At 34.2% G+C, this 144,179-nt stretch overlaps 1 protein-coding gene and 2 pseudogenes across 2 annotated transcripts; 2 read left to right on the forward strand and 1 right to left on the reverse strand.

Annotated features, from left to right (window-relative positions):
• Positions 1-30,157: 30,157 nt before the first annotated feature.
• LOC149552994 (uncharacterized) lies at positions 30,158-36,668 on the forward strand. 2 transcript variants are annotated; one of them, XM_089788515.1, is made up of 12 exons: positions 30,158-30,349; positions 30,508-30,708; positions 34,455-34,535; positions 34,625-34,713; positions 34,830-34,904; positions 35,038-35,099; positions 35,207-35,269; positions 35,371-35,592; positions 35,706-35,822; positions 35,993-36,058; positions 36,144-36,233; positions 36,334-36,668. In XM_089788515.1, exons 2-12 carry the CDS (start codon positions 30,586-30,588, stop codon positions 36,375-36,377), a joined length of 1,032 nt encoding a protein of 343 aa, XP_089644641.1. In that variant the 5' UTR covers positions 30,158-30,349; positions 30,508-30,585; the 3' UTR covers positions 36,378-36,668. The 2 variants fall into 2 exon arrangements, with proteins under 2 accessions (XP_089644641.1, XP_089644642.1); XM_089788516.1 differs by having other exon boundaries at positions 30,543-30,708.
• Positions 36,669-46,980: 10,312 nt separating this feature from the next.
• Positions 46,981-102,172, forward strand: LOC149552995 (ATP-dependent Clp protease ATP-binding subunit ClpA homolog CD4A, chloroplastic-like; annotated as a pseudogene).
• A 14,419-nt stretch (positions 102,173-116,591) lies between these two features.
• Positions 116,592-117,712, reverse strand: LOC149552996 (uncharacterized; annotated as a pseudogene).
• Positions 117,713-144,179: the final 26,467 nt, after the last annotated feature.

The following is a 144,179-nucleotide window of genomic DNA, read 5'->3' on the forward strand; positions in this document are numbered from 1 at the left end:
ACCTTCATGTCCCCAACCTACGAGTAGCATATTAGGGTTTGTAAATCATGGGAAGGGGTGCCTCTACCTCTCATATAAGTATGCAGGATCTACCCCTACATCTACTACATCTGGGCGATAATCATAGGGAGTCACCACTAAAGCCACTACATCATGTACTACTATATGATAATCTAGCATTAGTAACCATCCTCGTGCCTCATCTGAATGCATCCGAGCATAGGTGGTAGTCTCCACCGATATCACCTGGCACTCTACAAACTACTGCCATACTCGAGTGATCACAAATCACTCCACCACATCTACCATCCTGCCCACCAGTGGCTTGTTATACCTCATGTAGTCTAATTCCCATGCATCAAACCATCTATGACACTCTCCATAAAATCACCATGTGAATGTTGTTAGCTCATAAAAAATGCACTAATAATAGGTCACATCGCCACTATGTGTCTGGGGAATAAATCCTCTATAACCAAAGATATATGGTTGGCTCTGCTCTAATGGCTGCAAATGTGGCCGGATCACCACAATTTGCTCCCAAGCCTAGATCTGTGCCACCACTGCACCGCATGCCCATGAGTGGCCCTCGTGATACACTATCTCATGTAACTCATGGTACATCTCTGCCAGTATCATTGGCCCCCATGCCATCCTATGTGGCCATGCAATTAGATCAAATACCAGTCGACCCCATCCTAGTGGGAAGCCCTTCTGGCCCCTATCTGTCACCAAAGCTTGAGCCACCAATGAACATAGTAAGCTAGGAAGAGGGAAATCTATTCCATACTCCACAATCAATTGCTCCCCAACCTAGATGACGATCTAAGATGGTGACATCATGGAACAACTATTGCATCACAGCTTGCCCCTCTGTTGAGGTCTAATCATAGTACACTTATGACATACCCAAGGTTAACATCAGTATCCCTTGCATCAATATTTGCAAAACATGATTAGCACAAATCAATCAAACAACTTACTGGCTCATTGTGGCATGGCACTCGAAGAATGTGATACACATCCTTGAATGTGATCGAGGCCTCTCCAGTCAGTAGATGAAAGGTGTTATGCTCACTATGCCCCCGCTTAGCCGACGTAGTTAGCAATCCATGGTTTGCTCATATATGGGGCATCTATATAACCCATTGCAAACCCATAGTAGATGTGGCCGCATGCTCATCATCCATCAGATACTACACAACATGCAACCCCATCACTTTGGGGTCTTTGATCAATAGCGCTATAAATATCTCCTATCAACACATAGCATGTACACACCAGTAACTCATTGCAAATGTGATCATAACATAAAAATTTGACAAAAACATGCTAAAAATAGTTGTGCAATACTTTTTCATACTATAGGCAACATAATTTGCTGACATAGTATCGTGCGATACTTTTTCTAAAGACATGTGACACAATTTTGTCATAACATTTGTGCGATACATTTTGGGCATAAATCTATCGTGCGCTATTTACCAAAGTACCCGTGCGATACTTTTTAAGTATTGCGTGATATTCTGCAAAAAACCCTTAAAACATGCAAAAAAAACCACAAAAAGCTAAAAAAAGTGACAAAAAGTTGTTACTTGCTAGCACCCCATATTGCTTTGGCCGGTTGTGCAACCAGTTACACTCGAAATAGTGTCGGTGAAGCAGAATGTTTGCCAAAGCCATCATAGCCTCTCAACCACTCACAAGCTCTCAACAAATCACAAAAGACAAAATGAATTTGAAAACAACACTTGGGCACCTTTTATAGCTTTCGACCTCATTTTGACCTAATTTTCAAACCCCTCAGAATTGTGCAAAAATTGTGCCCTTGGCTAATTTCAACGTCCTAGATCCATTTTTAGGATCAAAATCAAAATCCAAGTTCATCTTGATGGTCAAAATTGCATTTAAAATTCTACCTTCTTTTGAGCAATTAGCTGACATTTCGAGATCTAATTTCTGAATCATCACTGGGGCATCTTCATTTCTTCATGTCTTTACCATTTCTATGCTTCATCTCTCCTTCTATTCACCTTTTCATGCTTTAAATCACTTTTCTACTCAATTTGACCTAATTTTTATGCTTTATCCTTCATGGTCAACTCTAGTCAAACTGGGGCATTCTATCACGTCTTAATAGTCACTCTTTCATTCTAATCATTCATCTATCATATTGGACATTGCTATATCTTGATTTGTTTATATCTAGCTCATTTCTACATCCCCCTTACCTTATTTCAATTTCAATCCCGAGGGGCAAACATACTCTATCATCGCTTGCTACAACTATCTATTTCTTAGGAGCATATGATTGATTTTTCACTTGCTTTTGATCTATCTACTTTGCTAGTTGATAGCATCCTTCTTGGATTCTAACATTGTCTTTCTTTTCCTAGTGTTTAGTACTATCACTATCAGGCTGTACATTCAGGATTTGCTATATCTTTCTGCATTTCATTCTTCAGAATTAGATATCTATTACTACCTACTTGGCTTTTGTTTTCTTTGATGTAATGTGTTCTCAAATCGATCACACATTAAACAAAGAGGGGAAAATTTAATCACCTAAAAATGGTCATCTAGACTATTAGCCCCCTTCTTAGCATTTTGGCTAATTTAATTAATCACTTACCTAGACCAAATTGCTAATAATCAATTAATTTGATTATAACCTATAGTTTGACTATGCTATCCTAAGTTCATTATTTGATTGAAAGAATATGTCCCCTTTTAATTAAATAAAAAGACCCCATTCTTCTAACCCACTTAAAGTGCACACATAAAGTTCTTTTTCTATTTTGTAATTAAAAGAAAAGGCTTGAGAGACTTTTGTCTTATATGATAAGTCAAGTCATTTTCTATTGGTTGACTTGTGTGTGTGCACAAATCCCTCCCATTTTTTATTTCAACCATTGATCATCCACCCTCTCAATCTTGATCTCTATCGTTTGCACGACTTTAAAAGAAAGAGGGCTTCTCCCCTCAAAGGATCCACACTCTTGAGAATTGTTATGCTGCAGGATTTCCATTTGAGTGCTTGAGAGCTTTTGTGGAGAACACCATCTTCTTGTCTTCATTCCTTACATCCATAGCATCTTATTACATGACATCTTAGCTTGGTTTGCATATAGTGTAGTTATTTTTGCAAGTAGCTTAGATCACATAGTCTAATTGGGATGGTTGTAATACTTTCATTTGTTTAGCTTAGTTGCATTGTGCATCTCATTTTAGCATAGTTGCATTCTTGCATTGCATGCATCAAGAGTTCTTTAACACTAGCATTCTTGCTCTTGCTCAAAGAATCTCCCATTTCATGGTTTACTAGCAAGGGTTGCATTTATAAGGCTCAGCTAAGAGCCATTTTATACTTATTCATATACTTTTGCACTCCATAACCAGGGAGCCCTAAGCTAACATTCAAGCTTTCCAATTCATGGAAAACCTTGGATAGAAGGGTTTAGGGAAGTGCACTCCTTTTAGTGTACAACCCTATATAGAGTGACTTGGTCAGAGTGATGATTGACCAACTTTTCCTTGTATATGACTAAGTGTTTGACACTAATAGACAATGGAACTTTGAGAGATCAACATTATGTGCAACTACTAGTACAAATTCTTCTAGATGTTTATAGGATTGAGGTGCTTCACACCATGTGGCCTCTTCTTAGGATTTTTTCTCTTCTTTGGAGGCTTCTCCTACTTCACACATTTTGATGGGGAATAACACTATTATGATCATAAATGAGAAAGGTTCTATTGCCATTGATAACAGTGCATTCCATGATGCACTATGCATTCCATCTTTGTCCTCTAACCTTCTCTCTATCTATCAAATTACTCATAGTGGGATAGGGAAGATAGTTAAGTTTACACATGATTCAATGCATTTAAGAGATAGTGAGATAAACAATATTGTTGCTACATGGAATGTCAATCATTCTTCCTATCTATACTCTTTCTATCATTTTGGTCCACCATCTCCACGATCGGAGAATGACTCTTCCTCTCTATAAGAGCCAGTTGAGGTGAAGTCAGGTCACTTGAACTTATGTGTTGTTCTTGAGACTAGTGTTGTGACTTCTACATCTCTATCTCCTGTTCAAATTTCATTTGTTGCACATGATTCCTCTTCAACATTGCCTGACATTTTAGCTCCAATTTATCGAGCCACTTAGAGAAGTTGTTGAGAATATATCAGAGGACATTCATCTCCTCTCAGATGATAGATTCAATGCACCTCTTATCCCACCTCTATTGGAGATTCCATTATAGGACTCTCATGCATTCTCTTTTGAGCATCGACTAGGAATTCTAACTTCACCTTACATTCAAGGGTTTCATCTTCCTTGTCCACTACCTTTGCTTCTTCCAGATTGGAGCCACATTGATATGATCATTGACACAAGAGTTATACCATTTTGGGGGGGCTATGGAGTCTCAAGCCTTTATCATGGAAGGTTTCATTGCACTTATGGTTTTGAGAAAGTCTCTTGAGACATCATTTATACTTTCCTTTCTATGCCTTTTTGAAGTAGAGTTTTTCCCACTAGGTTTTCCTTATTTCTCCATTTTTCAAAGATTTGGTTGTGTTGGGTACCTCATCAAGCCATGTTGTCAGGACCCATTTTATGCTTTCAACATTTTACTTTCCTTACTTTTTTTGCATTTTTTGTACTTGCATAGTTTCTCATCTTAGGGGGGTGTTAGAGTAAAGGATTAATTTTATTTTATTTTATTAAATTACCTTTACTCCCTTCTTAAGATTTTCCTTTATGTACATTCATTACCATTTAATAATTAAATATTAATTGTTAAATGTCATTTACCTCTTAGGTTTTCCCTCTTAGGTTTTATGATCTCCTTCTATAAAGATTGATCAACTGTATATTTCAATTCATTTCTTTTAGTCTGGTAATATATTCTTGCATATTTTCAAAACCAAACCCTTGTCTTCTCTTATCTTTTTCTTCTCCATGACAGCTTCTTGCATGCAGGTATTCTACTGGATCTATGGATTTGTTCTCATCAAATCCTTTATATGTTGTTTTTAATATAGTGAAATTGAATATACACTAAAATATATTGACACCATTGTTGATGCACATAAGATTGATATTAACATTGATGTTCTGAATATGGATGCAAGATGCTCATATGTGATAGTTATTTGGTGATTGAAACCACAATTTTAGCATTGTGTCTATAGATAAATTTTTTAAATACACAACTTAAAACCTTTATCACACAATTCAACAGATAATGATACTATTTATAATAGTCCAATTTGAGATAAATAAGCTAGAAAAATCATAAAGAGTATACTCATATATATGTATATACACATATAAATATATGTATATATATACATATAAATATAAATATAAATATATATATATATATACACATACATATGTATATATGTACAGACGCATACATATATATACACATGTGTATATATATGTGTGTGTGTGTGTATATACATGCATACATACATACATATATGCATGTATATACATACATATATATATGTATATATGTATAGATGCACACATATATATACACATGTGTATATATGTGTGTGTGTGTGTGTGTATATATTTCAATGATAAGTTCATAATAAACAAGTTAGAAAAATCATTAAGAAAGAGTGTGTATACACACACACACACCCACATATATATACATATGTATACATGCACGCACATGCAGACACACACACACACACACATATATATGCAAACATACGCATATCCATACAAGCGCACATGCATGCACACACACACACACACACACACATTTATAGGATCACTAAAATGTGGGTATAAAGTAAACCCCTTGTTGGCTTCCCAATTAGATCAATAACTTAGTTTACAAACACAACTCATGGATTAAACATCCAAAATGAGCAGTTATCTTTCTAATAGAGAAGGTTCATTTTAATTATCAACCTGAGGATGCATACTTGAAACAAGTCTACAAAGTATATGCACATAAAAATCTCTAAGTTACTCTATCATTGCAAAATGACAATGCTGGAAATAAATCTTAATACATAGTAATGGCTATAGGAAACTGAACAGTAGTGGTTGCAAGGACTGTATATTATATAATCTATCTATATTTCTATGTATGTATGCATTTATATCAAATACTTGATTACAATTTCGAATATATAATATTATTGACTCCCTAACAAAAATCTAACAAGTGTCTCCTCATTCCTTCAAACAAGGAAGAGATTTATTACAAAACTAATGACTAAATGTGTTGATTTTCTAGTCCACATTTTCAATAGTCCACTCAAACACATGGTTCTCCTTCATTATTATGAATTATGTAAAACCCTTTTACCACATTGTGCTCCTCCTTTTTCTCTTTCTAGATCATTTTGAAATTTTCAATTTCATTAAGAAATGTGGAAGTTATGGCCATTTTACTGAAAGTGGTTTTATGTTGCCTGAAAATGTGCCACCTTTTCCTCAGTCAATTTCTGATCCGTGGTGCTCATTAACTATTCCAAACTAACTCAAATGCCCAAAAGGGTTTGTTCTCCTTGTTTTCAGCTTTCCAAATCAATAAACCATTCTAATTCTAATGTTAATTAATAAATCAATAGCTTAATTTATTAATTAAGCATTAATGTCATATAAAATGGTTATATTTATATTCATCTACTATAACACTTTACCTCATGGTTTCAACATATTCCCAAGCCAATTCCATACAAAGTGCGTGCTTTGAATAGAAATTACGAATCTAGAAAAATGATAAAGAGCTACTAAAAACTCAAAGAATCTCATAGTTTGACCTGTCCCCGACAATGGCACCAAAAATGTCGACTTCCCAATTAGATCAATAACTTGGTTTACAAATACAACTCATGGATTAAACATCGAAAATGAGCAGTTATCTTTCTAATAGAGAAGGTTCATTTAAATTGTCAACCCGAGGATGTATACTTGAAAAAATTTTGCAAAGTATATGCACTATAAAAATCTCTAAGTTATTCTATCATTGCAAAATGAAAATTCTGAAAATAAATCTAAATACATAGTAATGGCTGCAAGAAACTGCACAGTAGTGGCTGCAAGAACTGTATATTATCTAATCTGTCTATATTTCTATTTATGTCTACATATATATCAAATACTTGATTACAGTTTTAAATATATAAGATTATTGACTCCCTAACAACAATCTAACAAGTGTCTCCTCATTTCTTTGAACAAGGAAGAGATTTATTACAAAACTAACGACTAAGTATGTTGATTTTATGTTCCACATTTTCAGCATCCACTCAAGTGCATGGTTCTCCTTCATTATTACAAATTATATCAAACCCTTTTACCACATTGTGGTCCTCCTTTTCCTCTTTCTAGATAATTTTGAAAATCTAAATTTCATTAAGAAATGTGGAAGTTATGGCCATTTTACTGAAAGTGGTTTTATGTTGCTTGAAAACATGTCACCTTTTCCTTAGTCAATTTCTGATCCATGGTGCTCATTAACTATTCCAAAGTAACTCAAATGCCCAAAATGGTTTGTGCTCCTCATTTTCAGCTTTCCAAAACTATAAGTCATTCTTAATTTCATTAAGAATTGAGTAAGATATATCTATTTTTCTGAAACTGACTCTTGACTTTTCTTCATTTCCTGCAATTGTTGATTATTGATAAGTGTCAACTTCTTTCTCCTTCTTCCCAACTGCATAAATGACTCAAATACCTCACAAAAAACATGTTAATCAACTCAAGATAATTATACTTTAATAATAACCATTTATCATAATAAATAATCACAATTCAACATTAACTAGCTACACATACAAATGTCAATCAATAAATCATTTATCATAGTTAATGCTTCATAAATCAAGTTAATGTATGGAATTGGCTTGGGAATATGTTGAAACCATGGGGTAAAGTGTTCTAGTAGATGAATATAAATATGACATTTTATAGGCTCATCATTCCCCCTAGCTAAAATCTTGCTTGTCCTCAAGCAAGGGGTAGGTATTAGATAGTCATGAAAAATTTTATCATTCCATACTTTTCTTTCTCTTATTTGCATAAATTTCACTAAGAATATAGGAGATAGCCTAAAAATATTCATGAAAGGTCATCCTTGAATTGTCTATGATAATAACACAAGGCATGTATGTGCTCCCCCCAACTAAAAGGTTGTTTTTCCTCAAACGATAATGTATGTATGAGGGTAGCATCAAATCACTTATGAAGCATATAATTACAATAATGATAATTGAGAAACAAAATGAAATGCATAGATATTCAATTACTAAAATGATAAATATAATGAATAAATAGAAATCATAAACATGGTAGCATTTGTTGTTGTGAGAAGCTTCAAACTTTGCAAATAGTTGAAAGTACAGGTTTGTTGATTGTTGAAATTCAGGTCCCTCCAAGAGTATTGCATATTTAATATGAGTATTATATTCATACTTTCTGAAAGTTGTCTTTTGGATCACATAGTAGTTGTTGCAAGATTGTCTATTGAATCAAAAAGTAGTGGCTAGAAGACTAATTGTTAAAACTAGACAGTAATTGCTACAGGATTGACTATTACAACATGAAACCTACAGATAATACCAACTAGACATCATCAATGAATAGAACCTTCTTGACATCATGAAGACTCAACTACTCAATGAAACCTTTGGAAATATATGAAAAGACTCTCTTCTAGAATTAGAATCTTGACTCACTCACACCCTTGGAAAAATGATTTGAAATATGAGCAACCAACCAATTGTGAACTCCTCCAAAATAGTCAATGAGACGAGAAGAACCAACAAACAAACTAAACTAGACAACTACTAACTCTAAGACATTGTGTAAGAACACTTATTGTATGAAAACCTACCCTAACCTATCCTAACCTACACTAACCAAATAACATGACTTTTTCAAACAAAACCATTAACTAGTTCTATGAAGTATCTTTCTCTTCTCAAAATCTTCCAATGCTTCACATGCTTATGCACAATGAGAAATAGTTCTAGCATTACTAAAAACTTAACAAACAACAAGACTTTTGAAAAGACATTAACAGACTCACTTATTACTTCATGTTGATAATATATATTGTTATATTGAAGTACATGAGTAAGCTAAAATGTGTCCCCTTTTGTTGCAATTGCATATTGAGGCTTCTCTTCAGTTGTAACTCCTTTCTTTGCTGCAACCATAGCTTGTGATAACATCTTTTCCTCCATATGAATGAGATGTCTAATAGGACACCCTCGTGAAAGAATAAATTTTGAACCCTTCTTGTTGGCTTTGTGTAGATGAGTCACTTCTTTATCCTCTTCTTGACTTTTAAAAACCAATTTGCGTGGCTAATTTGATAAAATTATAGGAATTTATGCACCATCTTCATAAGGCTCATAGTTTTTCTCTACAAGAGATGTTGATTTAACATCTAGAGTTAAATAAAACTCTTCTAAATCATCCCAAAACTGATCTTCTTCAATATCTTCTTTACTTTTCAACATGAAAGGATTGATTTTCACTTTATTACAACTCTCTTCTTGAAGTAGGAGTTCTAATTTGACATTGCATCCATCATTACCAGCAACCTTGTGTATGGTGATTTCATCATTTTGCAAAACAAGGTTGTTTTCATTTTCCTCCTCACAAATCAACACTTTTTCATCAATATATGAACAAAATTCCTCTATGATACTAGAGAACACATCTTCATTGATTTTCAAAATTGCTAAACATGATATTGGATCTTCATTCTTATCCTCCAAGGATCTAAAACCCATTTTGTGTTGCAGCAAACTTTTCTAATCCTAAGTGCTTTGAATAGAAACTAAGATTCTAGAAAAATTACGAAGAGTTGCTAAAAACTCAGAGACTCTCATAGCTTGATCTATCCCCGAAAACAACGCCAAAAATTTTAGCTTCTCAACTAGATCAATAACTTGGTTTACAAACACAACTCATGGATTAAACATCCAAAGTGAGCAATTATCTTTCTAATAGAGAAGGTTCATTTAAATTGTCAACTCGAGGACGTATACTGGAAACAAGTCTGCAAAGTATGTGCACTATAAAAATCTCTAAGTTATTCTATCATTTCAAAATGACAATGCTAGAAATAAATCTAAATGCACAGTAATGGCTGAAGGAAACTGCACAGTAGTGGCTGTAGGAACTGTATATTATCTAATCTATCTATATTTCTATGTATGTCTACATATATATCAAATACTTGATTACAATTTCGAATATATAAGATTATTGACTCCATAACAATAATCTAATAAGTATCTCCTCATTCCTTTAAACAAGGAAGATATTTATTACAAAACTAATGACTAAGTGTGCTGATTTTTTGTTCCACATTTTCAGCATCCACTCAAGCACATGGTTCTCCTTCATTATTATGAACTATATCAAACCCTTTTAGCACATTATGCTCCTCCTTTTCCTCTTTTTGGATCATTTTGAAAATCTGAATTTCATTAAGAAATGTGAAAGTTATGGCCATTTTACTGAAAGTGGTTTTATGTTGCTTGAAAATATGTCACATTTTTCTCAGTCAATTTATGATCTGTGATGCTCATTAACTATTCCAAATTAACTCAAATGCCCAAAAGGGCTTGTGCTCCTTGTTTTCAACTTTCCAAAACTAGCCATTCTTAATTTCATTAAGAATTGAGTAAGATATGCCTATTTTTTTGAAACTGACTCTTGATTTTTCTTCATTTCCTGCAATTGTTGATTATTGACAAGTCTCAACTTGCTTCTCCTTCTTCCCAACTATATGAACAAATCAAATACCTCACAAACAACATGTTAATCAGCTCAAGATAATTATACTTTAATAATAACCATTTATCATAATAAATCATCACAATTTAGCATTAACTAGCTACACATACAAATGTTAATCAATAAATCATTTATCATAGTTAATGCTTCATAAATCAAGTTAATGTATGGAATTGGCTTGGGAATATGTTGAAACCATGGGGTAAAGTGTTATAGTAGATGAATATAAATATGAAATTTCATAAGCTACACATACAATGTCGCCAAAAATGTCAGCTTTCCAATTAGATCAATAACTTGGTTTACAAATGTAACTCATGGATTGGACATCCAAAATGTGCAGTTATCTTTCTAATAGAGAAGGTTCATTTAAATTGTCAACCTGAGGTCATATACTTGAAACAAGTCTACAAAGTATATGCACCATGAAACTCTCTAAGCTATTCTATCATTTCAAAATATAAACTATAACAATGTTAGAAATAAATCTAAATACACAGTAATGGTTGGAGGAAACTACACAGTAGTGGCTGCAAGAACTGTATATTATCTAATCTGTCTATATCTCTATACATCCATATATGTCTTCATATATATCAAATACTTGATTACAATTTCAAATATATAAGATTATTGACTCCCTAACAAAAATCTAACAAGTGTCTCCTCATTCCTTTTAACAAGGAAGAGATTTATTACAAAACTAATGACTAAGTGTGCTGACTTTCTCTTCCACATTTTTAGTAGTCCACTCAAATGCATGATTCTCCTTCATTATTATGAATTATATAAAACCCATTTACCACATTCTGCTCCTCCTTTTTCTCTTTCTAGATCATTTTGGAAATCTGAATTTCATTAAAAAATGTGGAAGTTATGGCCATTTTACTAAAAGTGGTTTTCTGTTGCCTGAAAATGTGTCACCTTTTCCTCAGTCAATTTCTGACCTGTGGTGCACATTAACTATTCCAAACTAACTCAAATTCCCAAAAGGGTTTGAGCTCCTTATTTTCAGCTTTCCAAATCAATAAGCCATTCTTAATTTCATTAAGAATTGAGTAAGATATACCTATTTTTATGAAACTGACTCTTGACTTTTCTTCATTTCCTGCAATTGCTGATTATTGACAAGTGTCAACTTGCTTCTCCTTCTTCCCAACTACATGAACGACTCAAATGCCTCATAAACAACATTTACCCATTTATCATAATAAATCATCACAATTCAACATTAATTACCTACACATACAAATGTTAATCAATAAATCATTTATCATAGTTAATGCTTCATAAATCAAGCTAATATATGAAACTATATTGAAACCATGGGGTAAAGTGTTATAATAAATGGATATAGATATGACAATTTATAGGCTCATCATTCCCCTAGCTGAAATCTTGCTTGTCCTCAAGCAAGGGATAGGCATTAGATAGTCATGAAAGCTATTAGAATGAAATCTTGTGACAACTTCAATAAATCATCAAGAATATTAGAGGTAGTATAAAAATATGCATGCAAGTTCATCCTCCTATGGTCTATGCCAATAAAATCAAGTATACATGTGCTCCCCCTAGCTAAAAGGTTATTTATCCTCAAATGATAATGTATGTATGAAGGCTACACGATATATAACTTATGAAGCATATAATTACAATAACGATTATTGAAAAACAAAATGCAATGCACATATAATCAATTACTAAAAATGATAAATATTATGAATAAATGGAAATCTTAAACATAGTACTATTTGTGTTGTTGTGAGAAACTTCAAACTTTGCAAATAGCTAAAAGTACAGGTTCCTTGATTATTGAAATTCGGGTCCCTCCAAGAGTATTACATATTTAATATGAGTACTATCTTCATACTTTCTGAAAGTTGTCTTTTGGATCACATAGTAGTTGTTGCAGGATTGTCTATTGAATCAAAGAGTAGTGGCTACAGGACTAATTGTTAAAACCAAATAGTAGTTGTTGCAAGATTGACTGTTACAACATGGAACCTACATATAATACCAACTAGGCACCATCATTGAATAAAACATTATTGACATTTTGAAGACTCAACTACTCAATGAAACCTTTGGAAATATATGCAAAGATTCTCTTCTAGAATTATAAAATTGACTCATTCACACCCTTGGAAAAATGATTTGAAATATGAGCAACCAACTAGTTGTAAACTCCTCCAAAATAGTCATTGAGACAAGAAGAATCAGGAAACAAAGTAAACTAGACAACTACTAACTCTAAGACATTGTGTAACAACACTTATTGAATGAGAAACCTATTCTAACCTATCCTAACCTACACTAACTAGATTACATGACCTACTCAAACAAAACCATTCACTGGTTCCTTGAAGTATCTTCCTCTTCTCAAAATCTTCCAATGCTTCACATGCTTATGAGAAATTGGAAATAGTTGAAGCATCAATATAAACTTCACAAACAATAATACTGTTGGAAATACATCAACAAACTCAGTTATAACTTCATGTTGACAATATAAATTTCTATATTGAAGTACATAAGTAAGTTCAAATGTGTCCCCTTTTGCTGTCGCTACAAATTGAGGTTTATCTTTAGTTGTAACTTCTTTCTTCACTGCAAACATAGCTTGTGATAATGTCTTTGTCTCCATATGAATGAGATGTCTAATAGGACACCCTTGTGAAAGAACAAATTTTGAACCCTCCTTGCTAACTTTTTAGTAAATGAGTTGCTTCTTCATCCTCTTCTTGACTTTTAAAAACCAATTTATGTTGCTGATTTGATAAAAGTAAAGAAATTTTTGCACCATCTTCATAAGGCTCATAGTTTTTCTCTACAAAAGATGTTGGTTTAACATATAATGTTAAACAAAACTCTTCTAAATCATCTCAAAGCTGATCTTTTTTAATATCTTCTTTACTTTTTATGCATGGGAGGACTAATTTTCGCTTTATTGCAACTCTCTTCTTGAAGTAGGAGTTCTGATTTGACATCACATCCATCATTACCAACAACCTTTTATATGGTGATTTCATCATTTTGCAAAACAAGGTTGTCTTCATTTGACTCTTCAAAAATTAGCATTTTGTCACCAATATGTGAACAAAATTCATCTATGATACAAGAGAACATGTCTTCATTGATTTTCAAACTTTTTGAAAATGATAATAGATTTTCATTCTGATTCTCCATGGATCTAAAACCCATTTTGTGTTGCTGCAAACTTTTCTAATCCTAAGTGCTTGAATAGAAACTAAGAATCTAGAAAATTGACAAAGAGCTGCTAAAAACTCAAAGACTCTCATAGCTTGACATGTCCCCAGCAATGACACCAAAAATGTTGGCTTCCCAATTAGATCAATAACTTGGTTTACAAACACAACTCATGGGTTAAACATCCAAAATGAGCAGTTATCTTTCTAATAGAGAAGGTTCATTTAAATTGTCAACCTGAGGACGTATACTTGAAACAAGTCTACAAAGTATATGCACTATAAAAATCTTTAAGTTATTCTATCATTGCAAAATGAAAATGCTGGAAATAAATCTAAATACATAGTAATGGTTGCAGGAAACTGCACAGTAGTGACTACAAGAACTGTATATTATCTAATCTGTCTATATTTCTATGTATGTTTTCATATATATCAAATATTTGATTACAATTTTGAATATATAAGATTATTGAATCCCTAAAAACAATCTAACAAGTGTCTCCTCGTTCCTTTAAACAAGGAAGAGATTTATTACAAAACTAATGACTAAGTGTGCTGATTTTTTATTCCACATTTTCAGCAGTCCACTCAAACGCATGGTTCTCTTTCATTATTATGAATTATATAAAACCCTTTTACCACATTGTGCTCCTCCTTTTTTTCTTTCTAGATCATTTCAAAAATTTGAATTTCATTAAGAAATGTGGAAGTTATGGCCATTTTACTGTAAGTGATTTTATGTTGCCCAAAAATGTGCCACCTTTTCCTCAGTCAATTTCTGATCTATGGTGCACATTAACTATTCCAAAATAACTCAAATTCCCAAAGGGTTTGTGCTCCTTATTTTCAGCTTTCTAAATCAATAAGCCATTCTTAATTTCATTAAGAATTGAGTAAGATATACCTATTTTTCTGAAACTAACTCTTGACTTTTCTTCATTTCCTTCAATTGTTGATTATTGACAAGTGTCAACTTGCTTCTCCTTCTTCCCAACTACATGAATGACTCAAATACCCCATAAACATGTTAATCACCCCAAGATAATTATACTTCAACAATAACCATTTATCATAATAAATCATCACAATTCAACATTAATTAGCTACACATACAAATGTTAATCAATAAATCATTTATCATAGTTAATGCTTCATAAATCAAGCTAATGTATGGAAATGGCTTGGAAATATATTGAAACCATGGGGTAAAGTGTTATAATAAATGGATATAGATATGACAATTTATAGGCTCATCACCCATTTTAAATGAACTTAAGGATAAAATATTAGATTTTCAAAGGTCTTCATAATTACAACTATAGTTAAAGACTTGAGTATCTAAGACTAAGAAACACAGATCTCAAGAAGGATTGAAGAGCCTACTTAGTATTTGACATGTTAATGTAACAACTTGGACTAGTTGTGACAATGGGATAAATTGTTGTAAACTACAAACTAGTAAAGAATTGATGATCGTGAACATGATTAAAAAGTTAGGATGTATAGGGATAGACCACACTTATAATTTAGTTTTGAGATACTTTTCCGTTGTGTGTTTTTTTATACTTTTAATTTTGTTTTAGATCTACAATACCAATTTGCATGTACTTACAACTATGTTTAATAATAGGTGCTTTTGGAACACAATTTAAAGTTAACAAACCACTAACTTTCTTGATAATGATCAAGTATTGTGTCTAATGTAGTGAAATTGAATATACAAAAAAAAAAAAAAAAAAAAAAACATTGACACCATTCTTGATGCACTTTAGATTGATATAAGATTAATACTACCATTGATGTTCTTATTGTGATGTGGATCCTAATCAAACTTGGAGGTTTATTCATCGTGATTTCCCCCTAGATTATTTCTATAGGGGTTTTGGGGTAGCGCCCCTAAGATGATGTCAAGGGGTAGCACCCCAAGCGTGCTCGCTGTCATAGTATAGGGTGGGGTCTAGGGGCAATGTCCCCATGGGGGTTTTCAGGAGTAGCGCCCTTGTTGGTGTTTTTACACTATTAAGCAACAAAATACTTAATACCAAGATAAAAAGATCACAATAACCTAAGGACTAGCTAATTCACATAAATAGTTATTATGTGCTTTGGATCTGGAACCAACTTTAACAGAATTAGAAAGATTTTCTACTCTTTACGCTCTACAAAACCAATGTGGGTGCACTTGAGGGATGAAAGATTTATAACATGATATTATACACATATTTCAATCATTCCATGACATTCTTATAACAATACACATCCCTTTCAACAGATTGGTCACAATTCTTCTTAGATCTACAAGTAAGTTTGGGAAATAATAGCTAACTAAGACTCAGAGGTTAAATGTAAACAAGTGCTGACTAACTTTGACATTCTTCAAACATGAAAATAAAATTGATTTGATTTGATTTTAAGCTTAATTCTCATTCATGGTTTCTCCATCTGTAGACTAAACTAATAGATCAGTGCCTCATCCATTGGGATTCAAAGTCTATCCAATTTTCAGACCTAATTGATTGCATTACAATCAATGTTATCAATAATTCTCATTGAAACTTATTCTTATACACATCCTTCCTATTATCTTAGAAATCCTATCAACTTCACTGAAGCATTTACTTAATTCATTTGAACTAAAATCAATAGTGAAGTGACATATAATTTGATTTAATTACATTCAATTGAACAAACTTTGCTCATACAATTTCAAGATAACCAGACAATAAAAATGGAGACAAGGTTCAGGAAGAAAAGATATGCGGACAATTCATCTTTGTATTAATTTCCTTTGAAAATTGTATAAAAATTATAATAGAACTCAAAAATGGCTCAAGATAAGACATTAAATCCTATAACATCAATGTATTCTTAGATATTTGCAGAGAAAACATCATAAAGTTTGCACCAAGAAGTTGGACCGAACAATACTGAATAATACTGAAATTGTAAATGACTTTGAACCCTTCCTCTAGCCCTAGAATCTCACTTATATAGTATGAGATGCAACAAGCTTTAGGCATAGAGGAACTAATAGCTATCCTAAAGATAGAAAAATATCTATAATGCTACTGTCATAAAAGACAAATAAATGTGCAACAAGAAAAACTTTACATCACAACACCTTTTGGTGGGACCATTTTCTGTTACATCTTTTGTTGCATTTCTTTGTGAGTGAAATTTTTGATGATTGGCCTTATTACTATTGTTGCTTCTCAGAGGTTGTGGACAATGGGATTGATTGTAATATATCTGGCTTTGCTTGATGCAGACTAACTCACTTGAGGCTCTCCATGTATATCATCATGAACTGATAAGACAATAGTTATATCTATTTTTTCTTATGCCAAGTCATCAGCCTGAATTTATGTGCTAGCAACTAAAATTGGTTGCTCACCTTTGTCCTCTTCTTTTTGATCTCTTGTTGATGTGTCAATTATATGTACCTCATCTTGTTCCATTTCCTCATCATCATCAGTTTCAACATCTTCTAACTGCTCACCATGAGTGATATCTGCCATCCACTTGTCAAAAAGTGTCATCTAGCCAATTAAATTGTAGAATATCATGTTGTTTCTTAATCACATATTCAACAATTTTGTCAATTTCAATAAAATCTTGTTTTAAAGAATCAAAGAATAAATGAACTTTTACAATTTCTTCAGTAGTAGCTGCCCAACATATACTTCCTCTTTCATTTATGACTCTATTCATCCTTAGACAAAATAGGTCATCTAATTCTTGGGCCCATTCCTCCTTACCTTTTAATTTATTCTTTTACCCTAAAGCATGCGGGAACAAATCAAATTTAACACTCTTGTACTTGTCCAGATAGCTGACAATTCTCCTTTGTAGCTCAACTCTTTTATCATCAAATTCTGAAAGATCATTAGCAACATCATTAGTCTTTTCTATATGACCATATGATAAATTGATGACAAAAAAAATAAAAAGGTGACCTCTTTTCTCCTCTTACTCCACTTGTTGAAAATTGGTTTCAAGGCTTCATCACTTACCTTTATTTCATCCCATATGTTTACTATCTTTGCTAGTTGCTCATAAAATGAGGGCCAATCAATTTTATCAACTAAATACATGAGGGCCTTTCTTAGCTTATCTTCATATTGTACATTCAGTTCCATATGTAATGCCCACAATTTGCTCTTTTCTTCTTCAAAATCTTCTGCAGTATAATATTGTCACTTTTATGGTGTGTCTAGGATCTCAATGAAGGGAGCAGATTTAAAAGGTTCCATTGGTGGGCAAGGGTAGGTGATTCTTGGCCTAGTGGATCATCCCATCACTTTTTTCTCAAGTTTAATTCTTTTTGAACTTCTTTTATTGTATGCATCTAGAACCTTTTCATGCCTATCTTGTAACTCCAACTTTTCCTTTTCATCTCTTAGAATTGTGGATAAGGTAAAGGGGGTTGATCCAACACCCAAATGTGCAGCTTTTACACTAGTAGTTTCTTCAACTCTTTTCACAATTAGGTTGCCTATCAACCCAGTATCATCAGGCTGGGAAGAGCCAATCCTAGATCCTTTCCTCATTGACCAAATGACCAATGCAGTCTGGTCCTCACTGAATTTGGCACCTTTCATTTCTTTCTTCCCTTGATCCTCTATACTCATTTTGTCTACAACAAAGTTAAAAACCAAAGCATCTGCAATATCCCAATTGGGTAGCAACAAAACACCATATGCTTATATCATTTGTCTCCCCTCTTTAGGGATTAAGCTCTTGAATTCTTGCATCATTTCTTCCTTTATTTGATTTTGAACATCTGCCTCTTCCATTTTCAAATGCTATGTTTTCAGCTTATTGCATCTTTCTTCAAACATTCCCATGTTTGTTCTCCAAGCAAATTGGTAGAAGGCTCTGGATTTGACAAAATTATCATCAAAGATGAATTCATGGCTGACCTGTTCCATTACAAGTTCCAACTTTCTTCCTTTGTAGTCTGCCACTGTTAATTCAAGGCTTGGCATTGGAGGTTCCTGAGGATTTCCCTCTTCTAACTCTACTTGAGTAATGAACACTCCCCCTTGGGATCCCAATTGTTCAACCTACTCCCTAATGAGCTGTTCATCTCCTATTTCTAGTGGGAACTGAGTAGGTGAATATTCCTCAATCTAAGGTGTTTGTTCCTTTATTATTTTCCACCTCTTGGGTGAGGGCTCATCAAGTCTTTCCTCAAGAACTACACTGGTTGATCCCATAATCTATTTTCCTTTATCCACAGTGGCCCTTTTATTTTGAATTATATTGTAGCCAGGTCTTCTTTGAACAACTAACTACTCTGAACCTACTATAGGAGTAAAAGATAACCTCCTCATGACCTCTTTGGCCTTCTTAGGAAAATAATTAATAAAGAATAGCTTATTATCATTCATGACTTCCATGATTTCATAAAAGGTATTCATGAGTTTTATTCAATCTATCTGCCTCTGTTTTGGAATCTTTTAGAGGCTTGTAAGTATTATCAAAATAATGAATAAATTCTAAAACCCTAGAATAAACCCTCCACTTTTCTTTTTTGATGTCTTGCTCTTGCAGAGAGAACTCATTCCTTATTATATCTTCAGGGAAATAGAATTGGTGGTCTTTTTCACCCACCTTAGCCCTTCTTCTAAACATATCAAAAAATCCCTTGGTGTCACAAAAAAGGGGATGAGACACAACCATCTTGTATTGGTCTAGGAATTTATAAAAGAACAACCAACCACCCTTTATAATTATGAAATGGTGGGCCACAACACAAGTTGGGAAAATTGAGCCTCTGTTTCTTCTAGCCAATTATGCTTCCTCCAATCCTCCTAGGTACCACAACATCTCAGCTATCCCTACCTTCAAAGGCACCTGGTAAGGTAGTACATGGTGAGTCCCTTGGAAACCATAAACCCTAAAAATGGTTGAAACAAGGTATGGTATGGTATTTGCCCAATTATGTGATACTTTAAAATCAGAAGGATTATCCATGGGTTTGATAAAATCCATCAATGCCTTAGGGATTCTAGGATTATCCCTTAATATGAAGCATCTTAACCTAGATGCAAATTACCTATTAAACCTAACAAAACTGGCCTCCCATGCATCCTAGGTCATGTCTGCACTCCACAAATAGATTGGTAGATCTTCTTCATACTCTTAGTTTGAAACCATCTCCTTTTCAAAATATGTAACCCCTTTAAATAGGAACATGTGCATTAATAGTGAATAATGGCCAAAAGTTTTTTCCATCTTGCCCTTCGCAATTCCAAACAACCCTATATGAATTTCCTTTGCTATATAGGATGCAAAATAAAAAATAATATCAACACCAAAAGAGGAAATCTGAATCAACATATACATAAATTTTATTGGCACAAAATTTTCCTAATCCTCACCAAAAACCCTACACAGAGTCCTATATATTTCTATGGCCCTAGAAGTGAAAAAATCCTTTTTAAAGGGCTCCTTATTAGATGTTGTGACAACTGGAAAATTTCCAATTGAACCTATGTGTGCCCTCAGGTTCATCCACCTTGGTTTTGCAGAGCCTAAAGAGTAGAAAATCTTTTTGATTTTGTTGAAGTTGGGTCTAGATCTGAAGCACATAATAACTGTTTATGGGAATTAGCTAGTCCTTAGGTTGTTGTGATCTTTTTATCTTGGTATTAAGTATTTTGTTGCTTAATAGTGTAAAAATGCCAATAGCCCCAAAGCCAAAAATTTCTCACTATTTTAAAAGGCGTCGACTTCTATTTTTCTATTGGATAACTTATTCTATCCCTAAATATGTAAGCAACAAAAGCTTGTATAAAATGGCTTACGATTAGGGATTTCATAATGTATGATGAGATGGTAGCTTCTTGCGGTGGTATTGAGCTATAAGGGATTGCAGATTGTAATAACTAGATAATAATAATTTTGGACCTGCAGTTAGTGGATGTAGCCCAGGGATTGGGTGAACCATGTTAAATCCTTGTGTCTTGTGTTCTCTTATGTTCGATTTATTATTTTATGATCTTGGTTATATTTGCATGTAACTCTTATTTTTGTTTGTGGTTAATTTTAACAATTCTAAATATGGATGTAAAGTGCTCATATGTGATAGTTATTTGATGATTGAAACCATGATCTCAGGGTTGTGCCTTTAGATATATTTTATAAACACACAACTTAAAATCTTTATGACTCAATCCAAAAAATAATGACAATACTTATAGTAAGTTTTATTCGGGATAAACAAGTTAGAAAAGCCACAAGGAGTCTACCCTACACATACACACATACATATATATGTGTTATTTGTGTGTGTGTGTATGTATGCATGCATGTATGTATGTATGTATATACATACATGTAGACACACACATATATATGCACACACACACACACGCACGCACACACACATGTCACACACAGACACATTTCAATGACAAGTTTATAATGAAAAAGTTAAAAATTCCATTAAGAGTTTACCATGTGTGTGTGTGTGTGTACATATGCACACACATATGAGATCACTGAAATGTAGGGTATAAAGTAAACTCGGGCTTTTAAATGAACTTAAGGTTAAAATATTATATTTTGGAGGTGTTCATAATTATAACTATAATTAAAGACTTTCGTTCCATCGAGTGGCTTTTTCAAGAAATTGAGGCTTTGAAGGACATGAGCAACCAGCCCAACAACCAGGATACTGACAAGGACCAACAAGCCAGAGGGAGCAAGGACCAGGTGGGTAGCCAGGAGAAAGATAGAGGCCAGGTCTCTAGAGACCATCAGGATGATAGACTCACCCAGCTAGAGCAGAAGGTCCAAAGGTTGGATTCTGTCCACCAGATAATCACCGAATAGATAGTAGAGATCCTTCACACCTTGAATAAGAATATTGTCAATCTGGGTGACTATCTGACTACAACTGGCCTTAAAAGGGATGCAGAGTAGAACATAGAGCAAGGACTCAACTGGGATGAATTTCAGAAAGAGGCTAGTGACTAGGTGAATCAAGGGAACCAGATGAACACTCCTACCAGGATTCAGGAAGAAGTGGCTAGTCAGAAGGACAATGATGCTGCAGATACCCTGCAGGCCATGGACACAGATGGTCATTAGCCTATTTGCTTGGCTTTGACTCTGGCCTTTGTACTTTGGCTTCGGGCCTTCTTTTGTTTTCGGCCTTTTTGAGGCAGTTTTTCTGTTTGTTTAGACTATTTTTTCTCACTATTTTTGTTGTAAAACTTTGGGTTTTAGGATCCCTATAAAACCTGTTTTACCTAATCAAAAACTATAATTAAAGACTTCAGTAACTAAGACTTGTGGTTTCATAATGCACATCCCATTTCTCTTAGAAATGGGGACCCCTTGGTAATTTTTTTCCTTTCCCAGACTCCTAGTCTGGGGTCTGAGTCATTTTTGGAACTCTACCTAAAGTCCAAGTCAAACCTTAGCCCTTCAGTTAAAAAACCCAGTTGCTAGAATTAAGAAATTTGGATATAAAGGGTGATTTTGGGGTTAATGTGTGCACTAGCGCACATGTGGACCTATCATAGGTGTGAAAGTGTGCTAGATGAACTAGTGTGCATTCACACCCTTTTGAGGTGTACACCTACACACATTTACAGGTGTACATGGCCCCGGGTCTATTAATACCTAGGACCAACTTTTCCTTTGCTCATTTTTCTTCCTTTAGCCTCCATAAGTGCACCTCTATACCCTTAGAGGTGCACATAACTCTCCAAACTTGCACACACCAAAGACAATAAGTTAAAAAACACAAAGGTGTGCATATGTGCACTTGTCCAAGGTGCGCATGTGCACACCTTTATTCACATACCTAAGCAAAAAATAAGACTTAACAAACCTAATAGAACTAACTCACCTAAGTGAAATGCGCACATGCACACCTATGCCTATTTGTTAATCCTTAGCCCCAAAACACTAAGTAAGAGTGTGCACATGTGTACCCCATCAAGGTGTGCATGTACACACCCTTAGTAAAGCCAACTAAGCTCCCTCCCTCTCCCCCCCAAGCACATGTACACATGCAATGTGCACAATAGTGCACATGTGCATGTGCACACTCCACAAAGGTGCACATCTATGTAGGTGTGCCACTGCACACTAAACAACCTTTTAAGGGTTATTAAGTGCACCTAGCACACCTATCAAGGTGTGCAAGGTGCGCTAAATTGCATATCGGAGCCAAAATGGGGATTTTAAGTGGTTTTGCTAGGTTTTGGTGTTTTGGTTCTTTTTTTTGGTAATTAGGGTTTGATGTTCAACTTTCTAGACTAATGTGTTTATGTTTTTGTGCAGATAAAATGACTTCCTCATCATCTTCACTTGCAGAAAAGATGGATCCAAAGCCCGTAGTATTCAAATTCCAAGGAACACTAAAGAAATCACATTTTTGAGATGAACATTCAAAGATCAAAGATACTGAGTTGGGACACACTGACTAGAAGGCATTCCTAGTACTTTGCAATAAACCTAAAGAGGGGTCCCTGATGGTCTCATCACTTGTCAGATCAGGGTTGGTCAATGCATCATCACATCCAACATCAGTAAAATCTTAGGAGCTTGTAATGGCATTAGCAAAAAACTATGTGTTAGAAGAAAGAATTGTCAAGAGTATCACAGGGGAGATCGTCTTAGCCCTAAGACTGAGGAACATTAAGAAAATTTTCCATCTCTTGAAAGCTAATCAATATGTGAAGATCACCTATCATCAAGTAGAAATATGGCATAGGGATAATGAAAAGAAGACTACAAAGATCATACAATCATCATTTTTGATTGATATGACACCCTTGGGATGAAGAGCAAGAAAGGTAGATATGACTAGAGGATATATGAAGGACGACATCAGACACTCCATTGTATTTCTAAGCAGAGTCATGGGTCTACCAGCGGCTGGGCATCTTAACTTTTGGATGGTACATCTCATAGAGACCATCAAAACAACCAAACTGCCAATTGATTGGGCCACAATACTAAGTGAAAACTTAGATGAGCAGCTGGTAGGAGTCAAAGCTGACCCCAAGTTTTACATGACATCATACTTGGTGTATTTGCTAGTGGTGAGAACAACTAACTATCTAGGATTGTTCAAGAGGGGAAGCATGTCAGATCCTAATGAATGGCCTTGTGTGGTATACCCCTAATTGGTAAAGAAAAGCTCTCAGATCATAACAAGGAATATTAGATAGCAAATGATGCCTTCATTTTTGTAATCATCTGATTCATAGAGGGTGATTATGCCAAAAGGATATTAGTAGAGGCACTAACAAGGATTGCAGAAATTGACGCCTACTACATCCAATTCAAGACATTCACTTACCTAAGGGTGGCAGGTACAACTATGAATTCGAAGAAACTCCCGAGATATCCATCGGATAGGCTCATCTTGTTGGAGATTGCAAGACAACTCATATCTGCATACGACAAAGTAAGGAAACAACATAAGAAGACATGGGTATGGCCCATTACCATAGGTCCATTTGAAGTAAAGCATAAGCATGATATCATGACCTTTGATGTAGAATGGGGTCAATATCCCTTGGAAGATTACAACTCCCCTTGTCCATATTTTGACAATATTGGCAGAGTTCAACATTTAGCAAGAAAGAAGTTTTCTCATGAAGATGCAATATAAGATCATTGGATAAACAAAATAGATGACTATGATATCCGAATAAGGGATTATTGTAGGATGACTCTATATCTGGCAGGAAGCACCTTGAAGATAAAGATCCCACTAAAAGTTGTCCAACAAGACACTCAAGATGGCTTGGATCCCTTGGATAATTGTGACAAGATATTTGATAGGCTAATCATGAATGTAGAGATTGATAGGGAAGAGAATGAAAATATCAATCACAAGGTGAGACATATAATCCAACTGACAATAAATTGGATTAAGAAGCCCTTTAAGCTGGACCCAATTCCTTAGGCAGTAATCTTCCAAGCCACAACACACCCAATAAAGGGCAAAGGTGTAAGAGTTATGGTGCCAACATTCTCTGTCCAATCTCCAGTTAGGCCAGAAACAATATACAAACATGATAAGGATGTTGGGTACTTAAGGGTGGAAAAAGGAAAAAATAAGAGGAAAAGAGATTCTCCAAAGCAAGTTGAGCTTGAAGTTGAAGAACCTCAACCTCAAGAGGCAACTCAACCACTTGAGAATCAAGAGCATCAAAATGAAGAAGCAACTCAAGCTCAAGATAGTCCAAAAGTGCCTTCACCAGAACAAGAATAAGAATAGGAACCAGAACTAGAGCATGAAGCACAAGAGGGGTCACCACCTGTACAAGAGGAAGGAGCCTCTCTCTCAACTACTAAGAAAGTTAGGGTTAGACCTACAGTTAGAAGGAATAGAAGGTAGAAGATATAAATAAATGTGATACCTATTCCTCTAGTCTTGGAAACCATCCTTGAGGTAGATAAGAAGATGAAGAAGATAATCTCTCTTTGAATCAAAGGACATGCTTGGCAAGGGCTGCCCAGGAAGAGAAAAGGAGAAGCTCCGCCATTATGTCACCATATATTCCTACGAAACCTATTGAGGTTACAACTTCATAGAAAGAGCAACAATAGTGGATGAATGAGCAAGAGGGGCAGGGAACAAATATTTTCAACATATCTGATTTTCACTTTATGCCAGTAGGAGCTAAAATGGTGGGTGATAAAATACGAGATACACCCATGAACCAACCTTTGGGAGAGGATTAGAACCAAATGCCACTCTACCACAAGGATCTTTGGGTACCTCACCACCACCATTTTAGGATTTGTCATTTTTGGACAGAGACTAAGCCACTCCTCTCCCTCCTATCACCGAAGAAGAACGAGTAGGGTATGAAGAAGAGCCGAAACAAAGGCTAGCCGATGAAGTATTAGAGGAAGGACAAATACCTGAAGAACCTTAGCAAAATTCTCAAGATACAGAGGTGAGGACTTTGGATACTACAGATATAGGGACAACGAATCTAGATCTTTCTCTAAAGGAGAAGACTTTGAAAAGGAGGGATAAGGGAAAAGGGCCTGTAAGGCAATCCTCCTCTTCAACCAAATACATGTCTACTATGGGCACTGCACCGACTTGGCTAAAGAGGGAAGTTATGGTTTGATAAAAGAGGCAACTAGACCTGAATGAAGAGGAGAGTATGGATGTGCTAGTATAAGCCATCAAGACTTGAGCCACCTACAAGTGATGCACAAAAATTAACCGTCATAATGAAGAATAAAGACCAAGACTTACTTACTCATATAGCCATTCCTCCTCAACATGCTAAGACTGAAGATTTGACTCCTAAGGACTATTAGATTAAAGAAGTCCTATTAGAAAAGCCCACAATAGACATGACTAAATAAATGATCACTATAGGCATCAAGGGGGTGTTTAGGCATTTATATACAAATGAGAATGCATTGATAAGGCTGCACAAAGAGAACAAACTTCTAAGAGGCTACTTGTATGGAATTGTAGGTCTATTAGACCAAGATCACTTAGAGATTACTCTCGTTGTAGTGTTGGAAAGGAGAGTGCCCAAGATAATTCATTTTTGGGAGCATGTTAGCAATGACGTGACAATTTTGAACAGAAAGGTGTAGACATAATACAGGATAATTTGAACCTATTGCATAATGTTCCCTCTAGTGTGGAGAAACTGGTATCTATAGTAGACTAGGATTTTGGGCTTATGGATGAGGTACATACGTGGGGAAAAGACCTTCAAGCACTCCAAAAAATAAAAGGTCAAAGGTATTGTACACTCACAGAAGTGTATACAATAGATGAGATTGATAAAATTAAGGATTTGATAAAAAAGATAGTTGCCTAAAATAAGGTCATGGAAGAACTTCATGAAGATATTCAAAAGTTAAAAGGCCAGTCTTAAGAGCAAATTTTGGATGCAGATAGGTATTATGAGATTTTTGAAGGTGAGTCCAAGACAAAGCTCAAGTTAGTGCAAGCAGTGGTTGGAATTTTTTGAAAAACTTTTGAGGATGCTTCATCTAATGAAGATATTAGGCAAGCATTCAAGATTGAAGAGGTATTATTGAAACTTGACAGTAGACTTGATGATTTTGTAGAAACTTGAATGGATATCAGTAATTATCGACAAACAATTAGGCATAAATATGAGGCTTTAGATTTTTCAGAAGCTTCCCAAGTGATGGAGATTATAGAGAAATTCAAGAGCAAACATCTAGACATCGCTCTGGTATAAAGGGGAAGAAAACCCAGAAGCTAGAAATTCAGTTTTGACACATAGGGAAAATTTTGGATTTTTTGAACTTGCCCCTAAGGTACTCCAAAGGTACACTAATTTTTTTGAAGAAGTTAGAAGTGCACCAACAGTTAACTGCCAGTTCCAAATTTAGAGCTTTCCATGCACCAAAAACACATTCCGATAGTAGTTAAACTTCTAGAAACATTCAAAGAAGGCCAAGCTTCCATTTTTAGAGCTTCCAGTGACTCCTAGATCCTCTTACAACTTCCTTCTTCTTATCTACTACTTGTTTCTTTGTTTTAAGACATGTAAAGGCTCATGAACCCATTAATTGATATAAACAAGGGTGGAGTCCTGCTTAGCACAATTTAGAGAGTCATTTTGTACATAATTAGATTTGTTTTATTATTTTAGAGTATATATTTTCTTGAAGAGATCTCTCACTCTCAACACAAATTGAGGACATGATTTCTTATAAATTCAGGAATATAACATGTATTCTAGGTCATTATTTTGATGCAATAATATATGCTATTGGTGCTCTCATTCTGAGTGTAGTTATTCTTGCCGGTGTGTGTTATTTTGTGGATTGTTGTTCACGATAATAATGGAGCCAATAGTTTTGTTGTTTGATTTGATTGTGCGATATTTTAGTTATGGTGTTTGTTGCGTGTTAACAAATTCTGCTGATGTATCGAGTTGGAGAAGAGATCACCCTATTGTTCCTACATAAGTTCTCATCTCACATGAGCGCACTTTTCGTGGCCTTGCAATTTGATAAGAAGTGAAACATCTTTCAGTTTTACTAAATTCCCATCAACGATTGCATCAGTGGATTTGAGGAAGTGCTGCTCCTACTTTCATTGGTTTCCTACCCAATCTTTTCAACGATTCAACTCATAGATGTGTTGTTATCGTGGTTTATGTCTATTAGGAATTTCCCTTTCATGTTATTTGCTTTCATCTTTCGTTACCTTATATTCGTTATTTGCTTTACTAACACTTGGTTAAATTAGGAATTTATATAGTTGCATTCATTTAAAAATAGAAAATACCAAAAACATATCTCTTTTTGTGGTTAATTTTGAAACAACAAGTAGATTGATCATCTTATAACCAATAAAGGCCTCCTTGTAAACAAACACATTTATCTTCAACTAAGCAGATTCTAGTAGGTCGTAAGATTGTCCAGAACCTTGGAGTTGATCCTAGATCAACTTTTCAAGAGAGGAGTTTGAAAGGATTCCTGCCATTAAGCATTGTGCAGAATGACAACTCAACAAGACTAAGAAACAAAATGTTAAGAAGGATTAAAGAGCTTACTTGGTATTTGACATGTTAATGTAACAACTTGGACAGTTGAGGCATTAGGATAAATTGTTGTAAACTACAAACCAGTATAGGATTAATGATTAGAAGTTTAGGATATATAGGGCTAGACCACACTTATAATTTAGTTTTGAGACACTTTACTCTTGTGTGCTTTTTTGACTTTTAATTTCATTTTTGGATCAACTAGACCGATTTGCATATACTTACACCTATGTTTAATAAATAGGTGCTTTTGAAACACACATTTAGAGTTAACAAACTGCCATCTTTCTCAATAATGATCAAATACTGTGTCTAATGTAGTGAAATTGAATGTACACTAAAAATATTGACACCATTGTTGATGCACTTAAAATTGATATAAGATTAATACTACCATTGATGTTCTAAATACACACACACGCGCGCGCGCGCGCGTACACACACACACACACGAGATCACATAAATGTAGCCTAAAAATTAAACCCCTTTTAAATGAAGTTAAGGATAAAACATTAGATTTTCAAAGGTGTTTATAATTATAACTGTAATTAAAGACTTGAGTAAGACAGACTAAGAAACATACGTGTTAAGAAGGATTGAAGAGCTTACTTATTATTTGACATGTTAATGCGACAACTTGGACTAGTTGAGACATAAGGATAAATTGTTGTAAACTACAAAATAGTAAAGGATTAATGATCATAGACATGATTAGAAAGTTAGGATATACATGGTTAGGCTACAATTATAATATAGTTTTTAGACACTTTGTTCTTGTGTGCTTTTTTTTGACTTTTAATTTCATTTTTGGATCTACAAGACCATTTTGCATGTACTTACACCTATGTTTAATAAATGAATCACACATTTAGAGTTAACAAATCACTAACTTTCTCAATAATGATCAAGTGTTGTGTCTACTGTAGTGAAATTGAATATACTCTAAAAAATATTGACACCATTTTTTATGCACTTAAGATTGATATAAGATTAATACTGCCATTGATGCTCTAAATACAGATGTAAGATGCTAATATTTGATAGTTATTTGATGATTGAAACCACAATCTTAGGATTGTGTCTTTAGATACATTTTTCAAACGCACAACCTAAAACCTTTATCACACAATTCTAATAATATATATAATAATTTGATTTGATAAAGTTGGAGATTTAAAATTTCAAACTAAAATCTAAATCATATAAACAATCTAATTTAAAAATAAGTGAACCCTTGATCTATTAGTGAAGTTGAATGATTCCAAATGAACTTACTAAATACAAGATTCTCCCATCATAAGAAATAACCCAAAATGTACCTAATAAAATGTGACCTTAAAAAACCTTACATACCTAAAACTGTAAATTTAAACTCAAAATATAAAATATACACTCGTGTAATTTAAGTTATCCAATTCCTTCATAATCCCTAGTTTGTTTCCTTTTATCTTATGGGCTAAGCCCCTCTCCCCCACATCCGAAAGCCATGGGCGTGGAACCTAAGCACTTTTCCTTTTAGAATTTCCCCATGGTGTCTAATTTACGCGTGGATTTCATATTTGTGAAGGCCCTACTATAAGATGGGCCCTAACCACAAGTTCTTCCAGGCGGAGGTTGCTTGCAGAAGAGGTGGAGTCGGATTTACAAGCAGCTCCAGCGCTCCCTTCACTTTGCTGCACTTACTAATACAAAAATAAAGGAAACCCCACAATCAAAATCTACCAATCCAATCAAGCAAACAGCTAAGAGCACACATCTCAATCGAGCCTCTGCATCGGAACGAAAAATTGTAAACCGGTAGGTTTCTCAGCATTTCTTCTCAGCTCTTTGTGGCTTCTTTCGAAATCCATGGATCTAGAGGCGGGTATTTTTCTTTAGCTGTTTTTGTCTGATGGGTGTGATGGATTCACTTGGTTTTATGGTTATTTGAACTGGGTTGGTATTCCTTTATGCAGTATTTGTTTAGCTGAAGCTGCGGAGCTTGGTGTAGGGTTTAGGGTTTATCTGCAAGCAGAAGTCGAAGCTTTTGAACCATGGACAGATACCAGAGAGTGGAGAAGCCTCGCCCTGATGTTCCCATTATGGATAACGAGATTCGTATAACTACCCAGGGGATGCCTAGGAACTATATTACATATGCAACAACTTTACTCAGAGTAAGTGCTGGGACCTTACTTTTGCTTAATGCTAGGTTATTTTTGGATTTATCATTGTTATGGCGTATCGTTTGTTACGACCAGGAATGGACAGATTATTGTGATTGAAAAATATGCTTTATTGGTGTGTATACGATTCTTCTCCGGTCCATTGAAGATAGTTATTGTATTTGCCCTGTTAAGGTTATTGAGCCTGAGTAACTGACGTTTGAAGAGAGGTCACAATGCTATCGGCTAGGTTTCATGTGCATTGCGAAGTTCCCAAATCACGAGTTTTATTCCAGTGAAGTGTGTTTAATGGGAGTTATTTATGGATCACTTTGATTGTTGTTATAGTTGTATTAGCTCTTGTAGGTCTTCTCTCAGACAGGAAGTCGCGGGAAACATTGCATGCTGTTTTTTGAATGGCGCACAAGGTTGTATTTGGGGGGCATCCCTGATCATGTGTATCGGAAATGTAATTTAGGTATAAATGTTGTCATTCGCTACATGCAACAGTTCAACTTCATATTCGCATTGTTTTCTTTGTGTGGTTTAGCAATGTGGGTCAGTATGCGTTTTCTAATATCTGCAATCAGTTTTGTTGAATTGTTATGTGGAAATTATCTGAATGCATGTGCTATAACATTTTTTGATTTAGTCAATGGGATTTGTGTGGGAAGTTTTCTCAAATATGACCTCATTTGTATTGGACTTGTGTTTTGGATGATAGTCATCACATTGTTACACTGACCATGGTCCATAATTTAGTTTGATTGTTACATTGGATTTTTTGTGGATAAGTAAAATGTGGGATAATCTGGATTACGGTGATAAGTTCGTTTATCTCTGCATGTTTACTCTTAGAGTACCCAGTGCAGATTGTGTGCTGTCTTTCATATTGGGCACAAGGCTGTGGCTTTTAATGGTTGTCTGGTAAAGGCAGTATTTGTCTTGGAGTTAAATGTTAATGTATTTTATAATATTTTTCTCTCAATTGCAACTTAAATTTATGTTCTCATTGCTTTTTTTGTGGGTTGCTCCATGGTTAATTTTTTCAATCTTCACTCTTAAGAAGATGATTTAATGTGAATTGTGCAGTCTTTGGGAATGTGAACAAGGCAATGTCTGGTAATATCATTAATCATTTTGTCTCTCCCCATTTTTGCGCCAAGTGCATTGCATATGTAGATTCTATTGTTGGAGATAGAATTTCCAATTTCAGTTGGGTTAATATTGTGAGTTACCAAGGCCATGTACTCTCCACATTGTTATGATGATTGCATTGGATTATGCAGGTATTCTGATAGAGAAGAGGACACTTCATTGCAAGCTGGATTAAGTTTTGAGTAACTACAATTCTAAATTATTACTAAAATAGATTGAAATATGATGATACTTATCGAAACCAGAAATCTTTGATATTAATATTTGTCCTTTACCTAGGGTTTCCATGTACAACTATGCTTAACTCCTTTACACAGAATTTCCCCATTCAACAAAGGGTAATCTGTACAGGATTCTTTATTTATAATTCTAGACAACCCAATGCATAACCAATTGCGATTAGTGGTTATTTACAGCAAGAAGCGTATTCCAAATGCTACATGCTAATGCTGTCTGGATATATGGTACCATACTAAGATGCAACATTAATGTCATCTACTAAACTTTTCCAGCAAGTTATAATATGCATATGGCTGCTGAGCAATATATCTTAGGAACAAAGACAGGAATGGATTATACTTCAAAAACAAAGACATGAATGGACATATATCTTAGGAACAAAGACAAGAACGAACATATATCTTAGGAACACAGATAAGAATGGACATATATCTTAGGAACAAAGATAAGAATGGACATTGGATGCTTTGCTGACCATGACACCATCCATGATATTGTTGGTCCTATGGATCAGACTTAGATTTGATCTTTCCATTCCCTCTTCAAAGGATTTATAATGCTGGATGCCTAAGTACTTCCTGGCTTTCCCTGTAATTTACCGGTTAGCAAGTTAAGATTGTGGTGCATAACAAGTGGTTTTTTATGATGCCATATAACACAGGCAACTGAATCATGCCTGCCAAATTTTGGATTTGATGCAGGATCCCATATTAATATCAGTATTTGTATGATGTGTGGTAAGATGCATATTCCATCTTAAGCATTCGTCCTTTAGTACTTCTTGGTTTAGAGCCGGGAGAGACGATTGCATTTATCTGACTAATATCAGTATTTGTATGATGCGTGGTAAGATGCATATTCCATCTTAAGCATTGGTCCTTCAGTGTTTGTTGATTTAGAGCTGGGAGAGACGATTTCATTTATCTGAATCGGAAGCATATCTTCTTAGAAAATGCTGTTTTTTTAACACAGAGAGCAATGGAACATCATTTATTCAATTCAATTTTTACTGAAGTGTTTCTCCAAGTTTCCTTACATGTTTTGCAGACAATTTAAAAAGATAAATTGATAATTGAAAGCTTAGCTGATAATTGATAATTCGTTGTCAATTGTCAAATGTTAAATGTTCAAAGATAAATCAAAATGGTTTTTGTTATAGTAGCTTTACATGGATGGAAATGTACAATAAAATAGAAGTTGAGAATACAGCTGGTAATTATGATAAATCTGTATCAATTGTCAAGTGACCATTTATAAATATAAGTCAAGATGGTTTGCATCTTTGTAGCATTTGGATTTGATTTTTTAACCAAAACCCAAAGTTGCTGGCTCGGATTCCAATGCAAATGCGAGTTCAAGATTTGGGTTTGAAATTCATTTAGTTTTTTTTGCGCTGGGTTTGGTTTTTTTTTGGGTTCATTTATACAAGAATGTGTCTATGTATGTATGTATATACGTACACACACACACACACACACACACACACACACACACACACACACACACACACACATGCAGCAGCAAATTAGTTCAAACATCACCACATATATTACATTTAGTAATGGAGGGGAGAAGTTTTCCTTTTCATTCACAACTGAACAAATGATATATAAAACAACTTTTTTGGTCTTTTTAGTGGTGACTTTTAGGGTTGGAGGGTTGAATAGACTTAAGTTGGCAAAAGAAACTTTATGAAAAAGTCAATGAAAATGATGTTTTGGATTAAATGCCCCAAAGTTGTTCTGTGTTCGTCTGCCCAAATCGGAAGTCTTCCAAATTTGTCCAAAATTCTCACAGGGTCCTGAGAATTTTGAGCAAATTTACCCGACTGGCAGAATTGTGAGCAAATTTGAACTGAACCAGACTTTGCAGCAAAATTGAATCTTGAATTCCAGCAGGGAAGAGCGAATGTGGTTACTTAGGCAATTAGTAATTTGATATAAAAATATCAAAGTATAAAACTTCCAAGGTTCAAGTATACTATACTCTGTATTTAATATTTCAAATACTGTATTTGGCATTTGCTATTTTACTTCTAATACTATTATTTGTTTTTTCATAACTGCCATTCCAAGTACTATATGTATGGTATGTAGTATATACAGCACCCCCCCCTTCTGTTTTCCCCCTAGCGTCCTTAAATTGAAGCCCTTTTTCCATTTGTCTTGTAAAATTTCACCCTTAGGACCCTTGTTACACTGAATTAATGAGAGATGCCTTTGATTAATGTGGATGTGATCATTGCTTTATAGGGGATCTGGGCCCTTGTCCCCCTCAACTTCTCCTAGCATTACAGTTCTTATTTTCAATCTCAGCAATCTTATGGTATAGAGTAATTGAATTCATGGTTTTCTGTGCAGGAGAGAGGTGCATCTGAAGTTGTGTTGAAGGCAATGGGAAAAGCAATCAGTAAGACAGTGACAATTGCGGAGATTATAAAGGTATTGTAATATGTCATTTTAATTTCCAAGGTAAGTCTATAATCTGGATACTTTTTTTTGAGTTTGCATGCTTGTGTTATTCACTGCAGAGGAGGATTCCCAATCTTCACCAGAACACAACAATTAGCTCCGCTCCTATAACATATATGTGGGAACCTCTGGAAGAAGGTCTTTTACCGTAAGTCCTTTCAGAAAATCTATTGTTTCTGATCTCAACTAATTGAGGAGAATGGATTTTTTTTGGTCTATTTTAGTTTTAAGAAACTTGTCTCTTAATAGTTTTTTTTCTTTCAGGTTAGAAACTACAAGGCATGTATCCATGATAACGATCACTTTGTCCACAATACAACTTGACGCATCATCTGCAGGGTAAGCCTGATGCTATCCTCTCTTTCCACCGAACTATTTGTTTCTTTTATCTGTAAAATGGGTAACATATGTTTGTTTTGACCCATTAGTAAAGTTCCTTGTAATCTAAATTTACTATGCAAACTTGTTGCAGTTATCAACCACCACTTCCAGCTGATCAAGTCAAGCCACTACCTGAATACGAATATGAGGGAGGTGAGCATTCGTGTGATGAATTTTACTCATTCTTATGAGGTATCTAAAAGTTCGAACAGCGTTTTTGATGTTAAAATATAAATTAACCCAATAATCAATTTTCTTAGAGGATTCTCTTCAAGATATGAAAGGCAAAGGCCGTGGGCGTGGGAGGGGGACTGGCAGAGGAGGTATAGTATACATATCTCGAGGTGAAGCTACCATTAACATTATAGATTGCTAGCCTTGATTTAATATGGCTGTGATGTTAATGTGGTTGAGTTTGCTATAGGAAATACCACCTCCGCAAACTATCAGAATGGTGATGCTGGAGCGTATTATGACTCTCCAGATAATGGACGGAACCAAGGCCGTGGACGTTTTCGTGGCCGTGGTAGAGGTCGAGGTTTCCCTGCTCGTGGTAGAGGAGGCTTTTATGGTGGTGCGGTGCAAGATAATAGCAACTACAATGATTTTGGCATGGGTGGTGGTGATCTCCCCCCTCGAGGTCAAGGTATTCTTGCTCTCTATATGTTTATGGGGGGACTCATCTTCAGTGTATACTGATGAATAAATTTCAATGCTTTTGTAGACAAAATAATATCTGTTTCTTTTGTTTGATGCCAGGACGTGGTAGGGGTAGATCCAGTGGCAATGCACAGTACGGCAATGGTAATTTTAATGACAATGGAATGGGTACTATGGACTTTGCTCCACGAGGGAGGGGAGGTAATTTCTTTGGAGGTAATTTTTATTTTTGCAATTGATGCTGTTTCCAACAGTCTTATTGCTTTTATATAATGTGCATCAAATTCATTTTTTGTCAATGTTTTGATATTTGACTGCATATTTTTTCCATGTATTTGTTGTCCACTTTCTAAACAACACCCTGGCTTGCCAATTATGAATGTCAGGTCGTGGGAGGGGCAGGTTTGGTGATGATGGTAATTATAATGACAACGGCTTCCGTCGAGGCCAAGGTGCATTTTTTTGTTCAGTCTCAATTGTACTTGTGAATTTGAATCGGTTATTTTTGTATGGCACTTAAGATTTTTAACATGGCAGGTCGTGGTCGAGGTAGATTTGGTGGTAACGCTCAAGATGGTGGTTACTATAATGACTATGCTGGAGGGGAAGTAGCTTCACGAGGCCGAGGTTTTTGTTTTTATTTTTAGTATCCATGATAAATGCAGAAGACTGCCTTGTTTCATGGTCTTGAAATTACCTTAGTTAACTCCTCTTTGTTGTCTTGTAGGGCGTGGCAGAGGTAGGGCACGAGGAAGGGGGGGCAGGAATTGATACCTGTGGGCACACAGACTGAATGAACTATTTGCAAGGGAAAGCTCTAGTTGGATAATGTTTAACCGTGATTTTGATAATGTGTGAATTTCTGCTGAAGGGGCGGTCAATTTCTTTTTTCCTGATTCAGTTTCTACTGTAATGAGATTAAAGGGACAGTGATGTACAAGCTTGAATGTGGATATAATGTGGCTTTGAGGTTGCGTATAAAGAGAAATGTTTGTATATCTTGCTCGATTGTAGCACTGTCGGGCCTTTTGTCAAATTAAGCAAGGTATATGTATTTTTTCATCTCTGACTCGTCAATGTTGAAGTGGGTTCCACATTAGATGCAAGAAATTATAGGTTGTAATAGTTTTGCTATAACAGAGCATTAGGGCGGCAAAATGTATTTGCCACATTACCATTTGATTTACTGGCTAATTGCAATTATAGGATATAAATAACCATTATAGTTGGCAATTTTTTGCTTTAGGAGGAATGACAAGCTGTAGATATCCTTACGAATTACCCCAGACAGGGATTCGGAAGCACACGAGATACGATTTCTTATGTTTTGTTAATCATCTTCGTTGCATTCTTCTTGTGATAGTCGGGATCTCGACTTAATATCTTTAAACATCCGTACTAATCTGGAGTAGATATAATTTTTTAGACATTTTGCTAATTTTCTTATAAATTATTATCTTTTGGTTTAATCTGGAGCTATATATAGTTAGAGGTGATATCTAGCTGTAAAATAGTTATAATAGCAAAGCTAATTTTACTACATGTTAGTTGTACTTAAAGTGTGTTTATGAGTATGTCGATATTCGTTAAAAGTTTGTTATTTGTTAGTATAATTGTATAAGCACACGATAGCATACCTATCTTCAAGTTATGTATGATAATATATGTTTAAATTTAGTCTACAATATTATTATTGAGTATAGTTATATAATTTACTTTATGCAAAAATCATTTGAAGTTGTTTGTAGTTTAATTTAGTTAATAACTCAAGAAAATGGTTGTTCTTTAAAGAGTAAATAATTTTGATGGAAAATCTTGATGGTTAGAGGGAGTCCAACATATTGAATGTAGTCTTAATGATTACAATGATGATCTCAACTTTGATTGAGGTGATGAAATGTAGAAACCCTTGTTATAGGAGTTAAAGGTGAGTCGTTCATCCTTTTGTTTATCCAACACCATATTGAAACAATCATGATTAGCTAAATAATATTCTCTAAAGATGTTAGGCATGTTTAGTGAGGTAGAAAAATATTTTTAAATACTATACTAAATTGCTTTATCATGAGTCATGATTTAGAGGGATGAGGATATCTATCAAAAAGTATGTTCAATGTTGCCCTTTGTTGTAAGGGCAAATAAGTATGTTCAATCTTAAAAAGGGGTTTTTCATTGAAGAGGAAATATGAGGACACATTCAAATCTTAGAGAAAATTGCTTATCCTTCTGAAGGTACAAGAATGGTGATGAGAAGAAAGTTTAGAGAATTTAATTGAAAAGGAATGAAAGAGATCATTAGTGTAGTGAAAGAGATGAGAGGTGGTATTAAGAAAAGTATTTGTAGTTGAAGGCACCTCTTGGTAACTTTGGAAAAAGAAGGGCACAAATTTAGAGGTAGATTTACTAGAGGAGGAAATTATTGAAATGAGGGGTTGACAACCATTATTGAATTTCTTCATAGTATAAAGATGACCAAAAGAAGAGTCCTCTAAGAAGTTTGAATATCCTCTTTTGGAATGTTAGGGGCATTAACAGGCATCTTCTATTGAGAAGCGTCATTTTAAATGGAAATCAAACGATAATTTTAGTTCAAACTAAATGTCCAAAGGAAGGTTTTATAGAGATGATTTCGCATAGTGCGAAAATGCCACTACAAGGTGATGTGTCAAAGTTCCTTTAGGAGGATAGGGTTTGGTTTGGAATTCGTAAGCAACAAAAGCTGAACTTGTTGTTTTTGGGTTTTGTTGGATGTGCTATTTATTTGAAGGTTATCAAAAGGATAAGAATATTTCTTTTTGAACTTATATGGCTTTAATTCTCTCGCTAAAAAATGTTTAGGAGAAACTTAAAAGGAAAATAAGAGGGATTTGTTGACAAGTCTTTCCTCTTAAGAGGCTTTAATGTGTTTCTTTTTGTAGTGAACAAGTTTGGAAGCTCTTATTGTCTTTCTAAATTAGCTTAGGATCTTTTGGATTGCATTTAAGCCAACAATCTATTTGATTGTGCCTCTAAAAGAGGAGACTTAATAAAAGATGGAAGTATTTTACTATTTTGTTAAAGGTTAAACATGTTTGTTATCTTGTGGACATCGTTTGGTGCTCCGTTTGTTAGCTATCTTGGTTGTAAGCTTCTAGTATAGACCCATGTTGTGGCCTTTGTTGGATATTAATAAAATTAGCTTATCTTATATCTTGCAAGTTTGCTTTTATTTTGTGTAAAGGTGGCATTTATAAGTATTGATGTTCCCAATGGTAAGATTAGATATTTTTTCTATTTGACTAGACGTGATAGAGGGGAACAAAAGATTCATATATGTAGCTTAAACATCTTAGGATCCATGTTTGCATTCCTAAATGGTTGTAGCTAAGGGCTAGCTAATCATATTGTGAGTTAGACTTTCCTAAAAGATAAAATGCATAAAAGAGTAATTGATGAATTGTAACAAAATGGTTTTCAGTTAAGTTTTATTGGAAGAAGAGAAAACAATCAAGGAATTAGAAGATTTGTGTAGATTAATATAAATGCAAACAACCAATTATAACAAGTTATGTAAAAGAACACTTACAAAGGCAGAAAAGAGGATATTTTTTGAATGTGGAAATTTGGTAAAAAGGAGTGAAACAAAGTAATGCAAATATTATGTACTTCTACATAATTACACATACTTTGGAAGAAAATAAATAATATGTTGTATTATAAAAAGTGATGTTTGAAGTATCTCAATACTAGGATACCAATGAGGAGGCAATAACTTTTGAAATATTTTCTTGTGGGAGGTTAATGGTGACAATCTAGGTGATGATATGCTTGTTTAAATTCCATGTTTAATTTCTCAAGAGGAGAATGATGCCTCCTTGATGCCTTTCTTTTTAGAATACAAGATGGTGATTATGGATTTGAAGAGTGATAGTGTTGGCTTTAGGTTGAATGAATTTCTTGTTGGCTTCTTTGAGGCTTATTGGATATTATGGGAAATATATCATAGTTCTATTGAATGAATCCACTAGGATAAGTGGATTTTGGAAGATTTCAAACTTACTTTTCTAGTAGCTATTTTAGGTTGAGTAATGCATCTTCTTTCTCCAAATTGAGATTGTTATGTTATGTAATATAGTGAATAAGATATTCTTAAGGCTTAACATTGACAAAGCTATTGGGCTTTCCAGCTAGTGGTTATAACTTGGATTCTACTATACTATCTCATGAACTAATTTACTCTATAAAAATGAGGACTTAGTTATGACAACAAAGTTGTATGTTGCTAACATATGATTGAATGACATGAGGCTTTATAGTAAAAATGTTCGAGACATCTAGATTTAGTAAATGTTGGGTAAAATGGGTAATGATGTGCATAACTAAAGCATGGTTTTCCATTATGATAAATAATAGCCTACAATGATTCTTTGTTAATTTGTAAGCAATATGGCAAGATGATCCTTTGGCTCCTTACCTTTCTATTTTAGTGGCAAAAACATTAAAGACGAAGATAAAGAAAACATGCAAGTTAAGATGCCTTACAAGTTATTTTTTTCTTTTTAGCAAAGGATGAGTGCTTGAACATTATATTTATATTTTAAGGAGTGTCGATATAAAAGGTTTTAGAGCCATAGATCTAGACCATTAAAGCTAAAAAAGAATGTAAAACACAAGAAACATCCTATAAGTAATAAATGACTCACATTTGAGCCATTAAGTGAATGAGTTGATACCAAAAGAAGAATAGTAGATCCTAGATTGAGAAAACAATATTCCTCTTGAAGAGTGTAGGGGTTGAAAATAAAACTAAAATTAGTTAATCTCTATTTCTTGGTTAATATTAATAGAAGATGGATGTAGTGCCCAAGACTCTAGATAGATAGCCAAGATTGTTTTTTGTAAAATAGTAATAGAATCACTAACAGCCCTATTTTAGGGAAATATTAACTTTCTTTTCTTCTACACCATACATTTTAATAGAAATAGCAAATTCTTCATGACTCATTTTATAAAATAGAACAACATTCAGGAATAGAAATCTTCCTTTTAAAATAAATAAATTTAAATGACAAGCACTTTTATTTCCAACAAGAATCCACTAGCCTATTTGTTTTAACACTACATTTTACATTCCTTTTACAAAACATAGGCCTTTTATTTCTGTCCTTCTCATTACTACAACAACTACAAACTGCCATTACAATAAACCCATCAACATTTCTAGTTGTAAATATGCAACTATGTATTTTTAATGAAGTAGAATAGTAGGTCCACTACTACATTTCCTTTTCACACATAATATGCAATTAAACTCTTCTAAATACTTGTCAACAAAGCACCAAAAGTGGGTACATTTAATGGGAGACTCTCCCATCTACATTACATAATGGTTGGACTTTTTGCATAAAAATAGAAATAACAACAATAGTCTTCATTTTTGAGCTCCAAGAACCTACAAGAACCTCCAATGAAAATCCACATATACCCATGGAAGCTCACCTCCCAGCCATAGGCCTTTTCAAGGCCACTCGAGCTAGGAGAACCTTTACTAGATGGGGAAACACATACATTGCAACCATTCACACAACTACATTTGCACAGTATATTTTACAATACATTCACAATGTCACATTTCAACATAATATTCCCATCCAAGGCTTACACTTAGGATTGTGCTATTGATCCTTTTAAAGGGTGAAGGTGGAAATGAACATATGGGGAGAATGCACATTGCAAATACAACACATGCCTTCACAAGGCTACACATAGGATCGTGCTTTTGATCCCTTTAAAGGGTGAAGGTGGAAATGAACATATTGGGATAATCCACATTGAAAATACAACACATGCCTTCACAAGGCTACACATACACTTCCACATGCCTTCCCAAGGCTTCCACATAAACTTCCACATGCCTTCCCAAGGCTTCCATCACAACCCTTATGGCCCCTAAGCAAAATCCCTTTTGCCTCCCAAGATAAAACCCATATGGTATCTCTCTCCTTCACAAGGAAAGACTCCACCTAAATGCATTCCCCATACACCCTTCACCCAACAAGGTTCTCTTCCCTCCCAAGGGTGAGGCTCATCTTGAAACTCCCATACGCAACAACAAAATCAAAGAAAAACTCAAGAATCACACATAGACACCAAAACATCACAGAAAAACAACTTCATTTCAAAATTATAGCACTACATCAAGAATGTAACACACCATGAACAAACATTTGATATAACATTCTACATAAACACAAATTCACAAGGTATGGGTACCAACCTTACTTCTAAACATGCACTAGGTTGATTTGAGCCACTTCTCTTCTACCAAGCTTCTTCTCCTTCCTTCCCAAGATCTCCTTCTTGCCTTAACCAAAATCTCCAAGATGCCTAACTTCTTCTAACTCTACTAGTAGTCTCCCAAAATTGGAGAGTGAGAATTAGCGTACCACATTCTCCATAACTCCTCTAAGAAGGCTCTCAACCACTCTCACCTACTACCCATCATGAGGTAGATTTTCCTTGGTTTGATAAAAGACCCCTTTACTATCCCCTAGGTCATTGCTCTCTTCTAAGGCATTTTGAAAGGTCATAATTAGACTTTGGGAAGCTCAAATGGCCTAGAAATGCCCCCAACCCCTAGTACAGCCCCGAGACAAGTTATTTTAACCCTAAACTACCCCTTGGAGTCACCTTTTTGCCTTGAAAAGTCCACCAAGAGTCAACCTACAAAAATAGGTGATGGGGTAATCTTCTTGGCTTTCTAAACAAGAAATCCCACCTAGGGTTTCTATATGGTTACTCAAAGGCCATCCTACCTATCCATCTCACTTGGCATGCCACATTACAACACATGTGTCAATTGACACCACATTAACTGTTGATGTTTTGTAACTTTTGTCGGATAAATTCTAGTGAAGATATGTATATATATTTAATATATGTGAGATGTGTGTGTGTGTGTGTGTGTGTGTGTGTGTGTGTGTGTGTGTGTGTGTGTGTGTGTGTGTGTGTGTGTGTGTGTGTGTGTGTGTGTGTAATTTGTGTATACACAATTATGATGTTTATTATTATGAATGAACATGTCCTTGAAGACACATGTCTATTCATAATTCATTCTCCATATAAATATAATTGATTGCTGCAATTGAAAGATACATACCTTAATAAGTAGTGCTATTACATCTGCAAGCTTTGCATGATATTAGAGCAAGATATGATCAAAACACAATTCTAGAAGCTTAAATCACCTAAGTCTTCTCATATGATATATTATCTATAGTCAATATCCTTCCATTCTGAAGATTGCTAAATTAATCTATTTCAAAGCAAAGATTGATGAACATTGTTACCAATCACATATTGAAATTCATCCTCTTTTATTTTGATGATGTCTGAGATATATTTTGATGCCTGCTTATGTTCTTCGCTAAATGTCTTCGTTCTCTATACTTTGAGTGATCTCTTGTTATGAGGTTGTGACCAAAACTAAAAATGATTAAATATGGAGATTGTATTGTAATACTATCACAATAAGTAATCACATATGTCTAGAAAGGCATAATATTTAAGAATAAACAATTTGATTCTCTCACCCCTTTTGCTATGACAGTCTGGATTGAGATATTGGAACAAACAATAATTGGATGCCCATGCATAAGTGAGGTACAAGATATTAGAGTCATGCCTGGAATAAGAAACCAATCATCAACAATAAAACCTTGTCAATTAGTCATCAAGCGGATTCCATATGTGGAGAGCGATAGTCACTATTTTGGGAGAAACATTTACTTGACTTGGACCGGAAAAGATAATAAACATCCATCAAAATAAAATAATTGGAGGCAAAATAGATAGGTCATCGAAACAAAAAATGAGATTGGGTGGCATTGAATTAGTGGTAGTGAATGAAAATGAGTCCCAATGAAAGCACAACGAATCAAAGAGACTATATAGGAATGCACACCATTTTCCCATTGGAGCTTGTAAGGAATAAATTATATAGGACCAACACCTATACTTAAGGTAAAAGATTGAGTAAAGAAGTATTCTCAGTTAGCAACAAGACAATAATTTTGGAATGCTTCCCAAAGGTGCATATAGAGTATAATTTTAAATGGATTAAGGATGAATATTGAAATCTATGATATTTCCATATTAGGATAAGAAGAAAGATTCAATTATAAATAAAAGGACCAAGCTATATTTATTTTCCTCACTTTTCAAAAAGCTAAGAGAAGATAACATGAGAGCATGAAAAGGTAAACCGAAGGAAAATAAGGATTAATATTAGATTCAAAGGGAGTTTGACACTCTATTACAAGCATCATTGGATGAGAAGCTCAAAATATTGATATTGAGAGGGAGTCTGAAAATCTATATGAGTGATTGCATGATTTTGATGGGCCTACTCCCTATGCACATCATGAGGAAATGGAGACTTCCAAATGATTATCACTTGTATTTGTAGAAGTTATTGAAAGGTGACGATCTTTCAATAACTTAACCTTCTATTGTGATAGACATTTATGATGTTTGAATCAGATCATAATAGATTGTAAACTTGCATGGTGGATTAAGTTCCTTAAACAAACCATAGCCTTCTTTTATGATGGTCATCTTATGATGTCTAATAGAATATTACTTGCATGGTGGATTAAGTTCCTTAAATAGACCATGACTATTCATATGGTAAGCATAATTGAGAATGTGTGTACATAACTTATGAATATTTTAAGTATGTGGTGAATATCATATGTTGATATTGTCGAGGCCAATACTTATGATATCAAATGTGATGTCAAAATGTTAAATATCTTCTCATCACAGATATTTTTATATTACATTGAGGTATACCTAACCATATGTTTATCCTCCCTAACTAAGAGGAAGTATTGATGTTGTCTAGCTTCTGTCAGATAAATTCTAGTGAAGCTATATATATATATATATATATATATTGTTGAAAATATTCAGGACTAACAAGGTTACTGAGAGGGGAGGGGTGAATCAGTAAACTTTAAAATTTAAACCAATTCAACATAATAACAAATTCACCATTCATTCATCTACTTTACTGTATGCATGAAAAGATTAACACACTAATTTGGTGACCCAAAAACCTTTCAATTTGAAAGTAAAACTAGGGTGGGGATGATGCCCACGAAACTTCAATACTGCAGTATAAAGTTGGCCGGTTAAGGCTTACAATGATCACTTCTGGTGATCTGCCCTGTTAGGAGCAAGTAGGACTGCTAGATCCACCTTGTTAGAGGATTTACAAACATACAATGAAGTATGCACTCTGTTAGGAGATTTACAAAAGACTGTTAAGTCTACCCTATTAAAGGATTTACAAAACTGATTCACCTGTTAGGATGAAGCAGTGGATCTACTTGCAACTGGTTTGCTGATTAGATCTTATGTACTAATCACTTGATGTGATGGATATATCTTTGCTGCTCCTTGATAACCTTGCTGAATACTCCGCTGCTGATTCTTTTTCAATTCGATCTTACTTCACTGTTACTTCACTTTATTCTTTCTTCTTTTTGCAAATGGCACAATACATTACATATATACCATTCCAATATTTATAGCAACAAGGTTGGCCAAACAAAAGTGGACAAAACATTACTAAGTCGACCAGATAGTAGAAAACTCAGGTTCCTCAAACTCACTCGATGACCTTCTGACACTCGGCATCCACTATATTACACATCATCGTCATGCACTCGGTAGAGGTAGGGGCTCGGTCCATACTAATCACTCTGAGTAGCTTGGAACTTGGTAACCACTGGTGACTCGGTAAACATTGTGTCACTTAGTAGAAATTAACTCCTTCAATTCACTTGGTAAGCACTGAATACTTCTTTTACCTTTCTGTCTTGGTAACTACTGAAACCTTCATTTACCTTCTTGACTCGGTAAATACTAAATCCTTCGTTTACCTTTCTGACTCGGTAAACATTAAAACCTTCGTTTACCTTTCTGACTCAGTAAACACTAAAACCTTTGTTTACCTTTCTGACTCGGTAAACACTAAAACCTTTGTTTACCTTTCTGACTCAGTAAACACTGCTGAACATACTTGGTAACCAATGAATGCTCGGTATGAACTATAAACTGAGTGATGAACTCAGTAAGCATTCAGAATCAAATAAGTGTTGTAACTAATGACAAATGTATCATTATTCCAACAAGCTCCCCCTTTGGCATTAGTGACAAAAACACTTATGAGCCAAAATTTATATACAAGATCTGACAAAATTGATTTGATTCTGCTGTGCTGAATATACATGGGCTACCTTACATATAATTCCCCCATACAATATACACAAGGTTTTTACATGAGTTATATGACTTTATTCTTTATTACTTTATTACCTTCTCCCCTTTTGTGTCTGATTTTCCTCTATATATTACTTTCTCCCCCTTTTTGACAATAATGCCAAAGAATAAAGAGTGTATTTACATGGAAACACCAAAATGTGTGATAAACTCAGAATGTACCTAAAGAATTAGTTGCAAAGTTTTATCCCAATTGTCTTGCAGGATTTTACATGTGGAGAGAGCTACTTGAACTTCTGCAGAAAGTTCAATCACATGGTTTGCAACAGAGAAGTTTTTATCATGGATCAATGTTTTTGAATATGCAATGTGCTTTTGCATTGTGTTCATGACAGGAAGGATCATATTCTGGATGTCAATCAGAGTAGACCTGATCCTTGCTTCCTCTCTTAGCAATTCTGCCTGTTTCTCTGACAAAAATTTGATTCTCAGATGATGGGATGAACTTGCACTGTGGTCAGATTGCAGCATTTGGGCACTGACCTTTATATCCTCATCAATTTTATTCAACTTTTCTTTTATTTCCTTTGTATACTCGGTAACATCACAAAGTTTTGCAAAAAGTGAGGTTACATTATTAAAAGAATTTTCAATGTCAGACAAAATTGAGGTTAATTCACCCTATTTTATTGCTAAGTGCTGAGCAATGTGCTCAAGCACTTTATTTTCAAATTTCCATTATGCTTTCTCTATTAACTTTTCTTGTCTTGAAATATCCTCATTAAATTTATTCACCGCTTCTTCTAGCTGTAACAAAATGTGTTGAGATGAATCCACATCAACACTTATAGCCTCAGTTATTATGTTCTTAGCACTCTCAATGATGTTGAATTCTCTATCCCTTTCATTCCTTAGTTGCATTTGCTGTGCCTTTTGCTCTAGACGCTGACTAGCCAATCTCAGTTCATTAACTGTAGCAGTTTCTAGATTTATCTGTGGAATGACAATTTTTTCATCCAAATCTATATCACTATCTATAAGCAGCAGTCTCAAGGGTGTCTTTGGTTTATCTACAGTACTTACCTCCTTTCCTTTTGAAGTAGATACAATGGTCGATGCTGCAGGACTAGCAGTCAAAACTGGAATGGGACCAACTAAAGGTAAACTAAAAGAAGTGCTGGCTGTATGAAAACTTGATATACTTCCCAAAAATTATGTACTAGTAAAAAATGATGTGCATACTGGTATATTTACAATTGGAGAACTGACTGGAGCAAAAATTGGGGCCAATGTGGCTGAGGAAGACAAAATTGATATGAAACTTGGAAGACTTACTGTACAAGCTGCAGGTGGAAGAGATACACTCGGTGAAGTGACTGCTGCAGTGGATGACTCGGTGGTTGATGATGTGCTTGGAAGCTCAGTAACTGAAGAAGTGACTGCTAGCTCGGTAGATGAAGTGCTTGGCACTTGCATTGCAGAAACCTGGAGCTGAGAGGAGACAGGTAGAGATTGTTCAATTGATGAGGCTATTGAGCTCACAATCTCACCAGTAGAGGCTGCTTCTTCCTCCATTTCTCTTTTAGCTTCTCCCTCAATTTCTAACATTAATGATTGCAGGTCTTCTAGAATGTCTTCAATGTCATCACCATCATCATCATCATTATCATTATTATCACTGCTGTCATTGTCCGTGATTTCAATAGTATCCTCACTGGGTTTGTGTAGATGATAGATATTTTTCCACATGTTTGTTGCATCATTTACTACATGCTCAATGTCTTTGACAAGTATCAAACAAGTGTGGAATCTAATCATCATATTACCTTCGTGATCTTTCAGTGATTTCTTCACTTCAGCATTAGAGAGACTTGGCAGAAGATTCCTCAGGGTCTGCTCATAAATGTCTTTGACAGTCTTGGTAGCAGCTTCCCATCTTGGTTGCAATCTTTCCAATAGCTCTTTGGAGATCTGAGAGGCTATTTGGTCCGGGGAGTATTTCCATTTACCCATTTTGTTCAGTACCAGATCCTCAATCTGCATTTTCTCCTGTTCTGTTCTAGTTTCAAACTTTAATGATTTGAAGTTTGTGAAGCTACCTCCTTCATCTAATTGCTTTAGTCTTGCTTCAAAGGTGAGTGGAGGCTTAACAAATATAGGTTCCTTCTTTCCCTGTCTTGTTCTCTTGGAGAATACTATGAATTGAAAGAGAATCAACAGCGGAGTATTCAGCAAGGTTATCAAGGAGCAGCAAAGATATATCCATCACATTAAGTGATCAGTACATAAGATCTAATCAGCAAACCAGTTGCAAGCAGATCCACTACTTCATCCTAATAGGTGAATCAGTTTTGTAAATCTTTTAACAGGGTAGACTTAACAGTCTTTTGTAAATCTCCTAATAGAGTTCATACTTCATTGTATGTTTGTAAATCCTCTAACAAGGTGGATCTAGCAGTCCTACTTGCTCCTAATAGGGTAGATCACCAGAAGTGATCATTGTAAGCCTTAACTGGCCAACTTTACACGACAGTATTGAAGTTTCGTGGGCATCATCCCCACCCCAATTTTACTTTCAAATTGAAAGGTTTCTGGGTCACCAAATCAGTGTGTTAATCTTTTCATGCATACAGTAAAGTAGATGAATGAATGGTGAATTTGTTATTATGCTGAATTGGTTTAAATTTTAAAGTTTATTGATTCACCCCTCCCCTCTCAGTAACCTTGTTAGTCCTAAATATTTTCAACAATTGGTATCAGAGTTTTGTGGTTCTCAGGACAGAGCTTGACAGCTTGAGCAAAGATCAAGGACAATGGAGATATTCAAACTTGACAAAACTATTGAGAATGAGAAGCTAGATTTGGAGATGGCCATGGTTCAACTCAAAGAATCAAAGGAACATCTTTCTCAATCCCTAAAAAGAAGAAAGGAACTTGCAAGACAAATAAATGACCATTTTTATGTTGAAGAAAGGATTGAAGATTTGTTACCATCAAGTAATACATAAGAAGCTGACAAAACAATCAAAGAACTTCTAGAAAAGAATGGATCTCTGCAAGAAGAGATAAGAAAACTTAAAAGAGAGCAAGAAATACAGTCAATCAGGCTATGTGAAGTTTTGGAACAAAGAAACAAAGCACAAGAAGAATTGGAAGATAGAAATCATGAAACTCAAAATCAATCACTTGAACATGAAGATCTAGCAGATCAACTATCCAATGCAAATGAAGAAAGCAGGATTCTCAGAGCACAAAATGAAAGTCTACAGAATGACTTAAGAACTGAGAGACAAATCAATGAAAGCTTGGAAAATGATCTAAATATTGAAAAACAAGTCAATGAAAGGATGATGAAATCTCAAGCAGACATGAATCAATTGAATCAGCAAAATGAGCAAAATTTTTATAAGCAAAAAGGTAAAGCTGGTCTTGGATACAAGGAAGAAGGTGAATCTTCTGAACAAGGTACCCAAAGGAATCAAAGACCCACTTGTAATCATTGTGGCAAGATAGGTCATACATCTAACAAATGTTGGAGTAATGGTAAAGGTAAATTCAATGGCAAATGTTTCAATTGCAATCAGCATGGTCACAAAGCCAATGAATGCAAGGAGAAACCAAAGTTTGAAGGCAAATGTCATAAATGCAAGAAACAAGGACACAAGGCATCTGAATGTAGATCAAAATCATTCAATCTAGTAGAACAAATTGTCAAAGCAATATTTGGTTGGGATTACAATACTTGGTGTAGATGTCACTTTTGTGGAGAATATGGACACATAGGAACAAACTGTAGAAGGCATCACCTAAGGAAGAAAGATACAACCATAAGATGCTTTACTTGTACTGAACTTGGTCATATAGCCAAGAATTGCATGAATATAGGAAAGGTTTAAGATGAAAAGAAAACTAGAGCTGATAATATTCGAAAACAAATGAAACAACAGTGGATTCCTAAGTCTACTGAGCAAGAAAATTCAAATGAAGAAAATGTCACTCTAAGAATGGGTGACTCCACCATTCCTAATTAAACTTATCAAGAAGGATAAGGGACTGCATCTTCAAGCCATATCCTAGGCAGTTCCAGAAAGAAGGAGTGGAAATGATAAATCAGTATTGCAGATACAAGTCATAATTCACAGTGTTGCATCTACCGAGTAAGGTTGGTTTTCAGACTTTACCGAGCTTGGTCGGGAAAATAAGAAAGGTTTTGTGTGTTCACTGAGTTGCAAAGTTTACTGAGTAAGTCGGTGACTATTTATAAAACCCTAATTCTCAGCTACCTTCGTACCCGAGCATTAATGATAGGATCTCGATCAAAAAGAAAGAATTTGATCTCATTCTTCACCACGAATCCAGAATTCACAGAACAAATATATTTTCAAGTGCATCCAAGCGAGTTCAAGTGATTTGAGGCAATTTTTCAGCAAAGAATTTGTGTTACGAAATTGTTCTCTCACCGAGCAGCAATGGCATCCGCAAGCACTAGTGGCAGTAACGCGAAAAGAGGTTTTGAAATGCTTGTGAAGGGAGCTGAATGGGAGGCGCCCAATTTCAAAATTGCTCCTGCCATCGCTGAATCACTCGACCCGCATGGAGCTCAATCGCAGATCCCTCCAAAGGTACTTCTTATCAATGATATTCGTACTCATTTCAAGTGTACCGTGCAAGAAATAGAGACACTAGATATGGATAGTACCCTAGCCGAGTTATGCGTGGATGGAACCCTAAAACCTGAGTTTAAACATTTGGAAACCAAAGGTTTAACCCATATCCCACATCTACCAAGAAGTTTCCAAGTGAAATGGGTGAGGTATATCTTAAGCCGTGTGCATAATGGTCAATTGTGGTTAGAGCAACCCATCCTCATAACAAAGAAGATGATCCACAAGATCACGGGTTTACCAATGTTGACCAAAGCCAAAACCACCAAAAACCTAGGTCGAGATGAACTTCAGAAATTAACCCAAGCCGAATGGGATGGCAGAGGTTTAAAGCTCAACAATGTTTCAGATATAAAACTGAAATTCGGTATTTGTGTTATTGCATACAAACTGTATAGTTCCAGCAGGCTGAATAGTGTACCCTATGAGGCTGTAGATTTGGCATATAAGATTGTAAAGAAAAATATGGAGTTTGACCTAGCTAATGTGCTATTAAAACAATTGAATAAAAACATGGATAGCATAAGGACTGCAAAGACAAACCCTTGTAAATTTGGTTCTTTGCTAGTTTGTTTATTTTTCTATGTACAGAAATTCTTTCCATCTAAGGGTGCAGTTGTATGGAGGAAAGATACTCCAATTTTGTATCAAATAAATGAATTCATAGCAGAAATGGGTATGAATTTTGATAAGGTAATGGATAATTATTTTGAAGATTTCAAGGAAAAGATGAACAACAGGTTCAGGATACCTCTGAAACTTGTTGAAGAGTATAAGGATGATGTTTGTTTCATGGTTGACTGTGACAGAGTCTACATCTAGGCAGTCAAACCCCGAGTGGCATGGGTAAAACCATTGCCCTATGAGCTAAATATTGATGATGCCAGAGATATCATTGAGGCACTGGTAAATGAACCAGTGGATCCCAAGTTGCCTGCATTTGGAACCTATGAAGAGGCAAAGGTTAGAATAGAGCTTGAAATCAAGCTTCCTCAAGCAATCTCTAAAGGCAGGAGGAAGATAGAAAAGCTAAAAGCTGATACTGGACCTCTCATGATAACAGAAGGGAGAGGAGAAGATGAAGAAAAGGAAGAAGAAGAGCCCCAACGAAAGAAAGGTAAGGTGACTATCACCAAACCTACAAAGCAAACCGCTGCTGATTCTCTTTCAATTCGCTCTTACTTCACTATTACTTCACTTCATTCTTTCTTCTTTTTGCAAATGGCACAATACATTACATATATACCATTCCAATATTTACAGCAATAAGGTCGGCCAAACACAAGTGGACAAAACATTACTGAGTCGGCCAGATAGTAGAAAACTTAGGTTCCTCAAACTCACTCGGTGACCTTCTGACACTCGGCATCCACTATATTACACGACATCGTCATGCACTTGGTAGAGGTAGGGGCTCGGTCCATACTAATCACTCTGAGTAGCTTGAAACTTGGTAACCACTGGTGACTCGGTAAACATTGTGTCACTCAGTAGAAATTAACTCCTTCGATTCACTTGGTAAGCACTGAATACTTCTTTTACCTTTCTGTCTTGGTAACTACTGAAACCTTCATTTACCTTCCTGACTCGGTAAATACTAAATCCTTCATTTACCTTTCTGACTCGGTAAACATTAAAACCTTCGTTTACCTTTCTGACTCGGTAAACACTAAAACCTTTGTTTACCTTTCTGACTCGGTAAACACTAAAACCTTTGTTTACCTTTCTGACTCGGTAAACACTGCTGAACATACTTGGTAACCAACGAATGCTCGGTATGAACTGTAAATTGAGTGATGAACTCAGTAAGCATTCAGAATCAAATAAGTGTTGTAACTAATGACAAATGTATCATTATTCCAACTATATATATATATATATATATATATATATATATATATATATATATATATATATATATATATATATATATATATATATATATATAGGTCAATAATATGATATTTTATTAAAATATAGAAATTTACAATACATAGAAAGATAACTTATACAACCATTTGACATAAGGCCTATAAAAACTAACTGAACCCTTCTATTACATATAATCATTACAAAGCATGAGGTCCCAAAACCAAACACCAACAACCATCCAGATTCTACATCATTAAACAACTAGGTTTTCCAGGTTGCATCCATGAACTTGTCCATCAACCCACCTTCGAGCTACTACATTGCTGCCATCCTTCCTGACTTCACCATTTCCATGACCCATTAATCTTAACTTCTCTCACACACTTCTATTTATACACTTTGATCCCTTTGAAATGAAACCTAATTTTTTGTGAACATCCAAAAAACCAATGTTTCAAAAAGAACCACCATCGACATCTTCCCTTTTTCCTTTCCGTTAGCACCAATATGTCCATCATCGTCCTTCCCAAAAAAACATGTTTCTTTTAAACTTCCTTCACAATATTATCAATCATAATCCTTCACCCTTCTAGATGCTGAATCCTTACAAAAAACACCATTTTCTTCTACACAAAAAACTATAAACCATAATTCATTTATGTGGGAAAACTACCCACACCACTAGCCTTCTTCGATGTGGGATAGCAAATCATTGCCTTTGCGGATGAGACACCATAAAACCTACTAACCAATGCCCTTTATTTTCTTCAAAATGTTGAATTTCTTCCTTTAACTGCTCCCAAGCTTCTGTAATTTCCTCCCTATAGGCCATGTGGTTTATTCTCTTTGGTCACCATAGAAAGGAAAACCTCCCCACTTCATTCCATTCTTCCTCATTTACAAATCACTCACTATAATTGAAGCCACAACCTAGGAAGGCCCACTCCAGAGTTGAATTGATTCCCACTATCAAATCCTTAGGGAATAAAGCCTCTACCACCCATTGAATCATTGGTCTATTCTCACTCAATTCTAGCCCCAACACCATCACCATTGCAACCACATCTGCCTACACTTTCTAATGATGAATCACCTCTTAAAAAAAGCAACCCAAAGACTGTTGGACAACTCTAATTACCCCATCCATCAGGCATAATATGAAAAGCTTTAATCACTTCTCTATAAGACCAAAGAAGAATTTTTTGCTATCAATGCATTTTGAATGTAAACATTAGCTCCATGGCTACAAACCATCTTTCACCACCTTCCTCAATGACAAAAACACTTGTAGATTTGAGCTATAAAGACCCAATGTAATTACTGCCTGATAGTCCTTACCTTCTACATCAACTACACACACTCTAAGCTGTCATTTCTAAATTTCCCTCATTTGAAATACAACCCCTTTGTCCTTTAAATGATTTCCCATGCCATCATTTTCCCCCCTTTTAAAAATTAAAGGCTACCCCCAACTTTATTAGAAAAATTACTTCTCCCCACCCAACATAATAAATAATCAAAAAAGGCATCAAAAAGAGTAAACATTAAATAACAAAGCAACCACACCAATGGTCACAAAATTCAAATTGACCTTCGCCAACTTCTTCAAAGTTTATAATCCATTTTACAATGCATCCACCTCTCCATTCCCTTCTCTATAAATATGGCTATCTTTGAAATCTAAAAAGCTTTCCAATTCTCTTTTTATAGCCACAATGTAGTTCTCTAAATGACATGCCTGAATTTTGTTTGATTGGATGGCCTCAACTAACATTAAGGAATCTCCTTCTAAATGAAGCCTTTGCACCCCCAACTCCTTTGTAGAATTAATTGCCATCAAAGCTGCCTTCATCTCTGCCATGTTATTGGATCCATCCATTTATCTTATTCCTACAAAGGCTAGAGTCTCCCATACCTTATTTCTAATGATAATTTCAACCCTAGAAGGATTAGTGTTACCCCTTGTAGCCCCATAATTTTTCCCTTAATTCACCCATCATTTAGAGCACACCAATCGATTGATTTCCTTAAAATAACATTTGATTTATCTAGCTTCTTGCACCCTAGACTTCTAATTTTTATGCTCGACCAAATCTGTCGTATACCCCCATCATAATTATAATGATAATTATTATAAAAGGGCATGTCCTTGAGGAGACATATCTATTCATAACTCATTCTCCATATAAATATAATTGATTTCTGCAATTGAAAAACACATACCTTAATAGGTAGTGCTATCACATCTGCAAGTAATCTTGATAAATTCAACATTAACCACATTACTTTTACAAACACTAGGCTTTCCAACATGGATACTCAAAATTAAATTTAAAAAATTACATGATTCACTCAAACATAATTTTCAAAAATAGAAATACAATTACAATTAGGTTGCATCCCTCCTTAGGGCCAACCTTGGCTTCACAAGGATATCACAATAAGTCACCTAGAAAAAGGTTCTCCATATGTCCATGGTTATACTACCTACAAATTCATGCAAAATATTAGTAGTCTGATATGAGGTATATATCTATAAAATCAAAGTACATAGAAACATAAGTATTAAACTCATAAATCCCAATATCTATGATAAAATAATTGATATGGGTAAGTGCACCAAGTTGTGGTGCCAAAAGGGGGGTATAAGTGGACACCTTTTTCCTGAAATCACCAATTTTTGGACTTCAACAAGAATTTGAAGATAGTTACGCTCAAAATTTTAAGATATGACAAACACAAAAGTCATAGTCCTCTAAATCTAGTTTCTAAACTACTAATTTTTTTCCAAAATGGTTTAGTTTTAGGTCCTCAAAAAAGGGGGCTACAAAAAGTGGTACTGTTTATTCCAAAAAAACATAACATAGTACAAAGTGTGGCCCCCCTAAAATTTTGACTTTTTTTTTGAAAATCTTTAATCGCTTCAGTCAAAAGTTACCTAACACTATGTAATTTATCCCAAATTTTTTGGGTAATTTTATAATGTGTATTTTTTTTAAATGAATTTTTAATCAGAAACATCCCAAAAACATGAAATATCTGTGTGCTCCCCCTAGAAATGATTGAAAACTAATCTAAAATCAAAACTTCTTTTTTTCAAAGTGTGCAGAATGGAGTCTAGTTTCTAAAAAACTAAGTTTTTGCAAAATTTGATGAATGAGCTAAAATCTACAACCCAATTAGTACATGTTGGTTTTTGAAAAAAAATGGACATACATTCAAAATAAATTATAGGTGAAAGGCTTGAAATAGTTCAAATAAAAAACAAATTATATGGTTGTGTAGCTAACACAGAGACCTGCAATGTCATGTAACCTGATTTTATCGATGCTCAACCACGAGGAAACTAGAAGGAGAGCACACAAGAAAAATCAATCATTTTTTGTATGTTTGTAGCAAAACACGTCTCAGACCAATTTATAGACTCCAAAGCTTTAGGTTGGATCTCCAAGGCAAAGCCAAACATTAGGCTTGGTAGAATGTAAAGCTTTAAATAGCACATGCACCCTATAGTGCATGTGCGCTATAGCGCGCACGTGCTATTTAAAGCCTTTTAAATTTACTTTTAAATAGCACGTACGCACTTTGTAATTTTTTTTTGAAAAGTGCGCACGCGCTTTAATGCATATGCACTATAGCGCGTACACGCTATGGCTTGGAACACCCAAGCCATAGTGCATGCTCACTATAGTGCATACGCACTATAACACGTACGCACTTTGCAAAACTAGAATGAGAAAAAAAGGTGTCATCTTTTTGGCACCACAACTTGGTGCACTTACCCTATGTAAACTCATATCTATAACATCTCAAGATGAATTCACATAACTTAACAACATATATCTCACATGCATCCATTGGATACAATTGATTAATTGTGTGTTGTCTTTGATGCTACACAAATGTCATATTAGTTGATAGTCTATGCCGAGCTCACTTGGTTATTGAAGATAGTTTTCCTAGTCTACCAAGCATTCCTAAATTTACTCTATACAGAAGGCAGTATCTACCGAGCTCACTCGAGCGTCAAAGGAAGTTATTCAAGAAAGAGTATTAACCAAGCTCACTCGGTTAATGAAAGGAAAGTTGAACATAGTTAGTATTAACAAAGTTCACTCAATTACCAAAGGGATTTTGTAAGTTTGCAGTGTTAACCAAGCTTCTATTGGTTAACACAGGTAATCGCTTCAGAATTAGTTTCTACCAAGTTGGGTTGGCAACCAAAGGATTTTCTTATTTTGGCATGTAAAGCTTAATTATTTTACCTATTGATTCTAACCAAATATGGTAATGAATATTGGTTATTCTAATTTGTATTTGAGCCTACTTGACAATCTAAAAGGTATAAGTAAAAAGTCAAGTTGTGATTTCAATGTATGTGATATGCAAGTTGAATAAGTTGAAAGAGATAAACAGAAAGGAAGTGAACTTGAAGGATAATCAGGTATCCTTGTGGAGCAGAAAAGTGTTATTTGATCAGGAAGGATCAAGTATGAATCATAACAAAGATCTGTAATCAGAAATTCAATTGCATCACAATTAGGTCATTTCGTTGTTACTCTCTAACCATTATAGCAGTGATCTAAAATCTCTTAACAAAGTTGCTTTAACAACCATTTGTAAATCCTCTAACAAGGTGAAAATTCCATTGAATTTTTTCAAGACCTCTTACAAGATCACTCCTAACAGGGTGATTAAATCCTTTAACAAGGTCACACCTAATAGTGTGTTTTGTAACCTTTAATAGGGTTGGCTCCTAAAGAGCTCACTTCATAAGAGTGAAAAAAAGTAACTAGTTGCATTTGGTGGTTTTTCCCAATTTGGGTTTCCACGTTAAATATTGGTGTCTTTTGTGTTCATGTTATTTCTTTTATGCTTAAAACTAAACTACTAATAACATCTTAAGATCTGCTAAATAATTCACACTCTGCATTTACCGAGTTACAACAATTTTTGTATGCTTACTGAGTATTAGTAGTAATTAGTTTTATCAGTCTAGAATTTATTTGACATCTAAGGGATTTATGATTTATTTTAGTAGTAATTGATTCACCCCTCCCCCTCTCAGTTACTCCTCTTATATTTCCAACAATTGGTATTAGAGCTTTTGGTGCTTGTAGAGAAGGTTTCAAGGACCTAAGCTAAAGATTAGTATGTCTTACAAAAGAGAGATTCCAAAGCTGAGCAGAGACAACTTTGCAGCATGACAATGACTTATGAGGCTTCATCTAGCTACCATCAGTGAATCAAGATGCAAATACCTTGATGAAGAATATAAAACACTCGTTGGAACATTATCAATTGAAGATATTGTTGAGAAGAAGAACCATAATATCATAATGATTGATATTGCATCTACTCTTAGTTATGCTGAATTTGATGAGGTCAAAGAATGTAAAATTACTTTTAATATTTGGAACAAACTGAAAGAAATCTATGGAGGAGATGACAATGTAAGAAGAGCCAAAGTAGAAAGTCTTAACAGAAAATTTGATCAAATGAGAATGAGAGAAGATGAAAAGATTGCAAAATATGTGGAAAGAATTAAAGCCAGTGTTATTGCAATTAGAGAATATGGAGGAGAAATCAAAGAAGAAACTATTGTAATTAAAATACTCAAAACTTTGGTTTCCATCTATGCAATCAGAGTATCTACTATTCAAGAAAATTGTTGTTATCTAAATAATAAGATAGGCTTAGATGCCCTAGTAGGAAGATTGACAGCTTTTGAACTAGACAACTTTGACAACTATGTTCCTGCTAATATTGAGTCTGCATTTGAAGCTAAACTCTCACGTAAAGAAAAAGGCAAGAAAATAAAAGATAATTGATCAAAAATTAAGGAAGAAACTGAAGAAAGTTCTGATAGTGATTTTGAAATTGTTGATGCTCTAGTTGCAAAGAAATATTCTAGGAGCACAGGAAAGTACAAAGGTAAGAAGGAATTCAAAGGTCACAAATCCTACAAAGACAAAGCTAAGAAAACTTGTTTATGGATAAAGATTCTAATAACAGTGAAGATGCAATAGTGTATATTGCTATAAAAGATGAATCTAATGATGAAGGAGATAAGATGGCACCTGTCTCTCATGTTAGCAAAAATGACACATGGATCATAGATAGTGGATGTTCTCACTATATGACTAGAGATAAAACTAAGTTTGAACATTTTGAACACTATGATGGAGGTAGTGTAAGGTTTGGAAACAATGAACCTTGTTGCATAAAAGGAAAAGGCCATATCTCATTAACCAATGAACTTGTATGTGACAATTCCTATTGGGTTGAAGGACTAAAACATAATTTACTGAGTGTGGCACAACTGAACAACATTGGATTCAAGGTAGAATTCATGAATGGCAAGGTAAGATTACTAGATAACCAAGGAAATTTGATTGGATTAGGTAGGAAAACAAAAGGTAACCTATTTTTTCTTGATCTTGGTGATTCTTCATGCTTTATTGCTCAAGTAGAAGAAAGCTGGCTATGGCATATATGACTATGTCATGTAAACTTTGATAATATGTCAAGATAAGCAAACTCATAAGAGTAAGAGGTCTTCCTAGTTTGAAGAAACCTGATGTTGGATTATGCAAAAATTGCCAAATTGGTAAAATGGGAAAGATTGGTTTTAAGAGAAAAAATTATCAGTCAGAAGATGTCTTGGAAATTGTGCATACTGATTTATGTGGACCCATTGGAATAGAAACTTATAGTGGAGAAAATTTTTTCATTCTTTTTTTTGATGATTATTCTAGAATGATGACTGTTATGTGTCTCGAAGAAAAATCAGAAGCTTTTGAAAAATTCAAGTGGTATCTAGCTAGATTAGAAAAAAAAACTAGGAAAAGATTGAAATGCTTAAGATCAGATGGAGGTGGTGAATTCATCTCAAATGAATTCAAAAATTTCCACATTGAAAGAGGAATCAAAAGACAAGTATCAACCCTCGATAATCTTGAGTAGAATGGAATAACTAAAAGAAGAAACAAGTCCATCATGGATTGTGCAAGAACACTAATAATTGAGAAGAATGTTGCTATCAAATACTGGAAGGAAGCTATCAACACTACAGTTCATACTTTGAACTGAGTTCAGTTGAAGGACTCAAACAAAACTCTCTATGAACTATGGTATGACTACAAAGCCAATGTAAGTTGAAAGAATCTAGAAAAGGTAAATTTGATGTAAAAGATGATGAAGGTATATTTCTAGGATATTCCTACATAAGTAAAGCATACAAATGTCTAAATTTGTCCACTCACAAAATCATAGAAAGTGTACATGTGAGAATTGATGAGTTTGCAAAAAAGACTGAAGAAGAAAGAAAAAAGGAGCCAGAAGATTATAGAAGATTTGTCTATTATGAACTAGATACATTGCCAAACACATTTGACAAAAAAGAGACTTCATTTCTCGAGTTCTCCAAGTCTCCAATAGTTATCAAGTTGCAGGAAGTGCAAACCAAGTCATAGGGACCCGAGTCATATTCAAAGGCTATCGAGTTAGTGCATACTGAGTCTGAAGAACCTGAGCCACAGATAGAAGGACCCAAGCCTGAAGTTGAAATTCAAAATGAAGACAACACAATTCATTGAAAAGTCAAAGAACCTGTATTGGTTAAATATTTCAGAAGGCATCATGCACCCGATTAGATTATTGGAGACAAATTAGATGGAACAATGACAAGAAACAAACTAAAAGCTACATGTTTACTTGCTAAATTTGAACCTAGAAGTGTTAAAGATGCATTGGAAAATTAAATTTGGATTGAGGCTATGAATGAAGAAAAAGAACAGATAGAAAAGAATAAAACTTATACTCTTGTACCTAGGCCCAAAGATAAAAATGTGATTGGTACAAAATGGGTATTCAAAATAAGCTGAATGAAGATGGAAAAGTATCAAGAAACAAGGCAAGATTGGTATGTAAAGGCTATTCTCAAGAAGAAGGTATTAATTATGGTGAAAATTTTTCCCCTATTGCAAGATTAGAAGGTGTTAGGACTTAATTGGGTTATGCAGCTTACAAAGGATTCAAAGTATATCAGATGGATGTCAAATCTGTATTCTTGAGTGAAATTTTTGATGAGGAAGTCTACATTGAATATCCATAAGGTTTTGTTGATCCAGACAAAAGAGACATGATCTACAAATTACACAAAGCCCTATATGGTCTAAAACAAGCTCCTAGAGCCTGATATGAAAGATTACATAACTATTTCATACAGATTGGTTTTTAAAGAACAAATGATAACAATAGTTTGTACATCAAGGAAGGACCAGATAAGAAGATTGCATTGGTAGAAATATTTGTGGATGATACTCTATTTACAGGAAATGATGACTTATGCAAAGCATTCTTATAACAAATGAATAAAGAATTTGAAATGTCCATGTTTGGTGAAATAAAATTCTTTGTTGGATTGCAAATACAATAGAATAGAAATGGTATCTATATCACTCAATCTAAGTATATCAAAGAGATACTTAAGAAATTTGGAATGGAAGATTCAAAACTAGTTGGAACCCCCATGTGTACTAGACTTAAGCTTACCAAAGATGATGACTCCAAAGAAGTAGATCAGATCTTATATAGATCAATGATTGGAAAATTACAGTATATAGTACATACAATGCCTGATATTGCCTTAGCAATTGGGATGGTGGCAAAATTCTCAAAAAAACCCAAAGAAAATTACATGATGGTAACAAAAAGAATCTTGAGATATCTGAAAGGTACTGAAGACTATGGCTTATGGTACAAACTTGGAGGCAACCTTGATCGAAAAGTATTTACTGATGCTGATTGGGTAGAAAATCTTGATGAGAAAAAAAGAACTACTGGTGCAACATTCTTTCTTAGTAAAAGGCTAATATCTTGGACAAGCAAGAAGCAAAACTACACATCTCAATCCACAGCAGAAGCAAAATATTTAGCAACAACAGTGAATTGCTCTAACATTGTTTGGTTCAACAATTGTAGGAAGGAATGAAGGTTGAAATCAAAGAGCCAATAGTCATGTATTGTTATAACACCAGTGCAATCAACATATCAAAGAATCCAGTGATGCATTCCAAAACAAAGCACATTGCTATAAAATATCACTTTGTAAGAGAATTAGTACAGGACAAAGAAATCAGATTGGAACATGTGCATACAAAAGAAAAAATTGCAGAGATATTCACAAAGCCATTACCTAAGGATGCATTTTTGTATCTAAGAGGTAAGCTAGGGGTCATTCCCCTTTCTGAAGCTCACTAAATAAAGTTTAGTGATGCATCAATAGGAACTAAGTTGAAGATCAATTAGTTAATGTAGTATTGACAAGGACATATTGCAGATGAATCTATACTCAAGGTACATTGACACTAATCAGAATTGTCTTTGGCATGTATTGTCAAAGAGGGAGAAGTTAAGTAGTTCATTCATAGAGGGAGAATACTATAGGAAAAGTTTTCTGTGTAAAATCAAAGAGGGAGAAACTTTTTGACAAAGGGAGTCTTGTTCTCAAAATTTCATTGTGTTATGACATGTTGTGTTTCCACCAATGCCAAAGAGGAAGATTGTTGGATACAACTGATTAATTGTGTGTTGTCATTGATGTTACACAAGTTTCATATCAGTTGATAGTCTATGCCAAGCTCACTTGGTCAGTGAAGACAATTTTCCTAGTCTACCAAGCGTTCCTAAATTTACTTTGTATAGAAGGCAATATCTACCGAGCTCACTTGGGCATTGAAGGAAGTTATGCAGAAAAGAGTGTTAATTGAGCTCACTTAGTTAACGAAGGGAAATTTGACCAGAGTTGGTATTAATCAAGTTCATTCGGTTACCAAAGGGATTTTGTAAGTTTGTAGTTTTAACCAAGCTTCTGTTGGTTAACACAGGTAATCGCTTCAGAATAAGTTTTTACTGAGCTGGGTCGGCTACCAAAGGATTTTCTTATTTTGGCATGTAAAGCTTAATTATTTTACCTATTGATTTCAGCCAACTATGGTAATGAATATTGGTTATTCTAATTTGTATTTGAGCTGAATTGATAATCTAAAAGGTATAAGTAAAAGGTCAAGTTGTGATTTCAATGTATGTGATATGCAAGTTGAATAAGTTGAAACAAATAGAGAGAAAGGAAGCAAACTTGAAGGATAAGTAGGTATCCTTGTGGAGCAAAAAAGTGTTATTCAATTAGGAAGGATCAAGTATGAATCAAAACAAAGATTTGTAATCAGAAATTCAGTTGCATCATCAGGTCATTTCGTTGTTACTCTCTAACCATTGTAGCAGTGATTTAAAATCTCTTAATAGAGTTGGTTTAACAGGCATTTTTAAATTCTCTAACAAGGTGACAATTCCATTGAATTGTTTCAAGACCTCTCCTAACATGGTGATTAAATCCTTTAATAGGGTCACACCTAACAGTGTGTTTTGTAACCTTTAACATGGTTGGCTCCTAACATGGCTCACTTCAGAAGAGTGAAAAATAGTAACTAGTTGCATTTGGTGGTTTTTCCCAAATTGGATTTCCACGTTAAATCCTGGTGTCTTTTATGTTCATGTTATTTTTTTAATGCTTGCAAGTAAACTATTGATAACCTCTTAAGATCTGCTAAATAATTCACACTCTGCATTTATCAAGTTACAACAATTTTTGTATGCTTACCAAGTATCAATAGTAATTAGTTTTGTCAGTCTAGATTTTATTTGACATCTAAGGGATCTAGGATTTATTTTAATAGTAACTGATTCACCCCTCCCCTCTCAGTTACTCCTCTTATATTCCTAATAGCATCAATATTCACTAATCTATATTGTAGAACATAATACATCATGAAGTAGAACACAATAACATAGGGTACATCACCATTAAATTCAATTCACTTAGATAATCAGGTCATTTGCATAACTATGTCAATGCTAATTTGCTACTTAGTCATCAGATAAAGTATTACATCTAATATTGTTAGTGTAGTCTAAATAATAATACACATTTGCATAGTTCATTAATTCATGATTCAATTCCATGTAAACATAATTCACTATAAAATCCTCAACTCAATTTCTTCCAATATCTTAATTATCCATATCTGTTAGTCATAGGAACATAGGGTAAATCAAACACATAAACATCTAGTTCCTATTTCTACATAGTCTATCAAATTTCATCATTGTATATAAATTTGTCATCTTACAATGTAATATACCCATTAAACTACCAATACAATAATTCACTTTCAACACCTACTATAAGTTACCATATAAGCACTTTGTCGTCATACAAATTCTGCATACAATTTACAATAATTCTCAAGAAGGTAAATATTGATTATACTAACCCTAATAACCAATTGAATCGATGATCCCTAAGTAATCATGGAATATCTTGATAATATTACATAGGTTAATGTAATAACCACATCAAGCCCTCAACAAATAGATTCTAAATTTATAATATACCAACCTAATATATCCAGGTGGAAATCATGAAATTAGGTGATAAGCTATATGGAAACCTCAAATAGATTCTCATAATATATCAATTGATGAAGGGAATGTCCTATAAATAATCCTAGAAGTCCTCTAAGTGAAGCACCCCTATACTAAGTGCACTTACACCAATCCTGCACCTGGAGAAACAATAAGATACACAACAATATTCTCTAGAAAAGCCATCACTCATCTCTCATATGAAATATGACATCCCACATCATTAACCATATAATCCTATAACAATCATAAAATTAGGATTTTATTTAGTGCATGACAGGAAGGGTATCACAATAGATTACAAGATTATCTTATGTGCAAAGTGGCACCCCTCTTTCTCACCCCTAGTTTGATGATGATACAACCTTATTTGAAATTTATTCTATGCATGATGCTAGGTATTTTGTGTAAAATATACAAAATTATGAGAAGGCTTTTAGACAATGTGTAAACATAAAAAAATTAAAAAAATTATTCAATAAAAGTATTAAAGTCTAAAAGGCAAGTGAAATCCTCAATATCAATGCAAAGTTCATTCCACTACAAATATTTAGGTGCTCCTCTCTTGGTCAGGTAAGCAAGAACCTCCTTATGGATTAGTTTTGAAGCTAATATTCTAGAAAAGTTATCGTTGTAGAATGTAAAATGACCTAATTTGGTTAGCCAACTAATTAAATTTGACTAATAATTTTTGCCATTCCTATTTTATATTTTTTTGCACTCACAATTCCTAATGGTTTTAATCATTCAACTATTTCAAATTGTATAAATATCTATGAAAAACATTGGGGAGAGGAAAATTTCATTTAGAAAAATGAGGATTACTTCAAAATATGAAATTAAATGGAAATGTTAGTTTGATGGATATCTTGCATCAAAATTTTGATAGTAGGAGCTAAATGGGACTATAATTTTTTAATAAAAGAATAGTTATTGTGATGTCCAATTTTATGGATGAAATATTCATGAGAGGATCTTTTGTTAACACTATTTAACAAATAAGAGGTTCCTTTAGGCTTGACTATTTAGAAGCTCATAGTGAATCCAAAAGATATTATAGGAATTGAGGTATTTTAGAATTAATGTAATAGCCTATAAACTACTTAGGTGGGTTACCCACCTTGAATAAGTCTAACTCCCAAAAGATATCTAGAATTTTGGTAAATACCCTACAAATTAAGGTAAAGGATTATTGGGAAGACTCAATTAAACTTTGGAATTGATAGTGTTCATAGATGAATTTTATAAACTATGATATTTTAGAGAGACTAAAATAATTGTCAATTTAGATGAAATAAATATTACACTATTATGTTGAGAGAGGGATTATAGTTTATATTAGTTGGAAAATGAGAAGGGAGTATACAAAGTCAATTTAGAATATAAAATACTTAGAAGGGTTAAAAAAATTAATAAGAGGATCTTGTTGTCATTCAGGATTGTACCAAAAGTTAGATGTAGTATCAAGCTATCTTGTTGGAACATGGAAATACTCTCAAGTTGTGTGTAAACCTACAATGATATCAAATATCCATTTAAGGGGCAACTTTCCTTGATAAGTCACTTAAAACTAAAATTAGATGGGAAAAAGGATAAAAGGATATGCTTGTAAAACTAAAAACTTTAAACTAATGGGGTGATACACAAATAATTCAACATACTTGTAACCAAAAATTCATAGTATCATTCAAAAAAATTACCACAAATCTGCAAACCAATTGGACAACCATGCAATAATAACTCTATGAAAAGTTTTGGTATTATGGTATTTGAACAGGAAAACACTTTTGTTTTCGCAAATTCAAAATCAAAATGTGAAACATAATCACAAATCTGTGCTATGGGATATCTAATCTACATACAGAATTCATAAGGAAGTCACTTGAACAAAGGTTTAGAACACAATACTTAATCAAAATTTCACAAAAAAATGTTAAGCACAGAAGATAAATTGAGAAGGAATCAAATCTTTGTATATGAATAATTAGGAAATCTACTACAATTTACATGCCCAAATAGTCAAGCATGATTTGTGAGGTATCAAAATCATGACCAAAAGTCAAGACCCTCAACAATGAGGTGAAAAATCAATATATAGGCCTACAAACTCTTAGGGTTGGATATACAATTAAAAATGAAGAGAAAAGGGGTCATAATACCAAGAACATGTAATTGACTACCTTAGAACTCCCTTAGACCCAAGTAGAGCTGAAGCAAAGTCTTGAACTAATGTAAAATTGATCACAATTGCCTCAAAAATTGAGAAAACATGCAAAAGCATGATGAGATCATATGTAGGAAGAAACCCTTCCAAATAAGGAACTCAATCATCAATAACTTAACTACTTTGACGACCCTCTCAATTGATCTACAACCCAAAATAGGCCTCAAAATTCCTAATATTTGCTCAACAACTAAGAAATCGAATAGCCACTAGATATGATAGAAAATGAAATCCATCCCAAAGTAATTTGCATGTGTGCATGAGAAAAATAAATGCTCTCCAATCTCATAAAAATCCACTCAAAAATATGAAAATCCACTAAAACATGCACACTATCATGTAATAAGTATATCCTCTCCTATGCAAAATCAACCTCTATCTTCATTTGGCAAGGAAGCCATAAAAAGACTCAACGTCTAAAAGTGAAAATCTCCAATATTTGCATGAAAAAAATTTAACAAATAATTGCTTATAGAAATGAAAATCAAATATTATCATTTACAATATAAGCCTTCATGCAAATCTTAAAACAATCACAAATAGTATTTTATTTTATTTTCTATTCTTGTTTTTATTCTATTTATAACATATAATATACTTAGTATGTATCAAATAATATAACATTTAGTTTCTATAGATACTAAATGTAATTGAATTTATAAATTATAAAAAAAATAATGTTATATTTATAATTAATTTAAATATACAAAATATTATTTATAGAAAAGCTATAAAATATATTTAATTCAATTATAAATAACCATATACCTATCGCAACCCTTAATTTTAAAGTTTATATATATTCAAAATGATAGACACAACCCCAAAACCTTTGAACTCCATTTGGTACAAATTTTCAAATCCAAGTTGTAAAATTAGGGTTACAATCCTAATGCATCTTTACACATGGCTATGAGAATATTCTAGAAGGAAAACTTATGGGCGACACAGGGTGAATGAGGATTCTAGCCTTAGAGACTTTGCATATTTATTATTTTTCTTTCTCTTGGTAAGGACCTTTCTTTTTTGCTTCTATGTTTGAACAATATCTTTGTTATTTGACTATGATTTTTGGTTCTATGAATCTCTGATAACCATAATATGTTGCCTCTTTGTTTAGTTATTTTACATTTTGTTTTGTACTGGATACCTCTTTTTTGTAAACAAGGCTTGAGCTGGGCTAGAACATATTATTGATGGCTATGACTTATGTTATATTGTTGTCATATAAAATGGTTATGGTCTATTATTAAAATATTGGAGCCTTTTGCTTCTTATTAAAATACTACTGCCATATAAAATAATGTAAGTGCTGTGAACCCTGTCACTTTCATAATGCCACTAGAGATCCTCTCTTATACTAAAGTTGGGATCACATTAACATTTTGAACTATAGGGCTGCCATTTTTTTATGCATCTATCACCATTCTCGTACTGACATTTGATCATGACATTAATTGTGTTGGAAACTATAATTGGAACAATTGTTATGTTGTCATTGATGTCAAACCTTATTGATAAGATATTTTTCTATCTAATTTGAGTGCCATATCTAGATGATTGATGAAGAGGATTTGAGAAGTTGGTCATAACAATAACACCTAGAGAAAATGTTGAGTTATGAGAGGAAACTACAATGGGCAATTGATTAATTACAATTTGACAAGATAAAGTTATTGTTTAATCATGCTACAAAGAGAGAAGACAATTGTACTGAAGCCTTGAAGAAGTGATTAAAGATTGACCAAGTACATAGGCTTGACCAAGCAAAATAGCATAATATTAAGGAACTTGAAGTGTATGCTGAGTGATGCTAGTGTTGATCAAGCCTCAATATGTGGTGAGTAGAAGTAATGTTGACTGAGCATCACTATTGACCAAGTGTCGGTGCTGAACATAGTTTTGGTAGTGATCAAGTAATCTTGTGATGATTGAGTGTCAGAATACAAAGTTGGCCGCGAGATGACATTTTAACAATTTATGAGAAAATCATGATTTCTAGCTGACACAATTGATTTCTTGGAATATGTAAAGCATCTTGAAGATAAGGATGGATGACCTGGAACATTTAAATTGAGAGAAATCATGTTTGTACATTTCTATGTAAGGATTGAGGGAGATGTTTGGAGAAGTTTCTAGAAGAGAAAAGAGGAGACAAAATGTTGAAAGGATTCGATGAATCTAACCTAAACCAAAGATCTACAATGGTGTTTAAGTACAAAAAGATCAAAATTACCCATTTAAGGAGGTACAAAGGCTAATCTAAAAGGTTGTTGAGGTTAGAAGAGTTGGTGAACACCTAATATGATTAGAGCAATTATTGATGCTATTGATTAGCGAACTTAAGTAGAAGGCTAAGAAGAGTTGTGAAAATGTGAAGAGTGATTGCTTGAAGGGTTGCCAAGAAGATAAAAGATAGAGATGAAAATGAAGGCCATTCAATGGATCAACATGTGAGATAAACTGTGATCTATATTTGTATAGTGAGTTGTATTTATCAGATAAAAACCCATCATTACTTTCTAACCATTGTATCATTATTGAAATCCTTTAGTCACAATTGACCTAATTGTCATATGTAAATCCTTTAATCAAGGTGGCATTCTAATGGAATGTTCTAAAGTCCTCTAATAAGGCTACTCTTGACAGGGTGATTAAATCCTTTAATAAGGTCACATTTAACAGTGTGTTTTGTAACCTTTAACAATGTTGGTTCCTACTAGAGATCACTTCAAAAGAATGAAAATTTGGTGACATGCTATTGGTGGTTTTTTTCCAAATTAGGTTTCCGCATTAAATCCTAGTGTCAAACTTGTGTGGATATTATTTGTGATGATTTACTATTAATTTTCTACATTTTGCAAGTCTATTATTATTAGGATAGTGGACTGCTAGTTGATGTTTATAATTTTCTATAGAGGTTGAGCTAATGGATGTTCATATTTGAAGTGGTTTAAGTGTTTATTTGTTCGATTGGTACATTTGGACCTTGGATAACTGATTCATCCCCCCTTAGTTATTCTAAACATTCTAACAATTGGTATTAGAGCATTGGTTCTTATAGAGAAAAGTTTAAAGGTACTTGAAACTAAAGATCAAGATGTAAAAAAAGGAGGTTCCAAGGTTGAACGAAGAGAACTTTCCTACATGGAAAATTTTGATGAGGCTACATCTAGTAGAAATTGGAGATGGTGTAATATACTTTGTGGAAAATACATATGTGGAGATAAGAGTTCTTCCTCTGAAAACTCATTGGCTAAAAGAGAATCAAGGACACAACTAAGCTATGTTAGAGATTGCATCAACCTTAAGCTACATTGAGTTTGATGACATAAAAAACTAAAAAACTACCAAGGAAATGTAATATACACTACAAATCATCTATGGAGGAGACATAAGTGTCTTGAGGGAAAAATCAAAGAGCTTGAGAGGTAAGTTTGATGAAATGAGAATGATGGAAGGTGAGAATATAGTCCAATATTGTGGAAGAATCAAAGAAGTTGTAAATGCCATAAGAGGAGCAAATGGAAAGATTAACGACGAGACTCTAAACAAAAAGGTATTGAGAACTCTACTTCCTATTTATGATATTAGGATTTCTACAATACAAGAATTGAGATGTACTCCTAGTAATAACCTAACTTTAGAAGATGTGATTGGTAGACTTACTAATTTTGAGATGTCAAATTTTGATAACTTCACCCCTACCACTATTGAATATACTTTTAAATCACAATTATTTCTTAGTAAGAAAGGAAAAGGAACATGTGTGAAAAGTGACAGTGATGTTTCTAATGATGAACTTGATGATCTTGAAGCACTAATGGCTAGAAGACTTCCAAGAGGCAGAGGAAAATACAAAGGTAAACTTCCTATAATCTTTTTTTATGTAACAAAGTTAGTCATATTGTAGCAAGATGTCTTGATAGAGAAGACAAGGATGAAAGAATGGAAAACAAGTACAAAGGCAGAAGAGATGATAGAGACAACAAGTGAAACAAGGAATACAAAGAAAAAGGTAAGAAATCTTGTTAGATTGCTGAAGAAGAAACTGATAATGAATCTGAAAGTAATAATGAAGAAGTTGTCTATGTTTCTATAAAAGAAGATTTTGATGAAGATGATAAATCTGCATTAATTTCATATGTGAATAAAGGTGACAGATGGAGAATTGATAATGGTTGTTCAAATCACATGACTGGTTATTAAAGTAAATTTGAAAGCATGAGACCATACAAGGGTAGTTGTGTTAAGTTTGGCAATGATATACCATGTCTTGTGAAAGGTAAAGGTTCAATAAAATTGACTGATAAGATCAAGTGTGACAATGTATATTGGGTTGAAGAAATTAACTATAACTTGTTGAGTGTTTCACAGTTGAATAAATCAGGATACAAGGTTGAATTCCATCACAAGAAGGATAATATATTTGATGCTGATGGTGAACTAATTGGAAGTGGCGATCAAACAAAAGGTAACTTATTCTATCTAAATTTATTTGATGAGACATGTTCATTTGTACAATATGAAGATATATGGTTATGGCATACAAGGTTATGTCATGTAAATTTTGAAAAATTGGTAAGCATTTGTAAGATGAAAGAGTTAGATGTTTTCCAAAATTGAAGAAACTTGATAATGCTATGTGTAAACAATGTTATTTGAGAAAAATGACAAAGTCTAGTTTCAAGAGCAATACATATTCATCTAATGATATTTTGGAATTGGTTCATATTGACCTTTATGGACCTATTGGTGTTCAAAGCTATTGTGGAGACACATATTTGATTCTATTTTTTGATGACTATTCTAGGATGATGAATGTGATGTTTTTTGAAGAAAAATATGATGCTATTCAAGTGTTTAAGTGGTATTTGGCCAGAGTTGAAAAGAAAATAGGAAAGAGTCTAAAGTGCTTGAGATTTGATAGAGCTGAAGAATTTATCTCCAATGAATAAAATATATTTTGCAATGATAGAGGAATCAAAAGGTAAATCTAAGCACCGAGGATCCCTCCCCTAAATGGAATAACTAAAAGGAGGAATAGATCAATCATGGACTATGATAGAACACTAATGATGGAGAAGAATGTATCATAGGAATATTGGAGAGAAGCAATGAGTACAATAGTTTATACTTTGAATAAAGTGCAAGTAAAGAAAGGTACAAATGTTACACCTTTTGAATTGTGGTATGGATATGCACCTAATGTGATCATTTTAATTTTTTTGGAAGCAAATGTTATATACTAAAAGATAATAGAAATGGAAAACTTGATGCTAAAAGTGATGAAGGCATATTCCTAGGATATTCCACTAAGAGAAAAGCTTATATGTGTTTGAACTCTACCGCTAACAAAGTTGTGAAAAGTGCATATGTGAAAGTTGATGAATATGCCAAAAAGAATGAAGTTGAATGCAACACAAAAACCAAATATCATAGTACATTCATAGATGTGAATGAATGATCTCCATTCACTCTACCTAAGAAAGATAGCAAAGCTACAACTCAGCAAAAAAAATGAGGATGTTGAGTTACAACAATAGGTCGTTGAGCAACAAAAAAATAATGCCGAGGTACATATAGAAGATGCTGAACATCAGGAAGACAATGTCAAGCAAGTATAACCTGAACTAGAACCTTAAAAAGAGAGAAAATGAACTTGAAGTCATTTTTCAAGATGAAACTATAGAAGAAGAGAGAAGGAAAGAACATGCACTAGAAAAGTATGTGAGAAGACACCATGCACCTGAGAGAATTATTGGTAATAAAGAAGCTAGAGTTATGACAAGGAAACGACTCAAAAGTGAGACATCTTTACTTTTTGAGTTTGAGCCAAAATTAGTAAAATATGCTTTGAAGAATGAGGATAGGATTCAAGAAATAAATGAAGAAATTGAGAAAATAGAGAATAATCAAACTTGGATACTAGTACCTAGACCTAAGGAAAAAATGTTATTGGAATAAAGTGGGTATTCAAGAACAAGCTAAATGAAAAAGGTAAAGTCACAAGGAACAATGTTAGATTGGTATGAAAATGATATGCACAAGAAGAAGGAATTGACTATGAGGAAAATTTTTCCCCAGTTGCAAGATTAGGAGTTATAACACTACTTGTATATTCTATTTATAAAGAATTTAAAGTGTACCAAATGGAGGTCAAATCTGCATTTCTAAATGGAATATTGGGAGGAGAAGTTTACATTGAATATCCTAAAGGATTTGTTGACCCCAACAAGAAGAAAATGGTATGTAAACTTTATAAGGCTCTATATGGTTTGAAAAAAATCCCTAAAACATGGATTGAGAGATTGCACAGTTACTTAGTGAAGATTGAATTTGCAAGAACCAATGACAACAACATTCTATACTTAAAGATGAGTAATAAAAATGATATATTATTATCTGAAATCTTTGTTGATGATATCATATTTGGAGGAAAGGAAGCATTATGAAAATCATTTGTAGATGAGATGAAGAAGGAATTTGAAATGTCTATGTTGGGTGAGATCAAATTGTTTGTTGGTTTATGAGTATATCAAATGAAGCAAGGTATCTTCATTAATCAATCCAAATACATCAAGGAGATACTAATTTTTTTTTGAATGGAATATTTAAGGCCATTTAGTACACCTATGACTACAAGACATAGGCTATCTAAGAATGATGATTGTACTGATGTGAACTAGGCATTGTATAGATCAATAATTGGAAAACTACAATACGTTGTCCATAGTAGACCTTATATTGCATTAGAAATTGGGATTGTTGCAAGATTTTTCACAAGTCCTAAGGAGAATCATATGCTAGTAGTGAAAAGGATATTGAGACATTTGAAAGGAACATAAGTCTATGGATCATATTACAAGAAGAATGACAATTTCGAACTAAAAGTATACATTAATTTAGATTGGATAGGAAATGTTGATGAGAAAAAGAGTACATGTGGAGGAGAATTATTTCTAGGTAAGAGACTAGTTTCATAGACAAGCAAAAAAGAGGAGATGCATTTCTCAATCTATAGCTGAAGCGGAATATGTGAAAGCAACAATGAATTATTCAAACATCATATAGATCAAGTGATTGTTGAAAGGGATGAAGGAAGAGATCATTGATCCAATTGTTATCTATTGTGACAACACAAGTTCTATAAACATATCATAGAATCCTATGATGCACATAAAGGTTAAGCATTTTTCTATCAAGTCTCATTACTTGAGAGAGCTAGTTCAAGACAAATAGGTGATATTGGAGTATGTGAAAACTAAGGAGCAACTGACATTTTCACTAAAACTTTACCTAAGTATGCTCATTATTATCTAAGAGATAAATTAGGGGTGATTTCCCTAGACAAGGCTAAATAAGCTGAGATGGAGCTTTGCATCAAATGTGTTGATCAAAATATCTTACAAGTTGATGCAGAAAGTCATACTTTAGGAGTTGTCTAAAGTAGTGAAGCAAGAAGGACATAATGTTGTATCAATCATACACATATAATAGATGATGAATTCTGTACCGACATGAAGATATCTATATGGAAAAGATGTATGAGATAAACAAAATATCTTTGATATTATTGTCAAAGAGGGAGAGATTCACATACCATGTGGCAATGATCAGAGGAAGAGATTGAATGAGAAAGAGGGATTTCATAGAACTCATGCAAGGTGTTGCCAATTCAATATAGAGGAAGCTGATTTATTTCATAATCTGATATGATAGAGGGAGTTTATGTGTTGCATATTAGAGTTGCATGGATGAGAATCATAATGAATTTAAAAAAGAGAGACTGTTGGACATAGAGCTAAGAATTGTAATAAAATTAAGGATATTAATGAAGATTTGATACTAAACATAGAGGGAGATGCTTAAATTAGTACATATTTTAGATTTCATGGTAACTAGAGGTGGTTCCATCAAGGCCAAAGAGGGAGATTTTTGGAAACTAAAATTGGAACAATTTTTATTATGTTACTGATGTCAAACCTTATTGGTAAGATAGTTTTCTATTTGATTTGAGTTCCATATCTAGATGATTAATGAAGAGGATTTGAGAAGTTGGTCATAACAATAACACCTAGAGGAAAGGTTGACTTATGAGAGGAAACTACAATGGACACTTGATCAATTAGACTTTGACAATATAAAGTGATTGTTTAATTACACTACAAGTGGAGAAGATAGTTGTACTAAAGCCTTGAAGAAGTGATTAAAGATTGACCAAATACATAGGTTTGACTAAGAAAAAGAGAATATGATTAAGGAACTTGAAGTGTATGTTGAGTGATACTAGTGTCGATCGAGCCCTAGTATGTGATGAGAAAAACTAGTGTTGACTGTGCATCAAACCAAGTGTCAATATATGTACTAAACAAATAGTTGGTAGCAATCGAGTGACCCAATGATGATCAAGTGTCAGAACACAGTGTTGGTCAAGGGACAACATTTTAATAGTTTATGAGAAAATCATGGTTTTTAACCAACATAGATGATTTCTTAGAATATGTAAAGCATGTTGAAGATAAGGATGGATGACTTGGAATATTTAAATCAAGGAAACCTATGTTTTCATGTTTCTATGCAAGGATTCAAGGAGAAGTTTCTAGAAGATAAAAGAGGAGACAAAATGTTAGAAAGATTCATTGAATGTGACCTAAACCTAAGATCTACTTTGGTGTTTGAGTGGCAAAAGATCATATAAAAGGTTGTTGAGGTTAGCAGAGTTGGTGAAGACCTAATTAGGTTGGAGCAATTGTTGATGCTATTGGTTGGTGAAATGAAGCAAGAGACTGAGAAGAGTTGTGAAAAGGTGAAGAGTGATTTCTTGAAGGGTTGCCAAGCAGATCAAAGACATAGATGGCAGTGAAGGCTAGTCAGTGGATCAACATGTGAGTCAAACTATGATATGTATTTGTGAAGTGAATTGTATTTGTTAGATCCAAACCTACTGTTACTTTCTAATGATTATATCAATATTGAAATCCTTTGATCAAGGTTGACCTAACAATCATATGCAAATCCTTTAATCAAGGTGGCATTCTAATGGAATGTTCTAAAGTCCTCTAACAAGGCCACTCCTGACAAGGTGATTAAATCCTATAACAAGGTCACATTTAACAATGTGTTTTGTAACCTTTAACATGGTTGGCTCCTAATAGATCTCACTTTAGAAGAGTGAAAACATTGGCGACATGGTACCAGTAGTTTTTCCAAAATTGGGTTTCCACGTTAAATCCTAGTGTCAAACTTGTGTGGATGTTATTTGTCATGATTTATTGTTAATGTTCTACATTCTACAACACTATTATTATTAGGATAGTGGACTACTAGTTGATGTTGTTGATAATCTTCTATAGAGCCTGAGGTAATGGATGTTTAGATCTGAAGCAGTTTAAGTGTCTTCTTGTTCAATCGGTACATTTGGACCTTAGATAACTGATTATAACCCCACATTCTAACAAACTAGGATTCTTAATTTTGTTGCTATATCCATCTCTATTTGAAATTATTTTTAAATAATGAAGCTCTTTTCCTTGTCTACAAAGTGGGGTTTTATCTTGTATTGATCTTTTTATATCGTGAATGATAAATTTTTTTAATTCCTTCTTATCTATGACATGAGGGTTCTGTGATTGGAGTCATTTTTCTTTTCTTATAAAGCTCTGTATGAAAAAGGTACTAACATGGCCCACCTTTTTTTTCTTTATCATGTATGAAATCTCTTTCATATTTTGGCATAAAGGTAGTATGAACTTTTCCTATATGCAATGTCTCTTTTGTATACCTATGTTAAAATAAATAATAGTGTGCATATGTCCTTTTTTGGTGTCGTGCCATTTGACTCTTTCATTTTTTGCTTATACTGATTTATATATTGTGGCCATGGTTCTATTTCTTTGATCAAAATGTCCTTAAAGGCTTGAAATCATGTTGGATTGGTGTTGAATACTGGTGACCACTCTTCTGTCAACTTTTGACTTGATAAGAGATCTTGGCTCAAAATCTCTACTATGTTCTTTGTAGGCTTTGGTGATTTAGAATATTTGCTAATTTTTTTGATTCTATTCTTAAAAATAAACCCCAACACTCTTTTACAGATATACTTATTTTCAGATTCCTCTACGGTTTTTGCTTTGATTTAAACATGTTGGATTTTTCTCTATAGTTCAAGCACTACCTATTGCTAGATCTCTACTTTATACAAAAATTGAATATGGATTTTCTATTATTTTTGAATGCCTTAAGATTCCCTTGTAGATACACCAATACAAAGCATTTAAAGTGAATGATGTCAATAAATAATATTTAGATACCCACCAATCTTTGTTTGGGTTATCATATTTTTTAGCACATTTCCTACACAAAAATATTTAATTTCTTCTATGGGCTATGAGGTAATTCTTCTATCTTCTGGAAGCTTTCCAAAATGGATGTTGCAACTTTGTGTGAAGCTTTGTGATACTTCTTTCGCTCTTTTTCTTACAAATATGAACAAATTTGTCATTATAAATAGAGACCATGAAAGTTACTCGTGTATTTTTATCTATATCTTCTAATTGTTGAGCCAAAAATGCCTTGTTAAAGATGAATTTTTTTTTCTCTATTATTAACATTTTCTATAAGAAATATGGTCTTTTACTATTATCTTGATTTGACAATAATTGGTCTTGACATATATATGGTTGATCTTCTCTTGTGGCTTGTTGAAAACCCTTGAGCTTTATGTAAGTTTGGGAGAATCCAATCCTACATATGGTATTTGTATTGTTGTTAGCAAATTTGTTCTTGTATATTTCTCGAATCTGATTATTATAGATGTATACTTTTCTTTGAAAGCTATCCCTTGCTGCATAATGTTCTATTGGAGCTCATATAGATTATTATTTTTAGCAATCTTTAATATACTTGCATCTATAAAAAATATGAAATGATGCATTATTCTCTTCCATATGACACCTCTACTAGATAAACTTACCTTTTTGGTCTCCATATACCATTTTCTTGTTGTTATTTTTTTGGAATGGGATTTGAACTGTGCAAAATTCTTACGATTTAGAATTGTCTAATGTATACTTGAGGCATTCATTTTAAGGTTTGATACTATTAATGTTCCTTGATTGTTACCAATGTTAGAATGATTAGAATAGTTGAGAGGAGGAAGGGGGGATGAATAAGTTATCCTCAGGCCCAAATGTACCAACTTCAACTTTTACTATCTTCAAACAACTTAATCCAATTCATTAAATACCTCGATCAATATAACATATCATCAGTAACTTAACATTATTAGCTCTTTGTTCTGAATAGTAAAATAAACAACTGTAAAAAAATATATAAAGCAAAATTCACACACACAAATAACACTTTGACACTAGGATTTAACATGAATTTGGAAAAAACCACCAAGAAACATGCCACCACTTTTTCACTCTTCTAAAGTGAGCTCAATTAAGAGCCAACCCTATTAAAGGTTACAAAACACACTATTAAATGTCACCCTATTAAAGGATTTAATCACCCTATTAGGAGTGACCTTGTTAGAGGATTTTGGATTATTCCATTAGAATGCCACCTTAATTAAAGGGTTTACAAAATTATTGTTAGGGAAACCTTGATTAAAGAATTTTTACTATCACAATGGTTAGAAAGTGACAATAGGTTTGGTCTATAAAACACAACTCACCTTGCAAATTTAGATCTCCATTCACTCATTTTTCGATGACTGGCCTCCATTATCATCTCCATCATTGATCTTCTTGACACCTCTTCAAGAAATCACACTTTGACAATCTCTTCACTTCACCTCTGCTACTCTGTTCTTCATAGGTTCTCCTTAAGATAACCAATCAGCAATAAACCAACCCTAGAAAACATCTCTTATGCCTCCTTAAATGGGTAATTTGGATCTTTTACCTCTTAAACATCATTGTAGATCTTAGGGTTAGGTCAGATTCATCGAATCCTTCTATCATTTTTTTCTCCTCCTCCTTTCTTGATACTTATGGAAACTTCTTATCAAATCCTTGCCTTAGATCACATAAAAAACTCTCATCATTCATTAAATATACTAGCTCATCAATCCATATCATCCATGCATTTTGAACATCTCAAAAATTCAAGTGCATCAGCCTCAAATTTGATTCTTTCACAAACTATAACTTTTCCTATCACCCACAAATCACTAAGTTCTTCTACTCGGTCATCATTGTATAGATCAACATACATTGTTCTATCTCACTTGGTATCTACTTTCTCACTTGACCATTAGTACACTCAGTCGCTATTACAACTTGCTCAACTTCTATTTAAGTTCCTTAATCTTCTATTTTACCTCCTTCATTGATTGACCAATATTGATACTCAGTCAAGATTATAGTCTTACTCCACTTCTTTTCATTTCTCTTATACATCATCTCACTTGTCTTCTTTACTTCATATCATGATTAAACAACACATTATCTTTTCAATGACTCACTTATCAAGTGCCCATTCTAATTCCATGATACTTAACTCCTCTTCTCAAAAATATCACTAGCTCACCTTGCTATCTCCTCTTTTGAAATCATCTTCATCAATCAAATGATATGACCCTCTATATTGTTAGTAAATTTATCTCTAGTAGGTTTGACATCAATGACAACATAACAATTTTTTAATTGTAGTTTCCAACAATCTCACTCTTTGGTATTGATGGCAACGCCTCTAGTTACCAAGAAATCCAAAATATTTATTATGTCATCTCCTAAATGTGTACTATCAACTCCCTCTATTTTTTCCTCTCTTTCTTAGTCTCATTCTAGTTCTCATTCATGCAATCTCTAGATGCTCCCATTGTCATCAACTTTTTGTTTCATAACAAGTCTCTGTCTTTCATTTCAACATATACTCTTTCTCTGTAGCTTGTGTAGTAACTTGAATAGATTTGTTGGTGTAAATAATTATTCACTATTTACACTTACTTAAGTTTACTTAGGTTAATGTATTATTTTCATATTTATTTATTAGTCACCTAGGAGTATGTGCACTCTTGTGAGTTGTCATGTTGACAACACAGGAGTTTGCACCTCTTTTATGCACATGGTGTCTACAACACAGGAGTTAGCACACTAATTAAGCACATGGTGTCTACAACATCTCCACTTGAGATAAACCTTATCATTCTTATCCTCTCATCTGGAATTATGGATAAGACATGTGCTTAGTTGTCATGCTTCTCTTATCTCCTGGCTATTTCTAGAGACATTCTAGGTGCTTCCTAAGAGGCCTTTAGATATAGGCACTCCTAGTGTGTTTGGAAATACAATATAGAGAAATGTATGAGGAGATACTCTGATATATTGATCATACTCCTTTTTGGTCTACAATTGTGCTTGTGTTTGAGTTCTACGATCTTGGGTGAATCTTTCCCTAAGGAAAATTCTTACATGGTATTAGAGCTATACCAAATTCTTACAAGATTAATCTCCCTCTTTGACAATAATACCAATGACATTAACCAGCCACATTCTTCTTCATGCTACTACTCTAACTGATATAGAAATATCACTTTCATTTTTTTTTACCTCTACTCCTTATAGTCTCTTCTACTCCATGCTTTTAGTCCACCTTTTCACAATCTTTAGGAAAATCCAAAAGTGTGATCTTGTACATCAATTTGTAAGATATTGTGTGTTGGAAATATTCTTAACAAGGCTAAGTTACTGATTCACCCCTCCCCTCTCAGTAACTTAGCCTTGTTAAGAATATTTCCAACAATTGGTATCAAAGCATCGTGGTTCTTAGGAGAAAGTTTAATAGCTTGACCAAAGATCAAGGCCATAGAGATATTCAGACTTGACAAAGCTATTGATAGTGAGAAGCTAGATTTGGAAATGGTTATTTTCCAACTTAAGAAAGCAAAGGAGCAACTCTCTCAATCCCTGAAAAGAAGAAAATAACTTGCAATTCAAATGAATGATCATCTCTACATTGAAGACCTTCATTCAAGAAATCTAGATGAAGCCAATGAAGAATTCAAAGAACTCCTAGAAAAGAATGGTTCCATGAAAGAGGAAGTAAGAAAACTAAGAAGAGAATAATAAATTCAGTTTGTAAGTCTATGTGAAGTCATGGAAGAGAAAAAAAAGATAAAATAAGAGATAGAAGGAAAGAAAATAAGGAAAGAACAATGAAATCCAACACCAATCCCTTTAGTAAGAAGACTTAATTGATCAACTCTCCAATGCAAATGAAGAAATCATGAGCCCAAGATCTAAAAATAAAAGATTACAAAATGACCTAAACTTTGAAAGACAAATCAATGAAAGAATGATGAAATTCCAAGTAGACATGAATCAGTTGAGTGAGAAAAATCTCTATAGACAAAAAGGAAAAGTAGGAATTGGATATACAGTAGAAGGAGAATCATCCAAGCAAGGAGCTCAAAAGAATCAAAGACCTACTTGCAATCAATGTGGTAAGATAGGTCATACTTCAAACAAATGTTGAAGCAATGGAAAAATAAATTCAATGAAAAATGTTATAATTGTAATGAACATGGTCATAAGGCTAATGAATGCAAAGAAAAACCAAAATTTGAAGGTAAATGTCACAACTGCAAGAAGCATGGGCACAAATCATTAGAATGCAAAACTAAGGTAGTAAATCTAGCATAACAAATTGTGAAAGCTATATTTGGTTGGGACTACAACACCTAGTGTAGATGTCATTATTTTGGAGAATATGGACACATTGGAATGAATTGTGTAAAGCGTCATTTGAGAAAAAAGAGATACTACTAAAAGATGCTTCATTTGTACAAAAATTGGTCATCTTGCCAAGAACTAAATGAATACTAGTAGAATTGAAGATATAGATGGATAGGACAAGTTATTGTAAAAGGTAGAGAAGAAGTTTGAGAATAAAGTGCTAGAGCACATTGCTTAGCAAATCACAATCTATCAAGTAGAACTCTCTACCATTTTGGGTTCTCTGGAAACTTCATGTACAAATGTATCAACACTTTTTGGTAAATTGTGTGATGTTTCAAATTTTACTAAGGAAATAAAGGAAAAATTGTCCAAGATAGATGAAGACCTCAAGGAAAGTGCTCAACAGTTGCAACTTGACCTTAGTTCAACCTTGTACATTTCAATAAGATTAAATTTTTGATAGATTTATAGGTAGAATTGCTTAAGGAAGAGGCCAAAAAAAGAACTACATTAGTAGATATTGAAAACATGATTCTTCCCATCATGGATGCACTTCTAAAATATATTGCACATTGCAAAACCCTCATCCCTTACAACAACTTCTCCATAGCATACCACATGATTGAATTGTCAGAAAAAGTATAGATTGTACTACACACATGTAAGGTCTTGTAGGAAAATTGGGACAAAATGTTGGCTATAATACTCAAGGTGCATTCAAAATTTTTGTCTCATTTTGGAATTAATATGTAAATATATAGAAAAATTCTTTGGCATTATTGTCAAAAAGGGGGAGAAGATATAATAAGAAGGGGGAGAAGACATAGAAGACATAGACAAGATATGAAAATGATGAGTTATGAGGGAGAAAATGCAAAGAATTGGTACATAAGTTGTAAAGGAAATGGGGGAGATAGATGTGAGATAGATGTATGGAAAGTATGTACAATATATAGTATAGAAGTCTTACCATGTATAGAAATATATCTTAAAAAACCAATTTTGAAAAATCTCAAAAACAATATACTTTGCTGAGCTAGAATCACAAGGTGATGGATAAAGATATTCAAGAACTCTTTTTGAATTTAGTTTTGGCCAATAAGTGTTTTTGTCACTAATGCCAAAGGGGGAGATTTTTGACATATTAGTCAAGTTTGTTATTAGTGACATATACTTATTTAGTTTGTAAGTATCTACCAAGCTTATTGTATAGTTAATAGTGTTTGCCAAGGATTTTAGTTGTTGCCGAGTTCTACAGTAGCTACCAAATCCTTTAGACAAATTCTAGTGTTTACCAAGTAGTTACAACTAGTGTGAAGATCAACAATGTAAACCAAGCATCTCACTATATTTCTAGTTTACCAGTGCAAACCAAGTTGTGTAGTGGTTTCCAAGTTTGCAGTTAATGTTATGTGAGTCTAATGTTAACTGAGCCACTTAGTGTTAACCAAGTGACTCAGTTTATATTGAGCTCTAGGAGATAGTGTTTACTAAGCTATGCAGAGATAAACAAGAGATTCAGTTTATATGACAACTTTCATAGTACTCACCGAGTCACTAGTGTAGATCAAGTTCAAGACTAGTTAGAAGTGATTAGTATGGATCGAGCTTCTATTTCTATGGAGTGCATGATGCTGCCAAGTAGTGATAGTGGATGTCGAGTATCAAAACCTCACCGAGTCAGTCTTCAGAGCCCAAGTGTCTACATTTGAGCCAACTTTGTAATATTTGTGTAAACTTGTATTATGTATCATGGTCAACTTTGTAATTTGTATAATTGGATTGGTATATATGTAATGTACTGTATCACATCTAATATGTGAGTGAATGAGAAGAATGTGAATGTATGTGTGAATATATGCATGGAATCAATGTGATCATCAGAGAAAAGTAGAAAGTGCAAATTAAAAGGGCTAAAATAGCATAAGGAGAAACATAGATTCATCTATCACAGCAAGGTGATTGATATAATTAAAGGAATCTATTCAAAAAACCAAGTTGTAGATTAGAGATCAGCTACTACTTCATCCTAATAGGTGGATCAGTCAAATCCTTTAACAAGGTAGACCTAACAGTCTTTTGCAAATCTCTTTATTGATTGCATACTTCATTGTAATGTTTGTAAATCCTTTCACAAGGTGGACCTAGTAGTCCTATTGCTCCTAACAGGGTAGATCATTAGAAGTGATCAATGTAAGCCTTAATAGGCTAACTTTATGCCACAATACTAAAGCTTGTGGGTATCATCCCCACCCTAGTTTGAATTTCTATTTGGAAGGTTTCTAGGTCACCAAATCTTTGTGTCAAAGTGTTATGAATGCTTTCATGTTTTTAGTTTCTCATGCATGTAGTTAGATTAGAATATTTGTATTGGATTAAGTGTTAACTGGATTGAAGTTTTAGAAGTTACCGATTCACCCCTCCCCTCTTAGTAACTTAAGCCTTGTTAAGAATATTTCCAACAATTGTGATCATTAAAATTGATGTAATAGTGCATATCTTCTTAGCTTTCTTTAGGTAGGGGAATGACCCCTAACTTACCTCTTAGATACTCAAAAGCTTCCCTAGGTAGTACCTTTTTGAATACATTAGCTATTTATTCTTTTTTGTTCATATATTCCAATTTCACATCTTTGTCTTGTACCATCTCTCTCAAGTAATGATACTTGATCTCAATATGTTTAGTCTTTGTGTGCATCATAGAGTTCTTTGATATGTTTATAACACTTGTGTTATCATAGTACATAACATTATGTTCATTCATTTCTTCCTTCATATATTTCAACAATTGCTTGATACACACAATATTAAAACAACTGAATGCTACAAGAACATACTTAGCCTCTGCCATATATTGATAAATACAATTTTGTTTCTTTGTTGTCCATGAAATGAATCTCCTTCCTAGAAATAAAGTGCCTCCACTTGTACTCTTTATATCATCAATGTTGCCTACCTAGTCAACATCTATATAAACCTTTAACTCAAACTTATCATTTTTATTGTACCATAATCCATAGTCTTCTTTATGTGATTTTCTATAGGATTAGCAAAAAATATAGCAACATTACCAATTGCCAATGCAATGTTAGGTCTTCTATGTACACCATATTGTAATTTTCCAATCATTGACCTTTATAGTTTTTGATTCACCTTAGTAGAATCGTCATTCTTTTACAACTTATGATTCATAACCATAGGTGTTCCAACCAGTCGAGAATCTTCAATTCCAAAAGTCTTCAATATCTTTTTGACATACTTGGATTGTGTAATATAAATACCTTTATTCATCTGATAAACTTGTAAAACAACAAATAATTTTATCTCTCCAAACATTGACATCTCAAATTCCTTTTTCATTTTATTAGAAAATGACATACACATTAAATTTTTTCCTCCAAAAATGATATCATGAACAAAAATTTCAGCTAGCAATATCTTTCTTTCAGATTCACTTTTTAGGTACAGATTGCTATTGTCATTAGTTCTTACAAAACCAATTTTTACAAAATAATTGTGTAACCTTTCATACCATGCTCTAAGGGATTTGATTCAATCCATATAAATTTTTTTAACTTACATACCATGATGATCTTCTTGCTAGGATCAAAAAATTCTTTAGGTTGTTCAATGTAAACTTCTTCCTCTAAAATTCTATTTAAAAATACAAATTTGAAACCCATTTAGTACACTTTGAATCCTTTATAACCAACATATGCAATCAAAGTTCTTACTCCTTACAACCTTGCAACTGAGGAAAAAGTCTCACCATAGTCAACTCCTTCTTGTGCATATCCTTTACAAACTAGTCTTGCTTTATTCCTTGTTACTTCACCTTTCTCATTCAACTTGTTTATGAAAACCCACTTAGTTCCAATAAAATTCTTTTCCTTTGGTCTTGGTACCAATTTACATGTCTTTTTTTCTCTAATTTTCAAATCTCATCATTGATTTCTCCTACCCAATCTTCATTCTCTAGAATATCTTTAACTATTTTGGGCTCAAATTCAAATAATAAGTATGTATCATTCTTCAGTCTTTTTTGTTTCATAACTCTTGAATCTTTGTCTCCAATTCTTTGATATGGTGTATGATGTCTTCTCACATACTTTTCTAGTAGAGGTTTAGATCTTTCTTCTTTCTATGGCTCACTTGATTATGCTTGTTCTTCTTCCTTAAATATTTTTTTGTTGTAACTTAGCTTGCTTTGTCTGATGGTCGGTAATCTCTTCCTGTAACTTAGCTCTTGTAGCCTAATGCTTGATAGTCTAGTGATGCTTGACATAAATCTTCTTTTAAACCTCAACAATACCTAGCTATTGATGTTCGATAGCCACTATCTATGGTTCAGGTAAGGTGTTAGGTTAACCTTCATAAACATAGACAAAGTTCCTATAGTCTTTAGGTTCTTTTTTTCATTATTATTCATTCTTTTTTGCAAATTCATCAACTCTAACATTTGAATTTTCCACAATTTTTTTAGTGTTAGAATTCAAACACTTATAATCCTTTCTTTTAGTCAAATATCCTAGAAATATACTTCATCACTTTTTGTATCAAATTTTCATTTTCTTAAATCTTTCAATATGTAACACTTGCTTCCAAAGACTTTGAAATAATTAATATTTTCTACATAGCCATACCAATTTCAAAAGGTGTTTTTTTTGTACCTTTCTTCACCTATACTTGGTTTAGAGTGTAGATTGTAGTACTTACAACTTCTCTCTAGTACTTTTGTGAAACATTTTTCTCCATCATCAATGTTCTTGCACAATTCATGATTGATCTATTCCTTCTTTTAGCTATAGCATTATGTGATGGAGTCCTAGGTGCACTCATTTGTCTCTTGATTTATTTTTCATTACAAAATATGTTGAACTCATATGATATGAATTCACCTCCTCTATCTAATCTCAAGCACTTTAGACTCTTTCCTATTTCCTTTTAAACTCTATCCAAATACCACTTAAACATTTGAAATGCATCATATTTTTCTTTAAGAAACATTCTAGAAAAGTCATCAACAAAATGGAATTAAGCATTGTTCACCATAATAGCTTTGCACTCCAATAGGTCCACATAAATAAGTATAAACCAACTCCAAAATATCATTAGAGTAATCAGTCTTTCTCTTGAAACTAGACTTTTTCATTTTACCCATTTGACATTGTTTTCACATCACCTTATCATGTTTGCTTAATATTGGTAATCCTCTAACTCTTTTCATCTTATTAATTCTTATCAAAATATCAAAGTTCACATGACACAACCTCTTATGCCAGAACCAAATATCTTCAAATTGTGCAAATAGACAAGTATCTTTAGATAGGTCTATATAGAACAAGTTCCCTCTTGTTTTCTCCTTGCTTCCAATTATCCTTCCTTGGTTCTTGAAGTTTTTCTTTTCATCCTTGTCATCTCTGTTAGGATACCTTCCTTTTCCTCTTGGTAGCCTTTTGGCCATTAGTTCTTCAAGTTCATCAATATCATCATCAGATTCATTGTCACTTTCCACATGCCTACTCTTCTTCTTTCTCTTGGATCCATTAAGCGTTAGTTGAGCTATAAATGAATATTCAACACTAGAAGTTGAATAATTATCAAAATTTGATGGTTCAAATATAACGAATCTACCAATAAGACTATCCAAGGTCAAAATTGTTGCTAGACTTCTAGTTCCCCTTATGTAAGATTCTAGCTTGGAGTGTAGTCATTAAAAATAATTATAATTATGAGTCTAGGTTTCCCTTTAGGAGACTCTCTTCTCATCATTTATCTGAATCTTCCCTTTGTACAATATTTTAGGAATTTCCTGCTCTGCCTTCTTCATCGATGCTTCATTGTAAGAATCGTCGATGCTTCATTGTAAGAATCGAGAAAATCAAGTAGGTATTGGTCTAAGGTGACTTAAGATTGGGTGGGAGTTCCATTGAGAGTATTACTATGGTGATAAGAAAGCTAGAAATCAATTGGATCATCAAATTGTGCCTAAAAATGCCTCTTTTTAGAAAATCACATATTCAACTACTCCTCCATTAGAAGTGAAGCTCATTCAAGAAGTTTCCAACACATGAATAAAGAAGCTTCTAGAGGAAATGATATTAAAGGAATATGAATGGAAAATGATTCCCTAATTGGTCCTAGAAATTTAAGAATGACTTAATCTTGACACTATGTGAGAGTTGCACCTTTGTAACTACTCCCTTGTAGGAGGAGTAGCCTTGAACCCAATTTTATGATAGAGGGAGATGTAGTACATTTTTGGGTGATATAAGTGAAATATATGATTTTTGGGATCCTATATTATCTTTCTCAAAGAATGAAAGTTCTTGAGGTGAATTAAATCCTAAGTGGTGGACACCTTTAGAAATGAGCAATTTTAGATGCGTTGCGAAGCTGATTCTACCATTTTCTAAAAACACAGACCTAGCTCATTTTGTGATGTGTGCATGAGGAATAATTCATTCTAGAGGTTCTTGAAAGAGTCTGGAACATAAAGAGCCATATATAAGGTCCCTCAGAGCCAAAAGTGACCAAGTGTTACTTTATCATAAAATCCCCTTTGCAAGTGTAACTCCAATGAATGGAGCACCCTGTGGGAACTTTTTCAAAAATGTATACATGGATCATTTAATCAAGTATGCATATGAAAATTTTAATTCTAAGTATGTTTGAAGAGATTATGAGTAAGAAGGAACCATTTATGAGGTATCTCTAAGGTGAAAATTGGCTGGTAAAAAATTGGCCATTTTTAGTGCACCATGACACACGTAATAAAGCAAAAATTAGTTGTACATGTGCATATCAAGGATCCAAAACAAATCAAAATACAACTAATGTTAGACTTGAGTTTTAAAACTATGCAACCAAAAAACTATAATCCTTGTGCAACCTCAAAGCAACTCAACAAGGGCACCCATAAGAGGCCTTGTTGTTGTGCTCAAGAATGAGAGATATGGATGTGCTCTCTCCAAACACAACTACGATGAATCTCAAAGTGATTGAAATGAAAATGCGATATGAAATACGAATCTAAACTAAGATGAGTGTAGAATACCTTCAAGAAATGGCTATGAGTAAGCCAACCTCAAAGGATTCTAAAGATGTGAATATGGAAATGAAGTAAACTAACAATAATAAGTTATCATGAAAAATGCAAGCATAAATGTAAGAAGTCTAACATTTACCAAAGGATTAGTAATAAGCTTGAAAATCTCTAAGAAAGCTCCAACACTATACTAGCATGATAACAATGCAAATAAGGGAGATTAAGAATGCTTGAGACAAGGGCTCTATTTATAGGCTTGAGAGAGGACTTGAAGAGGTGGCACCTATGTGGCATCCACATAAGTGCCACAAGGGAGACACATGGGCTAAGGAGACAAACCATGCAAAGGTCAACATAAGCCTTTTTGGTGATTAAGATGGTTCAAGGTGTGATCACACATGTGTAAGAAACCTTGGAGAAAGGAAAGGGAGACAAATGTGTAACAATGTAAAATAATTTTTGGATAAATTAATAAAAGGGAGGCTTTCTTGGATTTTGAGTTTACATGTGAGCAACCACTTGGGGGCTAATATGTGTTTAGGAGGGTATTTAGGATAATTAAGTGGGTAGACTTATAAGGATGAGAGTGATGGGTGGTAGACTAGGTTTTAGGTGGGATTATGATTAAATCAAATAGGATTTAATTTTAATCATAGGATTATATAATTTAATAAAGTGAAAGGATTTAAATAAATTGGAATTTATTTAAAAGGGGATTTTTGGAGTACTTTGGCATTAAATAATAATAATTTTTTTGATTGGTAAATGGACAAAGCCTAGATTAATTATTATTTGTTGGAATTAATTATTATTATATGCTAAGTAGATTCAAACCCAAGACCTCCCACATGAGAGGCTCACAAGTTCCCATTGCATTGTAGGCTTTTGCCTTTGCATTAAATAAATTTAACACATTAGAGGGGATGCATTTAAATTTAATTTAAATACATCAAGGAAGTGAACCTATTTAATTAAATAAAATTAATTAAATAAAATTAATTAAATAAAATTAATTAAATAAATTTAATTAAATAAGTAGAAGAATATGAAAAATATAATTAATAAATAAATATTCAATTATAATGTCAAGGGAAATATTAAATAAATTAATATAGTGTTTAGGATAATTTTAAGTGTCTACATTTTCCCCCTCTTTGATGTGGTGTCACGATGACATTATATCAAAGAAAAGAAAATATAGGTTGCCCCAGTGAGAGGAGTGGAAAGAGTCATTCCGTAGCAGTGATAAGGGAGAAGGGTGCCTAGTAAATGGGATGAAAAGGGAATATATTTTGCCCCAATTTCTCAAGAATAGACATAGGAAAGAAAAATGCTTAAAATAAGGCCTTGCATGAGTTGTTGGTAAGATCAGAGTAAAATGGGGTGATTGAATAATGATTAATCTAAATGAATCTTAACTACATGAATGCATGGGATTCAATTGTGTTCATATGGGAGAGCACACCCTAATTTGATATTGCAAGAGGAGTTATGCATCAAATACTATAGTATCATAGATGGAAAGGTTCCTTTGCATGGACTAGACTCTTAAAACATAATGTAGATTTCATAGCTATGATGGAACAAATGATAGATACACACTAGAGAGGTCTAGGCACACCCAAAGTCTTTTTAGGGATCTTGGTGGAAAGTGTGCTAACCCATTTCCCCTAGTGAGCAATGCATAACCATAACTTGAAATTGACATAGATGTGCCAAAGTATCATGAAAATAGATCATATCACAAAATTAACCATGTAATTAGATTAACTCATTCAAATGATACCAAGATATTGAAGATCAATTCATTCTTGGGGAGGTTATCATTAACACACAAAGATAAAATCAGCAAAAGACCTTATGACCAAGTAGCCATTCAATCCACAGTTCTTGGTATGAACATTATTAGAATGGTGAATTTGTAAAGCCTATCTAGGAAGGATACATCTTGTAAGGAAAAAATTGATTGTTTGATTGAATTGTATTGAAATGTTTGTGAGTGCTCGCTGGCAATTATGTGAAAGGAACAAGGTTCTCAAATCATGTAGTCTCAGTGTGAAATTGTGTAAGTTTGTTTGCAATCACTATTTTGATAAGCTCATTTTGATGGGTTGAAGCTCAATGTCACGATATTAGATCATGAATAGAATAATTTGGATAAAATGATGGATGAAGGAAGAACTTGATTTCATGAGCTAAATGATGTTGATAAGATTGTGTTAGAAGAAAAAGATATATATGATAGAAATTGATTTGTATGAAATGATTGGAAGAAGGGAATGTTATTTAGATTAGAGGATAAATGAACTAATTGAATTGAATTGGAAGAAGTAAAAATTGATGGAAGGTGGAATAATTCAGAACTAATGACAAGGGAGAACCAAGGAATGGTAAATGAATGGAAAGGATGGGGAGAATTTTATGGATGGGATGATATAGGAATGATATGAAAGGTGAAAGAATATGGGGGACCAAAGAATAAGGTATCAAATTATGGGGGGCCAAGGACCATGGTTCAAAGGAGTTAAAATGCCCCATACCAAGGATAGGAAAATGGAAGGAAATATGATGGGAAAGGATGTATGAAAATAGACAAATGGTGTATGGAGGATACTCATGGAGGATATGAAGGCATGTGTTCTTCCAAATCATGTATGAACATTTTTTTGGTGTGCCTCTAGAATTGATCATGAGCATAAGCCTGAATGTGGAATGAATAGGGGATATTGGAGGGAGGGTATGAAATAGGGATAATGATATGAAGAGTATGGATGAAATGTGGGACATGAAATGGATGGGATAACCAAGACCAAGGACATATGAAAGAAGGGTGGAAGTATGTACAAGTATGGATGGAAGATAGAGGAAAGGAAAATGCCAAGGACTATGGGATACACGATATGGATATATTGTCAAAATCAAATAGGTGAGCAAATGGTGGAATTATGTAGGATAGTGTGTGGATAATGTACAAGGGATATGTTGAGTGAGCATGGATGGATGGAAGGAATAGGATAGTCAAGAGAAAAGATGGAAAAGCATGATTGGTGGTATATGGAAATATGGAAGATATGTAAGGCAATGTGGTATGGATGGAGCTTGCCCCTAGTGTAGAGTGAAAGTGGAAGAGGAAAAGTGAACAGATGGATAAGTGAAATTGGAAGACATTGGATACATGATAGGAAAACAAAGGGAGGACTCAAACATCTAGGATACGTGGATGGTATCCCTTGATATTTCTTCTTATCTCTTTTTCTTTTCAAGAGATTTTTTACCATTTTCTCATAAATGTTAGTAGCATAGTGAAAAGAAGGATGAAGTGGATTGGTAAATGAAGGTCAAGGACTTATGAAAAATTTTAGATTAAGGGGGTGAAATGGTTGGGAGAAAGGCATGGTTGATGGATGCTAGGTTGGAAGACTTGTTAATGAGTGGATGGAGAAGGTGGAAAGATTGTCATTGACACACAAATTGAAGGGTGATGGACATGAGAAAATTTTGGAGGATATGTAGGAGAAAGTTTGAATTTTGGGATATAGGGATCCAAAATGGATGAAGGATATGATGGATTAGGATGGTGGATTTTGGAACATAAGGACCCAAAATAGAGTTGGTAAATGGATTTTTTGAGGATTTATGGATGAAAGAAGCCTTTGTATTAGCAAAATTGGATTCCATTTTGAATCTTTCTTTGAGATTCATTGCTTCATTAGGTAGCTTTGGAGTCCACATTATTTTTTCATTTTTATTTTGAGCCTTTGTGGCCTTTTAATTTTTTCTTTCCTTTGGATCACATTTTTCTTTTCTTGAACATGTTTTTTAGAGGGGACATGTTGATCCTTGGATTTTTGCATATTTTTGGCTCGATGCACTTTATCTTTGGCATCCAATTTGCTTCCATTGGCCATGGTAGGGGTGCATGAGGCTAAATGATATGGAGAGTTTATGAATGAAATTATGGATGGTGAAAATTGGAATGAATTCAAGGATGCGTGCCTTTTTTGATCTTTATTAGGAGCATGAGAGGATGAAGTGGAAGAATTGGATATTATAGATGGATGTATGTAAGGACCCAAAATGGATGGAAAGGATGAAGAGTTTGTCTTTGGAACATAAGGACCCAAAATGGATAGAAGTGATAAAGGAAGTGGATTATGGATATAAGGTCCGAAAATGGATTGGGAATATGGATGGTGGGAACATTTACACTTGGATGGAGGAATTTTAGATTTGGAAGGAGTGGAAGGTGTACCAACATCTTGATACATTATTTCTTCAATGGGATACTTATTATTTTCAATACAAGATATGAATCCATGTATATGGGGTTCATAAGTGGATTGGATAGGTGTGATAGGATCATGTGGAGGATTAGGATCATGGGGAGGATTATGAGGGATAATAGGATCTTGAAATGGATTGGGATCATGAAATAAAAATGAAGGAGTACTTTGATCTTGAATTATAAGAGCATCATGTGGTGGAATGTAAGGAATGAGTGGATGATGAGATGGAATAGAATCATAGAATGGAGTGGATGGAATGAAACCATGAAATGAAGTAATTTGATCTTGACATTGAGGAGCATTAGTGGATGGAGTGGAAGGAACATATTCATGAAGTGGAGGACCAATGGATGTTAGCTCTTGAGATGGAGGGGATAAGTAATGTGCATGGTACATGGAATATCTTTATCTTGATTAGGAAGGGGATCATGAGATGGATTGAGGGGGATAAATGGATTTTGAGGGATAAGGGGATTATGGGATGGGGAATTTCTTGGATATGGAGGAGAAGAGGAATCCATAATAGCATGCTTTGGAACAAGGTCTAGAGATGGAAATGGGTGTACGACTTTGGGTCATTGTATCACTTTATTTTTGTACTTAGACAAGGTTTCTAGCGAGATAAACCTATTACAAGGTTAGGATGATGTTGATTTTGGAGAATTAGGATTGCATGGAGATTGGGTGTTAGGTAGGGGATCAAGATGATGGTTTTGGACATTAACCTCAAAGTATGGGGAATTACATGGAGGATTTGGGTTGGATGGAATATGAGGATTATGGACTTGGAAGCATGGGGGAAGAGGACATATGTTTTGGAAGGTAGATTTTTCCTTTTGACCCCCATTTTTTAGGCTAAGGACATAACTTTTGAGTTCCTCAAATTCTTTGGCAATGCCATTTATGTTTGAGGAATTATGCAGGCTATGATTGGAATCATATGTGGATGAATGATAATGAGGTGGGTTTCCCTTGTCAAAGGTAGAAATATAAGGAATGTGATATGGATTAGGATTGGACATAAAATTTTGAGGATTGATTTGGTATGTAGGTTGAATGGGAGGTATAACTCTAGATTTCCTTTGAAGATCTTCAACCATTTGGTTAAGCCAATTTGTATCCATGGAACTTAGATGAGGAGTGGTGAAAGACTTTATGATGGATGAAATATGACCTTAGGACTAGAAGCAATTTTGGACTTTGTGGTGATTTGATTTGGATTGAATTTGATAATTGGATGAAGGTTTGAGATAACCTTGATGTAGATAAAGGTCTTATGATATTGAAAACAATTAGATGTTGGATTTGAATGATGATATCATATTCCACTTGGAGATGGAAAAATGATACCAAGGTGGAATAGGATACAAGATAGATGACTCAATGCTTGGTGATGGACAAATGATCCCAAGTGAGATAGTGTAACTCTGCCAATGTTTTCTAAGGATGAAGGTCTAGTATCACATGTTGCATAAATATTTCTTCCTAAAGATTGGATTTGATCATAATCAAGGAGAAAGATGATTGATAATTGTGATTTGAGTCAATCAAGATAGCTAGGATTAAAGTCCAAGGTTTATTAAGGTGCTCCTATGTCCAAAGTGGAAGATTTTATGAAAAAAATGAATTAGAAGAAGATTTGAATATATGAAATTAGAAAGATTGATTTTGGATGAAGATGCAAATGAATTGAATTAGGAATTTATTAGAAAGGAATTAATTTAAAAAGGGATTTGATTAAGAATCATGAGGATGAATCATTGAATGAGAGAATTGGATCTTGATGCAAATTATGAATCATGACTAGGATGAAGATTAGGGATTTGATTGAATGATTAATAAAATGAGGAAATGATTAGGACGGTTGAGATTTGGAAGATTGTGATGAAATAAATGAATATAAGAAGTGATGTGGAAAACAAGAGCTTCTTCTTGTTTTTTTTTTTGGTTTTTGAAATGTTTTTGGATTTTGAACTTTTATGATGTTTTTGGATTTTTTTGAATCATAACATGTAAAGCATACAATAAAATATATACAAGAAAAGTATAGATGGTGTGTTCCCATAAAATGGGGAGGGTTTTGAACACTCAAGAACATCAAACACATGAACAATCCTATAAGGTTTTGACTAGGATATACAAGCTCAGCTAGGGGTGTCCTCGATATATGCAAGGTACATGAGGCCCAAATCTATAGATGAAAGAAAATAATGCCACGTAGCTAGGAGGAGATGGTAACCCAAATATCCACCTTCACTTTCCAAAGGTATAAAGTTATTTGGGGCTTAGCCAAGAGTGATAGGATTTTACTTCCAAGATAGGTGTCTTTTGATTCACCTCCTGATATTTATACTCCACCAGAATGCTAGAGTTGAAGTCATCCCAAGGGGTGATGAAATCCCCATGTAGGCCTCCTAAAAAGTATAAATCAAGGCCACTTATTTCTTGTGCACTTAATATCACCCAAAGGCATGAGAGGAGTGAATACATAAGTGGTCTTGGATTTTAAAAGACACCTGTTCCTTGCCAATGGAGATTTAGGTTTTATAATGTATTCTTGAAGGCACCCATGTTTATAACATACAATGTTCTTTCCAACTTGACAACATTGTCAACATAAGAAATTAAGAGTTGGTCAACAAAAATAAATCATTCAACATCAACATAAGCAATGCAATAGCGATAGAGAAAATTTATTTATTCCATTCAAGATTGAGTATTCATTTTAAGCACCGAATCCAAATGTTCATTGCAATGTTCTTTTAACCTTCAAGCATTCAAGATTGTGTTTTAACAACATTCATCCAAATAAAAGGTTTTATTCAATTGATTATGCATTCAAGATTGGATTTTCTTTTTTTAAATTTAGCCATTCAAGAGTGTGTTTGATTTATCCAATTAAGTGCAACATGCATTCAAAGACAATTTTTTAAGCATTCAAGTTCATTCTCAAAATTTTTTAAAGGAAAACCTGCAAGAAACATGGTTAGTTATTTTTAGAATGCTCCCATCTACAATGCTGAAATAAACAACTTGATTAGTCTCAACAAAATCCCAAAAAATGAAAGTGAAGTATGTGACAATTTATTTTAACCTTTTTTTTTTAATAATATATGTAAATTAAATTAGAATAATCCATATCCTACAAAACCATTAAAATTCAATTTTCATTTTATACCTTTTTTTGATAGTTTATTTACAATTTATAGATAAAATTGCAAATGAAAAAATGTAGGTGTAGACGAAAAAATTTCAAAGATGGCATAATAGAACCAATAAAATTATACCTCATACTTACACCCACAGTCACAGATGATAGGATAAGATCACAAATGCCAAAACATGTAGACACAAGAAAAATCACACACAAAAAAACTAGGAGTTGTCGATAAATTGTAGATGCCAAAATAGTAGGTCACCAAGAAATCATAGATGATAGTCTATAGTGGAGATGCCAGTTCAAAGGTGGAGATGCTAGTTCAAAGGAAAATACAACATTCAATAGGTGGAGATGCCAGTATAAAGACAAAGAAGCCAGTTTACACGACAGAGACAACACTTTGCATGGTGGAGACACTAAACAACAAAGATGATAGTTCATCTGCCCAAATGACATTGTGTGTGAACATAAATCAAAATCCATGATTTTTTCAAAAAAATGATGATTTTAAGCTTAAAATGTGAATGTTTAGAGGGATGTGGGTTCCATTGGGCATGCCAAAATTTATGAAAGAAATCCTAACCTATCAAGAGCATGCGTAAACAACAAAATGTCAGTTGTACATGTGCATATCAAAGCTCCAAAACAAATCAAAATATAACTAATGTTAGACTTGAGTTTTAAAACTATGCAACCAAAAAACTAGAATCCACATGCAACCTCAAAGAAACTCAACAAGGGTGCCCATAAGATGCCTTGTTGGTGTGCCCAAGAATAATGGATGTGGATGTTCTCTTCTCAAACACAACTATGATGAATCCCAAAGTTATTGAAATGAAAATGAAAAATGAAATACGAATTTAAACTAAGATGAGTGTAAAATACCTTTGAGAAATGGATATGAGTAAGCCAACCTCAAAGGATTCTAAAGATTAGAATATGGAAATGAAATAAACTAACAACAATAAGCTATAATGAAATATGCAAGCATAATTGCAAGAAATCTAATATCTACCAAAGGGTTAGTAATAAGAATGAAAATCTCTAAGAAATATCTAGCACTATACTAGCATGATAACAATGCAAATGAGGGAGATTAAGAATTCTTGAGACAAGGGCTCTATTTATAAGCTTGAGAGAGGACTTGAGGAGGTTGCACCTAAGTGGCATCTAAATAGGTTCCACAAGGGAGACACATGGGCTAAGGAGACAAGCCATGAAAAGGTTGACATAAGCCTTTTTGATGATTAAGATATCTCAAGGTGTGCTCACTCATGTGCAAGCAACCTTGGAGAAAAGAAAGGGAGACAAGTGTGTAAGAGTGTAATAGGTTTTTTCGATAAATTAATAAAAGGGAGGCTTTCTTGGATTTTGAGTTTCTCACACATGTGTGAGCAACCACTTAGGGGCTAAAAGATGTTTATGAGGGTATTTAGAATAATTAAGTGGGATTAACTAGTGGATAGACTTAGAAGGATGAGAGTGATGGGTGGTAGACTAGGTTTTAGGTGGGATTAGGATTAAATCAAATAGGACTTAATTTAATCATAGGATTATAGAATTTAATAAAGTGGAGAGATTTAAATAAATTATAATTTATTTAAAAGGGGATTTATAGAGAATTATGCATTAAATAAATTTAACACATTAGAGGGGATGCATTTAAATTGAATTTAAATACATTAGGGAAGTTAACCTATTTAATTAAATAAATATAATTAAATAAGTAGAAGAATACAAAAAATATAATTAATTAATTAATAATCAATTATACTATCAAGGGAAATATTAAATTAATTAATACAATTTTTAGGATAATTTTAAGTGTCGACAAGATTCTTGATCCAAATAACCATTTAGATAAGAAATATTCAAGTGAGTATCAATGTTGTGAGAGTTCCACCTTCATAACTACTTCATCTCTGGAAGTGCACCTCGCATACTACTTTTTAAAAAAATAAGTAAGATATACTTTCTAGGTAGTAACTTGTTCATTAAAGAGAGAACATTCTTTGAAGATACTTGTTTGATGCTTCCCCAATAAAAAATAGCTAAGAGAAGTTTGAAAAAGATGGAAATGAACTTCTCTTATTTTAGAAAAGCACCCCATGAGTCACTTCTCTGATGGGCCATGTTAAAGTGCAATTTGTGATAGCAAGTAAGTTATGAAATTAAATATTTCAGTTAAGATGACAACATTATACTTCCCAAGCTACTCAAGATAGAGTAAAAAGTCTAAGTATGAAGGATTTCAGGAAGGTAAGAAAAAAAACTACTCCCTCAAAATAACTAAAGGGAGCACTTTTCAAAAGAAGGAAAAAGGGCTTCTTCCAACTTAGCTAATTAAAGAGAATTTCATATAAGTTAGATTCTCCCATTGGGAGATTCTCCTCTAAAGGCTTATGTATAATGGGGAATAAAAAAAATACCTTCTCCACTGTGCCAGAGCTTAAAGGCTAAAACCATTGTATGACTTCCTATTAAAGGAAAATCTAATATTAGTGATGTCAAATGGAGCCATTAACCAATCAAATTACTTGAAAATCTAATAATTTCACCATTAAAGAAGAAATGCAATTTTATGGGTGACCCTTCACTTGTGTGATGTGAGAAATTCAAATCACAATGATCAGATTCATATTTAATAAGATTGGATTGTTTGTGAGTTCACTTCTTCATCTTGCAATGGGCACAATTTTCATCTTAAGTATAAATTTCTCTTGATCTATGTATAATATAGAGAATTTCAGGGAGAATAGATGGTAGTGATAGATTTCCTAGTCTTGAAAGTGAGGTAAAGAATTATACATATACATCTTTTAGATTCTACAATCTTAGAGACTTGCATAGAGGAATGAATACCCAACTTTCTCATCCCATCACTCAGAAACTCAAGGAGCACTAGTAAAAAAATAACAATATATGACTAAAAAACTACTAAAATTTGAATATATGTGACTAAAATTAGTCACATGACTAATAGTAGTTAATATCCAGTCATTTATAACACTACTAAATACACTACTAAACAATTTTAGTCATGTATTTGATCATTGATTAAGTGATATATTTAGTAGTATATATAGTGGTATATTTATTATTATATTTAGTAATTGATTTAGTAGTATATTTAATCATGTGGCTAGTCAAATAGTAGTATATTTAATCACATATTTAGTAGTATATTTGATAATTAATTTAGTCACATATTTAGTAGCATATTTAATCATATATATGGTCACATATTTAGTATATTTAGTCACATGTTTAGTCATATATTTAGTAGAATATCTAGTAATATGTTTGATGAAATATTTAGTAGCATATTTAATATTGTATTTGGTCATAATAGGGCACAATGGAATCCAACCACCATCCATTTTCTTGTAAAGTAGGTACTCTTCCATTGCACTAGCACTCTTTAAAAAATGATCATAGAGTGTGTAATTTTACACATTTATCTTGGTTCTTATCTATTGAGTTCATATCAATCATTTCTTTAGTGATTTCTACCTAGTTTCTATATATAATTTATGTACCTTTATCTTGATTTTTTCTTAGATGGAAGTATAATTGATTATTGTACTTAGAAATAACTAAATTTCCTCTATCTACATGATGTATATTTCTCCTTAAGTTCTACATCATACAGTTAGAAATATCAATCATCATATAAATTAAACATCACCATTGTCAAAAATTATTTAAAAATCTAATCCTGACTCACAATTAGTCTTAATCAACACTTGATTATAATACTATTCATTTTTTTGTAAAGTTCAACCTTTAGACCTAATTATACCTACCAATGATGACTCCATCTTTTGTTAAAAAATCCATATTCCTTTAACACCAACTCATTAACCTTTTTTTATTTGAACACCCCATTCTCTGATTATATTGAAGATTTATAGTCACATACTATAGATGAAAACATTCAAATGGTACAATATAAGAACTTGCTCAAGAAAAGTCAATGATAAGTCAATGGAAGAATATAAGAACTTGCTCAACTACAGTCAAGGTACCATGTGATTTATAGTCACATACTATAGATGAAAACATTCAAATGGTACAATTAAAGATTTACACTCACATACTATTGGTGAACTTGGAGTAGGAAATAAAACTATTTCGAAGGGACTTGCTCAACGAATAGCTTCTAGAGATGTTCTTGAAATAATTGAGGGTAAAAAGGTGTGTTTCTTATCTATGTCATGTTAAGATTCAGTGTTACCTAAATATTGAATGTTAATTCAAAATTTCTTGACTGTTTGGGTGCAATATAATAGTTATTGTGTAGGAATTTGTTTCTAATGTGAAGTTTGTGCCTAGGTTTAGATGAGGCTGATAGAAAGTAATTCCTTGATATAGGTTATTACTCTAGACATGGGGCTACTTGTTGTAGGTACCAAGTATCGTGGAGAGTTTGGAGAAAGACTGAAAAAACTAATGGATAAAATCAAATAGAGTGATGAGATCATACTTTTCATAGATGAAATCCATACTCTAATTGGAGTAGGTATAGTAGAAGGGGCAATTGATGTAGACGATATACTAAAGCCATCTCTCATGCAAGGTGAACTATAGGTGTAATAGGTAGCCTCAAGTGTGAAAATATTAAATGCTTAACAATCATGTTTTAAACCTCTTAAATTAAGACATGAGTACATATTGATGTTTTAATATGGTTATTCTTAAAAAAGAAGTAATATATTGTTTGGTACAATTCATTAGGGAAACCACCTTGGATGAATACATAAAACACATTGAAAAAGATCCAGCTCTAGAGAGAAGATTCCAACCTATACAAGTGACAAATCCATCTATGGATGAGACAATATAGATATTGGGAGGACTACATGAATGATATGAACTTCATCATAAGCTCTATTATTTTGATGAGGCTTTAGAGTCTGCTACCAAATTATCACATCAATACATCGTGTATATTATTTTCATAAAATAGTAGTAGTTATTAATTGCATGTACATTTTGAGATCTTTGGATGAATTGGAATGCAAGTGATTACATCTAAGCTCCATCATAGTGATGAAATTTGATCCTCTACCTTTTTTTGGTAGTCTGTGGGAAATTTTATGCACTTTCTTTGATTCTTTTGTTTGCATATTTTAGGAAATGCACAATTCCATTTTAATAACATCCACTTGTGTGGTGATTGTTTCCTCCTTGACAAAGAAATTGATCTAGTTGATGAGATTGACTCTCATGTGCACCTCCACCATTCACAGGTTCATTGTTATTTTTATTTTTTAACTATTAACCAATCGATGGTCTAATTTTGAGGAAAGTTCATTGATCATGTTGAATTTTTTTATTTCTAATGAAACCTTTTTTTTGTTAGAACCAACTTCCTAAAGAAGCAAAATAACTTGACAAAGAACTAATATAGATCACAAAAGAGAAGAATGCAGCTATTTGAGGCCAAAATTTTGAAAAGGAATAAGATTTTGTTTGAGTTTGATTAATACATTCCTTGAATATGTATTTTTGTAAAATTTTCAAAACTGCACACTTATTTTTTTTTTAATTTATGGTAATTTCTATGACTATTTTGTTGCTGCAATATCTTTTGGTGAAAGGTTGGAGAGCTCTGAGATTGTGAGATGGAACATAGGGAAAAAATTACAACTATAACAAAAAAATTAAAAGAGAAATCAAAGGCTAAGAATGAATCAGGAGATAGAGGCCTAGTTGTAACCGAGGAAAATATTCAACAAATTGTGTCTACATGGACATACATTCTAGTTGAAAAGATATCATTAGATGAATTTGAAAAACTCTTGAAGATGGAGGATATGCTTCACCAACATGTCATTGGGCAAGATGAGGCCATTAAAGCTATCAATTGAGCCATCTACTATGCAAGAATTAGCTTGAAAAACCCAAATAGGCCAATTGCAAGTTTCATTTTCTCAGGTCTTATAGGTATTGGGAAGTCAGAGCTTGCTAAGGCATTGACATCATACTTTTTCTATTCTAAGGAGGCAATGACAAGGATGCATATGAGTGAATACATGGAAAGACACATTGTTTCCAAGTTGATTGGCTCACCCTTAGGATATGTGGGATACAATAAAGAAGGTCAACTGACTAAAGCTATTGGATGACTCCCTTATAGTGTTGTCCTTTTTGATGAAATTGAGAAGTTTCATCCTAATGTATTTAATATGATGCTTCAAATCCTTGAAGATGGAAGACTAACATACAAAAAAGGTAGGACTATCAAATTTAAGAATACTCTCTTCATCATGACTTCTAATGTTGGCAGTAAAGTGATTTAGGGGGTGAGGAAACCTCATAGATCTGGTTTCATTTTTGATTTTAAAGATAAACAAGTAGAAAAATATCATGCTACACAAGAATAAAAAATCTTGTCTTGAAAAAACTAAAGAGGTATTATCACTCTAAGTTCTTGAATCAACTAGATGAGACAATTGTTTTTAGACAACTCACCAAGAAAGATGTGAAACAAATTGGAGGTATAATGCCAAAAGAAGCCATTGAATGACTTAAAGTTAAAGAAATTGATCTTAAATTAACAAAATTCTTCACATAAAGAGTTGTAGATGAAGGTTATAGTCCCTAGCTATGGTGTAAGATCACTACAAAGAGCAATTATGAGGTTGTTAGAGAATAACATGGTTGGAAAGATGCTCTCTGATGAGATAAAAGAGGGTGATTTAGCTATAGTTGATGTAAATGAGGATGGGAAAGTGGTTGTATTAAATGGAAATGGAAGTAGTCTCATTGTAACTCCATCTACAATAGCAATTCTATCATCCCTAGAAGAATCTCCTGGGTTAGACCTGTCATTGCCACCAATTATATTTGTGATGGATATTTAAGTTTGGTGAAAGGGAATTGACCAAAATAAATATCATTTCTTCAATGTTTATTAGTTTCTTAGAGGGGAATGGTATTTATAGTCACTTTTACATTTTTCTCTTATTGAAAAAGGTCAAAACCTATTTATAACCTTGTCATATCAAATATTTTGTCCTATTGATGTGATGAAATAATTTCAATGAGAGGCTTAAAAAACTAGATATTTTTATCCTTATTTTTAGATGTATTTGTGTGTACCTACATGCACAAGAAATGGTCACAATATTTTCCCCTCTGAATACTATTTTAAAAGATTAAGAATGATAAATCATGTAATTAGGGAAAAGGGAAAATTGGAGTTGGTTTCATTTAATCTAATGGAATCATTTTTGGTTCATTATTTCCTGACAGTATTCTTTTGAATTGTATTTGGTGTAGTGCTTCTCCCATTTGACTTCTATAAGTCATCCTGATGGATGCAACTTTGCTAATTCTTTTTTGATGGGATCATGATTGTGACCTTGAGTGGTCTACACTGTCAAGGTGTGTGGATTTATGTTTCTATATCAGTTTCTTTGTTTATGCTTTTGACTAATCTATGAGATTATGTTGTGATTTTTGGTTTACTGTGGTTTGTGCCAGTGGTTACCAAGATTGATGTGGTATCATGAGGTTGTTTCATGATTACCCTAAGATGTGTGCAAAGATTGCACTATGTTCTATTACCATGCTACACTAGACTAGGTTCCTGTAGTAGTGGTTAGTCATGTTTATGACTGTATTTGCTTATGCGTTTTAAGTGTCTTTTTTTAAATTCTATAATCAATCATTATTAAATGCTTAAGTAATTAGAAATGGATTGTTCATGTGGGATTATTTAGTTATTTGCTGCAGACATTTACCTTGTTATATTTTGATCTGAGAGATATCTATTCTTATGTGATGCTTTATATTTGAGAGGACCTAAGGGTCAGATGTTACACCTTGATTCTAGTATCATAAATTTTAGACTACTATGCTGTTCAGTTAATCATATTGCATGACGATGCCATTTTGAGATGACAATGTGTTTTATGATGATATCTGGTTATCTAGTTTTTGGACATACCTCTGATTATGTTATGTGATGGATTTAATGCTATGGTTATTTACTTCATTCTCGCGTTGTTATGCTTTATGCGAATGTGAGTGATGTAAATATATTATTTTAATATAATTAATTAAATGGTTAAATTAGGTGATTTAATGAATTTATTGCTTTGACTATGTTATTATATGCAATTGCACTTGATTGTGTTTTTTAGTGTGTAGGATTTATATCCCTGGCAGTGGCACATGGAGTTAGTGATTCAACCATTCATATTTTACCAATTTCATCCTTATATGGTCGACGTATCCTTTATTAAAATGTTTAAATTAAACCTTTTGGTGATTATTAAATCCAAACTCATTTGCATTATGTGATTAGACTAGTAAGCATGTCTGTGCATTATAGGTTCACATTGTCACGAAAGTTATTTAGGAGATTTAAGTGTTTTCAATTTATTTTAATTTTTGGCAGCTTTGCCATAGATGAATTCCTATTAATAGGAATAGCCTGTTTTTGTTTGGGTCGATTCGAAGTTTAACTAGATTGGCTGGTTAAATGCCCTAATCAATTATTTACCTGAAAAGCGAATAAGTATCCAAAAAGGAATTTAACTGCTCACTTCTCACTTTTGAATTGGAAAGTTGGAGAGTAAAACCCAAAATCCTCTTCATGAGGATTTACTGTTTTGTTCATTGTGGGAGCTATGGGCGTGGGATCATCGCGAGGTTGAGCTCGTTGGATCTAGCTTGGGGAAACCTTGAATTGCCACAATTTAGCTACTTCTGCAGGATATTTATTTTATGGTTCAGATTCTCGTTTTGCCCTTTTGGCTGTGAGGTAGGGCTTTCCTGTTTTATTGTTTCTGCTCCATTTCTACTTCTATTTTTGGTAGCCATTTGTTTGGAGGCTAAGAACTAGTGTTCCCCTCCATTTCTATATTTTAGTTCTACCCGGTTGGGCGGGTATGGACATTTCCTCATTTTTTGGGATGAGGGTTTGGGTTTTTGGGCCGTTATGCTGGCCATTTTTGCATACGGTGTCTGATTTCTTTTATTTTTGGATTTTTGGATTTTTGAACCCAAAGGCCAAATGGGTTTTAATTTTGGAATTTTTTTAAAATTTGGAGTTTTTACCTCATTTTGCATGCCACCCTATTTTCTCAAGTTTTCTTGGCACAATGTGGGTCGTGGACTTGGATGATCTATTTGGATATCAATCAGACCACTTTTGCACTTTTATGTTGCATTGGGATGCATGTTGCATCCGTACTCCTGACATTATGTTTGGTTGAGTGATTTTATACCTATTGTTATGGTTTGTTTTGGACCTTTGTTTTATTTCATGGACATTAGGATTTGTGTAGAATCCATACTCTCGAATTGAGGTCGATTGAGTAAGTTCATGAGTTTTGGTCTTGTTACATCATTGAGATTTGTGTAGAATCTATACTCTCAAATTGAGGCCAATTGAGTGATTTTATGATGTATGGTTTTATTGGCTTTGGGATCGTGTAGAATCCATCCTTCTTGTGTTGCTTTTAATTGGGTGTTTTCTTTTGCATTGTGTTCTCATACAGTCCTTATCTTATGATCTTTGTGATGCTGGTGTGCCACACACGAGTATGTGTGCATACATTGGTCGGAGGACTTGTGAGTCTCAATCTTCCATGTCTTTTTTGGAAGTTTGATCATTGGGGTTGGGATGGGAGTATGCATGCCCACGGGCACTTGTTGTAGGATGAGCATGGGTAGGGTAGGGTAGCATCTGGAGGGGGCTTCTATCTCATAGCTCAACATTTATGGTGTTGGAGGTTGATGGAGGATAAGAAGTTTTAAGTAAGTGATAACTAAATAAAATGTGTGATTGGTAATAAAACTTAAGATAAGTAAAATGTGTGAGCACCCGATTAAGTTCGAGGACACAAAGTGTGAGCACCCATTTAAGTTTGAGAACACACGATTCAAGCTTGGGCTTTTGGATGCCAAGCAACTCTCTAGGATGTCAGCCCCTACTTAGTAGCCTTTTGAGTGTCTAACTAGGACTTGTACTTCTTGCATTGTCTTAGGTTCTTGGTTTCAGCCATCATACTATCTAGTGTGAGTGTTAGCCTTGGATGTTGTGCTTTATGTGTGTTTGTGGTTGGATCTTTATCTCCATTAGCATAGTGGGTGTGGACCTATGGGTGCCACATGGTTGGGAGGCGTAGCTACCTTCACCACTACTAGGGATCAGTGTACAAAGATGATCTTTTGTCCTAGTGCAACCGTTGCTGGATGTCTTCACTTGATACTTCGAGTTTCAGAGTATGCTTTCTTGTGATTTGTGCTTTCATTGGGATGCTTGTATATCATGTTTAGATGATGTTAGTTTATTTGATGCATTCCTTTATCATGATGTTTAGCATATGATTAGATGATGTTATTTGATTTAGTAGTATATCTATTGCTTATTGTTGTTTAGCATGTGATAGGTGATGTTATCTACTATAGGATTATCTTATGCATTATCACTAGCATGTTAGATTTCCTTATGTTGATATTGTGCATGTTTTTAGTAGTGACATCCTTATTACAATAGTACCGATGATCTAGTTGGTGGCTTGGGATGTTATGCGTGGGGGATGGCTAGGACCCACGATGGTCTTATGATGCTATTGATGGATGGGAGGATCCACGTACTTAGTATGGTTGTTTTGTTCCTGAGATGTATTTCTATACATTGCGATGTTGCTTTTGTTCTCTTCAATTTTTATTTCAGTATGTTTTTTACTGCTATAGTTTAGATGGATAGATGTTCATCATTTTGTGTTGTTCTTGCACTTGAGTGTTTATTCCTCGAGCCTTTGTGGATCCAGTACTCCTTGGTGTGGAGGTTCTTTTCTCTATTTTGGTCAGTTGTTGGTCTTTTGTGTTTCTTGAACTGTTTTCATGTTCTTTGGGTGACATTTGTTCAACATGGTGTGGCATTAAAAATGTATCGCACGCCCATGCAAACTGTGTCATATGATACTGTAAAGTGTCGCATGCCTGCTTGAGAAATGTCGTACAACACTAGAAGAGTGTCGCATGTCTTCTTGAGAAATGTTGTACGACACTGATAAAGTGTCGCACGCCTTAAGGAGAAGTTTTGCCCTCCCTTAGTAAGAAGTGTCGCACAATTTTTTGTAAAAACTTGTGTGGGCGGTCAGTGGGCACTTTTCGTCATGTTCCAAACTTTTTGAGGGTTGAATTGGCTACCCTTTTGGCTATTCTTCAACCCTATGCTATTGCATTTTGAATTCTATTGGTTTCTCTTTTAATCCAATTTTTGTGTTTCTATTTTAGTCTCTTGGGGTTTAAAATATATTGTTTAAGTATAAGAAAATTTTTTATACTTAAGATATATTTTAATATATGTGATGAATCTTTTGAGATAGGTTTCAGACCTCTTGGAGATAAGTTAAGGATTTTACGAAATTTCAGGGCTTCAGAAATCCAGACTTAGCCAATTTTTAGGGCTTAAGGATTTTAGGCTTAGCCAAATTTCAGGATTATGCATTTTACCCTAGCTTGGTGTTTTGTTGATGAGTGTTCATTTCTTGAGCCCTCATCTTGTTTGTGGTGGTTTTTTTGGTTTTCATTCGCGTGTGTCAGTTTGGTAGTGGCATTCAGAGATCTGTTGGTTGCTGGGATTGTGGTGAAGTCTTTCATTGCAATCTTTGTGATCCCTGTATGATGTTGTCATGTACATTCATACGTGTAAAAAAAAATATCTTGGCTTGATTTGAATCCTTGTTTCCAAAGATCTCCGGGCGGGGCATTACATTTGGTCTGCAACCATGGATGATTGATTGATTCAAGATTAATTAAGATGATGAAAATTGATGTGCTAGGAATGATATATTTAGGATGATTTTTAAAGATGAGTTCTAAAATTGGGATGTTTATCATAGATAACTATCATCCAATTCACTTGCACAACCTCATTGAACTTAATAAGAATGTGATTGTGCTCTATACTCTAGAAAATAAAAACCATAACGATTTAGCTAGTGACTTGCTCTATCTCCTCTGGAAAATGCTCCAATTTTAATAGTGATGATGATGGCTATGGTGAGGAAGAAGATGAAAGTGAGAGTGAAAATGATGACAGTAATGAAGAAGAGAATAGATCCAAAAATAGGAGACTGGATGAAAGTGAGAAGATAATGAATGTAAAGATAAGATTTTTTTTGAAATTAAATTCTTGAAGACATGCATGAGAAAGTATTACAGACCAGGCACATTTTATAGTAGGCCCTTCTTGGGTTGTGATGTTTTAGATGACTTACTTAACACACATCAACACCAATGAATTATTTTGATTGACATGTGTTTCTCTATTGATAAGTTTTTCCATGATGGAATTGCAAATGAGAGATATAATTGAGGGTTTATAGATTTTGAAAAGGAATATGCCCATACTTTCTACATGGAAAAGGAAATGGTAACTACTAAGCCTATTGTTGATGGTAATAATGATATACATTCATTCCATCAGTATGCTAGGGTAAAGTGGTTGAGTAATAAGATAATAAGAAAGTTTAACAATGCACAGTGGCTTCTTATTTTGAAAGCTGAGGAAGATAAAAATTTTCACATTACTATTGGTTTTCCTAAGGATGACTTAGATGTCACTTTAATGAATGAAATTGAATCTTTCTTCCTTAATTATGGGGTGAGAAGATCAACATAAATTTGGAATTGACAATGTAAACTAATATTGAAAATGCCATATGCAACTACATTTTGCCTATTATGGAGAAGGGAGCTCAAATAGTGTTGTCCATAAGATCGAAAAATTGGCTGATTTAGAACTATGGAATGTAGCTATGACATAAAGTTTTTATTTCACCTTTTCAACATTAGAAACCTAATAAGGAGGAGTCATTGAAGAAGATGTAGAAGTGAAAATAATGGTTTTTTTTTCAAGGGTCCAATAAAGATCCAACAACATTTGTGGTGCTAGATCTTGTTGGTGAAGTGCTAGGTATTCTTTCTAAATCATATCTAACTATACATTCAAAGAATTTTGGTCTGCATAAGCCAAAAGGAGAATAACCAAAAACTCCTTTTGAAGTTTATGATGGATCATCAACCTCATATGATTGTTTTGGGAGCCTCAAACTTGCATTGTGAATATTTTAAGGATGATATCTTTGGGCTGTGACATAAATAATTTATTTTTTTGACTACTTTCCATAATTTACTCTTATGTTTGACAAAAGATTGTTGATATATATCATTCATAAGTGTAGGCAAACATGCAAGCCTAGTAACAAGTCACTTAACTAGGAAAACAAAAGAATATGGATAATGTGTGCATTGAATTACAAGATTTAGATAGGGGAGATTTGGCACAAATCATGAAATTGGCACTATAACAAAAATCTGAGCTACTTTATAGTTTCTAAAATAATAAAACAAGACAATGGTGAAACAATACAACCTAAACACCAATAGACTTATACATGCACAATTGGTGAGTGAAGTGAGAAGAGGTCTCACAACAACACATATATATATCTTTGAAAATTCTAATTTTTTTAGAGACCTTTAGTGTTGTAAAATTATCAATCAAAATTGGTGGTATCTTGCACCACATATTATTTTCTAACTCAACTATATTTTACCATCATTTCAGTTGAAGACTCCCATCAATAAAGCTTGATAATAAGACCAAATCCATGGCTGGAGGTATTAGTGTTAGATTGTGGTGACTGATCAGGAAAGTACTGTACATACTTCATAAATAGTGGGGTTCAGGGCATCGCCTCGAAAATTTTTTTTTGTGGAAGTAGCCGACATGGTAGCCGACATATTATGGCCGACATATGGCCGACATGTTATAACCCTAAAGCGGTTTAATACTTGTATAAAAAGGGCTTAGGGTTGGGTATTTTTTGATATGTGGTGATACGAAATTGGTTCTTGCAGCGGTATTGAGCTGTAAGGGATTATGGATTGTAATCAAGTTGTAATCACTGGATTGAAATAGGATCGGACTTGCTGTTTGGTGGACGTAGCCCAGGGATTGGGTGAACCACGTTGAATCTTGGTGCCTTGTGTTCATTTCTGTGTGTTCTATTATTTTCTGTTATTGGTTATATTTGCATGTAGTTTTTATTTCTGTCCGTGGTTTATCCTAACAAGTGGTATCAGAGCCTAGTTTTGGCCTGGTCATGGGTTCAAATCTCCTCGGTGCCTTCCCGACCCACGTAAGCACTTGGTATGCGCATCGAGGGGGAGATTGTTGGGTGATGCGACGCACTCCCCTACCCACAGGTGGTTAATTATGTGGTGTTCCATGTTCACTAATAGTCATGGCTTTTGGTGCAATGACAAATGGGCCCTACAAGTGGTATCAGAGCCTAGTTGTTTTTCAGTTATCCTTTGCAGGAAAGTCTCACAGTTAAGTGGGAGTCTCACAGTTGAGTGGGAGTAATGGCAGATGAGGGTAAGCTGAGGGTTGATAGGTTTAATGGGTAGAACTTCCAGTTATGGAAGATGCAAATGGAAGACTATTTATATCAGAAGGATTTATGGAAGCCGTTGGAAGGAAAAGCCAAGAATCAGGGAACTATGTCAGAGGCTGAATGGGATCTTTTGGATAGAAAGGCACTCAGAAGCATTCGGTTATGCTTGGCACCATCGGTGGCATTTAATATTACAAAAGCAAAGACGACAGAAGATTTGATGAAAACCCTAGTGACACTGTATGAAAAGCCCTCCGCTTCAAATAAGGTATTTCTCATGAAGCGTTTATTTAATATGAAAATGGCAGAAGGTGGATCTATTGCAGATCATTTAAATGAGTTTAATACTATTACTAGTCAATTATCTTCTGTGGGTATCAATTTTGATGAAGAAATTAGGGCTCTCTTGATTTTGTGTTCTTTGCCTGAAAGCTGGAATGGCTTGGTAATGGCGGTGAGTAATTCTGTTCCTGGATCAAGTACCCTAAAATATGATGATGTGATCGGTGTTATTTTAAGTGAGAAACTCGTAGAAAATCCTCAGGTGGATCTACATCAGGAAGTGTTTTAAATGCACAAAGCAGGGGTAGAACGACTGAAAGAGGAAGTAACTCTAGAAATCATGGAAAATCAAGAGAAAAGTCAAAGGGGAGGAGGTCTCAATCGAGAGGACCAAATGATTGCTGGTACTGTGGGAAACTAGGGCACAAAAAGAAAGATTGCTGGACTCGAAAGAAAAATGAAGGAGATAAATCAGATGGAGACAAAGAGGCAAATGTGGTAAGTAACAAATCTGAAGAGGATGCTTTGCTTCTATCTTTAGAGAGTGTTGATGATTCATGGGTTTTAGATTCTGGTGCTTCTTTTCATGCTACACCTCATAGAGGTTATTTCATTGATTATGTCCAAGGGGATTTTGAGCTTGTTTATTTGGGGGATAATGAACCCTGTCAGATTGTTGGAAAGGGAAAAATTAAGATTAAGTTGCAGAATGGGAATATTGGCTACTACATGAGGTAAGACATGTTCCAAAGCTGAGTAGGAATTTAATTTCAGCAGGGCAACTCGGTGATGAGGGTTGTGTAGTTACTTTTAATGATAAAAATTGGAAGGTTTCAAAAGGTTCCCTTGTAGTAGCAAAAGGTGTGAAAGTAGGCACCTTATATCTTTGTACAGGTCATATTGTTCCTTCTACTTTGATTGTTTTAGAGAAAAATGAATATTCAGGAACAATTACTGCAGTTGAGTAGGGAGAACAAATAGCTGCTGTCGATTCTGATACAGCGCTGTGGCACAATAGACTTGGGCACATGAGTGAGAAAGGTATGAAAGTACTTCATTCAAGGAAAGTTTTACCAGGTCTAAAATGTGTGAATATGGATTTCTGTGAAAGTTGTGTGTATGGAAAACAAAAGAGAGTGAGTTTTGTAAAGACAGGGAAGGAAAACAAAAAGGAGAAATTAGAGCTTGTGCATACAGATGTATGGGGACCAGCTCAGGTATCTTCCCTTGGTGGCTCTCATTATTATGTTACATTTATTGATGATGCAACTAGAAAAGTATGGGTTTATTTCCTTAGACAGAAATCTGATGTATTTCAAACTTTTAAGAAATGGAAATGCTTGGTTGAATATGAGACTGGTAAGAAATTAAAATGTCTCAGATCTGATAATGGTGGTGAGTATTGCAGTCATGAATTTGAAGATTATTGCTCCACTAATGGTATTCGTAGACAAAAAATTGTTCCAAGGACTCCACAGGAAAATGGAGTGGCTAAACGCATGAACAGGACTATAATGGAGCACACAAGGAGCATGAGGTTGCATGCTGGGTTGCCCTTACACATGTGGGTGAAGGCTGTCAATACTGTAGTATATTTGATTAATAGAAGTCCCTCTACTCCTTTGGGCTGTGGTATTCCAGAGGAAGCATGGACTGGTAAGAAGGTGAGTTATTCTTTTCTCAAGACCTTCGGTTGTGAAGCTTTTGCTCATATAGACTCTAAAAATAGAACCAAGCTAGAAGCTAAATCAAAGAAATGTGTCTTTTTTGGATATGGCATTAATGAATTTGGTTATAGGCTTTGGGATTTTGAAAATCTAAAAATTATTAGAAGTCGGGATGTCATATTCAATGAGAAAGTGTTGTACAAAGATCTGTTGCAGCAACATGAGAAGAAAGAAGATGATTATGTAGTGCTGGATGATACTCCAAAAGTTGATGTTCCAGCCATTCCTCATGATGTGCAACAACTGCAACAACAAATACCACACACACCAGTGAATGTTAGACGGTCAACAAGGCCAATTAGACCTCCACAAAGGTTTTCTCCCTCTTTGTATTCTATTTTACTTACTGATGCTGGTGAACCTGAAAGTTATGATGAAGTTGTGTAGGTGGATACTAAGATTCAGTGGGAGTCTGCAATGAAAGATGAAATGGACTCTTTGCTGAAAAATAAGACATGGGATTTGTGCAAGTTGCCTGCAGGTAAAAAGGCTTTACAGAATAAATGGGTTTACAGGTTGAAAGAAGAGGAAGGAGGTAAGAAAAGATTTAAGGCTAGGTTAGTTGTAAAAGGATTTGCACAGAAAAAGGGAATTGATTTTGATGAGATATTTTCTCCTGTTGTTAAAATGACTTCTATTCGTATTGTTTTAAGTCTTGTGGCTACTAAAGATTTGCATTTAGAGCAGATGGATGTTAAAACAACCTTTCTTCATGGTGATTTGGATGAAGAAATATATATGGCTCAGCCATAGGGTTTTGAGATCAAAGGTAAGGAGAACTTAGTGTGCAAATTGAAGAAAAGTTTATATGGCCTAAAGCAAGCACCTCGACAATGGTATCTGAAATTTGACAGTTTTATGCATGAGCATGGATATAACAGGTGTCATTCAGATTACTGTGTTTATTTTAAGAGGTTGGATGATTATAGCTACATTATTTTATGTCTATATGTTGATGATATGCTTATAGCTGGGTCTAACATGCATCATATTAAGGGGCTAAAATGCCAGTTAGCACATGCATTTGCTATGAAGGATTTGGGGGCAGCAAAAAAAATCCTTGGTATGAAGATTTGCAGAGATAGGAAGAACAGAACATTGACGCTATCTCAAGCTGATTATGTTGAGAAGGTGTTGCAACATTTCTCTATGGAGAATGCTAAAGCTGTCAGCACACCTTTACGTGGTCATTTGAAATTGACTAAGGAGATGTGTCCCAAGACATAGGAAGAGGAGGATAAGATGTCCAAGGTACCCTATGCTTTAGCTGTAGGAAGTTTGATGTATGCTATGGTATGCACTAGGCCAGATATTGCACATGCAGTGGGAGTCGTTAGCAGGTATATGAGTCATCCAGGTTTTGAGCATTGGAATGCTGTCAAGTGGATTCTCAGATATTTGAGAGGAACATCCAATAAGTGTTTACACTTTGGGGGCTCTACTACTGATTTACAGGGCTATGTTGACTCAGATTTGGCTGGGGATATTGATACTAGGCGGAGTACTACAGGTTATGTCTTTACTATTGGTGGGGCAGCCGTGAGCTGGGTTTCTAGGCTACAGAAGATTAATGCTCTCTCCACTACAGAGGCAGAGTATGTTGCTGCTACAGAGGCAGCCAAAGAGATGATATGGCTTTAGTTCTTCTTGGAAGAATTGGGACATCCTCAGAAGGATAATTATTTGTTCACAGATAGTCAGAGTGCCATTCATCTTGCTAAGAATTCAGCTCTGCATTCTAAGACCAAACACATACAGTTGCGGTACCATTTCATTCGGTCAGTTTTGGAGGATGGACAGTTAAAGCTAGAGAAGATACATACCAATGAAAATCCAGTAGATATGTTGAAAAAGGTTGTCACAAGGGAGAAGCTGAACTCCTCTTCAGCTTCAGTTGGTCTTTTAGACTAAATGTGAATAAAAGAACAGCAGAGTCCAGGGTGGTTTGATCTAGTGGGAGCCCCATGCGGTAGTTGTATTGCTACAGGATCAGTCTCCAAGTGGGAGATTGTTGTTTAGTGTGGAGCCTGATCAGTCCCCAAGTGGGAGATTGTTAGATTGTGGTGATGATCAGGAAAGTACTATACATACTTCATAAATAGTGGGGTTCGGGGCATCGGCCCAAAATTTTTTTTTTTGGAAGTAGCCGACATGGTAGCCGACATATTATGGCCGACATATGGCCGACATGTTATAACCATAAAGCGGTTTAATACTTGTATAAAAAGGGCTTAGGGTTGGGTATTTTTTGATATGTGGTGATACGAAATTGGTTCTTGCGGCGGTATTGAGCTGTAAGGGATTATGGATTGTAATCAGGTTGTAATCACTGGATTGTAATAGGATCGGACTTGCTGTTTGGTGGACGTAGCCCAGGGATTGGGTGAACCACGTTAAATCTTGGTGCCTTGTGTTCATTTCTGTGTGTTCTATTATTTTCTGTTATTGGTTATATTTGCATGTAGTTTTTATTTCTGTCCGTGGTTTATCCTAACAATTAGAGCTTACCTAAAAAGAACCCTCCACTCCTTAAAGGACATGGTAGTGATGAGTGTAGGGAAATGCATATTGGTGATGATTGAATGCATTATTCTATAAATAATACACGATGATCCATCCCCTGTTGCAAGCTCTATATAAAAATGTTTTTTGGTAGCATCAAGAAAGCTATAGAGAAACATGCCATTCATACCAAATACTATTTATGAGGCTCTTAGATGTGCATAAGGAAACATTTCTCCCATTGAAAAACCCCTATGTGCTATTTTTAATACCTTCATATTGATACCAAGTATATTCTCTCTACTCTTTTTTCTTTGGGTGGGGGGAGAGAGGGGGGGGGGGATTTCTAATTGACAATGAGGTTCAAGGACACATACATTATTGTATTTGACTATCACAAGTACATCAATCAATGATTACTTTTTTTAGGAATGTCCACTGGTCTTTTACATCTAAGTCACTTCATCTTTACCATGTACTTGTTCTTTATAAGAGTCATATTTTGATTTAACTCCAAATATAGGAGTCACATGTTTTTATCTAACTATAAATAATGATGGTAACATACCCATCTCTGCCTTTCCTAGAAGCTAAACAAAATTAATACTCATCTCAATCTGAAACATAGCTATGTTTGAAAGAGAAGACGTTGCTTCTACCCACCACTATAACAAAAACCCACACAATATCTTGGCAACATCCTTAGAAAAATATGCATTCCATTGGAATTTCACAAGCCCTGTATGGAACTAGTAGCTAGTAGTACAAGCCAATATAGTGCCTTAGGAAGCATTATCTTGTAATTATCCACTTCTCCTACTAGTGTACTTATCAACTCCCAATAATTGAAATTTAGATTCTACAAAAGTATATTTAGGAACTTGACTGTAAACTCAAAGATTTTAATTCACCTACACCCATGTACCTTATTTAAAAAATAAGAATTTCATATGAATTTTTTTTTAGTGCCATAATTTTGATGCATGCTTAAATACAAAAGTTAAAAGACCAAATCATTATGGAGAAATATGTGTTATTAGTGGTTCATTGAAGCTTGCATATGTTATAATTGTGGCAAAAATATCAAGCCCCAATCCTTCCAATTTAATATGATGATGATTAGGGGCAATTATTCATCCAACTTGATCCCTGACTATTTGCTTTACCCTTGCATTGCATATCCTTGTAAATACCCTACAAAAAATAAATCTTAAATTTAAGTTTTCTATTGTTATGTAGCAAGACAAATGATCTAAAACAATAATTAGTCTCAAAATCTAACCTTTGTTATAGTTTTAGGTCTCATGTTAAGTTTTGTTCTCTAACTTCTCTGTATATTTTCTTAAAATAGTTTTAGAATTAAAGTTTAGAATGTAATGCATGTAGCATCAACCAATTCATATTTGCAAAAACATATCTGACTGATATTTGAAATACAATCCCAACATATGTTTTCTTATACATTTTTATCAACATGCCAAATTATCGGGCATGCAAAGATAATATATAGTTAACAATCTAATTAACAATAGCTCATCCATGCTCAACTTTCAAGTCCTACCCCATCCACATATAACTACCACACCTTTATTTATATTCAAAATTCTCAACCATTTACATTTAAATGATTTTAAGATGGTCTAGTATAAAACTAGTGGAAAACAAACACTCAAGTTTTAGATGATTGGTATAAACTCATACAGTACTTGTTCAACATCACAATAATTCTCTGCTATCAATGTGGGTCTTTCTTCCATTTAAGATGGATTCTATTGCTTCAATTTAAGTAACACAAAAATTGAGATACAAATGATATTATTTAAAATATCTAATAGAATCTATTGCTACTTAATTGCAATATTTTAAAAATTCATTTCCAATTTAATATTATACTAAATTACTCTATAAACATATGTAAAACCTTGCATTCAAGAGTCACTCCATATAGCGATCAAGATATAGTCCCTGTATCTTGACCCATAAAATTCTTCACACTGATGTATGTATGCACCTACAATCATCTCCCCTTCTTTAACTTAAAAGAACATATACATTTAGAAAAAATTTATTCTAGAATGCAACTTGCGATGTTATCACCTATAATCACATTGATACGAACCCCATCTTGCATATATTTGTAGGAAATAAATTTGACATTTCTAATAGCCTAAGATACATTCATATTTTTGATGGCCTAAGAGGCACATGCACATTTTTAACTACTATAGGTTGACCATGCAATTAGAGGAAACAAAAATTGATAGGTAATTCATAATGTTTGACATTTTGAGATCTATATCATAATTTTGAAGTAGTCAAATCCAAAATATAAGGAGATTTTTTATCTACACAATTGATCCCATAAGACACTTAAAAATTGTAGAGGAGATGCCTCTAATGTGGATAAGTTTGGTCAAGCATCTGCAGGTCCTCATAATAGTAATTGGTCCTTTCCCCTATAGGTGAATCTTAGTCAGAGAAACTTAAACATTCCTAGAAAGTCATGATCTAGTGGAAGTAGCAGATGGAGACCTAGCATGATCACTGACAAGATGTTGAATCAACCTATTTGGTGACACTAGAATCCATTAGTTAATATCATTAAGATTCATATATTCTTCTACTATGTTGAGTTTCACTATGGCAAATGGGTATTCCATAGGTGTTTCCAATTTAGGCTTAATTTGTGAAACAATAGACAAGGGGAGTGTGGCAAAAGTTGTTGGTTGTTAACTAGAAAATAAAATTTCCCTCTTTGAATTTGAATACATAGAAACATAATTATTCATGAGAATCTATATTCAGACCTTCTCCTTAATGGATATAACCACCATCCAATTTTTTGAGACTTCAATTGCATAATAAAATTTTTCATTAGAAAACCACAGAGAAATACTTCTTGAATCTAGGATCATCATTTCCTTAGATCCACTACAATTTACTAATTTACTATCACAGCTTCTTCAAATTTATCAATTGGGTTGGAAGAAGAGATGTCAGTTCAAGATTGGTTTCTAGAGAGGAGAAGCATCCACCTTCCTTTACACTAGGACTATCTTTTTCATTGGGATCTTGATTTTCAGTGACCTCAAGATTAACTTCTATAAAATCAAACTATATTATTTTCTTATTCTTGATATAAACTATAATTAGTCTCATAATAAGGGAATAAATATAATTAACCTTTTTTGTTACCAATAGAGAAAGCAGACAATGTGATCTATGCTACTTTATGGGTAAACAAAGTTTGGGTATCTACCTCACTCTGAGCCCATTCATCCCAAAGAGACTAAGATATAAATTATCATTTCCTAAATTGATCAAATTGTATATCAAACAAAATAATAGATGAAGGAAACCCAAAAGATTAGGACAACTAAAATTTTCACTGACCTAATTGTGAATTTGCATCCAATGTGAAGAACTGCTCATTCCAATATTCCCAAGAATCATTGTTTGCATCCATAGAAAAATCTAAAAAATAATAAAGATGCCCTTCTTCTCTTACTTCCTAAAGCTCTCTCATGTCATTCTATGGATCAAATGGAGATAATATTTTCCAATTTAAACCCTCACATGACATACATGAGGTGTACACTCATACTCATATTTGATAGACAACCTTATTTGAATCAAACTTTAATGCACAGACACAAGGTAACATTATTCAAATGTCAAAATTATAGACTCCTTAAATTAAAATGACCATGAAACAATACAAAAAAACACATATTTTTAACCATTAGGAAAAAATGCATAAAGAGGGTAAATCTTTAAATCAAAATCAAAGCACCAACTAATCAAAACAATTCAATGTAGTAGAATCATAAATTAAAATCCCATCATAATCATCACTATTCTAATGCATTACAATGTAAAGAAGGTAAGAAAGTCAAATTCAAGTAAATGATAACTAGTAAGGAAAAAGTAATCGATAAAGTAAATACCTTTGAAAAAAAGAAGAAGAGAGAACCTTAAGTCTATTTCAAAGTTTTGATGATAAATTTTACCATAACCTCCACTCCCCCCCCCCCACACACACAATAGATAAGACATTAAAGGAAAAATGGTACATGTCCTATACTACAGTAGCTCCCACTTCTCTACCTTCCAAAAAATATAATATTGAACCAATATAATAGCCCTAAAATATTGAGCCCTTACTTACTACATCTATCTTATGGCATGTGTCATTAATGTAATTTGTTTACTCTAATGTGCCCACCAAGTGTCTGATCATTTTTTCACTTCGTAGACCCACTCACTTGCTCATCTCTTCCCCATTATCAAACATAAGTAACTCTACTCATATAATTAATTATTCATCAATTCTAAAATGCCCAAAATCTTCTCTTTTTTCTTTCTAATAGAATACTCTCAACTAATGTAATTATTTTACAAACTCAAATTCTTATGCTCAGTACAATCAATGTCAGTTAATATATTTTTCCATGCCCTTGGATTGGAGTGAAGATGACTTAAAGGATGACTTTTTAATGTTGCATTTAGGGGTAGCCAATTTTTAAGATCTATAACATTATTTTCAAAGGACAAACCTATCAAATGTGTAAAGTAAAATATCATTATTGCAACTACCCTCACACAAATTAAACTGGTATTGTGAAAAATTCTGACTCTACTATATGTCTGAATGGGATCTTTGGGACTATAAAGGGTCATTCATAAATGTGAAAAAGAAAGAGATGTAACTATAGTTATACTTGTGTTTTCTATATAGAGCACCAAAAATACTAAGCAAGGAATCATATCAAACTTATAATGATTGTCTAAGGTTAGCAAGAAATCTCAATAAAAGTGAATGTTAGGATGAAAATCAAAGTCTCCAAACCCTAGCATGATGAACACAGAGAAAAGGGGAAACCAAAAGTAAGTTTTGGAGCTAATTTCACTGATAGAGCTATTTTTCACATACCACTAATTTTTCTATTAGAGCTATTTTTCATGTACCCGCCAAAGAGAAGTTTGTAATTTTTATTTTTATTTTGATGTATCTTATTAATTAAAATAATTTACAAAGTAATGTATTAAAATTATTAATTCATTATCATTTATGCATCAAAATATATAAAATAATAAAAAATATTTATTAACACAAAATAAATAACATATTATTAATACTAATTATTATTTTATTTCTTTAAAAATTACAAAAATATTATAAAAAATTTGTTGCATTGAAACAAAGAGGTAGAGGATATGTTTCATGTGAGTTTCTAAAGTTTACATTGGTTTATTATAAATTTATAGGGACAATAATAAATATTTTGAAGATTTTTATACAAATTAAGCTTTTAATTATTCTTGAATGATTTCTAAAATTCAAAAGAAGTAAAAAAAGGTTTCTATTGCTTAAATGTACATGCAAGTTGATGCCTTATTAAAAAATTATTTGGCTTCTAGATGTCAACAAGCCTCATTATAGAGATTTTCAAGTGTTGAAGGGTCAAAAAGTGGTTATTTCAAAGTGTCACTTGATACTAACTTAAATATATATGAATAATTACTAACTCAAAATTGACAGTACTAGCAACCAAATGTCATAGTAGTTATGTACAAAGGTCCTAATAGTCATACATAAATGGTTCAATCACCAATCCAAAAAGCTAAAAATGATTAGGTATTGGTACATTTTGTAATTATTTTTGGGTCTCATTTAAAATTATCACTTAGGGGGTCAAGTATGTTTGGAGTGTGTGGTTGTAAGACATGTTTGTACATTATTGGTGCTCTTACTTTAGTACTAAGGGCCTTTAGAAACTTTAACAAAATTTTGTATGTATGTTTTAAGGAATATAAGTTATTCCTAGATCACAAGATCTTTATGTTAGACGTAAGACTCATATGTGGAAGATAGTGCAATGACTATAAAATGTGAAATCTATTTGGAACATTTTCCTAGAGAAAATATCTTCTCTTGAAGATATTATGCTACAAATACATACTAATTTTTTTATTATTAAAGATGGACACATAAATAGAAATCCACTATTCTTATAGAAAACTACAAAATGTTCATTGAGCAAATAATTTTTCTTCAATTATGGGTTACTAAGACATACATAATTGGTTTTTGTGTACTGACCCAAAACATTTTACTCAAATAACTAAATGTATTTATTTTGAGAAGTTCAAATAAGTATAGAGGACAATAAACTCTAGAGAAATTGAAGAGATAAATTATAAATGACTAAGGGAAGATCAATGTGAATGGCGAGCGTGATTTTGGTTTACACTAGGGCCTATGTGCCCTAGCCTAATCTGTGACGGGGGTGTTTGGGTATTTGGGAATTTTTCTACTACATCAAGAGTCAAAGTTCATTCATTGAGGGTGTTTGTTGGTTGAGTAGTTGGCTTGGCTGATTTCAAGCCCATAGGTGAGCTTTTTCTAGAAAAATCATCGCCTTGGGTGTGTTCTTGGAGGGGGACCTATGACTTACTACAAGTGTGGGGCCTATTCTCTACCCTCCTTTCCTTCTTACTACATCCCAGTTCATTATGGAATGGGGGATTGAGGTATAGCCTCTTCTCAATTTTTTGTCAGAGATATGGAGATAGGTGAGCCATCTTCTTTGTTGCATGTCAATAATAAGGCACTGAATGGTAAAACCAAATTGGGGGAAGGTGATTCCTCTCCAAAAGGGATGATTTGATTAAGAAAAGGTAATAGATGCTTGTAGAGATCAGAGGACTAGCTAGATTTGGTTATTCAACCAGAGCAAGTCTCGAAGGATGTTGAATACTAGTGCAATAATGCTCTTATTTGCAAATTTTTGGGCCTTCACCTTTCTTTGCCTATGCTGGCATCTTAGGCATGCCGAGTTTTGAACCCAAAAGGAGATATGGAGATTTTATTAGTAGCTAATAACTATTTTATGGTTATCTTTTCAAGCTTGATGGATAGGAATAAGACATTTGAAGGAGGCCCTTATTTCTTTAACCAAGTAGGGCTCTTTATCAAGCCTTGACACATGGGATTCAACTTTTCTAAGGAGATCCCCTCACAAGTTTTGGTGTGGGCTTGCTTGCCAAGGCTTCCTTTGGAATTTTGGAGGAAAGATATTCTTCATTTAATCTCTTTTCTTCTTGGAAAACCTATGGGGTCAGCTACTCAGACTCAAGATTGTAAGGTAATTTCTTTTTCCTATATTTGTGTAGAAGTTGATTTAAATAATCTATTTCCAAATTCTATGGTGATTTGTATGGGTTCTTCTTCCTAGATCCAACAACTAGATTACAAGACCCTTCCATTTAGATGTAGAATTTGCCATGAATATGGTCATTTACATTGTAGATGTCCTAGGAATACATCTCCCTCCTTTGATGCCCCCAGCCCCCCTAGAGAGGATGAGGGAAAGACCCCTTTATCTAATGGACCTATTGATAGTGAGGGATTTCTTCAGGTTAAGTCATGTAACAAAGGCAAGTGTAAGAAGAGAACTTGGATAGATAGGCAGATTGATGGCACCTTTAATAGGTTTGATGCTCTTGGGGACTTGGTCCAAGAGGAAGGTATTCTAGTTGTGCTCTCTTCCAGGGCCAATGATCGGCCTAAAATTCTAGTTGAAGATATGCAGAAGGAGGATCAGATACTATCTCCAAGGAAACAACAAGTTGGACAATTAGATATTGAGTTGATGCCTCTTATTCAGGATATTAGAGACCTTCAAGGGTTACAGGGTTTGAAGGGCTTAGTCTTGGTGGCTCTTGATCCCCTTAAGCCTAAGCAGACCTCATATTCTAAAAAGTGTAATAAGGCTTCTCCTATCTTGGGCATACAATAGAAATCCTTCAAAAATGGGCTTTTAGATAAACCAACAAAGAGTGGTAGGAAGACTGATCAAGAGAAGGTGAAGATAATGGGTGAAAATTTGGTTGAGTTTGGGTATGTGAAACCCATTGATTCTCATTTCTCCCAACCCCATAAATGATTATCTTGTCATGAAATATAAGGGCATTGAACAACATCCCTAGACAAAAGGCTATTCACAGATTAATTGAGTCTCAATCTCTTGATGTGGTCTTTATTCAGGAAACTAAGCTTACAATGGGTGGTTTTGGTTAATTTTGCTTCATGGATCTAGCCCTAGGGCTCTTGGCAGGGGGTGGGTGCTTTGAATAGTTCAAGGGGAGTGGCTTGCTTTTGGAACCCAAGGAAAGTTTCCCCATTATGGTGGATTTCTAGTCGATTCTCCATTTCTTTGGTTGCCTCTAGTTTTGAGGTTAGAGAAAGGTGTCTTTTATCCAATATTTATGCTCCTATTGATTTTTTAGGAAAGTACCATTTATGGGCTCACTTTAGATTCATTCGATCCTTGGACCCATATCTTCGATGGATTATGCCTAGAGATTTTAATGCTATTAATAGTTTGGATGAAAAATAAGGAGGATTAGCTAGGCTAGACTCATCTTCAAATCTACTCAAGGATATGTTGGCTCCTTGAATCTCATTGATGTGAAGCCAACCAATGGTGTCTTTACATGGAATAATTGGAGAAGTGGTGGTGAGGCTATCTCAAAAAGGATTGATAAATTTCTAGTTTCTTACTATTAGATGAACAATAGATGGACCACTAGTTCTAAAATTCTTGATTGGAGGGGCTTTAAACTTTGTCCTATTAAGCTCTCCATCACCTCTTATAGAGTCACCAAAAATCCCTCTTTCAAATTTTAGCTAAACTAGTCAAGAGACTTGTCTCTACTAGACCTTATGTTGGATTGGTGGTATGAGGGGAAGCCTACCCATGGTACGACCATGTTTGCTTTTAGTAAGAGGCTTCAACATGTAAAGTATAGGTTTAAGAGATGAAATAAATAGTGTTTTGGGAATCTACATGCTCAGAAGATTGCTGCTTAGACCAAGTTGGATAATATCACCCACCAAATTCATGACCAAGGGTTGACCTCTAATATGAGTAAAGTTGAATCCTTGGCTCTTAAGGGATTGGAAGAATGGGAGTTTTGGGAGGAGATTTTCTAGAAGCAAAAGTCTAGTGTTGATTGGCTTTAGGAGGGGGATAGGAACACTACTTTCTTTCACAACTTAGTTAAGGCCTAGAGGCAAGGGAATTATTTCTCCTCTCTTGTCTCAACTAATGGAGCTCACATCTTTTCTTGTGAAGATATTTCTAGGGAGACTGTCAATTACTTTTCTAATTTTTTTACTCAAGAGGATCTTTTTGCTAGGACTAAGGAGCGGGCCATCTTGGACTGTATCCCCCACCTTGCCTCTACTAAAATGAATGGGGCCCTCTTAAGCCCTATCTTGTTACCTAAATTGGAGAAAGTTGTGTTTAATATGAAGAAAGGTAAGGCCCCTAGCATAGATGGTTTTCCAATTGAGTTTTTTCAAGAATTTTGGGAGATAATAAAGTATGATCTCCTAGATGTGGTCCAGGAATCTCATAGGAATTAATAGATGCTAAAGTCTTTGAATTCTACCTTCTTGGATCTCATACCTAAGAAGGAAGGGGCTAATAAGTTGGATCAATTTAGGCCTATAGTGCTATGTAATACTATCTACAAGATCATCACCATATTGATTATTGAGAGACTCAAGCCATTCCTTGGTTCTTTGATCTCCATTGACCAGGGTGGCTTTCTTGAAGGAAGATTTCTTTTGGATGGGGTTGTGATAGCAATGAAGGTGGTCCACTCTATGGTTACTTCTAAGGAGAAACCTATGTTCATTAAACTAAACATGGCCAAATCTTATGATCGAGTGAGTTGGGATTCCTTACAAAAAATTCTTTTGACTTTTGGGCTTGATGAGGAATCGGTGAATTGGGTTCTTAGCTGTGTGATCTCGACATCCTTCTTAGTTCTTATTAATGGAGAACCTTCAATTTTTTTTTGGTTCCTCTTGGGGACTTTGGCAAGGGGACCCTCTATCACCCTACTTATTCATTATCATGGCAGATGGTCTTGGTAGATTTCTAAAATCTCAGGCACGACAGGGTCTTATCCAAGGTTGGAACTAGAAAAATGATCATCCTTCCTATTCTTATCTTCAATTTTTGGATGATACTAGGTTGATGGGCATGGCTAGAATCAGTGAGGTAGTGAATATCAAGAAAGCTTTGGATACCTATTTGAAAGCCTTAGGCTAGAGATTTAATGATGATAAGTCTTCTATTTATTTCTTTAATACTCCTCAAATTATTTAGAGCAAGATTGCTAGAATTCTTAGATTCCAAATTGGTTCCCTTCCTTTGATGTACCTTGGGGTCCCATTGTCCTTGGGTGCTTAGTGGGGGGACTACTAACATGGGATTTTGGATAAATTCTAGAGTAAGGTTAGTGAATAGACTTATAGATGGCTATCTTTTGCTAGGAGAGTGGTTCTGCTAAAGATTATGGTACAATTTCTCCCCATTTATAGGAGCTATGTTTAGGTCCCCCCCCCTCTAATTTTTTGAGGAACTTTGATGCTTTATCTCGACAATTCTTTTGGATTGGTACCCTTCTATCCTTGAAGTGGAGCTTTTTCAAGTGAGAGTCTGTGTGTAGGCCAAAGCATGCTAGTGGCCTTGGTCTTAGATTAATGGCTTTTGTTGTCATGACCTTGGTTACCATGTTGTATTAACAATGGTGCAAAAATTAGGATCAATATTGGGCCAAGATTCTTACCCTTAAGTATTTTCCTAGTGCTGATTGCTCTGATGTGCCATGACTTCCTTCAGTGGGTAAAGGCTCTTGTATTTGGGATACTCTTAAGAAGTGAGCCCAAATTGTTAAGGAGGGTTTCTTTTGGATTTGTAATAGAGGCTCCAATGCTCTGTTTTGGTAGGAATCTTGGGATGGCCACTCTCTAATACTCTCTAGCTTTCCCCATCTTCAACCCCTTTTCCATACTTTTACTACTACTGGATGGTTTAAGGTGGAGCATTTTAAGACTATCAAGCATTTGGGTCAGGTTGAGGTGAGTTGCTACAAGGATCCTGATGAGTGGCCTGCTTGTTGGTGGCTCTAATGAGGATTGTTCCCTTGTTTCTAAAGCTTTTGAGAATAGGTTTTTTAGCTTCCTTAATGGGAGGGACAGTTTGGCTTGGAGTCCTAGCCCAAAAGGTAAATTTACTATAGCTCAAGGCTATGCTATACTTGATAGGAAATTACATGGTTAGGCTAAAGTACATTGGTGGAAGAAGGTTTGGAGAAAATTTTCTTGGCCCAAATGTAATTTTTTCTTATGGTTGTTAGCTTAGAAGAAATACCTCACTTGGGAGAATCTTTATAAACAAGGTTTTTAGGGACCTTCTATTTGTTTCCTTTGTCTACACAATGAGGAGTGTGCCTCCCACTTGTTTTTTCTTTGCCTTTTTTTGAGTGAGATATGGAATAGATGGTGGGAAGCTTGGTGTCATGGTTGTATTCATGCTACATCTCTAATTTATTTTTTGGAAAGCTTGGGTAGACCTCCACATGAAGACTTCTTTCTTGTAGGTTGCCTAAATAGTTGGTCTGATTTTCCTCCTCTAGAACATTTGGCTGGAAAGGAACCACAATTTTTTTTGTGACTCCAAATTATGAAGCTTTCAATCATGGAAGATGATTCTTATTAGGCTCTAGGAGACTATTTTTTGCAAAGTATGATATGTCTATTACTATAGATCCTGGTGATCAAGTTATTGTGAGAAATCTAAACCTCGGGGATACTAGTCAGGGATGCACTCTTGGGAAAAGACCTTGCTATGTTAAGCAGTGGGTTTGTCAGGATGGGAGGTGGACTTCTCCTTGGCTAGGATCTTGAAGATTAATATGGATGGTTCTTCTTAGGGGAACCCTAGTCATTATGGTATTGGGGCTATAGGTAGAGCTAATGATGGTGGTGCAATTTTTCTCTTCTCTATTTAAAAGGGTAAACATTCTAATAATCTAATGGAGGCCCTTGCTATTAAGATTGCTATTGAGCACAGATACTCTTTGGGGTGGAAAAAGATCATCTATGAGTCTGATTCTTAGATTGTTGTGGATATGTTGAATAACCAGAGTTTGGAGGATGTTAGTTGGCAACTAGCCTCTTTGGTCAGACAAATTCTTAGTCTTTGTAGTTTCTTGGACTTTGTCTCCTTTCATCATATCCCTCGCAAATGGAACAAAGTGGAATTTTTTTTTGGCAAAGTGGGCTTTAGAGAATGTGGGTAGATGGGATGTTAGTAGTAGGGATGAGTTATCTTCTGAGTATTGTGAGATCATTGAGCAGTTGTTACTCAAAGATAAAAGTATGTAGTGTTGATTTGGGCCTTTGGCCTTTGTTTAGTAACTTGGTTTTGATTGGATAAATTTTTACCTCTCCTTTTTCTAAAAGAAAAGTATAAATGACTAATTACCCAACCACTTATTTAGTCATTTATTTCATTATTTATTTGGTCACTTGTGTTTAGGTGACTAATTATCTTATCACTTATTTAGTTATTTATTTGATAGTTTGATTAGTCATTTTTATTTTGTTGATCTTGTAATTTTACTAGGTGATCAAATTAGTCACTTATTTAGTCATCTATACCTATAAATTACAAAGAAATAGTAAAATGTGATCATTTTTAGTCATATGACAACAATTTTTAGTGGTGTGACTAATTCTTTTAGTCACATAGTCACATATTTGTCAAAATGTACTAGTGGAGAGTGGGCTAGTGGAGGTTATTGGATTCCCCATGGAAGTTGGAGCTCCAGAAATGGTTTGAGAGAGTATAGCTTGATATGAGGCAAAGACTAAGAAAATCAAGATGCTTGATGACTTTTTCCTAATATTTGATAGAGTTCTTATGTAGAGCGCATTTGGGATTCTAGATAGACAAGAGTATTGTGACATAGATTTTGGATCATCTACCTCCATGTATAATGAAAAGAGAACTTTGAGGCAAGGGGACATCAGGGAAACATAGTTCTAGCCATTGAAGAGAAAGAAGAGTAAACTTCCTAAGACCTTGTTTGGAACTAGTTTCAAGAGGGAGATTATAGACATTCTATCCCTATTGCTAAGTTTGAAAGGACAGGAGGAAATCTTCAATTTTCAGGAGCTATTTCTTTCTAGTTTAAGAAATTTGTGTTGATGGAAAATATATTGGTTAGGCTCAAATAATTTGTGATGAGATTACCAGTTGGATGATTTTTACCAAGGAATTCAAGTGGGTTTACATGGCTTCTTATTTGATATATGTTTTGGCAACTTAATACTTGTGGCCAGGCTTGCTGTGCATATAATACTTTGATGAAACAAAAAATGTATATGAATTTTATCCTTGTCTAAAACTTGAAAAGATCTATGAGGAGTTCATAAAGTTGAACGACGAATTTACTATGAGATTATGTAGAGAGATATAAGGATATCTTGAGAGGGAATTCTCACTAGAGGCTATATCTATGGTAACTCAATTTGGATGCTGTTTCATTCAATTCCATTTCTTCTCCTACATAAGAATTGATGGATTTGACAACTTCCCATGGAGACTACCAAGGTATCTAGAAGATTAAATTATATTAATTAAATTGAGTAGACAAATTCTAGAAGTCAATACCTTATGCACAACTATTAAAAAAGAAGGAATCCCTTTCCTAGCTGTTATAGGATCATATTCATGTGCATCTAGATCAAATGCAAAGAACATGATAAAGGCCTTTAAGGGAAAGTATAAATTGAAGGACTATCAAATCAAAAGGCCTCAATTTGATCTAGTAGATTATGTGAAGGGTAATTTGAAAATTGGATTTAGTTACAAGAATGTGCTTTATATTGAGGACTACTAGGCAGATTGTTACACAAAAATTCATACTTAGGAGAAATTCTGGTAGAGGCTCACGGTTGAGAAAGTAGAATTATATAAAGTGAATATCAATGTTGAGGATGATGGCTCTTGTATGAGGTCCTCAACATATGAGAAAGAAATCAAAGATACACCTATTGTGTCTACTCTGTTGGAGGTCTCTACTATTAGAATATACTATCCACCAATATAACTGAGAGTGTGGGGGTGAATCAGTTATCCAATTATTATCACAATTATAAGAACACAAGAATAAAGCATTCACTGAATAATTTTTTTTCTTAAGATAAGTTACTATCAACAACATAAAGTAACCAAGTGCAAGAGTGAAACAATTATACAAGATAATAAAATAGGGAATATGACTAAGCTCACATATTCACTTATAACAAAAAAAGTCTTAAAAAAACTTCCAAAGATCTCCCAACACAAAACCAAGACTTACAAACCAATGATACCATGAATCATGAGAATAAACAAAGGAGAGATGTTCTTTTTAAGCCCCAAAGAATGAAATCCTAGCATGGTTAAACATACAAGTCCATTTCCAACTAACCATAACATAATCTAGAATTACAAGTAGAGACCTACAATGGTCAAACATAGGATGAGGGCTCAAAGTCACCATCACTCATTTATTAAACACCATGATAAAAGATAAATGTTCAATCCTAAAATTTGGCAAAGTTTGAAATCCTGAAGCCCTAAAATTTCCTAGAAACTTTATCTTGACTTGGAGAGGTCTAAAACCTATCTCAAATGAATCATCACATATATTAAAATATATCTTAAGTATAAGGAATATACTTAAATGATATATCTTAAACCCCATAGAAAAGCTATTTTTAACTAGGAAGGTGTAAAAAGGCTACCCAAAACCAACTTCCAAACTTTCCTTAGCCAAGCCTAAATGCCCTTGTTTCTTGCATGAGGAAGTGTACTGGTCTCTAGTTTCACATGAGACTTTGCATCACTATGCACGAGGAAGTTCATCACTTTGTGTGAGGAGGTGTATTACTCCATGTGAGGAAGTGCATTACTCCAAGCTAGGATTCACAACATGCCATGCAAGGAAGTATAAAATTTGTGCCAGGAAGTACTTGCTCGTGTGAGGGACTACCCTTCCTATGTGAGGACTACCAACAATTAATTAATGAGATAAGATACAAATTCATAAAAACATAAAAAATCCATACCAGGGAGTACCAAATCCACATAAATTGAGGAATCATCACTCAAGAGCATGAAATAAAAAACACCATACAATAAGAAGTAGAACCATCTAATCTATAACAACATATGAAAGAACATGTGGAAAGAAACATTGCAATGTACATACATGATTCATAAACCAAACATCATATAAAGAAATCATAAACATCTAAGCACCACACAACTAAAATTCGTGCATGGTTCCTCCCAACTATAATAGCATCATGAGACGTCAAAGGTGCTAGCCATCCCCCATGCATAACATCCCAAATTGCAAACTAGATAATCAAAGCTATCTTATGAGGGTGTCACTACTACAACATAATAAAATCATAAGAACAAGAAGATCTAACATGCTAATCCAACAAAGAATAGATATTCCAACTAAGTGAATTACATCATCTAACCATATGCTAAAACATCATAATAAAGGAGTACATCAATGAAACTAACATTATCCATAAACATCAATCACCAGACTCTCACTATGCTAATGGAGATAATGATCCAAACATAAAAATACATAAAGAAAATGTCCATGACTAAAACTCACACTAGATAGTAAAGAGGACTACAACCAAGATCATGAGACAATACAAGTACAATAGGTCCTAGTTAGACAATCTATGGGTCATTATACATGGACTCTAGTGGAGTGTCATTAATTCCCATTGGGTAGTGCAAATACTTTGAGTCTTTGATCAAATCCCTCAAGAGGTCAACCTTAAAATGTATCTTCAATCAACTCTCGTAGGAGGCCAAATAATGTGCCTTTGATCAAATCCCTCAAGAGGCCATACACACAAACCTTCAATCAACTCCCTCGGGAGGCCAAGTGTTCCAAAATCTTATCTTTCATTAAGTTTTAGTACCCATTTATTAATTTGGTTATCCCTTCTTAGAACCTCTTCATACTACCTTGTTAGCTACTTTTGGACTAGGGTACACAAGAGAAGCAACTCCACATGTCTACCCTACATACCCATGCTCATCACACAATGAGTGCTCAAAGGTAATGCAAGTTCAAAACCCAACCCCCAAAGAACATAACTCCACAAAATACAACCGGGAGTTTGGTTCTCCTAAGAATCCAACAAATGCATGCACATGTGCTTGTGTATGGTGTAAAAACAACACAAAGATCATAAAAAAAGGGCTGCATGAGAACATAAGCAAAATAACACTCAACTAACCTATATCCAAGAGTACAAATTCTACACGAATCCCAAAGAATAATAAAATAATACATCATGAACCCACTCAATTGGCCTTAATTTGAGAGTATGGATTCTATGCAAATCCAAATGATGCAACCAAACTAAATAGAACTCACTCAATCGGCCTTAATCTGGGAGTATGGATTCTACACAAATCCTAGCATCCATGAAATAAAAACAAAGGTTTGACTAGAAAAAATAACACTAGGTATAAAATCACTCAACTAAACACAAAGTCAAGAGTATGGATGTGACATGCATCCCCATGCAAACATAAATATGCAACAATGGTTGGATTGACATCCTATAGATAATCTAAATGGGAAACCCTCAAAACTCAAATTTTTTTGAAATTAAAATCCATTTGGTCTTAGGGAACAAAATCCATGAATATCAAATAAAATCTAGGTTTGGATTCCATATGAAAAAGTGGCTAGCATGATGGTGTAAAACCCTAAACCCCACCCCAAAAAATAAGGAAATGCTCATACTTGCCCAACCAAATAGAGCTAGCATATAGAAACAAATTGGAACACTAGTTCTCAACCTCCTAATAAATGGCCACCAAAGATAGAAGTAGAAATATAGCTGAAACAATAAAGCAAGAGAGACCTACCTTGTAGCCAAAAGGGAAAATACAAAAATACAAGCAATAAAATAAATACCCCATGGAAACTATCAAAAGTCACAAAAATCCAAGGTCTCCCCAAGTTGGATCCAATGAAACCATTCTATAACCAATCACACTCTCGTAGCTCCTACAAAAAACATAACATTCATTTCTCATGAAGAGGATTTGAAACTTGCTCTCAAATTTCTATTTCAAAAAGTGGGAAGTGAGGAATAAAATTCCTTTTTGGATACTTATTCACTTTTCAAGTGAATAAAGGATTAGGGTAAATAACCAGGTCACCTAGTTAAACCCTAAATCAACCCAAACAAAAATAGGCTATTCCAAGTAATTGAATTTCAACTACGAAAAAATTGCTAGGAATTAAATTAAACAAAATAAAGCCCAAAATTCCCTTAAACCAAAATCACAAAATTTTCTTAATAACTTTTGCAACAAATGTGAACCTCTGAATGCATAGAGATGCTCATGAGTCTAATCACATACTGCAAATGATTCTAGATTTATTAAATCCCTAAAAGGTTTAATTTAAAAAATTAAAAGGGATACATTGACCATATAGGGACAACATCGGTTAAATATGCACAACTGAATCACTAACTCCATATGCCACTACTAGGGACATAAATCCTGCACACTAAACAACATGATCAAGTGAAATTACATATAATAATATAGCCAAAGTAACAAATGCATTAAATTACCTAATTTAACAATTTATTTAGTTGTATTAAAATAATCCATTTACATCACACACTTTCACATAAAACATCACAAAGCAATATCATCAGGGTTGCATCCATCAGGATGACTTACATAAATCCATTGGGAGAGGCACTACATCATCCCCTCCCAAAGACTAGGCTTACTCTTGGAAGCCTATAATCCAAGAATAGAAACCAAGCACCCCAAGTGCCCAAACATAATCCAACAAATCACAAAACTTCATCTAGCCACAACTCAACACCATAAGGGAAGATAAATACTTAGAATCCCAGTTGCCAAAGAATGAAACAATAAAATGTTCATAATTGCAAGAGAGGAGGAATGTTGACACACACCATACATTTAGATCAAAAAGTAAAGGTAGTTTCTCAAGCCATATGCTTCTCATTAACATAGCCAACATTGTATCACACTTCTTACAATCAATTAAGAACAATCAAAACCAAAGAGTTCAATAACTAGCTGTATGAATAAATAACCATTTAATAGTTATACACCTTTTATCAACTTTCTATATCTTTCATTGAAATATTTCATTTAATCAACATTGAACCAAACAACCTTTTTATTACTCTTTATATCTATTAACACACACACACACACACACACACACACACACACACACACACACACACACACACACACACACATACACACACACACACACACACACACACACACACACACACACACACACACACACACACACACACACACACACACACACACACACACACACACATCAATATGTTCTTTGAAATCTCATCCCTTATACATACTATCAGTGGTCTAAATGGACATGATAGAGTCACAACACACAACTAGGTAGCAATAAAATACATTCAAAATAGTCATCATGAAATAGAAGAAAAACCCAAATAGGGGAATTATCAACTCCAAAAATAAATCTCAAAAAGTGCACATTTCAATAAGAAGTCAAATGTCAAGAATTGGTGTGTAGGGAGGGAACAAGTGTTAGAGAAATAATTGGAGAGATTGGGAATTTGAATTCTAGAAAATTTCAACAATAAGTCAAATACCAAGAAATGGCACACAGGGAGGGAGTAGGTGTCAGAGTGAGAATTGGAGAGATTGGGAATTTGAATTTAGCATTAGGAGGATTTGTCCAAGATGGTGCAAAGAAGGGTTTTAGGGATTGTCAAGAGGAGGAAGACTAGGGAAATATTGTTCCCTCGGGGAATGAGGGCCCATAGGAATCATAAAAGGCCCCAAGGAAGGAGGTTTTGGAATCTGGTTGGTCTTTTCTAGGCCCACAAAATGCATGAAGTGTCCTTGACTCAGGTTTGAAAGGGAGATGGTCTTCTCTCTTTGGGATAAAACCAATAGGTAAGTCTTCCTTCCTAGAGATCAAAGACATCTCAAACAAAGGTAAGGGTATGTTCACTATTGAAATCCCTAATGAACTAGTAAACCATAACATTGCTTCAATGACATCCTCTTTGGTTGGGAAATTCATTAGCTCAAGGCCAAATGTTGATATAGTGAGGACCTATGTGAGAAATAAATGGGACCTAAAAGGGCATGTGGAGATAGCAACTATGACTAAGGGCCTCCTCTCTTTTGATTTCTCTTGTATGGAGAATCTCACAAGGATTTTATGTGCTAGATCTTGGTCCTTTGGTCATTTGACACTAGCCTTGCAGAAATGGACTTCAAAGCTGGATCTTAATGATTCCTTCTTTGTCCAAGCACCTGTCTGGGTCTAGTTGCTAGAACTTCCAATGGAATTTTGTTACAAGTATATTTTTAATAGCATAAAAAATCCTTTGGGGAGATCTTATCTATAGACCCTATTATGGTGGCAGGGAGCCAATTGAATTATGCAAGAATATGCATTGGAGTAAGTGAGCATAGAGATATGCCATAAGTGGTGTACCTTCACTTGAAGTTGGGTGCCAATATTAAGAAGTTGGATTTTGAAAGTGTCCCATTTGCTTATTTCCATTGTATGAAGGTGGGCCATGTGGTTAAGCTTTTCCCTAGGGTTTTGGAGGAGAAATCTAGGAAATAGAATCAAAATAAAATTTGGGCAAAGAGATTATCAAATGATAGAATGAATAGCTCTAAAGAGGGAGAGAGTGTAAAGACTAAAGGGAATTACTAATAAAGAAACAATACTAGAGTAGTAGTAGGAGAAAGTGGTGGTGGCTCCTCCTTTGGTGGTAGAGGACGTCCTAGGGACAAAACTAGCATTTACCAAATTTTTTAGTGAGGAATCACAAATTCTAGTATTAGAGAAGTAGAGGAAGGAAATTGGGCTAGATAATCTAGATAATTTGAAGAAGACATTCCCTATTGGTAAAGTAATCCAAAAGGTTTAGCCTAGGAAAAAGGGTCTTGAATCAGTAGTAGGAAATGAAATGTCTTATGCTCCCAAGACCCAAGATAGGGAGGAGAAGGAGGAGACAAATATCTTAGGCAAGTTAATACTCAATGAAGGTGATAATATCAGTATGGGGATTGCTTCTCCTAGGAAGATTTCTAGAGTGGTGGAAATGGTTAGATCCTCTTCACCAAGGTAACTTACTTGTATGGAGGTTCTATTTGTGACATGTATTGATGAATGCCAAGGGAAGTGGACATATGTTACCAATAAAAAGAAGAGTCAAGACCCTTCTCTAGTGTCCCTAGCTACAACAAGAAGCAGAGAAAAGGCTAATGTTGGAGCAAAGCCTAAGACTCCTGGAAGGAATAGTAATAGTCAGAACAAGAAAGAAGAGACTAGAAGGAACCTAACGAATGGGAGCCAAAGGACCATCCAATAGATTTTCTTTACAAAGAAGAAATGAAGGTCATACCCTAGAACATTAGGGGGATAAATGGAGTCCACAAACAAGAGGCAATTAGAAATATGATTAGGGACCATAGGCCCAACTTTTTTCCTTATTTAAGAAACCAAAATGAGAAAGGAGGTAGTGGAAATAATATCTTTCAGTAGTAGTATGGAAGGCCTTGCAACAAAATTAGGAGCATTGAGAGGTTTTATTACTCTTTGTGGCTATTATTTCTTTAAGTCTAAAATTGTTTATGCTCAAGGTAATATTCTCCTCATTCACGTTGAAAATATTAAAAATAAAGATTCCTAGTTTCTATTGAATGTGTGTGCTCCAAGCACTAAGAATGGTAGGAAGAATTATTGGGTTAAAATTAAAAATGATTTATCTAGATTCTAAGTGGGAATGTGTATTATTATGGGTGACTTCAACACACCTTTAAGGGAGGACAAGCCCATTTCTCATTCGGATCACTACCCCATTTCTCGTACTTTAGACCCTATTGATATCAAACATAATCTCCCTTTTGGATTTGAGAAAATGTGGACTTCACACCCATATATTTTTCTCCATATCTTAGAATGGTGGAATGTCCATATTGAGGGATCTACTATGTTCAAGGTGGCTAAGAAACTGAGAAATTTTAAGTTGACTGTTAGAAAGTGGAACAAGTCAGATTTTGGTAATATCTTTCAATCCAAAGTTTAGATCTCAGAGGACCTAGGAATACTATAGGATGCTATTCAACAAGAGGGGTATAATGATGAGAGGATGGAGGTGGAAAAATCTATTATTCTTGAGCTTTACAATGTTATTAGTCAAGAGGAGGCCTATTGAAAATATAGGTCGAAGGCTATCTAGTTGAAAGAGGGGGACATGAATACTAGGTTCTTCCACACCTCTACTTTGAAGCATAGAGTTCATAATAGAATTAACAATTGATAAGTAGGAGATAATTTCCAAAAAAAGTCAAACTATGATATTGCTATCAGGATTTAACTATGTGATAATTTTCACGTAGTTAAATCTTGATAGCAATATCATAGAATTAGCAACATCAAGAAGGGAGAAGTGGTTTTGGAAGAAGAAAATGAAATAGTTGGTGAGTCTATTTCTTTCTTCACTAATATTCTTGAAAAAGATCCCAATATGGTGGAACATGATCAGATGGAAATCTTATTAAACATTCTAGCTTTGATCCAACTTGAGGAGAATGTGATGATTAGGGCTATTTCCCCATCTCAAGAAGTTTAACAAGCTGTCTTCTCTCTTGTAGCTGAAAAATCCCTAAGTCTAAATGGGTTCACATATTTTTTCTTCCAAATTTTCTTTAATGTGGTTCAACAGGATGTAACTAAAGTGGTGCAAGAATTATTTGGTACTAGAAGTACTCTTAAGGAGATTAATGTCACTTTCCTAGTGCTTATTGCAAAGGTGGTAGGGGTAGATTCTATGGACCAATTCAGACCTATCAGCCTATGTAACTCTTTTTATAAGATTATTTCTAATGTGCTAGCTTCAAGGATCATCAAGGTTCTCTCCTCCATTATAGCTCCTCAATAACCTAGTTTTTTCTAGAGGTGAAAAATCCTAGATTTTATTATGACTGTCCATGAAGTTATCCACTCTTTGGAAGAAGGAAAGAGAGAAGACTTCCTCCTTAAGCTTGACATGTCTAAGGCATATGATCATGTGGACTAGGCCTTTCTATTCAAAGTTCTTAGGGCCTTTGGTTTTAATTAATGGGTCATAAAACTTATTGGCCAGTTGGTGACAACTACTTCCCTAGCTATGCTGGTCAATGGATCCCCCTTGACCTTCTTCAAATCCTCCATAAGTCTTAGGAAAGGTGATCTGATCTTCCCCATTCTCTTCATTATTTTGGTTAACTATCTTGGAAGGATGATTTATGCTAATAGAATTTTGGGTGCTCTGTCTGGTATCAAACCTTCTTCTAGCCCCTTGGTTTTCTCCCACCAAATTTTTTTAAATGACACTATAATGGGTGGGAAAGCCAAAGTTGGTGAAGCCAGGTTGGTGAAAAATATATTGAGCTCTTACTCTAGGGGCTTGAGGTAGCTTATCAACTAGAATAAGAGCTCTATTTTCTTCATAAATACTCCAACTGAGTGCTAGAGGAAGATTGTTGCTATTCTAGGTTATGAAATGGGAAGTCTTCCTTCAAACTATTTGGGCTTCCCCATGGGTTTGAGGCCCTCTGATTCTTTCTCAAATAACATATTAGATAGGTTTAATAAAAATTTGTCTAGCTAGAAGGGAGTCACTCTTAGCCAAGCTGATAGGATTTAGTTGGTCAAAGTACTCTCTAGAACCTCTCGACCTATGCGACAAGTCTTTTTGGGATTCCAAGAAAGTTTGTGGATCTCATGGAGAAGATCTAGAGGAAAATTCTTTGGTTGGGAACATAAGGCAACAAGAATCTTCACTTGGTGGCTTGGGATAATGTGTGTCTCCCAAAATAGAATGGTAGATTGGGGATAAGGAAATTGTGTCCTTTCAACAAATCCCTCCAAGCTAGACAGGTTTGGAGAATCTTGTCTAGCAAGGGACTAGAGGAATATCATGGAAGACAAATATCTTTGAAGACCTTCAATAAAAAACATGCTCTTTAGTGAGTCAATTCCTAAAGGATCTAATATTTGGAATGGTCTTCTAAGTGCTAGAGAAGTTTCTAATAGTAGGGAGAAATGGAGTATTGGGAATGGATAGGATACTCTTTTTTGGTAGGATAATTAGTTGATTTAGGGGCCTCTTATTGTCATCCTTGATTTTGAGAGATGGGCCTATATTTGTATCTAGAGGTTTGGGAGATTTGTATCAGATTATAAACTTGGCCAGGGCTAGAGGGATCTTTCTACCATTTCAAAGGACCTTAAACCCCTTATGACTATTCTTCTCTCTATGGTTGTGAATGAGGATCAGGATAAGCTTGTTTGAGAGAATTCATTAGATGGAACCTATTTGGTGGCCTTGGGGTACCAAGGTATTATGAAGCACAATTCAAGATTGGACTGGGATAAAGCCTAGTAACCTAGTATTACCCCTAAAATCAATATTTTCTTCTAGCGTTTACTCTAGAATAGGATTTTGAATATAGAAATTTTTTACAAGAGGGGACATCCTATTCCTAATATATGTGTCCTTTGCAAAAACTAGGTAGAGTCAATGGATCATATATTTATTCACTGCTCTTTCTCTAGAGAAATTTGGTCTTTATTCAGTCAAGTTTTCAGGATGAGCTGGTGTGCTCCTAACTTGACTACTGATTTCTTCAAGTAGTGGGATAATTCTTGGTAGGGATTTGGGCTTCATAATATAAGTAAATGGGCCTTGCCTCATTTTGGATGGGGAATATGGAAGGAACACAATAACCATATTTTTAAGGATCTTAACCTTACTGCTAGAATTGTGTTTGAAAAAATTAAAAATTTCCTTTTGGAAAACTATATGTTTATAAAAGGAGTTAATCCTTTTTCAAGTGATAATGTTAGAACTAATGATACTCAAACAAGAAGAAAGAAATGTGTGGCTAAAGGAATGATACCCCTGGAAGGATGGTAGAAAGCCAATTTTGATGGTGTGGCTAAAGGAAACTTGGGAGAGGTAGGTTGTGGAGGGGTGATTAGAAATAGTCATGGGTATGGTGTAGTAGCAATGAATTTCCCCCGAGGTTTTCAAACTAACCATTATGTAGAGCCTTGTGCTACTCTTCAAAATACAAAATTGGGTAAAGAGGTAGGGGTTGAATGCCTTTGGTTGGATGGGGACTCAAATAACATTATAAAATTGCTAAGGGGAGAACACCCTCTAGTATGGAGTATTAAGAATATGATGGAGAAAATAAAAAATACTTTTCTTTCCTTTGAAAAGGTCTTAGTGTCACATGTTTACTATGAAGGTAATGTGACTACTAATTGGATGGTGAATGAGGTATTAAGGAGGGACATGACACAAATATGGTCAAGTGGAGAGGGTTTTCTAAGACGTGTAAAAATAATTATTGAGTTGGAGAGGATCCAGGGGAGAACATGTAACATAAAGTGTAATTATGGCAATTAATGTTGTCAATTAGGTGTATAAAGTAATGAGAGTTTGGCATGAGCCATTTTAGAGGCATCACAATTGGGGGCTTATTGGCACATTTTATGGGAAATATTAAGGGCTTATGGTAATTACTACAATTATTAATTTTTTGAGGTCAGAGTCAAGTATAGGTTTTGGAAGAAAAATTAGGTCTCAACTCATAGTGACTAGAGAACTCAGAGTCCCTATGTTTTCTATATGCAACATAATGGTTGGGGAGAGGCATATAAGGGAGCCAAAGAGAGAAGTTGAGAAGTGGAAGAGGCATTCAAAGGTGTGGGAGAAATTGAGGGAAGATGACATTTTGTCCTTGATTAAAAAAATTCATGGCTAGGATCTGAAGATTATTGACCTAATGGTGAAGAAATGGAGAGAGGGGAAGGTGAGGATTGGTGAGGTGGAGTTCTAGGTGAATGGAGGGGTTATAGCTGAGGTGATAAACTCCCCCAAATAGGGCATAAAATTCTATGGGGATAAGAAAATCTCCCTAAATGCTGTGAAGGATTTTGGTAAGGACATGAAGGAAATGAAGGATCTTGTGAAGATTGGTGCCTACTATGAGCCCACATAAATAAAGAAACTATGGAGGTTTGTCCTAAGGGAATTTATTTCCTAAATTACACTTGATACTAGGTTTGACAAGATTCAAGCCCACCATTTCATTATTCTTAATCATTTCAGGCATGGAACAAAAATTTCCATCCCCTACTATTTATGTTTCTCTGCAAATAAGAGTACAATGGATTATAAGAAAAAAATGTAATCTAACCCAACCTTCCATGAGGATTTTTTATTAATCATATATGAGCATTTTAAAGCTCAAACTCACAGAAGGGATGTTGCCTACAAGGCATTTTCTTTTGAGGAGACAGAGAGCTCCTACCTCCCATCAGACATGGAGGGTAGTTTTGGCATGCACTCAGAAGACAAGGAGGAGGTGTTGAATATCATGAAGGATATGGGTAAGAAGAAAAGAAGAAGCCAAGGAAAGGATTGGAGAAAAGGATAAAGTAGGAGGAGGAATTAGAGGATGACTATAATGATGAGGAAGAGGGGATGGATAGAGATAGGGAAGGAAATGTGAGAGAGGAAGGGACTAGTAAGGCATAGGTAGTAGGAAGGTGGAGAGATCAATCAAAAGGAAAAGAAAGGAGAAGGAATATGAGAGGGCTCATGAAAATGGTAAGGAGAGTACTTTTGAGGTGCTAAAAGAGAGGGAGGAGGAAAAGGCCTTGGTAAAAACTATAGTTTCTTTGGATGCAAAAGGAAGGAAATCTACATGGAGTAGCTTTCATACCAATACAACAAAAATGGGGCTTGTCAAAGAACATATAAACCCAGAGGTAAGGGATGGAAAAATTTAGTTGGAAGAGCTTATTGACCAAGCTCTGGTGATTCTTTGCAACCATGCTTGGGAAATGGGTATGAACCTCCTTAACAACACCCACAATATCTTGGTGGACAAATTTTGGTCCATAAAATGGATCTTCCATGAAATTGAAGAAATTAAGTTTAGGTTGCAAGGGTAGGAAAAGTTGGAAGGGGTGGATGAGATTGAAAAAATAGGAAAATTGGAGGCTAGGGTTTTAGAGATTGAAAAAAAGGTAGAAAGGATAGAGGCCACACTCCATAGCTCGACTAATTAGATCCTAAACATAATCAAATGTGTAAATGATAACATCATTCAGTTGCACAAGATGATGGAGAAAAATAAAAAAGGGAAGGAGGAAAAGGACAAAGAGGAAACTAGAGTGATTTACGAGGAAGCATATTTTTAGGGGGAGAGCTTGAGCAGAAAAAGGCAAGTGGAAAAGAGGAAGAGGGTAGAGCAGGCTTCTTAGGATGAAAGCAATTCGCTTCAAAGACCAATGAGGCTGAGGCCAAGGAAGAGATGGAGTTCAAGAATTTGGAGTTGGCTAAAGAACTTGTACCTTGATCATTTCTCCTAGTTTTTTCTTGTTCCCTAGCTTTTGGCCTTTTGGATTTTTTGCTTCTATCTATGGGCTAGGTTAGGCCTATTTTTTTTTATGTTGCTTGGTTTCTAGACCCAAAATTTTATTTTATTTATGTTGATTTCTGGTGGATTTCAGGAACCCCTATAAAAAAACCTATTTTACTTAATAAAAAATAATAAGTCAAATGTGACAACTATCACAAAGAGAGTGATAGAGAAATTTTGATGACTAGTCCAACAGAGGGAAAATACTGAAAACTAATGCTAGCCTAAAAACATGAGGAAAGTTCCTCCAGTCAAATTAAATAAGGCATCAATTAGATTACATTATACGTGATGACTAAGAACAATTAGACAAGAGGGATAAATCACCACACAATGTTAAGGAATACACCATCCTAGGAATATTAGAGAACACACTCACACAAATCAAGTAGTATAGCATTAATAACCTTTTGAATATGCATCCCTACTATTTACTTAATTTATTTCCATGTAATGCAACATATTGGTATACAAAATTTTTACTACAACTTTTCACAAGCTTATGAAATAAGCAGTTTGGGGACATAAGTCATTAACCCAAAGGATCTAATGCAAGACCTACTTCTTTTCAAAGATTCATAATAAAACTCATTTCTCAATGAAAGGAAACATTTCATTAGTATATTGACATAACACAAAATCACAAATAAGATTCATTTATTAACTTACAAAAGAGGAAAAAATAGGGAAAACAATGCATCTTACTCCACAAGGAGAAATAGGAAGTGGTACTCAAAGCCAACACATGGACACCAATCAATGGCTCCATCCAATAGGTTCAAACAATAAACCAACCATACTAAGGCACATCGATTCCATCTTCAAAACAAGGAAAGACTCACTTTCTTCTCCTCAGACTACTCAAGTAACATCTTTTGGATAAGCAAGTTCATCCCAAGTAGGTATCTGAGCAACAAGAAATCACGAGCTTTCAAAGAGGAACTCATACTCACACAATCACAAAAAAAAACATATGGGAAAAATATACATAGAGATCCTAATATTTGAACATGGGCTCTAATACCAAATGTAATTCCCTGCCTGAAGATCCTTGGAACACAAGGATAAAACATGCACTAAATAAATTTTTTTCTTAAGATAAATTACTATCAACAACATGAAGTAACCAAGTGCAAGAGTGAAAAAATTATACAAGATAATAAAATAGGGAACATGATTAATCTCACATGTTCACTTACACCATTTGAAGTCTTAAAAACACTTCCAAAGATCTCCAAGCACAAAACCAAGACTTACAAACCAATGATCACATGAATCATGAGAATAAACCAAGGATAGATGTTCTTTTTAAGCCCCAAAGAACAAGTTCCTAGCATGGTTAAAAATACAAGTCCATTTCCAACTAACCATAACATGTCCTAGTATTACAAGTAAAGACCTACAATGGTCAAACACAAGATGAGGGCTCAAATTCACCACCACTCATCTACTAAACACCATGCTAAAAGATAAATGCTAAATCCTAAAATTTGGTGCTGTCTGAAATCCTTAAGCCCTAAAATTTCCTAGAATCTTTATCTTACCTTGAAGAGGTCTAAAACTTACCTCAAATGAATCATCACATATATTAAAATATATCTTAAGTATAAGGACTATACTTAAATGATATATTTTCAACCCCATAGAAAAACTATTTTTAACTAGGAAGGCCCAGTAGGCTACGCAAAACCAACTTTTAAACTTTCCTCGGCCAAGCGTAAATGCCCCCTATTTCTCATGTAAGGAAGTGCACTAGTCTCCAATCTTTCATGAGACTTTGCATTACTGTGCATGAGGAAGTGAATCACTCTACACAAGAAAGTTTATTACTCTATGTGAGGAAGTGCATTAATCCTTACAATGATTCACAACACACCATGCAAAGAAGTACAAAATCGATGTGAGGAAGTACTTTTTCACGTGAGGAATTACACTTCCCATATGAGGAATGCCAACAACACAATAAAAATATATGAAGAAAATTCATGAAAACATAAAACCTCTAACTGAGGAGTACCAAATCCACACAAATTGAGGGATGATCACTTGAGAGCATGAAATACAATACACCATGCAATAGGAAGTAGAAAACATCTATCCATCTAATCTATAACAATATATGAAAGAACATGTAGAAATAAACATCAAAAAGTATATACATGGTTCATAAACCAAACATCATATAAATAAATCATAAACATCCAAGAACCACACAACAAAAATTTATGTGCGGTCCCTCCAAACCATAATAGCATCATGAGATCTCAAAGGCCCTAGCCATCCCCCGCACATAACATCTCAAACTGCCAACTAGATAGTCAAAGCTATCTTATGAGGGTGTCACTACTACAACATAATAACATCATAAGAACAAGAAGATCTAACATGCTAATCCAAAGAAGCATAGATACTCCAACTAAGTGAATCACATCATCTAACCATATGCTAAAATATCATAATAAAGTAATGCATCAATGAAACTAACATCATCTAAAAATGATATCCAAGCATTCCAATTAAAGCATAAATCACAAGGAAGCATACTTTGGAAACAAAAAATACCAAGAGAACATCAAGTGTCAGTCTCAACTAGAAACAAATTCTCTCTATACACTAGTCCCTAATAGTGGTATAGGTAGCTATGCCTCCCAACCATATGGAACCTATAGGTCCACTCTTTCCATGTTGATGGAGATAATGATCCAACAAAAAAAAACATTAAAAAAAATGTCCATGGATGAAAATTATGCCAAAAAGTAAAGAGGACTACAACCAAGATTATGAGACAAATTAAATACAAAAAATCTTGGTCAAACACTCTATGGGTTAGTATGTAGGGACTCTAGTGGAGTGTCATTACTTGCCATCAAGTAGCACAAGTACTTTGAGCCTTTGATCAACTGCCTGAAGAAGCCAGACTCAAAATGTACCTTTGATAAAATCATATAGGAGGCCAAATATTTTTCCTTTGATCAACTCCCTTAGGATACCAAACACACACACCTTTGATCAACTCCCTTGGGAGGCTAGGTGTTCCAAAATCTTATCTTTCATTAAGTTTTAGTACCCATTTATTAATTTGGGTATCACTTGTTAGAACCTTTTCGTGCTACCTTGTTGGCCACTTCTAGGTTGGAGTACATGAGAGAAGCCACTCCACATGTCTACCCTACATACCCATGCTCGTCACATTCAAAATATGATCCTTCCCATCATGGATAAAATATAGAAGCACATTGCCTATTCCAAAATATTGATCCATGATAATAATTTCTCAATTACAGATCACATGATCAAACTTTCTATAGAAGTGCAAGTTGCTCTACAAACATGCAAAGTTTTGCAAGATAACTGGGATAAGACCTTAACTCTCATTCTTAACGTACATTTTATTTTCTCTCACATTTTGGTGTCTCCATATAAATATATTGTGTATAAATCTTTGGTATTATTGTCAAAAAGGGG

The sequence above is a fragment of the Cupressus sempervirens genome, chromosome 6 (assembly GCF_028749045.1).
Source record: "Cupressus sempervirens isolate cs-2001-9-10 chromosome 6, ASM2874904v1, whole genome shotgun sequence".
NCBI classification, from domain to species: Eukaryota; Viridiplantae; Streptophyta; class Pinopsida; order Cupressales; family Cupressaceae; genus Cupressus; species Cupressus sempervirens.

Excerpts from the sequence above, each read along its gene's own strand:
- LOC149552994 (XM_089788515.1), top strand. The coding sequence starts at position 30,586 with ATGGACAGATACCAGAGAGTGGAGAAGCCTCGCCCTGATGTTCCCATT. Across the intron at positions 30,709-34,454 it reads ATGCAACAACTTTACTCAGA|GAGAGAGGTGCATCTGAAGT; the intron begins GTAAGTGCTGGG and ends TTTTCTGTGCAG. Across the intron at positions 35,270-35,370 it reads GAGGGGGACTGGCAGAGGAG|GAAATACCACCTCCGCAAAC; the intron begins GTATAGTATACA and ends AGTTTGCTATAG.